This window comes from Tyto alba, unplaced genomic scaffold, assembly GCF_018691265.1.
Source record: "Tyto alba isolate M040663 unplaced genomic scaffold, T.alba_DEE_v4.0 Super-Scaffold_40, whole genome shotgun sequence".
Lineage (NCBI taxonomy): Eukaryota > Metazoa > Chordata > Aves > Strigiformes > Tytonidae > Tyto > Tyto alba.
The window spans coordinates 11406892-11551070 of record NW_024881316.1 but is presented as its reverse complement, the minus strand read 5'-3'; the positions used below and the strand labels follow the sequence as shown (position 1 = coordinate 11551070).

The 144179-nt window shown below is 40.4% G+C and overlaps 5 protein-coding genes across 7 annotated transcripts; 3 read left to right on the top strand and 2 right to left on the bottom strand.

The window, feature by feature from the left end:
- Positions 1-30649: 30649 nt before the first annotated feature.
- CGA (glycoprotein hormones, alpha polypeptide) lies at positions 30650-39384 on the bottom strand. The gene is made up of 4 exons (XM_009968901.2): positions 39286-39384; positions 33603-33709; positions 32495-32679; positions 30650-31058 (listed from the first exon to the last, which is right to left on the bottom strand). Exons 2-4 carry the CDS (start codon positions 33700-33702, stop codon positions 30981-30983), a joined length of 363 nt encoding a protein of 120 aa, XP_009967203.2. The 5' UTR covers positions 33703-33709; positions 39286-39384; the 3' UTR covers positions 30650-30980.
- Positions 39385-58064: 18680 nt separating this feature from the next.
- On the top strand, positions 58065-112036 carry ZNF292 (zinc finger protein 292). 2 transcript variants are annotated; one of them, XM_042802954.1, is made up of 8 exons: positions 58065-58231; positions 85688-85842; positions 86393-86471; positions 87830-87965; positions 97051-97253; positions 100050-100186; positions 101383-101524; positions 103261-112036. In XM_042802954.1, the coding sequence occupies exons 1-8, from the start codon at positions 58070-58072 to the stop codon at positions 110449-110451; spliced, it is 8205 nt and encodes a 2734-aa protein (XP_042658888.1). In that variant the 5' UTR covers positions 58065-58069; the 3' UTR covers positions 110452-112036. The 2 variants fall into 2 exon arrangements, with proteins under 2 accessions (XP_042658888.1, XP_042658889.1); XM_042802955.1 differs by lacking the exons at positions 58065-58231; positions 85688-85842; positions 86393-86471; positions 87830-87965 and adding an exon at positions 93476-93508.
- A 5087-nt stretch (positions 112037-117123) lies between these two features.
- GJB7 (gap junction protein beta 7) lies at positions 117124-131112 on the bottom strand. The gene is given in 7 exon segments (XM_033002731.2): positions 117124-117411; positions 117413-117477; positions 117480-117680; positions 117683-117733; positions 117736-117979; positions 117981-118074; positions 131047-131112. Coding segments are annotated over 6 exon segments (738 nt in total). The 5' UTR covers positions 118011-118074; positions 131047-131112; the 3' UTR covers positions 117124-117264.
- An 8-nt stretch (positions 131113-131120) lies between these two features.
- Positions 131121-135204, top strand: SMIM8 (small integral membrane protein 8). 2 transcript variants are annotated; one of them, XM_042802956.1, is made up of 3 exons: positions 131121-131227; positions 132324-132465; positions 133396-135204. In XM_042802956.1, the coding sequence occupies exons 2-3, from the start codon at positions 132346-132348 to the stop codon at positions 133552-133554; spliced, it is 279 nt and encodes a 92-aa protein (XP_042658890.1). In that variant the 5' UTR covers positions 131121-131227; positions 132324-132345; the 3' UTR covers positions 133555-135204. The 2 variants fall into 2 exon arrangements, with proteins under 2 accessions (XP_042658890.1, XP_032858732.1); XM_033002841.2 differs by lacking the exon at positions 131121-131227 and adding an exon at positions 131284-131724.
- A 78-nt stretch (positions 135205-135282) lies between these two features.
- CUNH6orf163 (chromosome unknown C6orf163 homolog) lies at positions 135283-143957 on the top strand. The gene is given in 5 exon segments (XM_009968523.3): positions 135283-136749; positions 138863-138957; positions 139520-139627; positions 141883-142085; positions 143456-143957. Coding segments are annotated over 5 exon segments (1056 nt in total). The 5' UTR covers positions 135283-136601.
- The last annotated feature ends 222 nt before the right edge of the window (positions 143958-144179 follow it).

Sequence of the window (144179 nt, the reverse complement as noted above, 5' to 3'; positions counted from 1 at the left end):
ATGTAACCTGAATCTCCCTTGCTGCAATTGGAGCATGTTGCTTTTCATCCTGTCTACCACAGACAAAGAGAAAAAAAAAAAAAAAGCACTATTCTTTGCAGCAGCATCTGAACAGCTATCATGTGACAAATCTTCCTTCTTGTTCTGCTTGTCTTGCTGATAAACAGACTGCAGCTATTTGGACACCATGGCCGGAAAAGTTTCCTCAAAATGTCGTGTGTTTTTAAGGCTTCCAATCTGAAGACAGTTGCTTTCCTGCAAATGTTTGACAGACCCCCTGAGACCTCTTCTGCTCAGTTCAGCCATGAAAGAAGGCACCAATACTTATACTCCAGCTTCTGCTGAGAGTATTTGCTGACAGCAAATTTCAGATTTGCTTAATATTAATATTTGCTGAGTAAACTTTGGCTGCACAAAAATATATTGGAAGCAAGCCAAAAAGTTTGGCTGTAGACAGGCATTCAGTATTCAGTGCAGGAAACCACACACTGCAAAAGAAGGTATTTAACACCAGCCTTCATGATCACCTCCTACCCGCACCCTTGCCCAAGGTCTGCCTCCTGGGCTGCTCAGTGGTCTGCATCTCCTGACCCATCAACCTCCACCTCCTTGCAGCACCATCAATCGCCTCTTCTTCCTCAGTGTCCTCCTCTCTGCCTCAGGCCTCAGCAGTGCCACTACAGAGCCCCAAATACCCAGCTGAGCACAGTTCAACAGGGTGGATGCTGCTCTATCATCATGATGTATAATGGTGGCAGCACTTAGAGGTTCATCTCACCAGTTAGCAACCGGTGCGGTAGGAAATACTCAGGCAGGATTCGCTCCACATAGTTCTGTCCACCCAGAAATGAGGCACCTGAGCTACTCATGTAGTCTTCTTCACCACACAAGGACACAAATGACCCCTGTTCAGGGACATGTTTCTCTTCATTGGTTATAGAGGTAGCCCTAGTACCTAGGTAATTTAACAAATTTAAATTTTCTCCTAGTGAAGAGAAATAGTTTCCATCATCAATGACAAGGCCATTGAATTTCACATGATTTCCAAAAAAACTTGAAACAGAAGCAGGGTTCAACAAACTGTGACTGGCTCACACCTAATAATAAAGAGTCAAGGTCAGTATCAAAGCTTCCCTGCACAGACAATTACCTTTTCTTAATACGCTTATTTTTCTGCAGATCTCAATGCACAAGGAGCCTGAGACCCACAAGTCATAAGTGAAAAAGAAGACTATCAACTTCCCCTCACATAAACAGGAATAGAAGACAAAAAGCCTACATTCAGTAAGTGGTTCAGAATGACATACTTTCTTTTTATTCCTCTTTGGTTGAGTGCCTATTACAAGAAGTACTTACAAGTATGAAATGCCCCATACAGCGTACATTTAACTATCAGAATACTCTTCAGCAACTCTTATCTCAGCAGAGAAGTATTCCAGGAAGCACACCACTTAAACAAGCATGTGTTTACCAGAAAAATAAATGACCTTCAGCAACAAGAGAAATATCTTATGCTTATCTCTGAGCTCCAGGCTTTATGGACAATTGCTTTTCATATGCCTCACATATATGCATGAAAAAGTTGCTTTTCAGTGAAGTACATAAGCCCTCTATATAAAACAATCATTTATCCCCAGGCAGGTTTCTCAGATATCCCTGGCACTGACTAGGGAAGGAGAGCACAAGTGACTCCCTGCTCAGCTAGCAGATGAGATGGCAATCCAAGCATCTAGCAGGTCTAGGACCAACTTGTACAATAGCTCCAGCTCTTCTCACTTGAATCTGTCTCCCGCCTCACTCCATACGCACTGGGTAACAGAGCCAGTCTGAGGAAGGGAAAGTGTATCTACACACCTAGGACTGGATGGGATGTCCGTGGCTGTAGGAGGGACCTCGTACGAAGGGCGAGACCAGAGTTAGACCTCACACCGATGCGATGAAAGTCATACTCCATTTATTTACCCGAATAGCCCCAAGATATACAGAGCCATATGGTCACGCGCTCTATGCTTTACAATCTATTGGCTAAAGGCACTTATCACGCCCCTGGAAGTGCTGTGATAGGTCTGAATCATTAGTACACGTGTATAAACTAAATCTACTTTGTGGTTAGTGTATCCAGGCATTCAAACAGGAAGGAAGCACTAGCTTGACTTCCTCATTCTTGTCCTTCCAGGTGACCTCAAGGGCAGGATTACCACATGGCAGTTTTCTGCTCAGAGACCCAGCCTGGATTGTCCAAACCCTGTAGGAACAATGCATGACCCTGATCCCCAAGAAATCCTACCACACATGTCTCTGCCCTGATGTTGTCCCCCAAATGCTGTGTCATCCCATCTTTTTTACAAACAGACCACATGCCATCTTGCCCACCTTGGAACAGGAGTTTCTTCCAAAATCCCACTGATGTGATAGCATGAGCTAGTGGGAGCTTGAAGCTCAGTGCTCTTCATCTCATGCACTGGGATGGTTCCACTCCTCAGCAGCCATCTGGTGGCATTATGGATCTGGGATTACCTTTAAGTTATGAATTTCTGATCTATCAAAATGTTGCTGAATGGGCAAACATGATGGTTTATTATTCATTTTCTAGTTCTTCCAGGGGCTCTGAGTACAGCAGTGCTTGCTTAAATACAGCCTGGGCTATCACTGCTGCCAAGGGAATATATCTACATAATGCCACTAGGAAAGCTGGGAGACTGAGCTGTCTGTGACACATCCTTCTTCTTCCAAGAAATTTGGAACAGTTCCCCTAAATCAGCTCCCACAAGTTGGTAGTCAAGCACATGAAGACACCCATTCTTCTAAAGTCTCATACCTTTACCATTACGCCAGGCACCCGCTTCTTCCTTCCAGCCCAGGTACAAACCCAGGCAACTGCAAGGACTGCTGCATGATACCAATGCGCCATGACTTCCACTGCATTGTGTTGACATACTCCATGGACCTCTCTCCTGTCTCTAAGGTATGGTAAGATTCTGTCATGTATGTATGTGACAACGGAAAAGACCTAGGTTTGTCTCTCCCCATCCCTGAGCCACAGAATTTACACAGGGAGAAAACTCAGGTCCGTTTACTAGCAATCCAGAAGAAAGTTCCAGTTTTGTCACTTTTTCTGAGCTTTTCTGCAGAGTTATAAATGAAATCATAATACAAAAAGCATCAGAGAGTCACAACCTTCAGGTTCCCTCTCTGCAGAAGAGCAAGAACTTATCCCCCCACATGCCCGACATAAGGTTTGTCTTGTAGTGATCAACACTTAAATTAGCACAGGCTTCAAAATATTCTGAGTCTACCTTGATTGACTATGATTTCTGTGTAAATAGCCATGTCCCACTTCTCCTTGCTTCTGCACACACCCCACTTCCCACTTCAGAGACCAGCAGTAAATTCACTCCTTATCCCCAGTGCATTGAGCTTTCTAAATGTAGACATTGACTGTGTTCAGGATCTCAGAACAATCTGAAAAAGTGATTTTTTTTTTTTTTATTTTGGCTATTAATCACATGAAGAGAAAATCTCTAGTTTTCTTTCCAGATTGTGTGCCAGGGAATGCCTTTTATTGTTCTTCAATACAGCACCCACTGCATTTGGTTATTACTGGTAGCAGGTTCAATCATAACAGCTAGCAATGGCACAGAATTAGTAAGGCATGCTAAGAATTCACAAGTTGTGCTAAAGATGCTGTTTAATGAAAACTCCTGTGCATTCCTCAGTGTGTATTTCAGCTGAACTCTAGGATAATACTTACAGTACTTCAGTTGAAATACATAAATATGGGCATGCCCATCCTTCTCATTTTAACTTACAATTTAGACATTGAATTTGAACTTCTCTCCATTTTTTAACTCTTTTATATCAGTAAGACAATCAAAATCTTAGCCTGGAGAAACCAGCCCCCTCATCCTCTGATTTTGTTTGATGAGTTCAGCTGGTAGAGCTGTAGCTCCCACATGTGTTCCCGAACTCTCTTCCCTAGGTTACCACTCCTCATGCGGAGATGGCTTAAAAGGACAAATATCTTCTCTTGAGCCATTTACAATTCAGTGATTTAATAATGTATGTAACACAGCATTAATGCAACTCTACACACTCTCCTTCCTACATGGCAGCACAGTGCAGTGGCAGCTGCAACCAGTGGAAATTTAAAGGGACATCAAAGACAGACTAGAATGACCATGTTTCCTAAAGTCTATTTTCAAATATTTAGTTCTTTCATTGGAGAAAAATAAGACAAATGAATCTATTTCAGGAGATTTTCAATACAAATCAGCAGTATGGCATCAACCACTCACTCTTTGGACATCTTGAAACATTAGTCTTCCCAATTAACCTGTGTTAAATCACTAACGTTTATTTGTCAGATCTTAACAATTCCTTGAAAAGAGTTTCCATGAAACTAGTGGTAGAAACACTGTGAAAATGTGTTTTCAAAACTGGCAGAGTCCCCAGAAAATCAAAGTCTAGGCTCCATTTTCAGCTGTAGAAGCAACAGAAAAGCAAATGACTTCATGAAGTGTCACCAAAAGTTTCCATTAATTTGTACTGCAGTAGAGCATTGCCAGGCAGCATTTGCTGAAGAAGCTCTGCAGATGATTTCTAGACAAGAATATTAATGCACTTTCCAGTAAGGCAGAAGGAAAAGTTTCCTAGTTAAAAACTTAATAGGCAGCCACAAAACAGTGACTTCTCATGCAAGTTCTCCCATCCATCACTGATGGACTGAACTCTGCCAAACTCATCTTCTACAGGGAAGATGTTTCAGCCTTAGATTTCTCTTAACAAAGAAACTAAGTGAAAAATGGTGTGGCCATCCTCTACAAGGGGAAAGACTCTTCCAGAGTGCAATCTGATTCGGTTTATTATCCTGTAGGGTTATTTAAGTTCTGATCCCCCCAATCCTTGGGGTCTCTGATAGTCTCTTTAGCCTACTGACATCTAAAGCTCCTGTTTCCCAAGAGCATTCCCAAACCACCAGGGCAGAGCCCCATCTCTGCGCTGACTGGAGTCAGACTTCTTTCTCCTGATGGATTGGAATTACTTTGCAGTCCCATGTTTTTATCTGCTACTCATCCACCCCAGCCATGTACTCAGATAATTTAACACAACAAGTCTTCAGGAGAACAGCTGAATTGCATTGCCATAGTGATGGAAAAGGACAGTCCACAGAAGAGCAACAAAACCTCTTCAACTGACTTCAGGTTGGGTTCACATGAATGGGACATAAATAAAACTCAAGTGCCACTGAAGGAAACTCAATTAATTCAGTAGTCACTTCTGAGAACACAGGTAGGATGGGGCTGTGCAGATCCCAAGTGAGAGAGAATCTCCTCTACGCTGCACAGCCGCTGCCCCAAGCACCCCTTGGTCACTGGCAGGGGTATGCTCAGTCTCTTTCCCTCAGTGATGACTGAAGCAGCCTGATCCAGCTGTCTTTGTACCCACAGAGTTTTCTCCCTGTTTTTTTACCTCAGTCTTCCTGGTTGTACATTTAGGTGTTTTCTTGTCCCATCCCACCGCCCTTCCTACTGATGTCTATATAAGAACTTTCTGTCTGCTAGGAGACTATTAATTTTCCTCCAGTCCTCTCTTTCCTGGGCTAAACAAGCCCCCATCCTTCAGCTTTCCTTCACATCTCATGTGTCCTGCACCCCTGATGAGACACGGTCTGCCCACAAATGCCTTCTTCACCAGAGCCAAACAGAGACAAGTCAATACCTTTTTCTCTTACAGACTCCTGTCCAGCTCATTCAGTACAAGGTGTTGTTTGGCTTTTTTTTTTTTTCTGAGTTAACAATTCCTGTTTTACTTTGTGCAGCTTGTGACGAGAGTCTTCTAATCTGTTGTTGCAATGTTTTTATATAGATCATTATTTTTAAATATGTGCTTTGCATTAGACTTCCTAAGTGTTGTTCTTTCACTTGCCTTTGTTTTTATTTAATTTCCTTGATTTTAGAACATTTGCCCTATTTATCAAAATCAGTGTGAATTATTTTCTTCCACATTACGTAAAACCACTGACCATTTAATGTCATCTGCAACCTTTGCAAATATCCCACCTAGTTTATCACCCAAGTCATCAATAAAAGTAATGATTAGAGTTGCCCTCAGGTCTTGTCCCACAGGACTGCACTTGCAAAGTCCTCCTTTGACAGTGAATCCCTGAAAATTATTTATGAGCACAGTTTTTCAGCTGGTTGGGCACTCATCTAGGAATTAAAATTTTCTCTGGACCCAGACATTATTTAAAAATAACATATTCAATAGCTGTACCAGAAGTTTGACTTACATGCAAGGTAGATTACATGTCACTTCCTCTCATAAAGTTGGTCATTATCCTGTCAAAGAATTAAACTAGTTTTCTTTGACATAATTTATTTTCATGCTGACTATTTCTTTTTACTTGAGATGTATATAGACTGATTGCTTAAAATCGTGTCCTACATTTTCTCAGGTGTCAGAGTTAGTCTGGCTGGGCCTGTAGAAGGTTTTTGTATTTTAGGAATTATATTATTCAAGCCCCATTTTCACTTTTCTAAATGCAGGCACATAAAGTCTCCCCACACTCCTTTAATTCTCTGTGGTAGTTGTTAATTACACAGAGATGGCTTTGACTAGTTCTTTCCATACTTGCTTAATCAGATGCGGTCAGCCTGAAGACATGAAACTTGCATGTTCTTTAACTTGTCTGTTGAATTATTTTTAGTCTATTCTTAATAACTCCTTCCCCTTGTTGTGGAGAAGAGAGGGGAAAGTAGAAAAGAAACAGGGCAGTCCTCCCCTCCTGAATCTGTAGCTTCTCCCATTTGATTAGTTTTGATGGCATCTGCTGGCAGGCACAGGATATGCCGCTGCAAAGTAGAGAGGAGCCATCAGACAGACACAGACTTTCAACAGGAATATTTGCATCCCCCCATGGCAGAAAAGAAAGTGAGACAGAACTGAAAGGATAAGTTCTGGTGAAAATGGGGATGTTTTGTGATGAAATTATCTATACCAGCATCCAAGCTTGTTCCTGTGCTGCTGGAAACAAGACTTTAACTACACTATGTGCAAACAGAGGGGAATACATCAAACAGTGAAACACTACCCAGATTCAGAAATACCAGGAGAGAGTCCAGGCAGAAGTCTTGGTGCAAGGCAGAAAACATGTTTGTGCAGCACTAGGATAGCATGAGTGTCAACGTGGCTGCACAATGGACCCTTCAGTTTCTTCAGACATGAGAAACACAGCCTCTGATTGTGCAGAACTGGCAGAAAAGCAGGCGTATGGCACAAACTGGGGCCAGCTTTGCCAGGACTGGAGATCTGTTCTGTCTGCTGGTATCGCCACCATCCTGAGCAGCAGCAGGACACGTGGCAATGACTTCAGGGTACCGTGCAGGCAGGCACAAACACCCATGTAAACAGTACCTGTGCCTCTCTGCTGTCAGGATTAACTCAGTGTAGAAGTCGCATTCCCTCTCTGCTTTTTGAATCAGCTCCCTCTATCCCTCTAGCAGGAATTAGTGGCCAACCCCAAAAATGGAGGGAGATACTGAATCCCCCAGGCAGCCTGAAGAGGACAGTGAGAAATGGGGAGCAGAGGCAGATGCTGGAACGACCAGACCCCTGGACCACAGGCAGGCCTGACTGTCTCTTTCCACTTGGATGATTTTCTCCAAGGTGTGGGGGTACAAGGAAGGCAGGGAAGCTTGAAAATATGATACCTCTAAAGGCTGTAAAAGCAGTAGGCAAATAAACTTACAAACTATTGCTGCTAATAATTTCATTGTTTTTATGCTAGGCTCTTAATTCTTGAGGCTTGATTTGTGGTTATTTTTCAGCACTAGGATAACTGCTACGAATCCTGATTTCTAGGAGCACTTTGCTCCTTGATAGATGCAGCAGATAAGAGAGAGATTTGATTTGCCTCATCAAGAGAAGTGTATACAGGATCTTAATGAAAAAGGCATTGGGAATAAGCCTGTCAAAACAAAAGGCAAAGAAAAGTAACACCAACAGAACTGAGTGATACCTCTTTCCTGGGATTAGTGTTCAGTGACGGGCAGACTTGGAGTGTTAATCCCAAAATGTGTGCCACCGTGGTTGCAATAGCTTCCCTGAAAATTATACCTTGGGAAGTCAGTGGCAATGCTGATCCCGTAGTCCCCATCCCAGAGCAGTCCTCCGAACATGCAAGTTGTTTAAACACTGTGTTGGGTTTGTGTGTGGTGGGGTTTTGGTAGCAGGGGAGGGGCTACAGAGGTGGCTCCTGTGAGAAGATTCTCAAAGCTCCCCTGTCTCCAAGTCGGTCCCTCCTCCAGCCAAGGCTGAGCGAATTAGTGACGGTGGCTGCGCCTCTGTAATAATATATTTAAGAAGGGGAACCTGCAGAGGAGCAAGAGGAGTGAGGGAAATATCTATGCAAACATGAAAGTCAGGGAAGAAGGAGGAGGAGAGGGAACTGTGCTGAGCAGAGATTCCCCTGCAGCCCATGGAGGACCCCACTCCAGAGCAGGTGTCTGTGCCTGAAGAAGGACAGGACTCTGAGGGAAACCCGCACTGGAGTAGTCTGCTGCTGGGAGGACTGCAGCCCACGGAAGGGACGCATGTTGGAGCAGTTCGTGAACTCACGAGGACTCACATAGGAGAAGCTAATGGAGGACTGTCTCCCATGGGAGGGACTCCATTCTGGAGCAGGGTAAGAATGTGAGGAGTACCCTCCCTGAGGAGGAAGGAGCGGCAGATACAATGGGTAATGAACTGACCACAAGCCCCATTTCCTGCCTCCCTTTTTAAGATGTGGTTGTATTTGTGTTGTTTTTAAGATGTGGTTGTATTTCCTACTGTACTATTCTGATTTGATTGGCAAATTAGTGGTGGTAGTGTTCAAATTAAATTGACGTTTTTTCTTGTTTTCCAAACTGATTCTGTCTTTTGCCCATGACCATAATTGGTGAGTCATCCCTCCCTGTCCTTGTCTAGATCCCCAAGCCTTTTTGTTATATTTTCTCCTCTCCATCCCACCAGGAGGGAGAAGTGAGTGAGCAGCCACCTGATGTTCAGTTGCCCTCTGGGCTTAATCCACAACAACACTCAGGATGAAATGAAAACAGGGGTAGGCACCGTTTTGTGTCTCATCACAACAGCTAAGGACTGAGTAGCCGTTAAGGCCAGTGCCAAACATAACTATAAACAGTCTCTGGGATTCAGGAGATATTTATGTACTATATTATAGATGCTCAGGACTTGTGCACAGAAGGTGTAGACACTCAGCCAACTAACAGTATGAGTCCTTGCTCCTGGCTCCTGAGGCCAGCTCAGGAGCTATTTGTCCTTCTCCAAACTTGTCCTCCAAAACTGGAGCCATACTGGAACAGTCCCCAATGCTCCCTCTTGAACCAGGTCCGGGATTTGTGCTAGATGGCAGGAACCAACACAGTGTCATGGTCTGTGCTAACAGGTCACCGATATGAATGACCAAGTAGCTGGGGATGTCCCCTGGCACTGTCTGATAGTAGCCAGGGAGAGGGGAACTGTCAGGTGGAAACAGCATGAATATTTATTCATCTCTGCGCTCCAGATCCTTGCAAGGCTTTTGATAAGGAAGGGTCCACACAGGAGCCTGAGGCTTCAGAACAAGTGCTGATTCTCATTGTCAATTCAGTGGTCTAGCACCAGGCAGCATCAGTGATCCCAGCTCATGGTGCAAGTGGAGAATCCTGCTGGAGGGCAAAAAATCATAGTTTGACATGAATCTCACTGACAAGCAGAGGTGACTGGGCAGAAAATATTTTAAATAGAAAAATTTTCCCTACATGACATGATTTTTGGAAGACTGAAAATCAAATTTTTGCAGAGATATGAAAAGAAGATGCTCTTCTTTGTAAGAAGAAATAAGAAAATAAGGACTTGTTCTTTTTTGTTGTTTTGGGGTGTTTTTTTAATTGTTTCTTTATGTTTTCTGGCTATTTACCTCTTTGCTCCTTCTATATTGCCATAATTAAGTGGCAGGGATGGGGAAAAGCAGAAGCTAGGTGAAGAGGGAAAACAGAGAAAACCTGACTTTTTAAATTGTGGTTTAAGAACTGAGCAATGATAACTATTTGAAAAACTGTCCTTATTCTGTACATTTGTTGATTGTTTTTTTTAAATCAAAACCAAACTTTTCAAAAAACAGGATATATTTTTAATTTCCAAATCAACCTGCTGTTTACTGGACAGGCCAAACTGACAGAATTTGTTGTTACCTGCAGCCTGTGTTTTTGTAATTGCATAGAATCAAATCCTTACTGAATCTACACCATGGGAAGGTCAGAAAGTACTTTTACATAAGTAACAATGTTCTCTCAACAAAGCATATTTTGCAATCTCTGCTTGTCAAGTTTCTGAAATACCCAGTTATTCCAAAGCCCTGAATGGAAATGGTTAACAAAGCAATCTCCCTTCACATGACCTCACATTTTAGCTCTCCTGATTTAGCAACCCCAAGAGAAAATTCTGCCTTAAAAAATCGTGATGAAGATGAAAAAATCAGCCCTTGCATTTGGTTAAAGCTTAAAGCTGTTTAAAGCTTGAGCTTTAAAGCTAGACAAAGTCAAATTATAAATAGGGTATATTTCTGTCTCACATTTCAAAGAACTGTGAAACACCAGATGGCTTTTCTGTTGCTGTGACCTGCCATTTAAAGTATATTTTTATGGTTTCTGATTTCACTACAACTAGGGCACAAGAATGATATGCTGTTAATATAAAAATAGTTTTACGTGTGAATTTAGCGTGGCTGGAGGCAGTTTGTCAGCAGGCTGAGAGATGCCCTGCGTTTCCACCACTGGATGGCATTCAAGAGCCATAAATACTCACACCGGGAACTGCAGCAAAAGGAAATGCCTCTTAGAAAATTTAAACACAAAGCGTCCAAAGCCTTTGGGTTCTTGGTAATGCTTCTGTAATATATTCATGTCTTTGAAGTTCCAAGGAAATACATCCAGAAAAATGAAAAAAAAAAAAAAAAAAAAACAAAAAAAAAAAAACACGTTTCTGAGGGGAAAGGAGCTTTCCTCTGAGATGCAACTGAATATGCATGTAGGGCGTGGGACAGGAGATTTGAAAGCAGTATTTCAATTAGGACAATCCAACAGTTACATCTAGGCATCTTAGTCTGCATCAACATTAATACAGGTTGGCAGGAGACAATTGGATGGGACTTTTGTTTTTCCGTTCAGATATGGAACCAACAGGGAGAGAAAAAGTGAGATGCATTAATCTGACCTTGGGTCTACACAGACACGATGCCCTGGTTGTGAAACACCTGCACACACAAAAGAAGCTCTTTAAGGCATTTCTGCTTTTGTTTTCCTTGTTTAAAGCTCAGATCCGTCCTACCATCAGGCAGCACCATTAAAAGCCACTCCATCTCACAGCTGAGCTGGTTGTGAGCAGGAGTTAGGGCCCAAGACCTCCTGGGGTCCCTTCCCACCTGAATTGCCCTGCAATTCCATGGCCTCATTAAGAATAAAGGCAAATTAACATTTTTCTATAGATAAGAAGAGCACCCCGCCGCGGTAACTGTATTTCTGGTGGTGTAGCCATAAGGGTCTGGGAGCATGAGTAAGGTCAGATCTGTAGACACAACTGCTTTTACGTGCCAGATGACATACCTGGGAAAGAGAGGTGAGCTCTGGATCAGATGAGCATCTCCTCAGGTCTGAAAGATCACAGCAAGCTTCAAGCTAGCAGCAGGCAGGCAATATTAGCTGAGTTTCATCAATTAAAGGACTTTAAGGAAAAGGATAGTTTTCACCTCTGTGGTACAAAGAAAGGTTCAGAAGAGGAGAGGGGATAGAGTCACAGCCTCTGCAGTGTAAAGACAGGGTACAAGAGGTGAAAGGCTCATCAGGAAAAGCTGTGGTATTCTGGGAAACCACTGTTCCTGCCAAGTCTGTAATTTTTGCTACAAAGCCTAGCTATGAATTTTAGTTCCCTCTTTAATTTTTTGTAAATCTGCCTTGGGAAACCACCATTCCTGCCACTTGCTGAGAGTGTGACTGGTGGTGGTGATCTCATCCCACTCACACAAAGGTGTTTGTTGAGCTACATTTCTCATGCTGTGCTGCCTGGTGTACTTACTTGTTGGAGTGTTTCTGGTTGATGTGCTCAGGACTCTGCTCTATTGTAGTTCAGTTCCATTTGAGGTGTGATGCCTGAGGATATGTTTGCTTCTGGTGAGGGTTTTGCCACGGCTCAGTGGATAGAAGCCTGAGAGTAAAAGGGGGGATCTGTGAACACCTAAGTTAAAATGTGATCTTCTCCAGTTATTATATAGGGCACTTTGCAACAAAGAGAAATGTACAGTTGATGGGGCCTCATCTTCCTATTGCAGTAAATGTGTATGTAGTGTTCAAGTAGATCATAAAATATATATGTATATATTTTAATGGCCCTGGAGATACGTCCTTTGTTCAGAGAAGATCCCCAGTGGCATATGGGGTGCTCTACTCACAACAGGCTGGTGGTATCTTAAAACCCATAGGCACAGATTTTAGGGGTGTTTGGTTGCTGGTTTTCTGGAGAAGCTCATGTTGGTCTCTGGGTCTTTGATATATGATAACTTGCAATTATGTCTCTGATACAGGTTATGAGGCCTAGAAAGAAGATGATGAATTTACAACAGTCCTACATGTACAACCTTGTTCTCCTAGCCTGTGCACTATTCTTTACATCAGGGCTTAAGGATGGAAAGAGGCTCTCAGGGAGCAATCTTCTGGTCTTCTTTTACACCATCTGCTCAGAGGACTCCTTGTCAGATACAGACCTTGTCCAAACCCTCCTCCCTGTAAGGGCCATTATATGTTACCTGAAGAAGTGGAAGTGGGTGCAGTGATTTTCAGTCTTAAGCTACCATCTAGCATTCACAAGATCTTCTGTCCAGCCCATTGAAATGAGGTTTTAAAATAACAAAAGCAAAAAAAACACTTTTTTTTTTTTTTTTTCTGGGAGAAAACAGTAACAATTTTACTTGACACCTAATACTACAGTGTAATCTAAAGCAAAAGAAATAGGAAATATCAAGGGCAGAGATTTAACTACAAATATCAAAACACTGACTGTAAATTGAGTTTTAGGAACTACAAAGCACAGTTCAAACATATCATCATTTCTCAACAGAGTTTATGTATACAAAAAAGGCATTATGTTCTAACACATTCCTCATTTAAGACTCCCGGCATTATCTTTGCCCCTTAGCAACTCTCTAATCAAAAAGCTCAAAAGGAGAAAAAACCTTCATCATTACCTGCACTATGCTCATGGTCACATAGACACCCAGAATCACATCAGCTAATGAGATATGTTGCTCCATGGTCATCAGCTTATGCCTGTAGAGCCCTAGCATCCAGTACAACAGCCAGGAACCCAACTCCTTCCTGAGCTGATCAACAAGACAACCACCGGGCTGATCCAGAGCGTAACCACCAGGCTGATTCGTAACATCACCACCCACTTCTCTTCCCAAGCGCTTCACAGGAAGCTGTTGCACCTATGGCACCAACAAAGAGCCAACGGGCTGAGGCCACCCAAGGATGGGGTAACTGCAGAGCACAGAAAAGCTAGTTGTTATAGTAAATACCTTCACACTGTATCCATGGGCTGCATTATTAATGTGAGCACTCTGCTGTTTTTCAGTCTCCCCTCTGTCTGACAACACATCCAGAGTAAGATGATGTTTTCTCTTCTGCTTGGGACAGAAAATATTCAGTAATACTAAGAAACTAGAAAAGATCCTTACCAGGGCCCCTGTCTCACTAGGAACCCCCTTATCATCTCCCCAGCAATGCTTAATGCTTCACACCCAAAGAAAGATAAAAAAATAAAAACAAAGAAAAACTATCTTGAACAAGTATCTGATACGACCAAAACACAATGAAGAAAAACATTATTCTAATACCTACAAGGCCAACTTACTTTTTGAAGCACTGGATTTGTTTATGCTTGCCATTATCTTTGCATTCATAGCTGCAAACCTTATTAATATGTTACTAATGGCCATGCAATTACCCATCTCTTAAATTAAAGTTGTTTCTTACCTCCAGCCCTGCCTTTCCCCCGGGCTCCCAGGCAACTGTGTGCCCTTATGTCTCTTCAAGAATACATGGCTCAATGTTTTGCACTTTAATTTATTTGGTGACTTTTCAGAATTGCTTTGTTGTTGTATCCTCCTCCGGGAGCATATTTGCATGAAAGGAACATTATGAACCACTTAGTACAAAGACATAAAACAAATGAAATGTCAAACACATGTGAAAACATAGCTATTCCAAATCAAGCTAACTCAAAAACTTGCAGGGGATAAAAAAATAATTCTCTTTTCATGCCCTCATCTTCTTTACCTTACTTGGCAAATTAATGAGTGTACACTCATGTTAAGGAATGAGAACAAGGAAGAACATCCTCTAGGATCAAGGAAGAAGATCCTGTCTGCTGAGGGTGAGAGCTGATGGGCCTCTGCACTCACTTGAGTATCACTATGGAGAAGATGGGCAGAGAATGATGAAGGGGAATAAAATGGAAGAGAAGAAAAAGAGAGAGAAAAAGAGCATGTTGGCTCTTCATCTTTAAACACTGGTTAGCTTCGTGTTGACTGTGTGGTAGAAGTTATTGTGTTGATACAGGCTAGTAGTGACTTACTATAACAATTTCTGTAAGGAGGAGAAACAGGGGTAGGACCTATGGTTTTACTGAAAAATGGGTGAAGAAAAGAAAAATTGTTTAGGATAGCATAAGAACTTAAGCAATCAATTGAACACCTGCAACATGTTGCCCGCTGCAGAGATCCTTGAGCTAGGCAAGCTTGATAAACATTTCCTGGGAAATGCATAAACGGAGAGGTTCCATGTGTAAATTGGGAGACTCCTAATCTGAAGCCCTTGTCCTTGAAGATTAAGGCCCTCTGAAAAATAATGAACTAGCTGAAGCTAGGCAGGAGATAAGAAAGTGCAGACATAAACCAAAGAAGGGCCAATTCAAAAGTGTAGACAAAGTTCAAGAAAGGCTTCTCTCCAAAGACCGCTAGAGACCACCAATGACCCCCATGGAAGCCTCTCAGACCTAAACCGCATGCATAATAATTATGTAAATATGAAAATGAGTTTTAGGAAATTTGATGAATATATATGTAACAGAGTGCTATAAACTTTGCCTATTGTAATGTGCAGTGGACATGTTAGGTAGAATTATTCCCTCACGTCCCCGACCAAATAAAGTAATGCCTGCTCGTTAATGCTAAACCGGGCATTAAGAAGTTTTCACTTCCAATTTTTTGGTGACAAATTTTGGTGACCCAGATGGGACACTGCCTCTGAAGCTCAACAAATTCACAGGATCATGAGGACACCGGATCCAACAAAGAGTTTTTTGGAGAGATCCTCCAATTCCCTGATCTGGTGAGTTCAGGGTAAGACCCCTGGTTTTTTTAAGGCATTACTGAAGGAAATCCAGACTGGACAAGCCTGTCCATATGATGGGACAAGAAAAATTCCCTCAGGACTAGGCCACTAAGGGAAACCTGGGAAGGAAGACTAGATTGCATGTTACTACAAGGATGCTCAGAGTGCCAGCCAGAGCTGGAAAAAGGCTTGAATGCGCATAAGGTGCCAGCCAGGGTATTGCAGGGTATTGACTCATGTACATTTGTAATTATTATGCTGTATGAGTGGTTTTGTTTGTTCTGTTAGACATTGTTGTGGTTTTTGTGTGCGTATTTGTTTATTGTGTTTAATATGGGGTCCAATCAGTCTAAGGGGTCTGAGGGTGGTATTTTAAAGAAGTCACCTCTGGGTTGTATATTAAATCATTGGAGGGATGTGGGAAGTGACCCCCTCACCAGGAAACAATTAATTGAATATTGTAATCAGTGGTGGCCACTGTACATTTTAGAAGTTCAGGAGAAGTGGCCAAAGAATGGGACTTTAAAGTATAATACTATGCTACAATTGACGTTGTTTTGTCAAAGGGAAGGGAAATGTGAGGAAGTACCTTATGCTGATTTGTTCTTTTAATTGCACAACCATCCAGAATGGCAAAGGGATTGTGGTATGTTTCCAAGTGATCCTATTGTTTTAGTTTTAGAGAAGGATCAGGGAAAGAAGCCAAAGAGGTGATGTTTGGCATGTAGCATTGGAAAGCATTGTGTTAAGTATGGGTACCCAGAAAAGGAGGATGTGGAATTACTGGTGTCTCCAGGATGCAGGGGTGGGAAGCCAGCAAGGCAAGAAAGGTTGGGGGAGAAAGAGAGGCTTATTTTTGTTCTGAAGAAGAAGGGTTTAGTCCTATAGCAGGGAGAACTAGGAGGAGGATGGAACTTTGTGAGGAAAAAAAGGAGAGGTACTGAAAGCCTATCTTTGTCAAGCAGTAGGGAATAACAGACCAGAAAAGTTCTGTTTTCAGTAAATGACCTGAGGTCGTGGAAGGAATTAGCAGGGACATACAGGGAGGATCCGGAGAAAGTATCAAGGGTATTTGAGACTTTAATCAAAACCCAAGATCCTGATTGGAATGACATCCAGGTAGTGTTAGATACTCTGTTATCTTCTGATGAAAGAGCTGTGGTAATAGCTAAGGAAAAGGAGGAAGCTGAGAGAATACATGCCCAGAATTCTCAACTGGGAAATGTAAATGATCACTTCCCACCAGTGGATCCCCAGTGGGATCCAAACAAGCCGGCTCAAAGAGAATTATTAACTAGATACCAGAGGTTAATAGTGTTCAGTATAAAGCATGCCATCCCAAAGGCTATTAATCTGTCCAAATTATATCAGGTAAAAGAAGGAAAAGATGAGTCTCCTGATTTTCACAAGTGATTAATGTCTGCAGCTGGGAGATATACAAATCTGTATCCTGAGAGGGAAGGGGATGCTTTGCAATTAGTTACTTTGTGGGGCAGTCAGCCCCTGATATCCAAAATAAACTTCAAAAGCTGGAGGGGGAGGATTCAAGGAACCTTAATAAGCTGTTGGAAGCATCCTGGAAAGTGTATAACAGGGAAGTGATTGAAAAGTATTGGGAGAAAAGACTGATTGCTGTACTAACTGAACAGGGGATACAGAGAGGGGGTTACAGAGGATGGGGCCAAGGTGGAATTGGAAGGGATGGGTGTAAGCACCAGCCCTTAAATAGGGATTAATGTGCTATTTGTAAGGGAAGAGCACACTGGAGATGGGAATGCCTGAGAAGGGAAAGAGCTGGTGGGTCTATCTCTGAACGTGCCGTGAGGCTGATGACTCTGGATGAGGCATGAAGAGGACAAGGGGTATCATCCCCAGCTGAACCCCTGGTTACACTGACACTGGGGAATGAGGAAGTAGATTTTCTGGTAGACAATGGAGCTGAATATTCTGCTTTAAATACTTGCAAAGAGCCTTTTAGACAAGACACTGTTAATGTAGTTGGTGCCACAGGAAAAGGGGAGAATAGACAACTCTTTCAACCTATGAAATTTAAGATAGGTAAAAATTGGTTGACACATCAATTTCTGTATATGCCAGAATGTCTGATGTCTGTGCTAGGCAGGAACATATTAAGTAAATTGGGTGCTCGAATAACTTCTGGTAATGGTCAAATACAGGTATATATTCCAGAAAATAAAGCACTGGAAGCCCAAGTTCTTATGTTACAGCAGCCTAAAGTGGAGGAAGAAATTCCAGAGGAGGTGGAAAATGCTGTCATGCTGTTAGTCTGGGCTACCAATATTCCAGGGAGACCAAGAGCAGCAGAACCAGCAAGAATACATCTGAAGCCTAACGCCAGACTGGTAAGGCAGAAGCAATATCCTTTAAAATTAGAAGTGAGGAGAGGATTAGAAGAATTGATTAATAAGTTTGTGCAATATAAATTGCTAGTAGAATGTCAATCAGTTTATAATACTCCCATTTTGCCAGTAAAGAAACCCCATTCAGAGGAGTACAAGATCTTAGAACTATTAATCAGATAGTGCAGGACATACACCCATTAGTAGCTAACCCATACACCCCATTAACCCCAATTAAAGAAAATTAATAATGGTTTACAGTATTGAACTTAAAGGATGCTTTCTTCTGCATGCCTCTGGGGCTGGGCAGTCAGGCACCTTTTGCCTTTGAATGGGAAAGTCCAAGTACGGTATGAAGAACCCAACTCAATTGGACTGTGTTGCCACAAGGGTTCAAAAATGGTCCCACCTCGTTTGGAAACCAACTGGCAAAGGAACTGGAGGGGTAGATCACCCATTATGGTCACGAGCAAAAGGCAGACTCGTTAGGGGAAGAAAAAAAGAGCATACATTTATTAAAGACACTAACAACATTTAACGGAGTAGAACAGTGAGAAGCTTTGCCACATCTTGAGAACACCTTCTCCCCACCCCTCCCTTCTTCCCGGGCTCAGCTCTGCTCCTGATATCTCTGCCTCCTCCCTCCAGCAGCACAGGGGCAGGGAATGGGGGGTGCAGTCAGTGCTGCCGTTTCTCCCATCTTCAGTGGGGGGAGCTTCTGGAACTTGTTCCCCCTGCTCCATTGTGGTCCCCGTCTCACAGGAGACAGTCCTCCACAAACTTTCTCCAATGTGAGTCCCTCCCATGGGCCACAGTGTTCCCCACACTGCTCTGGCATGGGTCACCAATTTTCTGCAACTGGATTCCCTCCCCCAGGCTGCAGCCCTTCCTGAACTGCTCTGGCGTGGGACACCCCTGCATGCTGCAATCCTCCCAGCGCTGAACTACAACAGTGGGGCTACCTTTTCCCACAAGACCCCAGCCTTCTTTGGGCACAGCACCTTGATCATACAGGCAAAAACTACAGGCTATAAATATCAGTGTCTGCTCCACCGTAGATCTTCATGGGTGGCAGGGGGGAGCCACCCTGCCATCTCACCACAGGATACAGGGGGGTCTCTGCTCCGGCACACCTCCCCCCTCCTTTCTTCCTCCATTCCTCCACTGACCTTGGTGTTCACGCAGCTGCAGCAACTCCTCCTCACAAGTCCCACTGCACTTCACCACATCCCTTCTTAAATACGTTATCACAGAGGCGCAGCCGATTGGATCAGTTTTTGAGCAGAGGTGAATCTGACTTGGTGCTGGGGGACCTTCAAGAAGTTTCTCACAGGGGGCCACCTCTATAGCCCCCTCCTCTGCTACCAAAAAAACCCACCACTCACTCAAACCTAGGACATATGGAAAAAGGAGAATGAGAATGTAACTCTACTTCAATATGTGGATGACATTCTGATAGCCACTTTCTCCTAGAATGAGTGTATTCTAATGAGTGTATGTAATAACTTAGTCTGTTAAACTCTCTAGGACAAGCTGGCTACAGAGTATCCAAGAAAAAGGTGCGGATAGAAAAGACTCAGGTCCTATATTTGGGGTTCACCATTTCACAGGGACAGTGGAGCCTGGGAACAGTGTAGAAGGAGGTGATTTGTCAAACACCAGAACCGTGATTGGTGTGGAAGCTATGTGCCTTTTTGTGAATGGCTGGGTGGTGCCGATCATGGATTCCTAAATACAGACTAATTGTGATACCATTGTATGAAACAATTAAGGAGTCATAGGGGATACTACATTGGACTCCTGAGTGCAGATCTGCCTTTCAAACCCTAAAAAAGGCTTTGATGACTGTCCCAGCCCTGGGCTTGCCTGATTTAGCCATTCAAACTATTTGTACACAAGTAACTCCATCAGGCTCTGTGAGTGTTAACTCAGAAACTGGGGACATGGAAAAGAGCTGTAGGATATTTTTCTAAGCAGCATGATAATGTCAGCAGAGGATGGATATTATAGATAGCTTGAGAAGCCAAGTTCTCAGCATGAGGATGGCAGGAGTCGTTTAAAGTGTGGTTAATAAGTGTAAGATCTGTTTACAGAACAACCCTCACTAATATAGGAGACCTATAGGAGACCCCCTTTCAGAAACACAAAAGAAGGTAATTGCCCTGGAGACTACTGGAAAATAGATTTTTCACAACTACCTCAACAAAAGGGACAAAAGGCTAGTGTTGGTTGATACCTTTTTCAGGATGGACTGAAGCCTTTCCCTGTCACACCAACAAAGATAAGGAATTAGCAAAAATTCTATTAAAAGAAATAGTACCCAGATTTGGAGTTCCATTAGGAATGTCATGAGATAGAGGACCTCATTTCATAGCAGAGGTTTTGCAGAATTTGTCCAAGGTAACGGGAATTAAATGGGACCTACACACTCCATGGAGACCACAATCTAGTGGGAAGGTGGAAAGGATGAATCAGACCCTAAAGAGGCAAACTAGTAAAATTTGTCAGGAAACGTCACTTAAATGGCCGATGGGGCCTTTAGCCCTATTAAGAACCAGGATTCAACTAAACTCTAAAGAAAAGGTGAGCCCTTATGAAATCCTGTATGGAAGGCCCTATCAAATAAGTGTTTTTCCAGGGGACAGTCATATAATGGAAAACTATAGCTTAAGGGAATATGTAACATCCCTAGGGAAAGTACTCTCATCTTTGCATAGGTTTGTTGGTTTAGCCTCTCCAGTGAATCTAGATGTTTCGGCGCATCCTTATCACCCAGGAGATTCAGTGTACATCAGGACCTGGAGTAAAGAACCTCTTAAAGAAAAGTGGAAAGGACCATTTCAAGTCCTCCTGACCACCCACACAGCAAAGTTAAAGGGATTGAACTGTGGACACATTTCACTCAAGTGAAACCAGCCCCACTGCCAGAGGAGCCTCAGTGGAGAGTGGGATTGGCAGAGGGTCTACGAATGAAATTAACAAGAAGATGAGGACATTTCTTGCAATATTATTCTAGGGTGGAGCGTATCAGAGATGAATAGTGTAATTGATGAAGAAGCCAGCACAGACTTAGAAGAAAATTTGATTCTAACTTCAATACAAGGATTTGGTAGAATGCGTAATCTTACCAGTATCACAGCATGTATTCCAATTCCTCATTTGGCCAGTCAACCTATTCCATGGGGAATCATACAGATAAATTCATCTTTCTTAGAGGAATATGATAACATCACAAAAGCCTTTAAATGGGCTAATGCTTCCTATTACTTAGGCAAAGAGAATAAATGTAGACAAAGAGGTAGAGATGCTTTACAAGATGCTACCCCTTGGAGATCAGGGAATAATAGAACAGTATTTGGGAGAGGTTCAGAAGAACAGTATCCTGAAGGGTCATAGCCCTTAAATGCTCAATTTCTGCAAATAGCATTAACAGCCTCAAGTGGACAGGATGCAGGATCATTGAAGCTAATAACATAGTACTTAATGTGACCACTGCTTCGGAATGTACCAACCTTAGAAGAAAGCTTAAAACTTGGACCTGACCTTTGGAAGGGTGTTGGAAGTATACGGGAAATATAGACTGGTGCTTTAATTGGGGCATGAAGTCTGGTTATAATATCAGCAAAGCCAACTGGAGATGCATCAGTGTTTTAAATCATAATAAATTATCAACCCTAAATTCTACTTCGATGATGATGGAATATTCCCAGAAACAAAATTTTTCAAGTGAAGATTGTAAACAAGAAATTCCGTCCCCAGGTTACACAGCATGTGTCAAGTTGGATGGATATTGGACTATCTGGCTATGACCTAGTATAGTAACCAGGCAAGTAACTTTAGGATTATTGACCTTACGTCCTACCTGGAAAAAGAGTCCAATCAAAGCCCAATACCGGGGACGAATTAAAAGAGATACTGAAGTAGAAAAAGATCCTGATATTTGGACAGGGCCTTCTGCATCAGTACAACTGGATTGGGGACTCCAGAGTTTCTTATTACCAGGACTAATGGATTTAGAAAGTTGAATATTCATAGAAAATTTAACTTGACAAGTAGAAACCTTGTTGAGAGCCAGTCAAAAAGGATTCCAAACTATAAACAAACAGGTTCAAGCCAATACTAAAATGATATTACAAAATAGACTAGCCTTAGACTTGCTGTTAGTTAGGGAACAAGGGGTTTGTGGATACTTTAAATGGGATAAAGAACATTGCTGAGTTCACATCCCAAACATCAGTGACAACCTGCAGGAACATTTACATAAAATGAGAAAAGTAGCAGAATACAGAAGAGAAATCAGGGATGCAGCAGAAAATAATTGGCTTGATAACATTCTCCAAGGAATAGGTGGATAGTCTGTAAAAGGATGGTTGGCCACATTGTTGGAAAGAATGATTTATATAATTATAATTGTAATTGTTATAGGAATCTGCATAGGTTGTACTAAAAGGACCATTAAGAATAATATATGGAAGTACTAAGAAAATCTAACTACTTCCAAAGGGGGGAATTGTTGGAAAATAGGTGAAGAAAAACAAATGCTTAGGGTACCATAAGAACTTAAGCAATCAGTCAAACACCTGCAACATTGCCCGCTGCACAGAGATCCTTGAGCTAGGCAAGCTTGATAAACATTTCCTGGGAAATGCATAAACGGAGAGGTTCCATGTGTAAATTGGGAGACTCCTAATCTGAAGCCCTTGTCCTTGAAGATTAAGGCCCTCTGAAAAATAATGAACTATCTGAAGCTAGGCAGGAGATAAGAAAGTGCAGACATAAACCAAAGAAGGGCCAATTCAAAAGTGCAAAGTTCAAGAAGGGCTCCTCTCCAAAGACCACCAGAGACCGCTAGAGACCACCAATGACCCCCATGGAAGCCCCTCAGAGACCTAAACCTGTAATAATTATGTAAATACGAAAATGAGTTTTAGGAAATTTGGTGAATATATATGTAACAGAGTGCTATAAACTTTGGCTATTGTAACGTGCTGTGGACATGTTAGGTGGAATGATTCCTTCACATCCCCTGCCGAATAAAGCAATACCTGCTCGTTAATGCTAAACCGAGCATTAAGGAGTTTTCATTCCTGATTTCAATGACAGTTGGAGTGATGGTTTTATTTCTGGACTGATTCTTCTCCAGGCTTTCTCCATGCAGAAGTGTAGGAAGTGGCAATGCATCCAGGAAGCTCAAGCCTTGGTATCTCCGAGCCTAATTATAGCTAGGCTTGCTCCAAAAGAAGATATCCTTATGAAATTTTCAAGAAAGGAAAACTGACTCAGCTGTAAGGAGACCTGACTCTAAATGCAGCATCAGGGTAAAGGCAATCTTAGCAGCCACCTGGCATCTCTATCGCTATCAAGCAACCACTTCAGGCAGCTTGAGCTGGATACAAAGATTTGAGATGTTTACAATTATAACACCACAGAAAATGGAGACATGCCAAAATAATGCTGCAAGAGTGTTTTTAAAGAAATTTAGGTTGACGTTTCTCTTACAAAGTAAAATCTGGTTAAAGGATAGGAAACAAAGGGTAAGGCTTAATGGAGCTTTTTACTTTCAAGGAAAAACACCAAAATCAGTTTTATTCAATATATTCATCAGAGATCTAGTGAAGGAAATCCACAGTGAAAGTTCCAAGTTCACATATTGTACCAAACTCTTTTTCAGGCAGCCAACTCTTATGCTGATGGTGAAGACCCCCAGAAAGACCACAGGTGTCAGGTAATCTTCGGAGTATAAAAATGTAAGTTAATGCATCTGGGGAAAATTAAGCCAAGCATATACCTACATGACGCTAAATACAAACTGACTGCAGCACGTCAGAAAAAAAGATCTCAAGAGTCATCTTTGACAAGTCTCTGGTCATCACTAAAAGCCAAAACAGTACCGTGAAAAAGGGTACCAAGAACAAGACAGAGGTCACAAATTTTGCTACTACATATAACTGGTGTAACTTGAGTACAGTTCATGGTCTGCCCTCTGCGTCTCAGGAAGGATGCAGTAGAGTTAAAGCAGGTATGGAGAAAACCAACCAAAACAATCAAGCAGCTGCCTGACAGGGGACAACCTAAAAATCCTGGGCTTTTTGTGATGGAGAGGAAAACACTAGGAAGAGGAACAGCTGAGTATTACAAAATATTGAAGGCAATATCTAGGAAATTAATTTAAAATAGATTAAAGTAAGTATTTTTTTATGCTACTTTAATTTGCTGTGACAGGAGATTATGGAGGCAGATAATATCGGCAGATTCAAAACAGACTAGATAAATTCATAGAAAAGAAGTGCATGGGTAGATACAAAAAGAACAAGGCAGTACCCTGTAATACCCTCCAGCAAACAATGTGGATACTGGGGGTGGCACAAGGGGAACTTACTCCAAGAAATGGCCAGACTCATGTGCTCCCATAAGAAGCATGTGATATTGCCAGAGTCAGAAACAGAGTACTTACGCTGAAAGAATAATAAAGGCATTTCTTATGCTTTTAAACCATCCAAATCATGAAGCGAGAGGGATGATTTTAAAAACCAATTATCAAATAAATAAAAACCAAATTCCCAAGAAATTACACTAAGCTGAAATCCTCTCCCAAAGCAAATTTGCTGGCTTTTTTGTTTCCCTCATTGAAAAGAATACTGGTTTCTCTCACACCTCAACACCCAGAATGGTTTGGCAGGACAGTAACTGTTAGATTTACTGCTTACACTTGTCTGTATAATGAGATGGCATCTTATTCTAACCTGACCACGGGCCAAGTGCTGGGCTAACATATGTCAGAGATGTGGGAAACTGCAGTGCAACAGGGAAACCCCCTAAATGAGGAAATCCTCCAGACACTAATGAAATGATTAACTGTTAGTTTTATTACATAACCAAATTTGTTTACAAGTTTCCGAACATCATCTTCAAATCTCTCTTTTTTCATGGCAATCTTCTTTGACACAACCAAACACCCTTCTCTCCACCACAAGAGGCTCCTGCTATATATTAATATATTTAAGTGATTTCCGAGTTAGCAAGGAGCTTCCACCCAGCTGTAAAGGGGAGACATATAGCCCATACTTATCCAACACAAGCCCTGGGATAACCTTCTCTTTCTCCCTCACCACTGTTTAAAATCATTGTTTAGGCAGGATGACAGGGAGAGAAAAGAAAAGCTACTGCTCACTTGGAATGTCTCAGGCTTGATAGGAGTAAGAAGTCTGGGCTGAAATTTCAGTTCATTAAAATCCCTACAGCTCGAGAGCTTTATCTTTCTGCCAAGAAGACACTCTTCCTGCACTCACCAGCTGTGGACTGGAAATTGTAATACCTATGAATCATCAGAAGGATTTTTAGCCTGGCGCCTCAAAACAGTGAGGCACTCATGCTATCTGTCTGTCCACACAGCTGTCTGACAGCCACTCCTCAGCAACTGTTTAACTCTTTGGTTGGTTTTGAGCATTTTCAGGTGGTGGCTAATGACCTCAGCCCTTGGAAGGTCCTAGCAGTTGTTGTGGTTTAAACCCAGCTGGCAGCCAAACACCACACAGCCGCTCACTCACCCTCCCCTGCCCTGGGGGCTGGGGGAGAGAACTGGAGGGGTAAAGGTAAGGAGACTAGTAGGTTGAGATAAAAACAATTTAATGATTGAAATAAAATGTAATAGTAATAGTAATCATAACCATAATCATAATAATAGAATATAAAAATGAGTAATGCACAATGTGATTGCTCGCCACCCACTGACCGATGCCCAGCCCATTCCCAGCTAGTGATCCTGGAAGAGAGAAAATCCTGAAACCCCAATACCAGAAGACTGCCCACCAACTTCATGATCAACCCTCATCTGTATACTGAGTATGATATTGTATGACATGGAATATTCCATTGGCCAGTTTGGGTCCATTGCTCTGGCTCTGCTTCCTCCCAGCTTCTTGTGCATCTGCACACTTGCAAGACATGGGAAGTCTTTGATTTCTTAGCAACAATTAAAACCATCAGTATATTCCAGCTTTATTTTCATACCAAATCCCATACTGAATCCAAAACACAGCACTGCTGTAGCTACTAAGAAGAAAATGTAACTCTATTCCAGCTGAAACCAGGATGCCAGCTTTGTCAAAATCAACACCTGCTAATGGCAAAATATAAAAATCGGGGGTCTGATTGGAAAGAAGTCAGAAGCAGCTCTAAGAAAACATGTTGGATGGACAAACAATGGCTCTGGCTGATGGCTCTGCAGCAGGTCAGGAGGGCACCCAATGGGTCTGCCCAGGAAGGAGGGAGAGGGGTTTGCTGAGGACATGGCAAAATGGATCTTCAGTAAGGCAGGGCACAGATTGTCAGAAAATCAAGCTTCACTAGTCCCTCTGCTCACAGAATGAATTTGTTATTAGGACTATGGTGATGTAGGTTTATATAGGTCACTGTGACAGTAAAAACATATCATTTTTATCTTCAGCCTGCTTGATCTTCAGCATTTTTAATCCACAGTATCAGCGTGACTGATTTATTACTACTTATAAACCACACTGACAAGGACTTCATTTTCTCTCCATGCACAAATACCCTGTTCCTAAAATATAGAAGATACACATTGGCTATCTGTGTAAACAAGAGTTTAGTCTCTCTACTGATTTTATGAGAGACATTGTCTCTCCATGCCCTCTCAAATATATGTGACTGGTCTAGCCTCAATCTCAGCCTTTTTCTAATGTAAGGAAACTATATTGTACTTTTTTTTCTGTTTTCCATTCATATGGGAAATCTGGTATTTAATCAGTACAGATATAAATCTAGATTGACTTCCAGCATGTATTCTCCTTCCTATCCCGTTTATTCTCTATTATGGTCAACTGTATTAGCTTCTAACAACATATAGCACTGTTTTTTCTAGCCCTGACTGTGTGTGGGCTCACCTACCTACCACCACCACTCTTCTGACTATGGCCTGGGTTTTTACGCTCACTTTCAAACATAGACAATTAAATTCTGACCCAATTCTAATAGCTCAAATGTCAAAAAAAAAAGAATGTCTTTGGATAATATATGCTGAGGATGTAAAGGTTAGCAACTGAATCCTGTGGACTCCAGGACCCAGGGATCCCTCCTTGACCGCTGCAGCCCAGCCAGGGGCACACAGGGACTCAGGAGATCTCTCCATCCCAGTCCGATGGACACAGCTCCTGTGTCTGCGTGTGGGTTTGGCCAGCAGTGAAGCTGAGCATCTGTCCTAGACAGGCACACGCACACACACGTACACGGACTTACAGACTACCTGACAGACCACTGTCTTTAGCTGCACTCCCATAAAAACCAACAACCTTCACTTAAATGTAAGGAAGCCCAGTCCTGTTCCTCCTCTCTGGCTCATCAGGGTTGAAGTCCTCTATGAAAACAGGTGCCCTCACTTTCTAGATTCACAAGCACAGTCACATTCACAGATCTTTGAATATCATCCCAGCTTGTAAAGCCCTCTAATAGCCATGCCTGGGATCCCTTATCCAGCAAGCAGGTCTGTTCCTACTCTCCAGCCAGTCGAGCTTGAGGTTTGCTAGCAAGCAGATGTGTACGCTACACACTTGTCTCACAAGCATCCCCACAATCGTGGATTCCTTGAATATTAGCCCAGCTTCTCAGCCCACCCGTGCCCAGATCCTGGGTCCCCTTGCTCAGCATGGGCTCAGACCACGAGTCCTTCCAGATGCAGGCTTCCTCCTTCTCACCAACCAGTCCAGCTTAAAATTTGCTGTACAATTACACATGTACATGCACACGGGATTAAATTAACCGGGGGAAAAATAAACACGCTTCGCTATTTACAGGTGCTGCTATGTAGACCTCTCCCACATAAACATACACCCTGGTCCCTCCAGTTGCTGACACTTAGACCGACAAGCCTTATGGCCCAGAGCCCCTGCAGCTGGGACCACCCAGCTGGCTCTTGCATATTGGTCTCTCTAGTTGTCGGTACCAAGACCTATGGGTCCCTTCTCCAGTTGCTAGAGCATTTAGGCCTTGTAGCACTCACAGATGAGATACAAAGTGAGATTATACAGGGGGAAAAAAAAAAAAAAAAAAAAAAGTATTTAATAAAGAAGATAGGTCAGACCGTAGTGAACAGGTAGAAGCTCAGTCGCACACAGGTATTAACTGGCAGCTTGCACACACGACCGGCCCCTTTAACACCCCTTTCCTGTTTTCCCACACTTGCTCCTCCCTCCCCAGTCCACCCTGAGCCCCCCCCCCCCCACCTTCCCCCCACCTTCGGCCCTTCCTCTAAACAGCCCGTAACAAGTTCTGCACAGTCCCGCCAGCCCCTCCCGATATCCCACAACGAGTTTTGGACGGCCCCCCCCCCCCCGCCCCGTGCCTCCCTCAAACAGCCCACCGCACCGAGGGCAGCCTTGCCCCCCGCCTCAGCTCCTCCCTCCCCCCCCCCCCACGGGGTCAGAGGGCCCCGGCTGCCCACGCCGTGCCCGAGGCCACCGCTAATGGCCCATCAATCAGTGGCTGAAGAGAGCCGGGCTTTCTTACTGCCTCCCCTTATCGCCCGCTGTTAGGTTTGTGTATCTGCGTGTTTATTTTATCGCTTTCCTTGTTAGTGGGTTATTTCTTCTGAACTGGAGAGTCGGAGCCAGATAACTTAATGAGGCGGATGCCCCGCATTCCTCCTACCCTCACAACACACACTTTGCGAGCTCTTGATGCCCGAGGTGGCCTTAGGGAGGAGAGGGACGCATGGGTTGAGAAGTTCATGAATAAATGGCTTTGTACAAGCAAGTGGGGAAAGCTGCTGAAAAACAGACCAGGCATCCTAGAATACCACAGGGTTACAGTATCCTTAAAGTCTGAGATACCTCACTTTCACTTTGTCTTCTTTAAAGCATGGGTTTCGCTCTGGTTACTGATTTTCAGTATTTCTATGGTTTTACAATGCAAAATACGGAAGTTGATTCAGAAGATGCGAACAGAAGTTTATCATGTCACCAACCTGCTATTGTGGGCAGCACAAGCATAGATAGACAAGCAAGTACTTGATACTGAGAGAGGAGCTCATTTGAATGAGAGGTCATCTAAGAAGCTTGGCAAGATGAAAAGGCACACCTTCCCTGCAAGTGAACTTCAGAGAACGTGTTTCCCTGCTCTCCCTTTCAGTCCTGTCAAAGTTATGAGAAAATGTGATACCATTCCCAAAGGTAATCATCTTGCAGCTTCAAATCACTCCTCTTGTTGCCCTGAAATCCCAGGCAGGACCTGGTTCTCCTGTAGAAGTACCCACATCAGTCATGGTTAATGAAACTGTACAACAACTTGGAATTGTGAGTCAGCTTGACATGTATTCCTGTCTTGAGTGATGATACGGAATGAGAAATTAGACTTCTCATTGTGAAAACCTGTGCTGCTGATGTTATTAAATTCATCCTAAAGACCACCCTACTGGACTACCTCCCCTTTGACCAAAAGTAATGTTGAAGCAAATGAGATGTAGATAAAACATTAAGGAAAAATCTTCTCAAAAGATTGAAATGTTCCAGTGTAGTAAGAATAGCGAAGCAACAAGATCAGTCTCCTTGGCATATTCTGGAATAACCACTGGAGGTTTTTTTCAAGAGCAAGTCAAGTAAAACATCTCCCAGGAACAGCACAGTGCAGCTGGTTCTGCACTAAGACATGGGACTGGACCAGATCAGTGATTCCCAGGAGGGAGAGACTGACTCAGGGGGTTAAGGCACGGAGATCAGGCTAATCAGCTTTACTGGACACACGCTGAATAATGCTTCTCTAAGAACCTCATCTCCCCTATCTATGAGAAGGCTTTTCTTCTTCACAAAGCCCCATGGTTGTATTCTTAGAAAACAGCACTGAATTTGCACTCCAATAGACAGAAGGGTGGATGAACAGTGGGTTTAAATCATCATTAGATCTTCTCAGGGGCCGCTCAAGTGCCCCATCACAGTTAGCCCTGGAGGCCTGTTTAAACTCCTTCAGTCACTTGGCACAGATATCAGCCATGGCCATGTCCCAGGACAGACCAGCCCCCGCCACAGCCTCATCCAAGGCAACTTTCCCTCTCCTCATTACAAGCTCTTACTGCTACCCTTACAGCATCTGCTGCAAGGAAATCCCCCACAAATGTATCTGAGGGGTTTTGAGTCAGCACTTTTAAACCCTTGCAGCCAGCTAACTTAGCAAGGCTGGTGTTCTCACCCCAAAAATTAGGGTGAAGAGCAGGGGAATTCATTCACTTCAGTTCCCACAGTTGGGCTCCACACCTGCAAGTAGTTCTGCTAGAGACCCCGATCTAACCCCCTACAGTTGAACTAGTACTATCTCTAAAATCCCAGTTTATGATATTAAGATCATGTATTCTGACTTCATATTCTGTAGTCCTCTTCTCACTTAACGTACTCCCTACCTTTCCCATTTGTATATCTGGGTCCAGCTCATTGCATTTGGGAATTACTAAAGTCCTACATCGTGTCACTCAGGCATACATTAAACAGCTAATACTGTTGTACCACTCCTCTATTCCACCACTGCTACATGAAACTGAACAATTCTTTATAACATCTGATTCTGCATCCATTTACCTATCTATATGGGAGGAGATTAAGTTCAAATTAAAATAAGAGATGGCACAGAAAGACAGAGAACCATGCATAGATAATATACTGTTACACTTTTTGCCCACAAGGTAAAGAAAAAATGGAAGAGAAACAGGAGAAACAAAATGTTGAGTCTTCAAAAAATCTAATCACTAAATGAATAAGGGGAAATTATTGCTTCTTTTTCTGTCCACTTTCCCATTCCTCCCTTCCTCCTTCCCTCCCTCTACCATAAAAAAAAAAAAAAAAAAAAAAAAAAGAAATCTAGAAATTAACTGCAGCAGAATCTTTTTTCTGTTTTAAGCTATTAAATCATCATTTTTCCTCAAGAAACATTGATGATTTAACTGCCAGTTTATTTTAAAAATAGATCAAGCATTCGGTTGTCATGCAAGTGCTGTATTTTATCCCTAATGGAAATAATTAAACTTACTTAAATGCATGAAGAAGCAAAAAGGAAATAAAACAGCCATCCATCTTATTCAAAGGTCTACATGGTGTCTTGACCAGAAAACATAAGATTTTACACAGCAGTGCTATAAATGCTGAAAAACAAATATTCCATTCACTGTTGTCCTTGATCGTTAACAAAGGGACAGGCTTTAGGATTTATGATAGTAGCAGGTACTGCAGTGACAATCTGTATGGTTCTCTATCTTCACATTGTCCTTAAGGGTAATCTTAAAAAAGAAAACACACACATATTACAAATAATTAGGATTAGCTACACAGTAAAAACAGCATTCTCAAGTATAAGATGCCTGAAGCCTTTTTCTTAACCACAAGGTACACAGGCTTTTGGGGGGTACATGTGCTAGAAGAGCCTCAGGATGCCAACCTGTGAAGCTGCATCACTAGCAGCTTTCGGAGCTGTAAAGAGGTTTTCAGTAGTGACATGCATAGTGACACAGTTTGGTGTCCTTAATTTGGCACTTCTTAAAGTGTCTAATTTTCAAGAAGTGTCAAGTAACCAATCCATGAAAAATAAGGAAATGTCCTTAAAATATTTCACATAGGGATTATAAAAACAGAGACCACAAACACAGTGAATCAGCTTTATTTTTAATTTCAACCAAATTCTAGTTGCTGTCTCAGGGCACATATGATTTTGCCAGTTTAGAAAAAGATCTATGCTCTACTCAGATGAAGAGCCAGGATGGGTTTAGCTGTAGGTGTCTATGGGCTCCCAGCACAGCCAGTGGAGACCCAGAGCTCTGTTCAGCTGCGCACACAGAGCTGCCAGTTACCATCTGAGAAGTCAGTGGGGATATCACCAAGCCTCCCGTTGCCATTCTAGAAGGACTTTTATGGGTCCTTTGTCTGTCAGCCACACACAGATGTCTTCAGTACCCCAGGGTATCTCGAATGGCACCAAATCTGTGAGTGGGTAACTGAACTGAGCCTCTAGTCAACACACTTAATAAGCCTGATTCAGATCACCATAAGATAGACACGCCAGCTTGTTTCAACTAGCTCACCATTTATTACATCAAATTTAAGGTTTATTCACCTGGAGCCGAGTCACTGCCAAAATAATGAGCTTTAGCAGAATCTCTCTTTAAAAGAACCTTCCAGATGAGAGTCTTTAATGCTCAAAGTAGTTGCACATGTTTACAGTTCCCTCTTGGTATTGAAAGTAAAACACAATCTCAATTAATCTAATAAGCACAGCTGGTTTTGATCCCTCATTCCTATATATGTAATTAATAGTATTGACCAGCCACCTTCGCAGAGAACTCCTGACTATGCAGGAAAGAAGCAAAGTAAATGACTTCTTAAAATCAAATACACACTGCATAGTGTTTAAGGGGAGGGTATACATCCAGGAGAGTTGAAAATGAGGGGATAAAAAGCCCACCACCAGAACTGCAGGTGTCACGAGTCAAAGCAGTTTCACTGAAATCAGTGGTATTGCACCAATTTCCACATCCTATCTGAATATCAGACTCGGTACTGGCTGACACTTTAATTTCCTCTTTGGATATAAATGCCAGGGATGCTTCCCTCAAATAGTTCTCCAATGTCCTCCAGCAAAAATATATTCTTTTCTATTCACTGCTTCAGCTAAACATTGCATCCTAAAAGAAGCTTAAATGGGTCTCATTCACACCCTCACCTTGGTAAAAGCCTTTGCTACGCAGCACGTTGCTTCTGATGTAATGTTTTTTGGAACGAGCATGGTCTTCTTGGACCTCATTGGAGTGGGATAGGCCCGGGAGAAGCAGCACCCAGTGCACTGGTAAATGGGCGCTCCTGGCTTGGAGAAGAATCTGTTCTCCCCTAGCTTGCACTCTGGACAACCTGCCATAAAAATATAAGAAAGATAATTGTACCTGATCTCCATCTGTATTTACATTTTCAAAAAGAAAGGGAAAGTGCAGGCGGTAAGAGGAAGCACAGGCCACATTCTGTTGCTTGACTTCTGCAGAACAGAAAAGTACAGACACCAAAGGTCCTCTCTTTAGCGTCCTTCAAGTCTCCAATATGCACCAGCTGTAAAACTAGAATGTGGCTAAGGAAGGCACAAGCATTACTGTATCTTTTCTGGATTTCTTTTCAATTTTGTTGACAGTTGTGGAGGGCTTTTTGTACGTCTACTGCACCAGGTGTCCCTAGAAAACTTCCTACTAGCTATAGTTATATAGCACCAGTAGGATTTGTAGTGCTTCTTAGACATTGACTGTTTTCAAGCAAGACTCTATCAAGAGTTTTAAAAATATCCAGCGATCCTGAGAATTTTGTAGCTCATGTTTTTCTATATTCAGTTTCCATAACCTCCAAAACACCCCTAAAATCTTCTCAATATGCCTTTCATAGAATGCTACACCACCAACATCCCATATTTTGGGATATACAGAGGAAAAATATTCTGCATATTATGAGGGGAAGCTATTGTTCTGCTGTCCCTGATGTTATGTTGTCATTTAGATCTCAGGAGTACAGAAACCAGCATGTTTCTATTTGAAAGTGTTTCAAGGATTAAGACCACCCACATCAAGATGAGGACATGGTCATCTGGGAGACTCTTGATGTGGAAAAGTCAAGTTTAGAGAAGAAATAGGAAGTACAGCAAAATTATCTTGATTTATTACACCTTCATATCTCAGTGTCAATAAATGCAAACAAATGATATGATTTATGACCACATTTATAAAACATGTGAAAGTTTAATTAATACTCTTTACAAATAATTGCCCTATTTCTGAATGCTGAAAGCAGCTTACCCTGCATGAGAAAGTCTCCATCTGGGAAGGCATGAAGAAGATGCAGAAACACAGACAAAATGGTCAAAGTGACAGCTGCATACTTCCCGTAGCAATCCATGATCTGTCTGGAAATACAAATATACACATTTTTAAAGGACTGTTTTGCACTGAGTACAGTACCGGTATCTAGGCTACACACTGATACAGCATTCAGTGCAAGTAACAGAGACAATTTAGAACCAGGATCGGAAGCTGAAAATGCAGTGTACTGATGTGCATTTTATATGCTCAGAAAATTGACTTCATCACAATAATAAAAATGTGCCTTTCTTTCTGGCCTTAACAATTTTTTTCCCTGAATATTAACATAAGCCACAGCACATAAACTTCAAATGTCATAACTGTCTAATATTTATGGTAGACTGGATAAAGCCAGCAAATGCTTATGGAGAAGATGAAAGAATCTGCAGAATCTGGGACATGGAAAGACCAGTTTCAGGGAAAATAATTTCACATCAGGACATAATTTCCTGAACCAAGAGTCAGATTATTCGTCCCTACACTGAAATAGCCTCAAATTGTGCCAGGGGAGGTTTAGGTTAGGTATTAGGAAAAATTTCTTCACCAAAAGGGTTGTCAAGCATTGGGACAGGCTGCCCAGGGAAGTGGTTGAGTCACCATCCTTGGAGGTATTTAAAAGAGATGTAGGTGTGGCACTCAGGGACAAGGCTTAGTGGTGAACTTGGCAGTGCTAGGTTAAACGTGGGACTCAATGATCTTAAAGTTCTTTTCCAACCTAAATGATTCTATGATTCTTTGATTCTATGACTTCTTTAGTGCCAACGTCCCCATAAACAGATTTTCACAGTCCTTTTGTGTGGTGGGAGAAAGCTCCTCCAATCTATGTAATTAGGGAGGCACCACATACTGTGCTCCAGAGCACCCAAGGAGGCATGGTGCAGAGAGAGATCTCAGGGAGGCTTGAAACAGCCCCAGGGCCACCTGCGTGGTCTGGGGAGTGTTAGGGAGTTCAGCATCACTGCAACATTCTGGACTGAGATCTCTTTTAGGCTTCATTTTACTGATTCAGCAACTTGGCTTTGGGGTTCCGAGTAACAGAAAGTTGGTTTGGTATAAAAACATCCTGGTTGGCTTGAAATTCTAAAAATCTTTCCAAAAGATTAATTCTGTGCAAGAAGACTACATGCAGCACTGCACATCTGTCCTTCTACAGCTAGCACATGAGATGAAGTGGCCAGAAATAGCATATCGCTTGTTCTCTGGGTAATTCAACAGTAATGGTGTTGTGTGGCTATATTTGATCCAGATCAAATCTATACCACAGGGTAATACATTTTTCAGAGAAGATTAACTGGGGGAACCATAATATTAAAGATGCAGAATATGTAAGTTGTAACTGTATGAATATCATATGAAATTCTCTGCTCGATTTTTAAAAATGTGTTTACTTTTTTTATTGCTATTCACAATAAGCTTGCATAGAGTAGAGAGGGAACGAAACCTCAGTTCTCTCTATATCCAAACATCAGATGTGCTAAATAAGGGCTACACGCAGATTGACAGGATGCTTTTTGGTAACTACCACAGGACCTTTAAAAGTATTCTGGAGCATTTTGTTCCAGCCTGGTCATAGACAAAAACTGGTTATAAACAGGTCATAAGAAACTGGTGTTTCTTTTGGGCCAGAGAACTGGTATGTGCCTGCGGCATGGTCTAGGAGGAGCTCCCTCACTGGAAAGCCAGGCAAGATCTGAGTCAGGTTAAAGATGCCACATGCATTTTCAGGTCTTCATGTTATGAACATGTCATCAACTAATGCTACTTTTAAAAATATTGGATTCATCTGAGCTATGCACACATAAAACAAAATACTGACCCTCACTTCTGCTGTTGTCAGTGTTAAAATATAGGATTTTAGACATGAAGTTTGTAATCTTCCTTTTCAAGCACTAAGCACTGTACTGACAATTTCGTTGTGCCCAATCACAGACCGTTTTGGCCCAGTCTCTCACTCAGAAAACAGAAATTCCCACTTAAAATTATTTCCTTCTAAAGCATAGGCCTGAGCCCTTCCTTTAGAAATGAACAGGAATGACTTATATCCCATAGTGAAGTAAATGGGTCCATGGAGAAAGGATGCATAAAGGATGCTGATGTATTAAAACCCCCATCCAGGGCAGCCTGTGCATGTGACGGAGACAGCAGCGCTCCTTAACCAGGCTGGCCAGGGACAGCCTTGTCTTGAAGGATTGAGTCTCAAGGTCTTTTCACACAGAGACACAGTGCACATTTCAAGAGGGGGACTTTCCCTTCCCTTGCAGATTATTCTGTGAGGGATTCTGGGCTGACCACTGCTACCTTCACCCTGAAGAGAGGGTGTTTGGCTCTGGCTGTGCAGCAGCACTTGGTTCTTTGGCCCCAATTGCTCCTGACTGGCTTCAGTCAAGCACCCCAGGCAACATCCCAAGCCCGCGGCTCCTAATCACCAAACTATTTACCTGCCTTCTCAGAAACATTATCTGGTCATGCAGATCTCTCCTCCTCTTCAGTCTGAGATGCCAGCAAGAAAGAAATTGATCTTGAAATTTGGTGGAGGTTATTTAAGCATGCTACACTGCTCAGACAAGGCACTGCCAACCCTAACCATGAAAGATGGTAGAAAATCAAGTATAATTAAACAAAGACAGCTTTCACATGATGGAAATATATTTCTTTGCAGATTTTGCACATACACAGCAGAATCCCTTCAAGGACTGCCACAATGATGCAAAAGTTGAAACAATGCCTACTCACACTTGGAGGGAGAGGCAAATCTGAGGTGGTCCAAGGAGTGAAGTCACTTGCTTGGTATCATTATCTGAAAGTGAACCTGAAGCACTGGGATGTGTGCAAAGAGAGTATCGATTAGCAGAGGGATGCTCCATCACTGTACAAATTCCCAGAGATACATGGGGACGTGAGGCTGCTACGCACAGGTCAGCAGGTCTTGGTTCATTGATTAAACAGACTCACAATGCAGTCATCAAAGGTAGAGGTTCAGATGGCAGCAGAGCACAGGCCCTGCAAGGTAGCTTTGAAACCCGGAAACAAAATCAAAGTGAGCTCCATCCTTGCAGCAATCAGAAGAAGATCATGCCCAGGCAGAGGAGGCTGAGACAAAAGGCAAGATGACAAGAACATGGCCCTTGCCTGATTGGGGTTAGTGAAGTGGAAAGAAACAAAGTCTATGAACAAGACCCATGTGCAATGCTCTCTCATGCAATGAATGAAAACACAGAAGTGGAAACAAGCCTCTTTCTAATTAAGACAGCAAAAGCTAGAGGTAAAAGACTGATCTGAAGCCCAGCTAAACTGAATGGCTATGAAGACAATGAAGTTGCAATTAACAGGTGGCAAGTGTTGGGTGCTGGGTACAAGTAACTTTGCCTCCTCCCTCCCACCTGCCCAGCAAGTCAGTTCCTGCTGGCAGAAAATAGCAGATAGGGGAGTGAAAAGCAGCGGATAATGAACAGGAAGAGAATCCACTGGCAGCAATTGCAGAAACACTAGAAAGAAGCATTTGGAAGAGGTATCAAAGAGCCAGTTCAGTGTATGTATATAAGTATGAATGCAGGCTGAATGCAACCTGTAGTTACTCATCTTTGCTTGGGCTGTTACCCCAAACCCATCCCGGTACAAGAAATAGTCTTCTGATGCTAGTCAACACGTGGCAAAGGAAACAGGGAATGCCGTTAACACGGTAGTCCCACAGAAGCATTGAACGTGGCGCTCGGGTTTCTGAGAAACAGCTGCCAGCTCTTTGCACCCTGTTTCCTCAACGAGAATAACCTGTGTCTGCAGCAGAAAGGTGGTCTTTCACACCATTTACATCCATAGCCTCCTATGATTCTGCCAAACGTTTTGGAAACTGAATGGAGCTCAGCCACATCTATGGAGTTGTGCTGAATAAATTTGCTGGATCCCTCCATCTAGCAAGCAAGGAGCTTTTTTAAGGTTATTCATTGTATATGCTCTCTCCAGCCCCATAGAATGGGTGTGACCGGTGACAGACTTACCATCACTGGGACACAATTTCACAGTTTAATGTCAAGCCCTGCTCCATCCAAGGGGACATTCCCCAGAGTGTGAGAAGCCTCTGGAGAGACTCATGCACCAGCAGGAGAAAAGTCAGCCTTTTCCAAACAACCTGTTTCCACATCATCCTGAGCCTTTTGGTAGCCTGGATGCTCCAATGGCTCAAATAAGAAGCCAGCCACAGGAATAACACCACAACCCTTGACTGATTATTCCATGACTTCATGCTCATTGCTGAAGATACAGTGGCATTCTCCATCCTAATTTTTCTAAGAACACACAATGTTATGATTTGGTACGTTGTAAGGGTTTGAGGCAATCCCAGAGGGAAGTTGTTTAAATTACATTAACCAAAAGGGGAATTGAAATTGCAGTTTTGCACTTCCTCTATTGAGTCAGACTGACTGTCAGGCTCATACCAAAACACCAAAGATACCTGTCAGTAAAACCCAGATGTGATCTTCTTTACTCTTCCAATGGGACAGCCATTTTGCCTGATGATCTTACTTTGTTTTTTGACTGTGCCCATGCTGCTAACCCAGTTAAGTGTCTAGACCACATATTTCATCTCACCATCAAATCACTAAATATTATCTTTCTTAAGCTATTGGAACATTATAAAATACATTAATTTCAGCAGCTTTCTTTGAAAGATGGTCATTTTAAGTCTTCCCCAGCAGTTAAAGTCTCACCTCATTATTTGCAATATCTCATCCTTTTCTGTAAATAAGTTATCATGTTATCAGTTACCACCACAACAACAGGCGATCACCTGTATTTGCAAACAGGCTTTCTGTTCAGGTACACATGGGACTCTGTGGTTGTCTTCACATTCACGTAAAGCTCCACTGGATCAGAATCCCTTGCCTAACTCTGTGGTCCGTGTCCTGGCATAGACGTGCCAGCAAGCTCTGTTCAACGGGCATCCTTTGTACTCATTGTACGAAACAACCTAATGTTTTCAGCATAAACTTAGGACGTACCTCTATACTTTTCCATAGAGTGACGGTGGTGCTGTCATACCCAACAGCAGCTAAACACTTTTGCACATTGTGTTCTTCTCTTTCTGGGATGCTTGGCCAGTAGGTACGGCTGTGCCACAGCAGCAGTGAACTACAGCTGCCAGTGCTTCTCTTGCAGACCAGTGTCATGTACACAGTAACCTGTTAGCAAACTGCTGAGGAATGAGAAATCTTCACTAACATTTTTTTTTTCCTTCCTTTAACATACTTAATTGTGACTGTCAATTTAAAGACTCTAAAAGACGTGTTAGTATCACAGATTGTGCAACGTTTGACATTTGACACCATCACCATTGATCAGGAGTAAAACACAAAGTTACTGATGAACAATTACCAGACCCAAGCAGAAATCACAAAGTATCAACATTTAGCTGCAATACAATTCTAGAATCTCATTTTCTCTTACAAAGCTAGTTTAACCCAAAGAACGGATGTTTTAGTCCAAAGCAACCTTTAAGTTAATTTTCAAAGTAAAAACTTTGACAGAACAGAAGAAGAAAACTTTCAGAGAGAAGGGAAAGAGAATGACAAAAAATATGCAATTGTTCCTCTTTAACAGCAACAAAAATCTAAAAATATATTACCTTCCTTGTTCAACAAGAATAAATCAGACTGATGAGAAACTGCAGGATGGTGCTTGAAGGGGAGCTGTCCTTGATGCTTGGATGTACGTTCCCAAAACTGATGTATGAAAAAGTTGCATCTTCCTTTTATACCCGTAAAGCTAAATCATATTCCTCGCCCACATCTAAGCCATAGGATCAACTGTACATTTTATCTAATGACTGAACATTACTTTATGTAATTACCAGCCCACCATGCTGATCTTATCGTCTACTTGACTTTCATAGAGATTATTTTTTTTCTTATATAATGAGAGAAAGGTCAACTTGCGAGCACAAACTCAGTGCTGTACGAATTTCCTGGGGAACTCAAATATCGAGCACCCAGTCATTTGCTGCAGTGTTCAGTGAACAGAATCTCATTTTTAAAAAGGAAGAGTTCCTAAGGTTTCTTAACGTTTCTTAATAAACTGGAGAATAATATTAAAAAAAAAAAAAAACAAAAAAAAAAAACAAACAAAAAAAAACATTAAACACTTCTACAGCAATGGCACTGTTTTAGCAAAGAATAACAAAATAAAGAGCATCAGAGATCTATACAAACATTTAAAAGAATATTGTCCATTTGAATTTAATGCCCAGAGAATGAATGCACAGATAAATATAGAAGGATTGCCTTTATAAAGGTAAGATTTCTGGCAAGGTCTCGTCCTGTTTTTAGAGTAAAGCTAATGCAATGGAGCCACTTCTGAAAACTGCACCAGGGTGCAGATTTGTAAGGCTTAGGGACTTGCAAATCCTCAATTTCTAGTGACAGAGTCTGTGCTGATGCTGGCTAAATAAGACAGGTCCCACTTTGCCTTCTGGCACTGAGGTGCAGCAGCACAGCAGGGCTTGAACCCACTGAACCCTTCCCTCCCCCTTCCCAAAAGAGATCACATCCAAACCCCTACTGGGAACAGCCCCTGGCAATGCAGACAGTCCTGGGTGGGTGCTCAAGGCCATTCCTGCAACCCTAGTGTGTTTTCACAGGGTGATTCACTTCAGATGTCAGAAGTTAACTGCCTAAACCTGAGTTACTCATTCTACACTGCTTTTATAGTCAGTGGAGAGAAATAGACCTAAACATCTGTTTTGATACAAGATTAAGTCACTTTTCCAGTGTCCCTATTTTTCACTATTGAGTCCAGGCTGACTAGCTTGGACTGCTCCTGTCCAATCCTTAAAGATTTACAAATATTTTATAGCTTTAAAAAACTCCTAAACATCCAAAGGCTTAAAATTACTTTTTAAGCACCTACTTACTTTTTGTCACTGTTGGAGAAGTGATATTGAAAGAGACCCTTATAGCTTCTTGTGTTCCTACAAAAGTGAGGCTTTGATTCATGATTCAATTAGTCTCTCCCAAAATGCTTATTGTCTAGTTCAATTTGGTGAATCATACCCATCCAGATTTCTGCCATTCAGTTTTCTTGGCCCTTGCCTCGACTGCCTTTTTAATAGCAGTACCCCTGGACTCTGTTAGCTATTTCAGACACATTTATCACAGCCTTATCACCTCTGCCTTCACTAACATCCTAATCTACTTCAAGGTGTCAGACACCTTTTTCTCTTCTATTTGTTCAACTGATCACTATAACAAAGTTAAACTCAAAACAATTGTCCCCAGCCTACAGTTGGCTTGAAATTGTTTTCTGTTTCAAAACTAAGGATGAAATTCTGCATCTGGAAGCTTGTCTGTTTTTTATCCAACAATATGATCTGGTCTAATAAAAGATAAATTAAAAAAAAAAAAAAAGTCTCTCTACCTACAATCTTGCTTCATTTAATAAAATAATAAGGTTGAAATTTGAAAGCTATTAGTAAACACAGTTTACTGAGAAATATTCCCCTGGAAGACAGAAGCTTAATATTTCTTGTCATTCAAAGCAAAGCTGATGAAAACTGCTGAAGTTTATAGAGTGCCTCTGACTTGGCTCTGTCCTGCTCGTTTCATATTCACCCCAGTTTGCAGACCTACAGGAAACCCAGGATGACTTGCAGTGCTTCACAAACCTGAGAAAGCTATCTTCATCACCAAGAAAATAAGTAATGACTGTATTGTATATTCATCTCTGGTACTTATTTACCTATGTATTGTCATCAACTAGTAAAAAGGAAATGCTATACAAAATAGTTCTTTCCTTAGAAGGACTCAAGCACAGTGGCAATGTTACCCCCACAGCGTAAAAGAAAATTTGAAGTGCCCACAGTCTGGTACTCTTTTCCTATCAGAATGTATTAGGAATAAATCTTGTGAAGTCAATGGAATTACACTGGTATAAAAGATAGTTTAAAAAAAGCTTCTATTTTTATTAAGAGGATTTCTTACTTTAGCCGCTCCAAATCTCCAACTAAAAATACTTGGTCAAATCTGTCTTAATGTGTGACTGAATGAGAAATGAGAGAATGTGGATCACTGTTTTAGCAGGCGGAAAAATCCTCTCTAGTTTATTAAACAGGGTATTCTTAAATCACTTTTTTGCTACACTTTGATATTATGATTTTGTGTTCTATAAAAGTATACGGATAAAAAGATGGGTAAATATATATGCCAAACTGATCCATCAAATGTGCTTTGCCAAGATCAGTATTTTGTTTACTATTTGTAGGAGCAGAAAAAGCCATTCTGAAGCGGAAAAAGGCAACAAACTGCTAAAATTTTCAAGTTTCTTTGCAGCCACTATGTTCCTAAATTGGACTGGGACTCTATTAAGGAACATCAGTGAAACTAAGTATAGCACTTGTTAAGACTGAAATCAGTGTGAGCTCAGCACCTAAATATTATGGAGTTTCAGAACTTCTGGCTCTTTTCGAGCTTTTTTTCTAGCTGTGTCCCCACAGCTCCTTCTCTGGCTTTCTCTGAAAAGGGGCGTTCATGTCTCTTCCCCTGCTCTGCCAGATGCTGTCTCAGGGTATCTGTCCTACTTCCCTACTTAGTGATATCTGCTTATCTACAGGCTGTTTCCTGATGCTCTCTCTTCCTCGCTAGAGGAAAGCTTTTCTGCTTTGCCACTCAGCACTGACAGTGTTGGGTATCCCCCCAGCACTGTCAGTAAAGGAACGGGAAAGGGCCCCCTTGCTTCAGAAAATGAACTCTTCTATTCAAAAATAACTCCACTCAATCAATAAACAGACACACCTCACCCTAAGTGTGGACACAGATTAGCACTACTAACAGAATCTACCTACTTTTAATAAGGGCAATACAAGGTTTGTTATACCTTACCCGAGCAGAAAGGAGTACAGACTACACTTACTTTTTTGTTATTAATCACTGCTGCATTCATCAGAATAATTCCTGCCTTCTTTCTAGGTTTTCCTATCCTTGGTAGATAAGCAAATGAGAAGAAACAACCTTTAAAATTAAGTTCTGATAGCATTTTTGGTTTGGATGGACAACAGGTTTCATTCTAGAGGGTTTTGCACTTTTTTTTTTTTTAATAATAATTAAATCACATTTTAGAGCTTCCTCCAAATGCAGCTAAAATCCACCCTTCATCATTCATGCAAACTCAGAAAACAGCAGCCCCCTGACTGAGAATGGAATGGCTCACCGAATGCCAGAAACTCCTCTGTCCTTCTCCCTTGCTATCTTTAAATACCTCCCTGGCTTCTTTGTCCAGCCTTGCCCTACAAGCTGACACAGCACCCACAAGTCCAAGCCTGCACCAGACGGTGTCCTGAAGCACTGGTACTATCTCCTGCATTTTGGGTGTCACTTCCTTCATTTCTCGTGTTATCTTCCAGGCGTCCCAGGAGGAGAGAGGCTCCCACATACCACAAGCCTCTCTGCGCTGACTCAGACAAGTTATCAGAGTTCCTGAAGAGAGATAACAACGAAAGGCCCCACCAGAATGACTGAGAGCATAACCTGGAGAGAAAAATTTGCTGGGGATTCAAGAAAAAGAGGTAACTTGAGTGTTAAACAAAAAGATATGCAGGCATTTCAATATTTCTCCCTACTCCTTCCCAGTTTGCTCGTAACTTTTCCAGTTGCCACCCATCTATTCCCAGAGAAAGTAACACCAGCTCAGTATATATACACTTAAACAAGGCTCCCCAAGGCAACATAAAATACAGAGATATGCCATTTTGAAGTCAAGAGCTCCTGTCTGCCAAAATACTTCATATCATGTTATGCAGAGAGTGAAAGTCAAGTTTTCTGTTCTTTTACAGATGTTTTCAACTGATTATCTAAAATTATCTCTGAAAGCAATACTTTTTGGCCTCATCCTACTGTGCTTAAAATCAATGGGAGTTCTGCCATTATTTCAAATGACACTGGATCAAGACTTTTAAGATTAGCTATTAGTGTTCTCAAGCTTCAGCCAAACATTGATTATTCTGAGATAATAAGGCTTTCAGTACTTACTGCACATAAATAATTGACTGTAAAGCCTCTCCTATTCTAAAACCATAGTGTAAAGAGGACTCAAATATTTTTTTTTGTTTTTTAAAGGAATTAATATTACGGACACTGGCACTTCAGAAATATGTACAATAAACATTATTTCACCAAAGCTAGGTAAAAATTGTGTATCTGAAGAAAAATAATAAGATTATAAGGAATACATATACTTTTTTCCCCTTTTTTACTCTAATTTGTCAAGGTCAAAATGATTAATCTTAGCATGTTATTAGGCAACTTATGGTACTAACAGCATGATGGCTTCTGTCTAGCTCTGTTTTCATGCTTCTTTTTAGAATAGGTTTACTTGAAATCCAATTCTTTTGAGCAAAACTAGAATAGATAATATTACAACTGTCACAGCACTGTGGAATAGCAAACAAAATGTCATTAATGTGTAGGTTTGACCACAAGGGCTTTAGAGATTGTATTTCAATATTATTTTACTCTACTTTAAATTAATAAAGGTAACTACACCTCATATAATGACTGAACCAGCCCACAAGGTCAGGAAGGACTATTCCTGTTATGTGTAACACTGCTCAGCTGAAGTAACCAGGTTTGTTAGACTCCTGAAACATTAAGTGTTTATTATCAGACAGAGGTAAAACACTGGACTAGATAAACTACTGTCAAACTGATCATGTTAATTAATATGTTCCTGCACCATAAGGGTAGCCCAGGAGAAACAGATAATGCAGCCTTACATTAAATGTATTTCAGTATTTAGTTTTTTTCATGAAAAAAAAAAAAAATCATATGAATTGCATGTCAGGTTTAGATCTGATAAATAGCCATGTAAAAGTGAAATGTATACTTCCAGTGCAGCTAAAACAAAGAAGCCTGATCAATAATGCAGGATGTCTCATTTATACAACTAGCAATTTCAGCAACTCTCATTATCTAATACAGAAATAATTGTGCAGACAATTAGCTATTATCTTTCTCTAGCCACAAACCTGAACACTTTCATACGCTTTCTGTATCACCACTTCTACTAGTAGAGATTTCTATTATGAATTGCTTTCACATTTCATAGAATTATATTTCTTGCTTTTAACAAATGAATGCAGAAAAAATGCTTAAGTTCATCAAATTCTGATCAAATTGTGGCAACCAAGAAGTAGCCTACAGTGATGAAAAAAAAAAAAACAAAACAAAACAAAAAAACGTACTGACATAGAAACGTAGCTGGAAAAGGGATTCTTAAGAAAACAGCTTATTTCTATCACATTACCAAGAGGCTCATTACCAGGTTGCTGTTACCCTCTCTACTGTCACTGCACAGAGGAACCTGGCTGCCAGGTCATTCAGCTGAATAAAAAATTCACTGTGCTTACCATCTGTATTGCAGCAGCACCTAAGAAACCCACACTGAGATCATCCCGTACCCTGGAGAACTCACCATCTCGTACTGGGTTTGGAGGAGTAAAGGTGTTCCCCCAAAATACTCCTGTTCCACCCACCTGGGCATTTTTCTGAAGACATCAGATCTTAAACTGATGTTCTGGGTTCACCAAAATTTCCAGATGAGGTTCTAGGTCTACGTAGTGCAGCAGGTCAGTTCCCACACTCACAGTGGTCTCTTCTGATCACACATCTAAGCAATCCCTTCGCACAGCCACCTGCCCCTCCAGAGGAACTGTGCGTAGCATATGTTTCACATTTTCCAGAGACTTTCAGAGCAATGAATGAAGGAAATTATACATGGTATTTGGTTATCAGTGTGACTCAGTGCATGGAAAATGGGCTAGTGCATTATAATTAATGCCATATTGGAAAATAAAGCAGGCCAATGTTGCCCACCTCCATACAGTTGTCTTTCAGAAATAAAAAGGTCTTACATTTACATAATAACACTTCAACATATATCTCACAGTGCTTTGAAAGCTGGATATTGAGAGTTGATTTCCCAAGTTGTTGAAATTTAGCCACTCTCGAGGGGCAGAACGGTAGCCATTTGCTGCCAGCAACATTACACGGCTGTCCTCAGAGAGCCAGAAATGAATCATAGTTACGTCTCAAATTCAAGCTAAATGTCTATCTAAGTAGGCTGTAAAGGTCTAAGCTGTAAATTTGGGGGAAGGAAGAGAGCGGGGAAGGTGGTCTGAAAACCAGTGAATATTTAAAAGGTGCTATTTTATAGTCTTTTGTGGTCCAGGCTATTTCTTAAACTAAGCTTAGATTATAAAATGAAAGGGCTGAGAAAGGACTAAATAAAATCTAGTTCAGACGTTCTAGATGGTGCATGTGTCCTCTTTCCAGACATGAGAAACACAGTGGGAAATGCTTCAGGGCATCACTCCCTGCTTCAACACTCAGAAATTATTTTGTTCATGCAATCTTCTGTGTGCACTTCAATAATAAGCTGTCAGAAAGTATAGGTTATTGATATTTTGCCCTTGCACAGGTGCACAGAAGGAGAAAAATATCACAGTGGGATTCAATTCCCTCCAACTTTAGACATGTGCGGTACACATGGCCAATGTCTAAGCTGGTTGCTCTGGCTACCCCTACAGTTAATGGGGAGACACAGGCATTTTCAGAGTGCAGTTCTAATCTATTTTAGCACTCTGCTCAGAATGAAAGGGGTGATGCCCTACAGTTGCTTGTTTCTCTCCACTGGTTACACATGGGTCAAGAAAACTAGCTTAGATAGTCATATCAATTTTTTAAGATATTTGCACTTGACCAGATGAATCCAGCCCAAAGCACCTTTTATTTTATGGCAAATATGCCAGGAATAGATACAATCATGGGGGTTTTTACACTTAGACAATCTGAGGCTTGTGCTGTTTCCTAAGTTCTCTGAAACTTCCTACAGCCCATCCAGGAGGTTAGGAAGGGGAGGAAGGTGAGAATTGATCTTATCTGTTAAATGACCCCTACATTCCTTCCCTTTGTCTGTGCTCATTTGTCTTCTCTTGTCTTGTTTTCTATTTAGCTTGACAATTCTGGAAGGCAGAGGCTACCTACCCTTTTGTTCAAACTACTTTTATCCATGAGGAGGGCTCCTAGGCAGTGTAACTATTACAGACCAACACTCTGCTTGCTTGATTCTAAGAGGGGAATGCACCATACCCTTCTAAATGGTGGTGCTGCAAAGGCAGCTGCTGTGATGACAGTAAGCAGACTTTCAGAAATATAATCACCTTCCCACAGCTATTCCCAGGTAGGGAGAACTTCACAGAGACTGATAGGCATAAAGCAGCCCACAGACTGACACAAAATGCATTTAACAGTGCTTGTTCTGATTTCACAGAAATAAGTATTGAGGTCCTTCAGCTTTTAGAGTCTTTGGTATAGGCGGATACTCACAGACTGGTGAAAAACTCTGCTGGTAAGTGCCACACAAGATCCTGCAAGCAAACCCTCAGCTCCAACTTCGGGACATTGATGGCTTTTTCCAGAGTGCACTACACACTACGCTAAGAAGGCAACCAGGGCTTTTGGCTAGCAAGCTAATAAAAAAAAATTTCAGTTCCACCATTTGTTAACTGACTGTATTTTTTAATGCAAATATCCTTTGGAGTTGTTTTGGTATTTTTTAAACATTTAAAATGATGTAACTAAATGTTACATGGGAAATTCAGAGATAGCACAACTTTGCTACTTCTATTGGCTAGTTCCAAATTCTACCAAGTGAAGTATGACTAGGTAACAAACGTCAATATTTGATATGCCTTATCAAGCTGAAACATGATTTTTTTTTTTTTTAATTTTAAACAGAATCTCACTGCAGCACTGAAGCAGGCAGAGAGCACTGGCCAGTGAAACCAGATTTGCTGCTGTTTGATATGCTGCAGAACATGGCAATACAACTGATTTATTACTGCAAATAAGGTCATGAGTTTGCCATTGATTTATTGGTTTAGGGGGTTGTATGTGTGAAATCAGCTCACTCTGACAGGGAAAAGTAAAGCTCAGCGGCAATGTCTTTATGTTTTAACAGTTTCCTGGCTGTTTCAGTTCCTCCACCAATGTTGCTTTAATGTGCAATGAAACAGAGGAAGTAATGTCCTTGGGAACTTTTTCAGCCCTGGTATCCATAATAGTGTGCTTTAAAAAGATATATTAAGCAAATCTTGAATTAGGACTCATAGACATATGATCAGTAGTCCTCAGAGCACAATTTGCAGAATTGCTCTGTGCACATGAGCAGAACAGGGAATATAGAGAGTGATGGGTTCAGATTCCTGGGGTGTACGAGAGAGTCCTCTGTGCCTACCATCAATTTACATCAGTTACTCATCCTGCTGTCTGAGAACTCCTGCTGGCTCACAAGATATCTGGGTGGTGGTCTAGAAAATGTTTGCAAGAAGAAGTTTAAATCCTATGCACATGCTTCCCCTCCCACTCAACCAAATCCTACATATAAAGTTGCAATCAGTACCATCTACAAATGAGGAATGAGCAAGCACTAACCACGGAGAAAGTGATTCATCAGTCTAGCAAATTAAAGTCTAACAAAATAAAATTGAATGCAGATGAAAGAGTGGGGAAGAGAAATGAGAAAAAAAGCAGACATGGATATGAACTGATACTTTCATTATTTACCATATTTGGTATGTATCTTTGAAAGAGTATGGCTACACATATTCAGCAAAATTTACTTGAGTAAGCCTGAGATTTGTCTGATCAAATGCAGGCAACTGCAATGCCATATAGACACCTGAGCTGACTGGCTAGATTCCCTCCGAATCAAAAGAGAAAAAAGGCATTTATAGACCTATTTTTGACAATTATCCTAGGACAAGATAAACTGATCACTCTTCTTGGTGATAAGAGGAACCTAGACAACTGGCTCAGATGTAGGGATCTACAGCTGCACTTCAAATTCTTATATTTGGACAGATAAAGCTCACAGCAAGCCACAGAAGGCCAAAACCTCACCTTCCAGCACCCTGCCTAAATTTACTCTATCTATTCCCTATTTCAACCACTACAGCTTTCTTCAGAGCACCACTACAGATACTGAGGTTCTGAAAGCAGGTTAAAAAAGGTATCAACGCAGGACCTAGAGGCATTCTGCAGGCACCAAATGGCACCAGGACACCCACCTGCATGGTATGACCCCTTACAAACACACCAGCTCCGTCCTAAGGGGAGTTAGAGACGCAGCAGCATGCTGCTACATCTGAATTACAAAGTTCAGCTGAGAAGCAAGGCTCGTCACCAGAGTCACAGAGCTATCCCGGTGCAACTGTATTGCTCCTGTACCAGGCATAGCTTCGGCACCTCTGCACGTGCTTCCCTGCTCAGCGTGCAGCTCACCTGATCAACCTCCCTGAGGCCAAAGACAAGACTGGGTACTTGGGGGTAGGCTGGTACACACCCTAGTTTAACACCTCGGCAGGCAACCCGCGCACACCCAGCAGTGACTACGCTCACTTCTGCTCTCCTTCCCCACCAACAGGCTCTCCTTCTATCCCAATATGCAGAGGGAGAGATCATTTCCAACAGCAAGTAGACGTTCAGATACAATTTAGGGCAGAGGATCACACCAGGTGTCCGACTGAGCAGTCTGCGGTTGTTTGCAGAGCAGCCACTGGCGTGAAGTCCCATTAACTTCAGTAACATAGCAAGTCCCAGTGATTTCAGAAGCATTTAATCATGTACTTACATGTTGGCTGAGCAGGGGTGTACAAAAGCACACATGCTTTGCTGATGACAACAATTTTTTTGACACTAAACACACACACTGTAGAATGGTATCGGGATTGTCAACTACAGGCTTAGAGAGCCTAGCCCTTGCTCCCATGATACTTAGGGGAAAAAAAAAATAATGTTAGAGGTGTTTAAGTTAGTGAGCTGTGACAAACTTCACCATGAAATTTCAGAGAACTAGCTGAAGTACTGTTTGAATCACTGATGATCAAGGAACAACAACAAGCAAGGAAGGTTCAAACCCTGGAAAAGTATAAATGCAATACTCTTTTTTGAAAGAAAGTATAGAGGACTTAGAGCATTTTATACCTGTCACCCTAACTTGTATCCCTTGAAACGGAACAAATTATTAAATGGAGAATTTGTAAATACCTAGAAGATTATGATAATTATTAAAAAAAAGACAGTCAAAATGGGTTTGTCATTAAATGAATCGTATCAATTGATTTAATCTCCTTCTCTGACAGGATAATTGCTTTAGCAAATAAGTGCAAATAGTAGATATGATGCATCTTGACAATGACAAGCTTTTGACACTGTCTCACACAGCATTTTCCTAAGTAAGCCATGATAGTGCGTTCCAGAGGTAATTAGCAACGCCGTAGCTGCACAACACTTGAAAAATTGTTCTCAAAGTGCAGTAATTGATGGTTTGCTGATGATCTGGGAAGGTTTCTCTGGAGGAAAGCCATAAGACTTTGTCCTGAGGCAAGTTTTATTCCCCACTTCCATTAACAGCCTGGGCAATGGCACATGGGTGTGCTGCCACAGTTTGGCAATGACATCAGGCTGGGAAAGTGACAAAGTGCTTTGAAGGATGGAAATAGCACTAAAAATGGGCCTCAAAAATTCAAGAAACAGCCTAAAATCAACCAGACAAAATGCAAACCAGATAATGCTCTGGAAAGAGAAATCCAGCAAAAGAAGAAAGTTAAATATAGAATAGGAAACAACTGTGTAGGCAGAAGACAATGTGGAAGATCACAAACTAGAGTCAACAATGTAATAGATGACACCAATAGTAATTATTTCACCTAGCTCTGGAAAAATCCCAATAAGTGTAATACTAGGTTCGGCACTGGTCACTGTACTCCAAGAAAGATAATGGCAATCCATTGCAGGGGAAGTATGACAGCAGGGAGAGTTTAGGAAATATCAACCGCAAAGGAAGCTGAAAGAACAGAGTTTACATGGCTTAGAAATAGAGCAGTAAATTGAGAAATTAAAGAGATCAAGGTGGAACGTTACAGCAGCACTCTAAAATGTAGAAAGCTAACATAAAAGATTTGGTGGCCATTGTTCCACCATGACAACTAGAGGAAGGACAAAGATCAGATGAATTTGCAGCAGAGATTTAAGTTGGGTATTATGGATACATTCAAACAGTTAGGATTGTGAAGCACTGAAACAGGCTATTTCAGAGGCTGTGAAATCTTCCCTCCAGAAGTCTTGATCCTACTTCTTTTGAAATAGAACATAGCAAATTTGTTTGTATGAATAATGAAAATACTAAAGGTGTATGGGGTCATCAGTGAGTTTGAAATGTCTGTTTCATCTCTGTAAGCCAAAAGTTACTCAATTCCTAATAACTCTACATCATTACAACGCCACATCACAACGATTCAATGTTTCGGTAAACATGAGATTGAATGACGACAGGATCAGACCTACATTCTTCCTTATGCAATGGTGCCCAAGTAATGCAACGTGCGTCTCAGATATTTTAATGTAGCATAATTTAATGCAGTTTTTATATTTGAATAGTTTACATAAATCACTGCAAAAAGAACAGCTATCTCACTGTAAGAAGAGAGCTACTAAACTGTGTGTCCTAGACAAAGGAAATATTTTTCAAGTGGTTTGCCTCAGGGGGGATTTAAGGGAGGAAGTTAATGCATTCCAGCAAGAATCTCCATCACTATAATACCAGTGGATTAATTGTAAGTAAAGCTAAAGCTGTGAGTGAGGAAAATTTGCAGCATAAGGAATGTTGATGAAAAGTGTGGGATGGCTGTTGAAGATAAATACATAATTTGAAATGAATTTTATTTAAAATGGTTATATTTTTTTCAGCATTTTGTTATTCCCATGACTACTCTCAGCTATGAGTTTTTCATTTTATTCCAAGAAATCATTTTTGAATCAAGAATTTGTTACATTTCCATCTTTTCATTTTCACTGCAGTGGTTTCTTTCTCTGTGCAATGATTTTATCATCTGATTGCAATCAATATTGCTGTAACAGGCAGTACATGTAGTTCATCATCAGTCAGAGAATGGTAAGGGATTACAGAGCATTTATACTACCCATGCTTAAAATCCATCCTTCTACCTCCTTCTTCTGCCCTTTGCAGGCTGTACATTTTTTTCCTTTTATTGACACCAGGATCTGTATCACGCCAAAGGTTTTCAGGATTAATTTACTGAAAAATTCAATGAATTTTTAAAAATAAATAGGTTGCTGTAAAAACATACTCTCGAGAAGCATTTTTATGCTTTATCACAGCGAAGAGCTGTGTGTCACTACTAGGTAATAAACTGATTATAAAACACCTAAACCACAAAGAGTCAGGAATGCAGATCAACATGAAAACCAAAATATTTTAATTGACCTCATACCTACAAGCAAATTCTTCCTTTACCCCTTAGCATGATATTCACCGTTGCTAGTTTGAATAAACTCTCTCCCCACCCTCCCCAAGTTGTACACAACTGCCATATCCTGATGCCCAATCCCTTTTTCCTGTGCTCATGAAAATATCCAGGTTTTAGACACAAAACTAAAACCAAAAATTGCTTCTGTGGAATCCTCCTAATTTAAATGCCTATCTTGTCAAATGGGGAAGAGAATGAAGAAAAGAGTGCAAAGATGGGAAAGCATATCCATCTTCACATCCACCTCAACAAGAATAAAATCATTGAGGATTAAGGCAGCATGCATTGGGAAGTGAACAGAGGAAAATTATAAACAGAAAAGACAATTGGAAAGGTAGAAAGGTACCATTAATTACAGGTAATAGTATTGTGGTTTGTATTATATTATGTAAAATGAGAACACCACCACTCCCCTGCTTTTAAGATAGCTCTGAAACTATTTTGTGAGATTCCCTTTTGAGAAAACAGCTCAAGTCATGACCCAGGATGTATTTTCAAATGCTCTGTCCTCCCTCATCATTAACTTGCTCCCTCTGGGATAGAAAGATTCATCTCAAAGTGGATGTTACAAAAACTTTCTCCTTTCCTCCTCCCAGCTCATGCAATAAGACAGCCTACAGACCACACTCTGCAGGGTGGGTTTTTCTTCTTGCTGAGTGAAATTTAGACCACTTTGATTATTGAGCAATATATTGACCTACATCAGTGATTTTGAATATGGGTGAAAACAACCCCAGCCTTGACAGAAACCAGCAGTACCATTAAGAAAGATGTGACTACATCAGATTTTTTTTCTTCCCCCTTTTAGAGTTCGTGTTTCACTTGCAATCAATTTTCATGATCAGATCCCCTTGCACAAATCTACCATTTCACTGTTTTCATAAAGTTTCTTCTGTAATGTTGTGGAGGAACACATAAATGCTTTAGAAATAGCACTATTTATTGTCTAACTTGATAGCTATGTCTGTTTTGACATAATCAGCAATCAGTTAACACCAATTTTTCTTCCCACAGTACCACCCTTTAGCTTGAAAAGCTTTTCTCCTGTTGCTTACTTTTAGAGTTTCTAGACTGAAATCACAATTCTTTTCACTTTTTGTTTCACTAAGCAAAATGAACCATTTTTATTCTTCTCTCATAGATTTTTCATTTTACTGATCATGCTTCAAGTCCTCCTCTGTACCTCCTGCAGTGCAATCTAATATTTTCTGAATAATAGTGAGCAGAATTGCACAAATTGTTTCAGATGAAACGAGATCAATGTTTTTATCTGCAGTATCTAATGGAAATAGCTGACCTGTCATGTCATGTGATTTTAGTAACTTTTTTGCAGCTGGATCATATCTGTGATTTGGTCATCATCAGCTAATAAAATGAGCACTTTCTACCTGCTGTCACTTCCAACTAATGAGCTTTCCCCCCAGCAGAAAGTACAGTTATCGGTCTCCTTGCACGTTGTGTTATTAAAATTAATCCATTCTATTATTTAGGTTCTCAAGGTCATCTAGTATTGATCCTACTCATATTGAAAGTGTCTCACTATTTTGTGTCATCAGCACATTTCATTATTACAGCTTATATTTTTGTACCTACATCATTAATAGAATTTCTGGCTGAATAAAGATCTTCTGATGTTTCAGATGGCCATGCGATAGGTTTTTTGCTTTCATCTCAAATGCGGAAACATTCATTTTCATATCTTCTTTCTCATTAGCCCCTGCTTTAATTTCCTTTGTAAGGAAGCTCAGCTGGGCTTCTGACAATTCTCACTTTATTCTTACCATTCTTAATATTTTTCAAGCAATCATTTTGTTCCATTGCTTTCAAGCTTTTGATTGTTCCCAATAACGCTTTTGAAGTGGCTATTTATCCAGCTGGGACTGACTGTTCCTCTTTTTTGAGATATGAATTCCAGACACATTTTTTCAGAGAGACTTGATGGACGCCAAGCCTTCTCCACATGCACGTCCTTGACATCCTTGACCACCTAGAGACAGTTGTCATCACTAACCACTAACTCATTCCCTTAATTTCTCAAAGTTTGACCTTTGAAATTAAGAACCATAGCTATCAACCTAGTTTTGCTGCTCCAAGTAGTATTTTTCCTAATAATCTTACAAAAATTCTCTCCAGACTCAAACCCAAACATCTCTAGCACATCTTCATGCTCTCTTACAGAAGCTCTTTGCCACATTTCCACAATACTGACTCAAACAAGTTCTACTTTATCTTTCCCATCCCTGTTTCTTTCTTTAATATCTACCACACTAATCCTCCATCAATCCCTTTTGCCTCCCAAACAGCATGAGTGTTTTAGTATTTGTGTGTTCCTGTCCTAATTTCTATTGTCATATCTTCTGTTACCCCTAAAAGATCTAGAGTTTTGTTGTCTGAGCTCTAAGTCTAAGCAACAGTCTAAGCAACACACTCATCACTATTCCAACCTCTTCTCCTTGCTGTCCATTGTCCTAACCTCTTGTACTCCTGTTGCTACTCACTTGATTTTCCTCTTCCGACATCTTAAAACCAAGAGTGAAACATCACATAACTTGTTTATTTTTTTAAAGCTGTTTCAAACTACTGATAGGCAAATAACTCACATACAAGGGAGCTTAGATCATGGAGAGTTCTTTTTCTCTTACCATCTCTAGCCAGGCCCAGCATCCCAAAACATACAACCAGAGTCTCTGAAGAGCCATAGGATATGCTTCCTAACGACAGGTTTATTTGAGACGTGAGAATTGAAGTGTGGAACTAGGAAAACACCACACTGTGGAAATACTGAGTCAGTCAAGGAAGTGGCAAGAGTAAGAGTGGGGAAGAGCGTATCTGAATCCCAAAGGACATTTTGATGATGAGGAACCTTTACTGCCACAAGCCCTTATCTTAAATCTTTATTTCTGACACACACTAGTAATACGCCTGTCAATTCCTCTTAACAAGAAATTCCATCTTTGTACTGGTGTAAAACTCCGGTTCTTCCCTTTCCAGTCCTCCATTCTTTTTCTGTTCTTTCTCACAGTCTCCATTCTCTTTTTATTCCTTGGACTGGTTTGGTTGTTTTTCTGTTTTTCTTTTTTTCCTCTCATGGGATTCATTGTCCTTCCACATACACTTATCATCCGCATCTGCTTCTTTCTTCCCTGTATTTTCCAGTACAGCAAAGGACTTCTTTGACTCTATTTCCCCTGCAATAGTGAGCCTCCTCTACCTTATATTCACATTCTTTCACTGTCACATAGTCTGCTCCACAAGTCCATGGAGAAAACAAGTATCTGAAAAGGCTGTCTCCTCTGTGCAATCTCTTTCTCTCCTGTCACTCTCAGGCACCAGCTCTTCTCTTCCGTAAGCTCTATCTATCACAGTGTAGTTTCTGTTGGGATTCAAGGACAGGATGAAAAACATAGCTTTGCATCTGGTCATGCCCAACATTTTTCTCCTTTTCCTCAGGCCACCACCACACTTGCCTCAGTAGCTGTCATCATATTCTCACTGCTGTCAAACAAGAAAAAAGAGAACTCCTCCCTTATTCACCGCTGTTTGTGGTCACTCCTTCTATTTACTAATTCCTTCCTTGGTGTCTTAGGTGTAAGCTTGGCAATTAACTGCCTGTGAACTGTGATTAAAGACAGGAATCCTCCCTTGCACAAGGCCCCTGGAGGCCTAAGTGCAAGTCCTCTTCAGGATAGCACAGCCGAAGGACAGGCTCCTTTCCACTTGATCCTGTTGAGAACAAAACAAGCAACCTTTACCCTACCATCTCCGAGTGCTAAACTTTTGCATGAGCAAGAAACTCATGCTCCACGTTCCTCCTTCCTTCCTGGCCTAGGCTCAATTCAGAAAACCCTCTGGGCAAGGAGGAAACAAGACAGCAAGTTAAAACAAGGACAGACTATGAATTTGGCTATTGTGGTTTACCCTTAAGTGAAAATAATTACAAATAGCGCAATATAGGGCTGAAAGAGTTATCCAGAGGAGAAGCTATTTTAGCTCCTGCAGATAAATTAAGCGATTGAGAAAGAATAAATAGGTCTTTGTGTAGTCGGTTCTAGTATTTGCATCAATCATTAGTACTGGTGTTATAGGCAGTTTGGTGGTGAGGAATACCAGCAAACCAGTCAGATTTTTCTGGTACTGCATTAAGCTTTAAATGGGAAAGCTGAAAGTTTTCTCTTCTGATTGGAACAGAATGGATTTCATGTACGATGAAAATCAGAAACTTAAAAGGTTTCATCTTACAATGGCAAATAAGATATTTACTTAGTTACTTGTATGGGAAACTAGAAACATAGCACTTTGGGTTTACTGTTATGACCCAAAATGTGGTCATCTTTGGAACAGACCCTCAGTCCTCTCTCCAAAATGTTGTATATTCAATACTATCACTGTGAATGGCCACATTTGCAGACTAATTTTTCTGCAAACTCAGAAGAACATCTTTTCTTTCCAGCTGATTTAGTGTTCATTCCATCATACATCTCAGCTTTCAACTGTTGCAGGTAGCACTACTTTTCCTTCACGACAAAAAATGAGAGAACATAGTCATCAAATGAGTCCAACAGTCATACCAGATAAGTTAGTGGGTGTAGAATATTGTATTGTACCCGGGTCCGAGCAAGACTGACATACTGAGGAATCTGCAGCTACAGTCTCTTCCAGCCAAAAAAGTGTTATACCTGATTTAAGCTAGTGCAAAATACAAGAGTGTTCCTTGTTTTCCAGATGATGTGAAATGCCCAGCTTAATACTGTATACCTTCTCTCACTGCTGGCTGACTAAAAGAAATGATCCAGTCCTGACAGACAGTGCTCTCACTGCAGTAACACATTTCCTTCTCACTTCCTTGATGAGCACTGGCAACCCAAAGAGTGTGAAGCCATCAACCTGTGTCAACCTATACAGCCTAGAAGACTGTAAAATATGTACCCATGCCAATTCGGTGCCCATCAAGTCCATTTTTTCCCCATCAGATTTAATGGCTCAGGCCAATCTCCAGTATTTCCAATACTTGTGACAGGTGAAAGAGTCTCCTCAGCTTCTCGAGGCAGATGCAGGGGAGGCCAATGCCCATCACTGGAGCTTTCCACTGTTCTGAGGACATCACCAGTGTGTGAGACAGCTCAATCCAGTACAAGGGCCCCATGGGCAACAAAGCCCCCTTGAACCTCCAGATCTCAATTGCTTTATTTGAAATGTCATACTTCTCGCTTCCAATTATAATAAAAGCAAGATGATCCAGGTATGAAGACAACAACTCAGTGGCAGCGTTGGGGCTAACACACCCCATCACTTCCTGCAGAAGAAGAAAGAAGGGGGAACAACATGTGGCAAAACTCCAGCAGCATTGGCCACGGCTGTCCCACAGCAGGGGCTGGGGAGGAAACAACCCATTCAGGCCCCTGAGCACGGGAGAGCTGTAGCCTTGCTCCATGTAACGACGGCCATCAAGGGGGGGGAACACAGCTCTGGCATGACCAGGCCACGCAGAAGCCACCACCGCCTCCAGCACTCAAGGGACAGTGGCACGGGCCGCCCCAGCGAGGCCTTTCTAAGGTAGCCCGGGGAATGGGGGGTGGGGCGGGGTGGGGTACGACGGACACCCAGGGCCGAGCCGACCGCCGCCATTTGCTGCCGTTTTGCCGCCAAAACCCGTCGGCTGGAGGAGGGTGGGGAGGGACGTCACGTGGCCGCCTGGCGCGTGGCGTCGCATCACGTGACGGCGCGGGGGCGCGCGCGCGCCCCCCCCCCCCCCCCCGCTCCCGTTTCCCGCTCTGGCCCCTCCCCCGGCTCGGCCCGGCGCCGCGGGGGGGACGGAGAGCGCGCGCGCGCGCGTTCCCCGCACACACCCCCCCACACACCCCCCAACCCCCTCCGCGTCGTCTCCGGCACGTGACCCCTCCCCGGAACGTGGCATTGTGTAATCACGTGACCTGGAAACGGAGCGGGGAGGGGGGGGAGCGGGAGGCCGAGGCAGGCGGGGATTGGGGGGGGGGGGGCGGGGGGGGCTGCGTACGCGACGGAGCGGGGTGCGAAGATGGCGGACGAGGAGGCCGAGCAGGAGAGCGGTAGCCTAGGTGGCGACCTCCTGGAGCTGCGGCGCCTGCGGGAGCGGCTGGTGGAGCTAGAGACGGGGCTGCGGGAGAGCCCCGAGCCGGCGGTGCAGGCGGCTACCGAGTACTGCAAGCAGCTCTGCCAGGTCAGGCCGCCTCTTCCCTTCCTCCCCTGCCCTCCCCTCCCCCGCGGGGTGTGTGTGTGTGTGTGTGTGTGTGTGTGTGTGCGCGCCCGGGTGCGAGGGAGCGCGGGGGGCGGGCGGCGGCAGCGCCGCCCCCACCGGGGCGCCGAGGGGAGCCGGAGCCAACGGCCCGGTGCGACGGTTGGCCCGGGGCTGGGGGGGGGGGGGGGGGGGGGGGAGTTGGTGCTCCGGGCCGGGCAGTTGACGCCGCCGTTGCCACCGCTCATTGTGGGCTGAGATGAGGCGGCCTCCCCCCCCCCCCCCACCTTTTCCCCGTGCCGGGAGCCGCTTTGGCCGGGCCTGTAATCCCCTTCCCCCGCCTCTCCTCCCCCCGTCCCCGGCGGCCGCCCCGGTTCTCGCGGTCTCTAGGCCCCTTTGTTGTGCTCTGCGGCTCGGCTTATCGAAGGGCCCTTTGTTCCTGGCGGTGGCGGACCGAGGGCCCCCCCCCCACCCCCCTTTCCCTCCGACACCCCTCCTCCCCAGGAGGCGAAGTGCGGGGCGAAGGGAGGGAGGCGGCTGCCCGGGAGATGGGGGCTCCCGTTTCTCCGCCGAGGGGTCGGGGAGGAGCCGAAAGTCCGTCCCGGGTCCCTTCTGTGCAGGGCTCCTGCTCTATGCCCGAGTGCCTCTCTCCTCCCCCCGCCCCTTCCCCTCTCCCTTCCCTATCTCGTACCCTGGAGGGATAGCGGAGTTTTTCCCAACCTGGGAAGAGAAGGCGGTGGAGTGGCGCCGGACTAAATAAACTTAAGTTCCCTGGGGGGGTGGTGGCAGGTCTGTAGGTCTGCAGTGCTAATCACCGTTTTCTCGCCCTGTCAAGGGAGTGCAATCCCACCTCAGGAGAGGGCTCCTGAGCTGGCAGGGTTGGAAGCACCATTGTGTGTAATTATTCTGGCTGTGACTGCCGTCGGGAAAAGGCCTGCTTCCCGAGGGCTTGGGCTGCTCCTGAAGCAGGGCTGTTCGCAGGTGTTTCTTCTGAACTGGTGACCCTGCTGAGTATCCCTTTCTAAACAAACTTTGTGGTGCTAGCTCTACAGTTAAAACAAACTGCTCCATTTTAGTCTCCTATGTGTGTGTATACCTTGCCCTGATTTCTCTTAGAAGTCCTTTGTCAGCTAGCATTAGGTATGACACAATGAATGTGTAAGGCAAGTTCTTAAACATTTTAGGCCACAGAAATTCACAGAAACAGCTACCTCTGTAGGTTTACTATGGGTTTAATTGTCTATCTGATGAAAGTGATAATGCTTGTACATTACTGTCATCCATTCATGGAACATAGGCAAATTGTTAAAAGGTGGAACAGATAAGAGTGAATTCACATGGTTGGTTTCAATTGTGTTTTATTTGTGATTTTGTATCTGGTTTCATAAACAGTTGATTCTTCGTGGTAGCCATGGTAGCATGATAATTTACATGTCTGTCACTTCTGGATTAAACTGGGCTCTACTTTTTGCTAACCAGAGGGATTCTCTACTAAATATTTCAAGCATATTCCTTTCTTGTCTTTTATTTCATATATACAGGAGTCATATTTCAGGTTTTCTCCGGTCAAAATTTATCATGCTGTATTTGTGTAGAATGTCCATGTAGAAGCACAGAAACAAGATTGGTTTATGTTGGTTCAGATCAATGTGTTCTCAGTCTATTGAATCTTTGTGCATATTTTCTTAGATTTATACACTGGGAAGTGAAAATCTGGCTTTCCCAATTCTGGCTTGACTTCTAACTTGTGAATGAGCTGTTCATTGAACTGAAATAGTTGGGTAGGTGGGAATGAATACACTGTCCTTGACAAATACAGAGTAGATTACTGGTGTCTAAAGCAGATTTATCACAGATTTATCACGGAAATTATGGTTGCATGTACTTAGTGAGTGGCTTCAGTAGTGGATTGATTGATTGGAAATTTAACAAAAATTAATATTATTCTCATTATTTTAATGCCTGTTAGAAAAGTCCATTGTAAGACCCAAATTTACTAATTTTTTTAAACCCACACCTTTCAAAACCAAGTTTCACTGAACAAAACAGTTGTGTAGAAACTGACTTAGATGGAAATCCATGCTGTTTTGAAATGAGTTACTGTCCCTTCTATACCAAGATTTATAGGAAGGCTGTGTCCGTTTTTGCAGACTGAAGACTGACGTGTAACACTGAGAGTTGAGACATGCTATTCAATATTGAAAGATCCTGCTTTTCAAATTTTAAACAAGATCTAAACAGATGCTTAATATATTAAATAGTGTTGTTGTTGGGTGGATATTTTTTAATACTGGTTCAACAGAGGTTTTTAAAATCTGTTCACCTGTGTTGGTGGTGCCAAAATACTTGTTCGGCCTCTTCTACAGTTTTAATCCTTTATTGGTGCTAACACAAAATAGTATTCATGATTCAGATAGTAGGCTTAGCTGCTTAGCTTGCATTGCATGACAGAGGTTATAGAGAATTCCTGTAACAGTAAAAGCCATCTTGGAAATCTCTTTTAAAATTACAGTTTAAAGACATCTGCTATGATTTCTAGAGTAAAATCTTTGAATATATATGCATTAAATAATAATTTGACCAGTCATATATACAAAATTTAGAGTTTATATCTTAAGTCTGGAAGTGCAGTGCTGAAGAAATAATTCAGCATTTCTCAGTATGACTTCACCTGCTTTTTTTTTTTTTTTTCATATTTAGTTTCTAGGCATGAAATAAGTATACAGAACTTGGAAAGTTTTGTGTCCGTATTTTATTTTGCCAGATAGTAACTCTGGAGCCCACCAACCACATAGCTTGTTGCCATAAAGCAACTCTTTTTTTTTTTTTTTTTTTTTTTTTTAATTAAGTGAGTAGCATAATGTTTGAGAAATAAGTGTATTTTCATACTGAAGGAAGCTAAAGAATGTGCAGTACAGCCTTGAAAAATCCTTAGGTTTAAAGGCGAATAAGAGATTTAAGTACTCTCATTAAATGAAGTGGGAGTTGTACAGCCAAATCCCTTATCTGGTTTTGAAAAATCTCAGTTTGAACTATTTCAGTGTTTGTAACCCAACAGTGTAGAACAACTGTTACAAACAGAAAAAGAAGATCCCTTGTACCTTGGCAGAAAATAATGTTATAGAACTGCATTATTCCCTTGTAAGAATAAAGTTTACTTTGATGTATTTTATATGCAGCATTTCATTAGCTATAAATATTTTTTTGTTTTGCTGCTGATTGCACTGTGAAATTATGCAATTATTCTTAAATTTTAAGGGGTTTATAGACTGGACTTTAATCCTGTACCATATCTGTGTGAATGTAGTTGTGTTCTCCATTGTCAGCATGCAACAGAGAGCATTATTTTTAATTGTTATCAAGTGAAATTCACATCCGTACGGATATATGTAAAATGACTTTTTAATTGTGATTCATGCTCTTCTGTTGCAAGTTGGTAATTAGCAAATCTGTGACAAACGGTTATGTTGTCACAAACAATATGTGTGCAGGCTGGGGCAGACAAAACAAGTATCTTCAGCTGTAGTGACTAAAAATTAAAAGTGTGAATTTTGCAAGAATTCAGAATGGTCCAAAGAAGGATTACTGTTCTTGTCACCATGTGGTGGCTGATAAGATTCTTTTCAAACTTTGCTCTTAAAGGTGATCTGTTGATTGTATTCAGTTAGAGAAGACCAAAATGTTTGGGTTGGTTTATTTGTTTGTTTGTTTTCCCCTGAGAGCTAGGTGAATTTGATGCTGATGGGTATATCAGAGCTCTTTACTGTGGCTTGTGTTCCCTTCCAGGTGGTCATTACCCAGAGTAATCTTTATTTGCACTTGCAGGCTGGTAGCAAATTTTCTTCTGCCACTAGTTAGTTGTGAAATCTTTGTGGTACCTCTGCTTATCCTTCCTGACTATTTTTTGTAGTTGACATGTTTCATCTTTGAGCTTATTAGTTTTTCCTCCATTTATTTTTGATTTTTCATCTCTCTTCTGAGTCTGCTTCTGAAGTGCTTTTTTTTTTTTTTTTTTTTTTAAACTTTTTTCCCTTCCTGCTGTACTTTGGTACAAATTCTCCAAAACTGTAAGGTGGTCAGGTTTGTTGTTGACAACTTTTACATTAGTACACATAGTGACCTGTATCAAAAACATAACAAAACATTTGGACTGCTGTGCAGTCCTTCCTCAACAACTTTGCCTGTACTTTTTGTCTCATCTGTTGGTTGTTTTCTCATGTCTGCCTGTTATGAGAAAAATCCTGTGTTAAAATATGTTGAGAAGTGTGCTTAGCCGTTAGTAGACACATTAATATCCTTCTAGTTTAGGCAGTTTACTCAATAGTAACCTAGGATCCTCTTAACATTGGTAGCACAAGTATAATGCCAGTAGAAGAATGGGGGGGGACACAATGGGTTTTACCTACTTCAAAAGAAAACCAAAAAGTTCTTTTTAAAAAAGCTTGGTTTTAACTGATGTGACTGCATAGAGTTTGTTCCGAGTGTTTTAAACTGATTTTTATTGTGTTGAGGTTCTTGTGAAGTATTAGGACCTTAAGGTCCTACCCTATTTTTTTGCCTCTGTGCTGACACACTGGAGTCGATCTTGGTAATGCTGGGAAATACATACTGTACTAATATGAATATAAGAAGTCTCTCCTAAAAGCAAACATGCCTAGCTCTACATAAAAAGCTTTTTTTTTATTACATACCTGTAATCAATATTCAATAAAGTTATAAATTCTTCACTAATTGTTTCTGTTGTTTCTATTGGAAGTTAGTCTTATTTTCTTATATTATACATTACTACAATTGATTTTCAGTTTTTAGACCTCACGGACTTAACTTTCTGGTGCTGTCACTCTCTTCGCTGTCGTTACCTTCTACTCTTTTAGTCTCTGTATTTTGAGCTTCCTCTTCAGACTCAAGATGACAGAAACAATCTTCAGTTCTGTCCATAGAATTTGAAATGAAGCCTTTCTTAAACCTTTTAGCTACAAATTCTGTATTTATCTAAACTCAGTCTGTCTTAATCCAATGACAAAGAACTGTTTCAGTAGGCTTCTTTATTTTTTCCTGTAGGAGTAAGAGTATCATCCATTGCCAGGATTCATTCTGTATATAAAGACCTCAACAGTCTTTGAAGGGCTTATTTGCTATTTCATCAAGCACTTGCAGTTGTGATGTCCTTCCTCCTGATGTGACCATAAGATTGGTATTCACTGACACTCAAAAATACCATCAGCAAAATGTCAGGTGCCCTTTCAATACAAGCAGAAGACATTTCCTCTCTTTCTTAATATCACACCTGGTCTCTTACTCCAGACAACATTCATCGAACTCTTAATTGAATGTGTACGTTGATGTCCACCCTTGGTTTTGTTTGGCTCAACAGCTAATAGTGATCTTTACATAATACAGTCGCAAGCTTCTGGAATGTAAATGTTGGTAGGGTTGCTATTTTTTGAGCTTTCAGTTTAATGATTTCCTGTGTAGCAAGGTCTCTGTCTCTTCTTTTGAGTACGCAAAAATTCCACAACTTCTTTATGTAACAAGTGTTTTCTTTTGAGTCCAGTGAGTGATTTCTACATGAGCTATCCCTTAAAAGCTTCTGTTTTGACGTTTCTGCCTTTGCTCATTTGCTTCTACCACACTGTGTTTCTTCCAGATCTCACAGCTGCTAGTTTTTTCTACATATGTTACCATGACTGTAAGATTTCCATCATAACTTCAAATACTTTTCCATTTTGCTTTCATACCTGTGACCTCCAGATGATCTGTTATTCAGGGAGAGATGTACAGCTGCCAGAAATCACAAGGAATACACTAAACTGTAGTACACCACACAGATTCCCAAGTGTGTGAAGAAAAACAACCGTCATCATTGTGTCATCTCATGCAAACTTTGAGCTGCCTCAGGCATTTTTGTGCTCCTTCATCACTGTAAGACCTGCCATGTCAAACAGACATACTGTCTTACTGATGTGGGCAGGAGGGGGTGTGGAAACAACACCCCCTGATTTTTTAAGTTAAACTGTGGGAAGCCAGGGAAATCGTCTTGCTCTCAAATAAAATGGTGTGTGTGCATATCTGTATATAATGTGTATATGTTTAGAAAAAAAATAACCTGTTTAGGGTACATCTAACCAATGAGCATAATTGTTTTAGTCCTTGTCCTCAGTAATGGCATCAAGCCTCAACATCATTCCAGACTGGAGCTAATCTTCATTAGAATTTCTCAGCTCTGTACTGTACGTTTTCATTAATACAAGTTTTCCTGTATCAAAGTCAACCAGCTAGACCATGATTCCAAAGCAGGATTAATTATTGGTGAGCTATAGCTACAAATGATTGTTGAACCTATTCTCAAAAATTTCTAGTTAGAAAGATTCTGAAAAACTCCCTGAGTAATACATTTTAGTTCAGTTATCTTTGCCTTCAGACATTTTTCCCCCCTTGCACTAACTTGATCTGTAATCTCTTGTTGCAATTTAAGACCACTGTGATTTATCATATCCCATATAGTCATAGGAAGTATTATATTTCTTTTCTGTTGGAAGGACCTCTTAGATTTTTTTTTTTTTTTTAAGGCTATTTTCAGTCTTTCTCCAGTCTTCACTTTTGTGAACAGAGTTTTTGTAGTCCTTGATCTTAATTTTTTCCTTCTCTTTTTTTTTCCCCCTTTTCCTTTTTGCTTTGTTACTATATCCTTGGAATCTATGTCTTCTTGAAGTACTTACCTGCAGGGAAGGTAACAATCTGGTAAGAAGGTGACAAACCATATAAGACTTAGGATTTAAATACTTTTCCTGTAAAACATATTATTTATCCTTCCAAGTACAAATAGTCCAGAGAAGAGTGATAGTTCTCCCAAGCATTACTGATTAAGGTAGTTAAGAAGATGACAAAATGTAGATGGAGGGGTTAAAATTAATACAATTCCAGAATCTTGACAAAAGATCACCTTTCTATGTGAGCTGCTGTATATGATACTAAAATCAAGCATCCCACTAAACTGTGGGAAAGAAAAAAGCTTTCCATTTGGCAAATAGATACTTAGTTTCATAGTTGCCCTGATGCACAATTTTTGCTGGGTTAAAGTTACTTGATGCTTTTACTGAAGGTTTTAAGAAAACCCCTCTTATCAGCAAGCTACCAACTATTTCTCTAAGAAATACTTTTAGCCAAAAGTTAATACTTAATAGGGCATGAAGTGTGATTACAGTTAGTTTTCCTCCATAATATCCTTGATTCTTATTGCCCGTTCAAAGACTGAGAGGTGTTCTGCTTTACACAGTCCTTTGGCCATTAAAAAAAAAAAAGGTCTGAATACCTTACTGAATATAGTAGTTGGCTATACACAACAGCTGCACATCTATGCTAGCGTAACTAAATGTATTAGGTACTTTCTGTACCGGCACATATACTCCTATCTTCACCTTTTCCAACAAATTCAAACTTTATTCCCCACTTCTGAATAATGTATATCAATAGTGTCTAGGTTGCTCTCTAGAACTGTGATTGTTGAGGAGTCCCTGTTTAAAAACAGTGAAATATTGACTGTGGAAAATATCTTCCTTATTGTGCTGGACTGTACAAGGAATATATATATATTTGCTAATGTTCAGTAAGGCATCTCATTTTATCAAAATATCCACATTGTGTGTCTGAATTTCTTGATAAGGAAGTTATGTATCTATTTGAATGTTCAGTCCATTTTCTATCTCTCAATTACTTTTTAAAAAAAATATTTTGTTGGAGAATTAATATCTCATAAGCCATGGATCTTGAGGAAAGGCAGCAAAAAGAAAAAAAGCTTTCTGGGGAATCTTTGCTTCCATTGTGACTAAGAATCAGGGAATTTCATCTGGCCTTTTTCATTTACTCTGCCATGTAAATGTCATAATATTTTTTTTTTACTCTAGGCTTTATGCAGACCTGCTATACATTGTAGGTGGTTTCTACATAAGACTTCCCTAAATTAGGGATCAAACTGGAACAGTTAAGACACATCAACATATTGTTTCTTCAGTGTGATGTGTTACCTAAACTGACATACAAGCCAAAGAAACTGTTTCAAATTCATATATGCATGCAGCATAGCTTCAAGAAATAGTACGCCAGGCATTGATTTATATCTTTGAAAATTTTTTTTATTAGCATTGTTTTTAAAGGCCTCCATATAAATCGTTAAGCATTTACAGTACAGTGTGTATTATTCTTTAGTTTTCATGAGGAAAACTAGCACAACATTCTTATGCCATCAGTTTATCTAAAATGATGATGTACAACAGCTTGCAAATTTAAGTAACAGGTAAACAGTATGACTTGAGACTATCATTTGAAATAGTATTTTCTATTTTATTAGGTCTCTGCTTTTCCATATGTTAGGAGCTTAATGTCTCACATTTTAAGAGGTGTGCAGGTATGTCAATCTAATAATCTAAAATTAATTACATGTAGTACTTGACAGAACAAAGACATTCAGAAAAAAGGTATATATCTGTAACATCAGAAAGGCAATGAAGCTTCATAAAGTTATTTTCTGAAAATAGGCCTGATCCAGTAGGAAGCTAGACTAAACTTGCAAAAAAGTTTGCCTGTACTTTTTGGTGAGAATAGTTTGATCAGCTTTCTTCTCCATCCTCTCTTCTGTAACTGTTGTACAGTCTTCTGGTATGTAGCATTTCTGGCTTTATGATTCCCTCCCTGTGTGAAGCTAAAGTAAATTAATCTTTCATCACAGAATCAGGATAATCCTGTGCTAAATAATGTAGTTATAACTTGATTATTTTGTTAATTATTCTCAGCTAGTCTCACAATTCTTTGTCCTTGTAGGGACTCATGTAACTTGAACAACTTCTGCCAAAGCTCCATCTGGCTTTAGATACTGACTCCTAGTGTTCATTCTCCCCTAACTGCTGGACAGATGCATCTGTTGATTTGCGAAACTCAACTCCCTGTAGTAAAATTCTTCAGGATTTCTTCAAGATAAAGACCAGTCCCTATTTTGTAACTCTCTGTTGTCTTTTGGGCTGCATATAGCAGTTACTTCAAGAGTTTTTATTTGAGCTGATAGTGGATATGGTGTTGCTTTCTCAGTCTCTGGTATCTCATAAAGAACAGAATTCAGCAGGACTGCTTTGTATTCTGTTATTCAAAATGATGGAAAGAATTTATTCTGGTGAATAGGTAAATCCTGTTTGATATTTATGTATCTAATAAACCGAACACTGTTTTGATGAATCAGGAAAGTCTATTCAGTGATCAGGCATTAAATCAAATTACGAGTAATGAGTTCCTCAGTTTTGTGATTCCTGCTTGTGTCAGAAGCTTGCAATAAAACACTGTTTCACAGCAGAATGAACACAAGGGTGAGGACAAGAAGAGATTAAATGTTCAGTATCACAAAAGACATAATCTGAACTTCATTTTTACTTTAGTCATTGGACAGTAGCTCTTATGAAGACAATAGCTGGGATAAAAAGTAATGTCCGATTACGAATCCGTAATAGTGAAGAAGATAAAACTTGAATATTCCAATTCTACACAGTTGGAACTTGCATAATGTTCTAGTTGAAACTGGCATGGCAATTGAATCCTGCTTTTGGATACACAGCCAGACTTCATGAATCACATCAGTGTGATGGCAGAAGCTCCCAGTTCTGCTCAGTGTAGCTAACATTCAGGAGAAGGTATAACCTTGGCTCCTCTCTTTCCTCACACGTGGACACAGTGGCAGTACTTTGACACTGGTGTAAAGACACAGTTGGTTATTAGACTCTTTGAATCAGTAGACATTGCCTTGTTCTTTCCCAGGAAATGTAGATCAGATGGAAGCATCCTTTGGGATGCCAATTTGACCGTGCTGAATAGACAAGCTTAAAATGGCAATTAAGTAACCCTTCTACTGAGGAAGAAGCTTATCAATTAAGTTCTCATCAGAATTAAAAAGGTTTGAAGTAGCAGTGGGAGAAGTTGCATGCAGCTGATAAAGACAACTAATACAAAAATGTAATGCAGATGAGCTACAGAAATATTTGTAATATCTCATTTCACCTGACTGAGAGAGCAGGTTGAAGTCACCTATATTGCAGGAAATGCACATATTTTCAGATTAGACACAGTTATTTCTGGCTATCTTCCTATTTTGAATCTGCCCATATGCCAGTCTGATAATTAAAAGAATAGGTAAATTAGATTTCCTGGCAGTGGATAAAAGTTTGCTGTGATGCACATCCCACCACATTCCTGAAATGCCTGTTTAATAGCCAACTGCTGAACACTGTTTTTAACAAAACAGACTAAAATATGAAGGTTGGGATGACAACATTAAATTGAGACCTGAATGAAAACCTGAAGAGAGAGAAATGTCTCCTAGGACTACGAAAAGTTCAGTCCTTATGTAAGGATGCAAGAGAGAAATCAGATACTACTGACAAGATCGGAAAGAGCATATTGAATGCAAAATGTTGAAAGAATAAAGGCAAGCCTAAACAACAATAATTTCTACTACTTCATATAACAAAACATGAGATTTGGTGAAGTTATTTCCTGGTATTTTAAATAATTTACTTGTTTTAAAACAGTTTATAGATGTAATCAGAGACTGTCCATTCATTTTCTAGGTTTTTCTATTTCTGTGTCTAAAACTGGCTGGATTTTGAATTTTAAGCAAAATAGTGACTAAATAGTAATGGGAGGAATAGCACCAAGGTAATTTCTATTTTGTTTTGCCTCTTTCAATCGAATAATTAGCAATCTGAGCTCATGCAGTATATTCAGCATGCCCAGTTGAAAAGCATAAACATTGCTTGTGCTTTTTGACTTACGTTTGGGGAGAGAAACATATCTCATCAGTTAACAGAAGGTTCTGTGTTTGGTAATTAACTTTTCAGAGTCTCTCTTCCTTGCTGTTTTTTGTGATATTTTCTTGGTGATGGTAGGTGACACAATTATTACTCAGAGTTGTAGCAGAGCCCCACAAGGTTTTCTTCTATTTATGCTTCCGTATCTGCTAAGTTGTGCTTTTTTAGCATAGACTCTGCTTTAGAAATGTAAATGTATTTTTTTGACAGCACACTTACATCTGCCTTGGTTTTGTATCTCTAAATTGGGGGCAGTGGTATTACCCTCCTATTCAAAACTACATGCGTTAGAAGACAAACATGGATTTTGTTGTTGTTATTTTGTCTGCCTAGTGAAGTAGAAATAGTCGGAGAAGAGGCATGGTTAACTTTTTACACTTGTGTGCTGAAGTATCAGGGTGCTAATGACCTTACTAATTCAATTGTAATAATAGTTAAAAAATCTTCAAAAATTTAATCTTAAGAGTGAGTTTTCTTTATGTTGTTGATCATCATTACATGGATCCTTCCTGCAATTAGTCTTAATTCTCTTTACCAGAGATGTACAACCATGAGAGTATGAGTTGCCAAGTAGTTGTAAAGAACCATAAAGGTCGTTGACAACTGCAGTGGTGTAAATAAATGTAGGGAAAGGAGAGAGTTCAAATAATCACTGCGCTCTTGCATTTTCAGAAGTGTTGAGATCTGTTTAGTTATTACATGTTCATGATAACTAGAGCTGCAGTGAGATTTATTTAATTTAAAAAAAAAAAAAAAATCTGTGAAGGAGACCTAAGTAGACGTGGTTTTTTTGGGAGAATCTTTTTAGGCAAGGGTAAAAAAGTAGCTAATGATAATTCTTACTAACTTTCTATCTTTCCACAAGTTTTGTGTCTTGTAATTTTCATGGAATGATATTAAAGAAACTCATTTTGCATAAGAAACTACTATCTATAGTGTGTGTATATATGTACATATACACTATATAAACTACTATACAGATGTATGAGTGTGTAGGGAATGAACAGACTGGGAAAATGTATCATTCGTTGCAGGGTAGTTGATCATCTGTACTGGATTTAAAATGTATTCTAATTCTTTCTCTTAAAATTAATTAGAAGTTTGTATTAGTTCTTTAACAATTACCTTTTCTCTGTGTGTATATTTCTTTGAACTTATTTACTGATGTCTCTGAAAATCTCCAGGAGGATAGCTTTCCTTCAGTCCGGATGTACGTATGAGTTATTGCAAGATAAATGTATAAGACTTGATTTCTTGCTGATTCTGTGCATCTCCTTTTCCCTTTCTAGTGAGGCTTGAGCATAAACTTAGATCTGTATCTTTATATTTTTGCAGTTTTGCCACAAGAAAACCGTGCAGTTATAATTCAGTTTCTTCTTTGTGTTCTGGTTTGTTAGACAACATTTCAGATTTAAATGCTTGTTCTGAAAACTCAGATGGAATAAAAAAAAATGAAGAGGATGGTAAAAAGAGAATGTTTATTTTTTAAAAAATGAGGCTTGTAGAGTACTTGAAAGTATGTGAGTTAGTGGTTTTTTTTGGTTTAGATAACACCTATATACATTAGTTCTTAATAAACTGTGGTTATCTATACCAGAGAGTGCATACCTATGTATCTGAGTACTGAAGATACGAATAATAAAAATCAGTGCCATTGTGTAGGTGGTACTTCACTCTGAGTACAGAACAGAGTGTGGTTTGGTTTGGTTTTTGTTTGTTTGTTTGTTTTTTTTTTCTGGTGAAAGGAGAAACACTATAATAGACAAGAATATAAAAACATACATACTCATATACTATAGCAAAACTACTTTTATTGTTCTGAATATCTCTTCTTCACAGATGAATGAAAAAGTGAGTGGATGAAAGAACAGTTTTCAGATAATGTAACACATCCATAGAATATACATGTGAACCAAAATACTGAGTGCCTGTATATTAACACTCTGGGTCAGACTAGAAGTTCACTTTGAAAGTGATCTTCAGATCATCTCTGCTTACCATACTTTGTTTTACATTGTGAAGCACTTTTGCAGTGTGGAAATTGAATGTGTTTTGGGTGAAACTAATCCACAAGCTGTGCTTCAGGAGCAATTGCAGGCAGTCTGCTTCAGCCACTAATAGTTATCCAGTTAACAGAACCACCTGAAGTAAGATCTCCTGTGGTGGATACACTGGGGACTTGGGTTCTCAGCAGTAGTGTTTCTGCCATATGGATCTGCTCCTTATGTAGTGCGTTGCACTGAAGTGCTATAGTCATGGTGAACTTCTTGTGGAGCAGCACTTAGTTACAAACTTAAATTTTGGTTTTGCACTTGATCTCTGAATGAGTCTGTCTTGACTTTGTGAGTATTTATTTTATTTACTAATTCAGTACTCACTAATCTTGACTTGACTTCCCTTTACTTTCAACTGCAGGATAGCGAAGCCGTTGGTGTTAGGATGGGGGTGTAAAGTGTAAAAGCAGCTGGAGTTTTCAGTTTGAAGGAAAAGGAAAAATCAGTGAAGAAGATTGGAACTGCAGCCTACCAGTGGAGAAGAGGACTAGTAATGGGAAAAAAAAATTGGATAGCTCTGCACCATGCCGGCAGAAATTGAGAATAAAAACAATTGCTTAAATACAATCTCGTAGTAAAAGATGGAATTAAGAGTCTGGCTTCAGTCCTCTCTTCTGGACACAAGTCAATATCTCCATTAGAATTAAAGCAACATCAGCAGACTCTTCAGCCAAAGGCATCTTGGCTTTCTAAAGCTGTACTTTGCTTAACAACTTTATTGTGAAACAATTCAGAAAGCAAATTCAAAGTAAAAATAGCACATCAACAACTTAAAATCTTGAAAGGTTTTAAAAACTAAAATTGAGTACAAATTAGGATTGATGTTCTTTGATCGTAACCATAATTTAAATAGTACTTGTACACTAGAAAATATAGTAATTTGATTATGTCATCTTTAATTTTGTGAATGCAATCTTGTGTTCTGTAGCTGCTGAAGTTTTGCTGTTCAATTCTAGATTGTGTTTATTATAGTAACAAACATGTAAGAGCTAATACTGTTACAGCACTTGTCTAGCTACAAAATCAAGGTAACAGTGCGAAGCCTTGGTAAACAAATGCTGAATCAGTTAACTAGTACCAGTGTTAATTTTCCTAATTAAACTGCTTTGGAAATGAGTTGGCAGTACAATGCTGTGTTGACTTATAAAATGACTTCTCTGTGCACAGATAAGTAAAATAAATATGCACTAAAATAAATAGAAACTGATTTTGGTGGCTTATATTGATATGACCTGGTTCTTTATTTTGGCATATATGCAAGGGCAGCAGTATTTCAGATGGTGCTGTTCTGTCTGATGCTTACAGTGGACAGATTTGAAATATCCATGCTTTTCTATATAAGTTTTGTTCTAGTCTAAAAATCAGTTTGCCTGTAGAGCATCCCAACTGAAAAAAACAAACTGGAAACAGGTCATTTATGTTTGAAGTTCTTTGGAGGCAGAGGTGAAAGGGAAATACGGATCATGATTATGGTGATAGGGAGAAATGCCTTGATCAGAGAGTTGTCATGCCACAGAGAAAGAAATAGATACTCATCTTTTTTGTTTCCCTCCACCCTCCATGCTTTTTAAAATGGGCAGGAGATATGATGAGGTTCATACTGTATTTAAACATTTTGCTTACTCTTTTAAATGCTTTAAAAATATCTGTCACAGTATTTGTTTCTAATACCTCAAATAGCGAAGTCTCATGAGAAATATGCAATAGATATTGTTTAAATTAGACATTGTATTAGTAAGGGTTTTTTAACATGCAGAACTAGTTCAAGAACTATTCAAGTTTTTACTGGAATATTCTATTTGATTGACATCTTAGTTGGGTAGTTTGTCCTTGTACAGTTTGAACATAAATGCTGGTTGCATCCCAGCTACTGCTTAGCTGGCTCTAGCCTCCTCTAATTAAAGTGCCTTTCATGGGAACCTTAACAACTTTAAGAAGAAGTTGCAACAGTTACCAAAAGACTCCTGCTTTTTGTGTGATGAAAGGCTTGTTCTCCATCTTCTGGTAAAATTCTGAACAACAAGGAGTAGAGAAAGTAGATCATGAAAAAAGGTGGTCTTTGGCTCTAGGACCTGTAGATCATCAAGGCTGGGAATAATGGCATTTCATCACCTGTAAGGATTGTTTCAGTGTCCCTTAAGGCTGTAAATTTGCTGTGGGACTTAGAGATAGTCTGATTCTGATGCACTGATACCAAAATTTCTTGACTCCAAAGGTGTCTGAACTGGGATATCTAATATATTTTTAGTATCCCAACTACTTCATTAAAAAGAAAACATGTTATAAGGCTATCCTCAACCAGTCAGTCCTTTTTCCTCATGGTACAGGAAAGAAGCATCACAGGCAATGTTGCTGTATTCACTTAATCAAGTTCTGATGGTCTGAAAATGCTTCTTGAACCAAATGCTTTCTAGATGCTGTGGGGCTTTGAGGACATGACTGCTCAGTGCATCTTTTGCTCATCAGTCATGCCTGCTATCATCCTAGTCATCTTGTAATTCACAGTGAGTTCTTGGGATGGGGATGATTTCAACATTGCAAACCGGGGCTAATGCTCCACTTTGAGAGATCTGTTCACTTACAGGCTTGTTTCTTTTTTGCTAGTTCCATTCCATGGCTGACTACATTTGATTTTGTAATGATACTGGCACAGGGCTGGAGATACATGGGAGAGTTGAGGCCAGAAGTCCAGCTTAGTTTGTAAACCATCATAAATTGCCCCTTAAAAGCAGACTGTAACCAGCTTTCCTGGAATTTGAAAAATACTGTTTTCATCACATGCTCAGTTCTTTAATGATTGTAGCAGCCAGTGAGATTATGCTTCAGGCTTGCAGAGTTCTACTCTGAAAAACACAGCCCTCAAAGATCAGTTTTGTGTGAATTAGATGAATGTCTAGCTCCAGCTCAAGAATCAGCATATTAGCTATGTTTCCCAGAAAAAACCCCTTTTCATTCCCCTGTTGTTAAGTCAGAAGACATCATCAACATCGTAACTATACCTAGCTTCTTCATTGAGAATACAGATCAAGTCATTGTGTTCCTTGTCTTTCATCTCTTAGGATTCAGGGGCTTTCCCATGAACTAAGCTGTTTGGGCATTTGTGGCACTTTATTACTCTCCAGAACCCATGCTCTGTTGAAGTCTAGGGGCTTGTCACCTCTGCATGCAAGTTGAGAAATTCCTTCTTGCCCATCCTAAAACAGTATCTTTATTCCTGGAAAGCAGTGTCTTACACGGTGGACATTCAATGTTTTTTGACTTCTTTGATGAAGGTGTTTTATTTCTCACCACATTGTTCTGTCGCTGATCTGAGGAATTGGTTTATGTATAATAGCTTTATTTTCACATCACAGTTTGAAATAGTGTAACCCACTGATCTGTGAAATACTTCTTGTTTTTATGTATCTCCTGTAGATATTTCACCAGTGAATCTATCAGTATTAAAAAGCAACAATGTATTAATTTTTTAAAGAAATGTGTTTGTCTCAAATATCTCAAGGCATCTGTATAAACCTGTACATTCATGAGTTTGTTTTTGAACCTTCTATATCTGATGGCCTAGCTGCCAAAATTATACCGAGATCTCAAAATATTTTGATGCCCCAAGCATCAGGATGCTTGCTCACCTTTAGTGTGAACGCGTCTAGAACTATGCTTGTGCAAAGTTGCCTTGCATGCTTCTGTCTTGGAGTGCTGCACATCTGAGATGCCTTGCTATTTCTCCTTTAAGCTACTGGCCCAGAATGCAAGAGCTTTCAATGAGCATATTTACTGTGTAAGTGTAACTGGTGGAAACTTTATAAGTTTGAGCATTGAGTTGTGTCTATGTGCATGTTCCAGTACTCATGAAGAATACCTCTTGAAAAACCATGAATGCTGAAAGAACTTTACTGGTTTAACAAATATTTCACGGTGCTCGTAATGATAGCAGTTTCAGTTGTTGTACTATTTTCTTCTGAGTGATAGTTAAACGTAATAAGTTGCAACTCATGACTACCATATGTAAAAGGTCAACAGTGTGAGGCATGTGCGTGAAAAACACTTTTTCAGGGAGAAGCAGAGAGGTTTTAGTTGTGGAAGTGAAAACTGATTTAAGATTACAGACCCCTGGAGTTAATATTAGGGGGAGGAGGGGTATGTCTTTCATCTTGCTAATTGAGCTATTTCTGTAACTGAAGAGTAGAGAGCTTTGTTGGAGAAAGAATACAGTGGAGAGAAACGATCTAGGTTTACTAGTCAGACTTTTAATCCTTATGTTCAGTTAGTGATTATCTGCAAGGTATGGCGATGAACGAAAAAGGCAACAAAATTACAGATTCATGTGGGGGAAAAAATATTTTTTAGAAGAGATACAGTGAATCTCACTTCAGTAAAATTGCTTTTGAAGTGTCAAAAGCAGAAATATGGCAGTTGAGGAATGAGGAAGTGCATAGGGTACTGGATATTGGGATACAGTGCCCAACATTTCCATTTTAATTTCAGTTGAAGTTTTGGTAAGAGTCTTATAGCTTACTTTCAGGACTACATTTCAATTTTATAATATAAAAGAGAGGATTGTGCTGGTAATACAAAATCGGAGGCATCATCTATTTTATTTTCTTCACAGGTCAGTATGGCTGCATTGTCACTGTCCTGCACAATCAGCAGCAGTCAGTTAGCATAGGAAGATTCTCAATAGGCAGGATAAGCATTTTCATACCCTTACGGCTGCAGTGTCTGGCTTTGCCTAATTCACCTGGCTCATCATTGCATGCTTTAGTAACTTGGACATCAACAAGCAGAAGGTATCTTAGCTTATTAGTGTGCATTACATTTTTATAATACAGTTGTGTATATTTGAAAAGTAGTTCTTCCTCATCTGAAGTATTACACAAGAAATTTGGGGGAGCTGAAATAATTGCAAGCATATAATAACATGGAACTTTTAAAGATCAGGATATTAAAGTTACCACTCTTTTTGCGCTGTTCATTAGCTGACCACAGGCAATATACTTCATGATCTGAAGAAAATAAATACATATAGCCTTGTATTTCCCCAGTTTGCATGGAAAAAGAAAACCACACAGATGATGAGTAGCACTTGAGCAGTGCTTACATGGAGGAAACAGTACACGGTAGTACAGATTCTAGTCCCTTTCACTTCTGTTGTATATTTTTAAAAAGCAGTATCTGGCAATGGATCCGAGTTTATAGCAAGATCTAATGTAGAAGACAGCTGTCTCCAAAGGACGTCTATTTAAATCATACCAATTTGCATATCTGACTCTCTTTGTCTTATAGTCAGATAACAGTATCACCACACCACAATAAGGTGATTTACTCCTTCAGATAAAAAAAAAAAAAAAAAAAAAAAAAAAAAAAAACAAAAAAACCCCATGTCTTTCAGGATATTGAATGACCATTTACTTATTTCTGTGTGATGTTTGTATTTCTGACATTCCAAGCTAAATTAAGAGAATTGTCTGCTTTTCTTAGCATCTGAAAAGTTGCATAGGATTTTGACAAGAAACATCTTTTCATGTACTTTTTAGAAAAGGAAAAATAAAGATTTTGACAGTTAATGTTTTTGAACTAACTCTTTGGGAAGGATAATTATTTGAGTTTTTTTTCCATAGCAGTATAGTAAACTCAAAGTATTAAACAGACAAACTTTAATTATTCAAATACAGAATGAAATCATGGATATATCTCTTTCTGTGCTTTTTAATTTCTCTTCCCTAGGTTATGATCTTCTAGGCAGGAAAAAATACCATAGATCTGTTTAATGTATTGTCTCACCAAATTGAGAATAATGAAAATTTATCAGAACTGTTTGAATGTAACAGTATTCATACAAGATTTATTTTTCAATTTTCAAGTCAAGCAGGTACAGACTGTACAAAACCAGAGAAAGGGCCTGTCAAGTTCCAGGAGAGTAACTCTAGGGCTCATATCTAGTCTTGTTGGTTTGCAAATGATGTTCGAGTTGCTCCGGATAAGGTGCAGTTTCTGCAAGACAGCAAGCAACTGACGCTTGTCTTCAGCTGAGCTGGTTGGTAACGTACTAAGGTTGCAGAAGAATAGTGAATTATAAAATTAACTCAGAAGACTCTTAAGAAAGCAGAGAGAAGAATTTTAGCTGTATGACTGCTGAAATTCTTGGCAGTTTTAGTTACTAGCCATATTCGGTTCATAAATCATGAATTGAATGTATATGAAACATCTGTGGCCAGTTTGTGAGTTTCGTAGTGTTTTAGAGGAAATTCTGATTGCTCATGTCAAAATGGGTTAAACAAAGTGGATTGGAGTTGCATATTTTACAAGTATTGGCATATGAGAGATAAAATTAGGGAACACAGAAGCAGTGCATGTCCTGCAAGAGAGGTATCACAGAATTCACTGCTTGTATTAGTGTTGTTCAAAGAAGAAATTGGATAAATTTGCTCAGGTTGTCTTCCTGAATTCATGCAGTAGTTTAAGAGTCTTAAGACTGCATTTTCCTGAAAAAAATTTTCAACTTTCTTTGCTTGATGCTGACACAAGCATTTGACTCTATACACTGAACATACTTGGGGAGCTGATAGGAATTCAAACATGTTTCTTGCTGATGAAGGATTAGTTCTGGTCATGTTTTTTTTCAAGGTCCTAATAGCCCTTACTCCACAAATGTTAGTTAAAACGTTATAAAGAACAAACATTAGGAGAAGGGCTGTGCAGAGTACAAGTGAAACTACTAGTAAGCACAAAATCACAGCTTTTTAAAACTGTCAGTAATGCTGAAAAAAGGAAAGAAAACTATGGGAGTTTGATTTAGACTTTTTTTTTATTGATGAGGGTGTAATTCAGTAGTTTGGGCTAGTACAACTCACAGAAGTGGTATAAGCCATTTTCCTTATTGGAAGCACTGGATAAAATCCTTTTAACTTTACTTTCAGTCCTTGTTCTTTAAAGCTTATTAAAACTTGCATTGCAGTAGAAACTGAAAAAGATGTTTCTTCTCAGTTTGTGTAAATCTGTGCAAAGCTGTTCTTCCCACCTGGAGTTGAATGTGGAACAATAAAATAATTAAGATGTTGCCATATGCTTAAATTGGAGGAGACAGAAAGACAGGGCAGTGAGTTGGAGCCATGACTTAACCCTGTGTATCTTGGTCTGTTGTGGGAGCTGGCAGTGGTTTTGTTTTGTTTTGTTTTTGCAGAGTGTTGGAAACTGTAAGCAGTAAAAACTGTGATGTTTGCCTATGCAAGAAACTAGAATTACTGGTTTAAATGATCTATATACTGTGCTCCTTCCAGCTACTTCTTAGGTTTTCTGTTTTGAAATCACGATGACACCTCATAACAAGAGAGGGGCGATGAAGTCATTGAATTCACAGTACAGTCTCAAGGATCTTGATCAGAACTAGTGTTTTGTGGGGAAAGGCAAGTTCTATGCCATTTAAAGAGTTGAATATGAAACTGACAATCTTTGTTGCCATTCAGTTCTTGGCATTTTCCACTAACAAGCCTCATGTAAATTGGCTTTCTACCCAGGGGTGGAATCTTAACGGACCTTGACTGCACAGTCACGGTTGCAGCATGCTGCCTGGCGTCATTGTGCATAAGCCTTCAGTTTGCAGATAGTCTCCCATTCAAAATATTTCTTGTTCTGAATGATCCCTTACGATCTCCGTACAGACCAATTATGGCTACGCATTATTCCTGACATAGCTTATTAAACCACATTACTATGGTAGAGCTAATCTACCATGCTGCAGTCCATACTCTGGGGTTGTTGACATTCTAAGGCATTTACCAGAGTTCAATAAGCAACATCAGCTTCTCTTCTCATGATCTTGTCTTTAGGATGTCTTTGTTCTGGATCAAGTAATGATATATACCTTCTTCAGTCCCTTTAATCCTAAGCATCCAACTCTAAACCAGTCCAGAATAGTCAGTGGAACCTGATTTGACTGAAGTGTAGTGTCAGGCTCATTAGGGCATACAGCATATCTCTGCATCTTCCTTTATATGATGATACCAAACTCAGGATTGCCACTTCATTTTCGTTTGCTCATGATCCATCTAATGATGAAAGCTGTGAATGGCTCTGGTGATTAGAGCATACCTGCCTTCTTCACAGGGGAGAATCTTAAGCCAAGATAAGTTCTTAAATCATGTGCATAGTTGATACAGACTTGCTTCACTCATTTTCTCGTGTTACCCTTTTTCTTGACTGTAGCCTTCACTTTCTTTTGAAATTGCTGTTGATGCTAGCAGAATTGTAGCCATTCTTTACCAGCTGTGAATAAAGCTTGCCCTGTTTTCTTGAATCCAGCTCTTTGACATGGTTCCTGTGAAAGCGGCTGCTCTTTTGGATCAGTCAGATATTGGCAGGTACTGGAGGAGTGAGTAGTGGGGTTGTGCCAACCGAAGGGGAACCCTGCCTTTGTGGGAACAAGCTCCATGTGAACATGAAGTAGCAGAGTGATCTCACGGAGAAGTGCTGTCGCTCCTGAAGCTGGCTGCTCACACGGAGCTTGGTCATCACTTAGCTACCTCTGCCGGCATGGAAGTTGACTTCGTGGAGGGAGTTCTTGCAGCCACTCTCTGTGTTCAGCTCCCAAAGGCTCATCTCCAGGTAACTTGATTGTATCAAGCTTGCTGCTTGGACTCTTCTTCTCTGTGGATGCGCTTGAGGGAAGTCACTGAAATTAGAGGTTTTGCTAGTTACTGGAGTGGTTTGAGAGGTGCAGCTTACCTGTGTGACTACTGTCTGTCACTTGCCCTGTCTCTTAGTCCCTTGTGCTTGGCAGGGGATGGAAATAGCAGTCTCAGGCATGTTTGAACATATTTAAGTAAGCTTGACCTTATCCAGAGAGCTACAGGGATAAGAATCTGATCTTAAGAGCTGAAGAAACGTGTAGATGTGGACTGTACATGCAAAACTCCGGTTAATAGTAAATAATGCCACCTTTTACTATGAAACATATTTTAACACAGCTCTGGCATTGTAGGTCTAGTTTTCGCAAAGAAGGTTGATCAGTATAACTTTTGAAAGTAGAAAAGCATCCTGTGGTGGGTGCATTGCTACAGCAATGCAGGGGTTCTGATAAAGATTGAAAAGGATAAAATGTATTGACTGAATACTACCCATAGCTAAATATTTTCCACATTTTAAATCACAGATGTAATACTTACTGATTTTTATTGTACAAATCAAGATTATTCCATTTTTTTGGAGCATTCTTGACTGTGTAAGCTGCTCCTGAAATAAAAAGCCTGTTTCAGTCTCATAGAGGAACACAACTTTGCTGCTGTGCTCTGAATACAGTACTTGGCTTGATTAACAAGCGTGTCCTGACTAGGGAGATAAATAACTTAATGAGGCCCAGGGCTGGGGGTAAAATTCTTTCTTTTTATGGTTGTAAGCAGAGCACAACAATGATTCATTAAGCAAAGCAGAATGAAGTTGATTTTCTTTGCACAGTGGCAGTGCTATATAGTCTAGGGACATCCAGACAAGGAAATCTGTCATGCTGACAAATACTTTTGAAGGGCGTGGTAGGCATAAGTGCTTAATATAGTTCATATAATGACTTGGAAGTGGCTGATCTATATATACAACATAAAAATAGCACTATTTAATGTTGAAATAAATTAGTGCCACTATGTTATAGTGCAAACTTCTCAGCTTGCTTTATACAGTGTGTTTGCAGTGTGTTTGCCACTTTTAAAGGACAGTATTGGTCATAACAGCTCACCAACATACAGAATATTTTTTGATAGGTGGTGGATTCTGAGAATTTGCCAAAGTGTTGATTATATCTACTTTTGCTTTGGTTAGCTACTCCTAAACCTCATATTTTCAAGATAAAATTTTATTTGCTTCAATTTATCCTTATTAATGTGGATGTGGATTGGAGTAGTGTTGGTTGTGCTTTCATAGGTTCTGCAAGTGCTTTTATAGTTCTTCCCAATCCAGTGTTTTGGTATTAATGACTGCATGGTATTTCTGTAAAGTTCCTATTTATGAAGGAGAATTGTAGCTGGGTTCCATCATAATGGGCCTCTGGTCTTCAGTATCTTCCTTTGTGCAGTTCAGATGGTGATACTGCCTAGCTGGAGGTTTTTTAGCATGCTGACTACCTGTAAGGTCTCTCTTCCCTGCCCCATGAAACTTGAGGTCTTCTGATCTCGTTGTTACATGTCTCCGTGGTCACTTGTCATAGCTTGCTTTACGAATCAGTGTCTCTCTGCTGAGGCTGCTGGCTTCTTCTTTAGATTCTAGATGTTGCTGTCTGCAACAACAGATGAGAATCCTCTTGATAATTCTTCAGTCACACTTCTCAGATGACCAGTTGCTCAGTTACATCTCTCTACTTCAGCCTCCTTCCTCACCCCTTTCTTCTTCCATCTTCTGCTCACTTTGAGCTCAAACTTAACACTTTGAGGCTTTCAGGATATGTTGTCTTGGCTTGGTAGCTACCTTCAAAATATCCTTCACTTGCCAAAGCTTGCATTAATCTTGTTGCTTGCTGCGGTCTGCTGAAGAGGACACTAGTAAAGGTAGGTGGGCTACATTAAAAATCTTATTTACATCAGGTCCTTGGCCTAGTGTTTCTAGTATTAAGCAGGATTCATGACTTCATATATCAACTTCCAAAATATAAACTTATCTTACTGGCAGAAGCTATTTGGCAGATTTTTGATGGCCAGGCCTGTCTAGCAAGTTTGGACAATCAGCTGGATAAAACTGACTGGTAGTTTATGTAACCTGTTACTGCCTTGGTCTGATAAGTTAGCTACCACTTGCTTTGTTTTTTGTTGTTTTGTTTTGTTTTGTTTTGTTTTTTTTTTGTGGTTATTTTTTTAAAATATTTAGTCTAAAAGGAGAAATACGTTGTTTCAGTTTAATCAAAAAAGGAAAGTAATTCATGATGATGACGTCAGCTTTAACTATTAATCTCTGATTGTGAAGCTGACTCCCTGTATGAGCTAGGTAGCACTCCAAGCTAATGCAAAGAATTTTCCCAGCATATTTAAGAATCCATATGAACCATAAGCTATGCTGAATGTTTTATTACCATGTTTGTCCCTCTTTTATTCAATGTCATCAGCAAGTTGTTTTCACATTTCTCCTTTATAGGGAGAATTATTTCTTTTAAGCAAGCGTAAATTAGTTAAGCTGTAATAATCATTTAACAAAAAGCAGTTGTGTGTTGTTTTCTCCAGTGCAAAAATAGGTCATATCTGAGCACTTAAAAGGAAAAGTTTATTCCATAAGGAAAAAGGATTATACAAGTATGGTTTCTATTTTAAATTTTCTATAGTACTATACTCTGAAAGGTGCTGCATTGATTGCTCTGTTGTATTCATAACAAGAAACAGCATCAAGTTAAGGCCAAAGGATTTCTTCTGCAGGTCTTGTGGCATTCATGTAAACCAGAAGTTTGTCCTGTTCACTCTTTTAATGTGAATACTTCTGTCAGCTGGATGAGGGGAAGTCATTGCCTGTTCTGTCCAAAACATTGCTTCAGGACTCGGAGAGTGAAGGATGTAAAGTATACTTTCATAGGCTGCTTTTTCTTTAGCTTTGCTGTTTTACCACTAGCATCCTAAACATGTCATGTATGACAAATCAGTAACTGAAATCACAGTAAATCTGGTTATGTGTGTATTTGTACAGAGGGAGACATTTTACTGGAGTTACTTTCAAGATTCTTTGAAGCTGACTTCTTTGTTCTGATCTGATTATTCCAGTGCAATGATCAAAATTGCCAAATTGATACCAAAATAGATGTTTGCTAGCATTGTTAACTTGTTTATCTAGTCCTCCTTTGTTGCTTCTTTCATGCTTCTGCGCTGTTTTACTCTTCCTTGATTTCTCTGCCGTGATCTGTGGTGCTTTTTTTGCTGCTGTTAGGAGAGCATCATACTGGGTGTTATAGTAAAATGGACAATATTCCAGTCAGGTTCAAAGTTCCAATAGGGAGCACTAGATGCTGCAGAAGCATCTTCTGCTGCAGCAGTGTCTGCTGCTGCAGCAGAAAAGTAGAATATGTAACTTCTTTTGAGGTGATTGTGTATTAATACTTAATTTAAGCCTGAAATATGTTTTAATGCAACAGTTTGTCAAAACCTGCATATTTTTTACCTGTTATGTTCCTGACTGGGATATCTTTGGTCTGTGTTTTGTCTGTGCTGTAACCTGGTGGTAGTATGGTGAACAGTTTTCTGATTTAGTTCAATTGACATTTTTTACTGGGAGTGTTTATTTTAGACACTGCCAAATACGAGAATTTAAAATATGTTCTTAATAGTACCACTAGGTAACTCAGGAGAGATATCTTACATAGATATCTGTAACGCTGAATTTAACTTATGCTAAACTTAGTAGAGTTGAAGACAGGAATAAAGCTATGGGGATTTTTTTGTTTTCTCTTTTAATGTGACTGACTTGCCTTTCCTGAAGAATTAATGTTTGGTTTTCTTACTTTCCAATACATAAAGCCAGAGACAACTTGCTTAAAGTCAGATTTTATTGTTTGAGTTGCATTATATCCAAGATATAGCAAGTTCATTAAGATTGTTACATTTGCATATAAAAAATTAAACAAAATTTTAGTATTTGCATGTTAAAATGAGTTGAGAACCACTTTGTTCTGGTTTTTGTTCAGTTATGTGGGGGATTCTGTAGCAGAAGAGCTTTATTGTCCTGAGGACTCTGATTTTCCTTACCAGAACAAACCTTGTCAGAATTGAACCGATATTGTCAAAGTTGTTTTAATTACAGCTGACCTTAATAAAAAGAGGAACCGTGACTTTTTCTAAATGGCCTTGACAGTATGAGCTATGTAAAATGCTTTCACACTGACACACCTGATTTCCTTCTGTGATGAAACTGCTGGTTCTGCGGATGTTTTTCTGCCTGACATCATCAAGGCCTTGGACTTGGTCTCCTGTAGTATCCTTATAAACAAGTTCACTTATCCTGGCAATGTGGTAAGGTGGCTGAGCTGTGGGCTCAAAGACTTGTGCTTAGTAGTACACACTCCAGATGGCACCTGGCTACTTGTGGCATCCTATCAAGGCTTGACACTGGAGCAAATACCCTCTGCTTTATTAGTTGGCTGAGGGGACAGAGTGTATCCTCAGCACGTTTGCAGATGGTACCAAATTGTTGGGAGCAATCCCTACACGGGAGGTCAGGGAGACTTTGGAGAGGACCCTCAACGCCCCGTGGGAGCAGGCAGCCCCGCAGATCAGCTGAGGCGGGCGCCGAGCCCTGCGTGTGGGAGGGAGTCACCCCATGCCCCGCAGAGGCCGGTGGCCGGCGAGCAGCTCTGCGAACGCCAAGCCAGCCGTCCTCCTGAGCGGCCACAGCGTGCCCGTGCGGCACAGCGCCAGCTACACCCTCGGCCGTGCTCGCAAGAGCGCGGCCAGCAGGTTGAGGGAGATTAATCCCTTTATTGAGAGCATGCGGGACTGCATCTAGGTACTGGTGAGGGAAAATCCCAATAAGTGGTAGTCAGACTCGGAATCAGGTTGCCCACAGAGGCTGTAGGGTCTTTGTCCTTCAGGATGGTCACAGCTCCACTGGACATTGCTACAAACATCTTATTCTAATGGCCCTGCTTTGAACAAGGTGTTAACCAAAATTGCTATCTGTTACTCTAAGCTTTCTGCCTGTTATACCCCCCAAGAAGTAAACAGCAAAACTGATCTTCTTAATATGACAGACTGCAATCTGCCATAGCGCAGAAATTAGTTTGCAATCCATTAAGATGCCCCAGGCTGGAGGACAGAGATCCACAAGGGACATGGTTTAGATGCTGACAGAAGAACCTTGCTAGCTACTCTACCTTAATGTGTATCTGAGTCCAAGCTCCCTGTCCCTGACTGAAATGAACAGAAGCCTATTGTACTTCGGGTGGTGGTGGTTATTCCATCACTCTCATGAGTTTTATTTCTAAACCATTGTTTGTAGGTATTCCATGTGGCAAAGTAGGGAAACAGCTTTTTGACTAATGAGTTTCAGGTATATATATGCTGTCTTTAAAATGAGTAGTTCTTATTTCTTACAGGACCATGTAAAAAGTGATACCCGAACATATCTGTATCAACAAGGTGGCAAAAGGGGAAAAGTAAAACTGTTCCTGAAAGTAGACAAGTTAAAATAAAGGCTAACACTTTCAAAGTTATTTGATTTAGATGCTAAACTATAGAGTTGAATGTCTACAAACTGAGTTTTCAGTCCCTCAATTATGAATTTCTGAAAAAAAGGTTACGTATGTGTGTTCCCAGATGTGCTCTTCAGGCTTTTGTATTTGGAAAAAATGTAAATGAATTTTATGGTGATACCGTAGGGGGGAAGTGTCAGTCATAATGTTTTCATGTGATAAGGGAATGATTTTTGCGTGGAGTTCAAGTTCCAGCTGTTAATGAAACAAATTTTAAGGAAAAAAAGTCATGTTTTGAGAACATGTGATTCATAGTAAGAAGGGTAGTGTACTAGTGAGGAGTATAAAACTAAAAACTTACATTTGTTCCTTAATTTGGAGGTTGTTTTTTCTTAAACAGACTTTGCTGGAATATGCAGAAAAGTGGAAAACATCGGAAGACCCTCTGCCCCTGTTAGAGGTGTATACAGTGGCTATCCGAAGTTATGTTAAAGCACGACCTTATCTTACCTCTGAGTGTGAAAATGTAGCCTTTGTGCTTGAACGTTTAGCACTGTGAGTATGTTTTTCAGTTACTAAAAACAACCAGTATGGCATTAACTTTTCACTGCCTAGATGCTTTCCCAATCCAGACAGTCTATAGAAATTCTAAATAGGTTGGGAAGCACCTTCCTTTCTCACAGTGAATGCTGTATGTGAGAGAGAATATCTTTGGTTGTTGAAAATGGAGCAATCTTGAGAAATACTCCTGATTTAGGACAAGCCAACATCCCTGGCTTGAAACATTTTGCTACTATTAATGTGCATGCTATCCGAAAGTGCCACAGTTTACACAGGCTGTTACAGGATTGGACTTCAGTGACAAATTCTTCTTTTTACTTTTGTTTTTTTAAATGTTATTATTAGTGGGTTTTAGAGCGTTTGATTTTACAGCTTCTGCAAGAGTGTCCGTGACCACCTTTTCTTTATATGTTCAAACAAATCAGACTTTTATGGCTTTGGCATTTCAAACAAATAACTGTTTGAATACTAGAATTAAGAATTGTTGATTATACATTTTAAAAGCCAGAAGTTCCATCAAATAATATTCCTATTTGCCTTCCAGAAGCTGTATTGAACTTCTACTGTGTCTGCCTCTCGATTTACCTGAAAATAAATGGGAAGAATTTCAGGCTTTTGTACAGGTGAGTTTGATTCATGAAATGAAGACCTAATAGCTTTTAAGAATGGCTTAGAAACTTGGGGATACTGAGTATGTATCATGTCTGTGGACTGGTTTCATGGTGGCTGATAAAGATCAAGCCCTCCAGCTGGAAATTCTGTGTACTCCACAGCAATTTCTGTCAGCCATACCACTCATCTGTCATAGTTCATATAGCAGCTTTGGATAAAAAAATGTTTAGATACTTGAAAGCAAGCTCATGTTTTGAAAGATATTTGTCTATTAACACTGTTAGAAATGAAATAATATCATATAAGTCATTCTTTACTATTTATGGTTGTAGTTGTACTTAGAAGATTTATTATGAGTGAAAGATCTATTGATACTGCAGGATTGTTAGATCCTCCCACAGGGCACTAGCAGGTTAAGAATTGGAGCTCTGCTTTAAAGGAGGGTGTTGAAACAAGTTCTGCTCCTCAGTATTTATCAGAAATATGTAGTTGGGTGTTCCTGCCTACAGTTTTGTCAGCAAAAAAAAAGGTGGAAGTTGGGGAGGAAGAAGGAATACAGTTACTTAAAGATTTTTAGCCTAAATAATGTAGGAAGATGCAGGGCTGGTTTTTAGAGTCAATTTTAACTAGCAACTGCCTGATGTAAATAAGTTCTGAAGAGGTGTGTTTTGCGATGGGAGGTCACACAGCCTTCAGAGCCAGTGGGAAAGTGAGGAGATAGAGATGAGCCCTTCTTTTTCTTTGTAGGACCAGTGTAAGTTGCATATTGCTATGCAAGCCACAGAATTTTTAAGGTATTTAATTTGCCCCAAGCATCCCTCTGTTTCCAGAATCTATCCTTGTATCTAAATGTGGTAGGAACTATTGTAATTGATTTTAAGACTCCACCCTGACTTCATCATTTGCATAGAACCACGCAGTAAGGTCTTACAGCTTAAGTCTTTTGCCTTTACAAAGTAGCTTTTTTTCAGTGTCTCCAGTGCATAAAAATTGAGCTGCTGAAGAGCCTGAAATAAATAAGAGTTTAGGCAGCTGGTTCCAGACCAATATGTGGACCAGAGAATTTGCTCATCTATTTTTGAAAGGGAGGCCTATTTCAAAATCTACTTTCAGAAATTTAAGAAGTAGCCCTGTTAATAAATCTCAAGGCAAGTTTGGGGCAGTCAATCTTTCTGGTTTCTCTGCCTAAATCTTAGACAACAGAGGCAGAAGTGAAACCTATATAGGCTGAATGTTAAGATTGTTTTGTTATATATTTAACTCTTTTTCTGGTAAAGGTTTTTTTTGACAGAAGATATAAAAGAGTAGAAAAGACACATATTCTTAGTTTTTCTTAACAATACTTTGTTTTGTAAAATATATCCTTCAGGTGGCCCATAAAAACTTGATGGAAAATGGCAGCCGGGAGCTGCATATTTTAACTACACTTACTCAAGAGAAAGGGGTGTGGAAGAACCCAGTGTTGTGTGGTATTCTTTCCCAGGAACAGTTGGATCCAGATAAAGGTACAATTTAAAATGCTGATTGGGATAAAATATGCCTCGTTTTTATATTATGTTGAAATATTATTATGATATATGGAAGTATTTTGTTGAATATAGTTTATGTGATAATTTATAAACTATACAAATAAATATACTTGTAAAGTTGTCTGAATTATTAAGACAGTATGTACAGATATACAAATAATTTAATGTTGGGATTTTGTGTAAAATGTAATCCTAGATGGAGGTCTTGCTATTTTCTTTGTAAGCCATGTGAAGGGAGGTAAGTTCGGTGCTGGTAAACAAAAATCGATGTAAAACAAAAAATATATTTTTTTAATGAATATGGCATTTACTCAGTTATGAAATGCAAAGAGAGCCATTACATAAGATTAATTTAGACCAGAGTTCTGAGAATGGCTAACAGTGGTTGCGTAAGGAAGAGTATATGATCAGCAAAGGCACACGATGATATTTTCCTGATGTATTATTTCCATTGTTAAGGATTTGCAGTTCAGAAGTAGTATCCTTGTGTTAGTAAGTCTTAGCTGATTTTTTTTTTTATTCTTTGCCAAATTGGTTTTAGAATCTGCATGAACCATCACTACTAGGTGTCTGCGGTAGTTACACAGTTCTCCCGTCAAGTAAAGTAGTTCCTCTTACTCTGCCTCCTTTTAGCCTGATGCCTGCTTATTTTGTGTGATACTCTCTATTTATTAAAAAGCAAACTATTCTCACATCTTTAAATGAATGCATCTTTTCAGTAAGACATTATTTGTTGGACTGGTGTCATGTTGCATCTTTTTTGTAGTGTCTTTATTCCAAACTGTCTTCTAGCTTTACTGTCCCATTCCTCATATGGGGGAGCAAAGGTTTATTCAGCAGTCAGCATGTAGCCTCGCTGATTTTCCACTTCATTCTGCATTCCTTTTGTAATATTTCCTAATGTTAGATGTGCTCCTTGACTGAGCATTGAACAGATGTTTTCTTAAAAATGCCTGGTTTAGTCCTGATTTCTTTCATAAGGAGTAGTACCTATTACAATGTTAGATTTTTCCCCTAACACACAGACTGTTTTTCTGTATGTGTGGTTAGGATTGCATTTTTGCCCCTTGATAATCACTTCGGGATTTTTATCAACATTTTAATTTTGTCTGTTATGCCACATTTGTGGAGGGCTGTCCTCTTCAGTCTTTTACAGTTGGCATGTTTTTACTACCCTGCTTTTATCAGCATGTTTTGTCACCTTGTTCTCTATCCCCCTTTTCCAAATATTTATAAAAATGCAGGACAGCAGTGATCCTACTACAGATCCTCAGGGAACCCACTGAGAGTTTGTTTTCTTTTTCCTTTTAACTGATGATTTATCCATATGAGGATCTTCTTTTTACTAACAAGTTAGGTTGGTATCTTTAAGGGTTTTGAGGGACTTCTTTTAATGCCTTTAGAAAATTAATTTGATCTCCCATATTCATGTTATCATAACTCTGTTAGATAAGTCCAGCAAACGTATAATTTTTTTTTTTTTTTGTCAAAAGGCGTGCTTACTCTTCCACAAGATTTGCATTTTGCTACTTCTTTTAATAATTTATTATTCTTCTATACAGATTTTGGATTGGTATGCAGTTCTCAGAGTCCCCCAGAGTACCCTTTTACTAGCTTCATATCAACCACCTTCTAGTCCTCTTAACTGTAAGGTACTTCTGAAAGAAAGGTTTAATTAATATTTTACTTGCCTTGTATTTGAGGTATATTAAGAACTCCCTCATGATTCTGGTTTTGATGTCTATTCATCTTATCGGTGTTTTCCTGCAAAGTTTTTTAGAGACATTTCAGGATTCCTTTTGCTCCTGAATGTTATTTGCTCAAGGATGCTTCTGCCTTGGACTTGACTGACTGACTCCTGTTTATAGTTATTACTTATGTCAGTAGCAAGATTGTCATACTATGTATCCATATTTTTGTTACTCAGTTGACAAGCTGTTCTCTAGTTACTGTCATCCTCTGTAATACTGCATTGTTTTATGTCATTTTCTTGTTAATTTGAAGGATATTTTAGCAATTTGAAGGATAGTTCAGTAATACCGAAAGTCCGTTGCCGAGAGAGCTGCCTTTGTTGTCTGTAATCCAGCACTCCCACTAGGTACTACTTGCTCACTTTCAGTGGACAACTGTCTTCAACTTTAATTCCAGTATAACAATATCTGTAATATTCGTAAACTTCGCTTACAGGATTTTGGTTTTGATCTTAATGTTGCCTTTAGCATTTGCTATTTCAGAAGTTCCTGAATATTTACGTAGTCAGCTTGTTACACTGGAATATTATCATTTGGCAGATTTGATCAGCTTGGTCTTTGAATAATGGTTAGTGTAAACGCATCTGTTGGAGATGAAACTAGTTGAGACTGGAGATATTTTTCCTAATATCCTCTTAAGCTTTTGTTGCCTCTGTTTCAGTTGTTTCTTCATGTCTGTTTTATTTCAGTCTTGGTAGTCTCAATTATGACCTATTCAGAATAATTATAACCTATTCAGAATCTTTAGCATAGCTGAATATCTGCCGAATTCTAGGTCAATGATTATCTCTTCTTGAAAGCCTCTGTCTTTGACTCCTGAAGGTCTGTTTGCCTCTTTGCATCTCCTGTAGGAAGCATAACTAAGTGTCTGTTTCATCTCAGAGGCAGATTCTTTTGAATTCCTCTGTTTTCAAATTGGACAAACTCAGGACATACTATGAGAGACAAGTTAATTTTCTCTGACCACACAGCACAGCTGGTTTGTTCTGATTACAGCCAAGCAAATGCAGACTTGTCTGAACTGGACTATTCTCTTGTTGTCCTAGTTTTGGGAATGGATTGTTGCATGGGTTCCACCTAAATATGATCAGGAAGCACTCATTTCCTAAGATGTTAGGGAGACAGTTCTCCGAGTGCCATGTCATTAAATAATTGCCTTACTCCTGACTGCCTTGGGCACAACTCAGTTTTCTGATGAATGTGTGTCTGTAAGGATTCATTGCGCTAAGGAGCTCAAAAAAAGTACAGGATGAACACCCAGCTGTTTGAAACACTGATGAGAACGGCATGCTTGTTACTAATTTCTTTGCTGAGGAATATAACTACAAGATGTTCATACAGTACTACAATACAAAATAGTAAGATCTGTCTTGAACTGTATTGTAGAAACTACATGCATACAGTAGACACAGATTTGTGTTTGTGTGCACATATAAAATCTTTTCACACTGGAAATATTCTCCAGCCACTTGATTTGTCACGTGCTTGGGTGACAAACATTGACATTGTCCTGGAATTTTAGCCCATCTCCGACCACAAATGTTGGAAAGCCTGTCTTAAATTGCCAGATTCTGTGCAGTAGATGTCACCAAATAAAAGAATTTCCTCTTGGGAGCTATTGTAACGCTGATACCCGACTTGAGTTGTTTCTGAAGAAAATTTATCTCTCTGCCCTCTGCAAGTGGAACATCAGCATTGTCATTTGGGTCTGTGCTTGTTTCCACAATGCTAATCTCTTTTGTATGGAGGACTGTCCTGGAAAGAGGAATTTGGATTCCTGATGAACTGAGGAATATATTATTTCTTATTCTTGACTGGTGACTCCAAAGAGAATTTATTTGCAGAAACTGAATTGTCAGCAGGGTTTTTGGATGTAATTTGTGGACAGCTGGAGTTGATAATGCTGCTCGTGGCTGCTATCTGAGAGAAACTCCTTTTGAGTTTCCTGAATCTGTTTGGTATTGTGTCATGAATCAATCTACATTCATTTGAAGAATACCCAGGAAATCTTCCACTCGCTTGGAGCAGTTCAGAGCCATAAAGAGACATCCTTCTCCCAGTTCCTCGTATCTTGTTGTTTCTTGCTTCCGTCCCTTGCCCATGTCATTACTCAACAGGACCCACAACAATTATGTGACTAGGCCTGCAACTTCCTGAATCAGGTTGTGGTTCCTCTACAGTATTATCTCTCAAAAGTGCGCTCAGGATCTGTACACTACTTGTTTGTTCATGTGAATTTTCTTCTTTTTTCACCTCAACCTATCTCCTGTGCTTTTAAAGAATGTCTGTCAAATTTTGTCTATGTAGCATAGTGGACATCTTAGACTTGAGAGATCACCCAAAGTTACATGATCCCATTGGATCACAAGGATAGCAAAGTACCAATCTTCTCAAATAATCTTTCAGAGATCCCTTATGAACACATTGGTAACATTCTTTGCTGTGGAGCACCACTCAACCAGTTTCTATTGACCTCAGACAGTGGAAACAGCTAGTATCAGTACAAAAGCAGAAGCAAATCTGGAAAGATATCCTAGACATGTGAAAATAAAATATCTTATCCACATCATTAAATTCAAGATGGCAGTATTAGCTGTGATCACTGACTAGTCTAAAAGTAAATGGTTCACCTGCTTTAGTGCTCATCAGCTGTTTTCATATTGCTATCAGACATTGCACTGCATTTGCACGTTGACTGGACCTGCTACAACTTCAGGTTTCAGCTGCATGACTGCCTTTTTTCTTGAGATCACACATGATGAACTAGAAGCGCTTATATTTGCAAAGAAGAATTTTCAGAATTTCCATGTTCCTCTGCTTCATTAATTGGTTAGGGAAGGAAACCTTAGTAAAACACTCTTAATTTTTCACATGATTGTGGGTCTTTTGTCTTAGTAGCCTCCTCCTGAACTACCAGCTATCTTAATTTGAGATCAGGACTGATTTTTATCATGCATTGAAGCTGATCTGAATTTATGACAACCAGAATTTATATTTCTTGAAGTTGTGTTGCTGATCTGTTTGGCCTTTGTGTACCAAAGACTTAAAGTTGAAGTATGTCTAAGTGTTTTGGGTTATGTGATAGCCTATACAATGTTAAAACACTACTACTGCACTTCTGTCTTCAATTTCTGTCAGTGTGGCTTGTGCTCTTCAGCATGAACCTGCTTTTCCATCCTCAAGGTTCTCATTTTCTTGCAGTGATGGTGAAATCCTTCAAAGCTGTCATTGGTATCTCCTCAGCTGGTACTGAGGATGAGTGGAGGAACTGTCTAGAGGAAAAGGATCTGAGATAATGCTACAAAAAGACAGGCTGCTGCTGCTTTTTTGTATCCAATTCTGATTATCTTTAGAGATTTAAACCTGGATGTCAAGAATCAAGTTCCTGAATTTTTCATAAGTTTAAATGTAGTAGGCAGACTTCTGAAGTATGTCCCACTGAAAAGACGTTCGAGGATACAATCATCACTATTCAGAGATTATCAAGGTGGATAACAGGCAGGTTAGTATTTAAACAGTCAGCATGGAACTATTTTCAGTAACCAGAACATCCGTCGTCAGAAGTCGAATGGTACTATCAGCCTCACTTTAAAAAAAAAAAAAAAAATAGTGTTTGCACTCTGGGTATATTCAAAGCAGCCACCTGGAACTTCTTTTACCCTTTCACCAGACAATATGCCATCGTAGAAGCATCCAGGATTGGTGCTGCATTCAGCAGAATTGTGCTGAGATGTTGTTTGCATGAAGGATTCTGAGACCCAGCTCCAGGTAAATATGAAAGCATTGAGTACAGTTCAGAGTCACCCACAGTGTGAACGCACATGTGGACTAACACTTGAAGATGACTAAAGAGGTTACTGGCTAGTAACTGAAGTTCTTTGAGATGGATAGTCCACATGTACATTCACCTCCTGCCTCCATCCTCCTTGGCCAGAGCGAGGTTGAGAAGACAAAAAGGCCTGTGGTAGATTAATCTATACCTGCCCAAGAATTGGCAGAGGGTAGAGTTAGTAGGATTGTGAGTGCTTTCAGTAAGGCAAAAATTCTTTGCTTTGTACTCTTCAAGTCCTCCAGTCAGCCAAAACGTGACATACATGTGGACTGTCCACCGTAGAGAACTTATTACTACAGAACTGTGCTCGCGGCTTATTCATGCTCTTGTGTGCTACTAATCTATGGATTATATTTTCTCTTTAATTCATGTATGGTATAAGTATTACCTTTAATAAAAGTTCATAGTAGTTCTTGTGGACTTGACATGGAATCACTTGGTAGTATGACCTGAGACTCCACCTATGGAATTCAAGGGAATAATGGGGAAACTGTGTCAGAAAGGTTAGATCCCAGTATCTCCAAGTTTATTTGCCAGAGTTAATAGATTGTAGTACCATCTGTCAGGTGTCATCTGCTTGTCCTTTCTTCTCTCATGTTAGTTCTGTAATTTTATATGAATTCTGCACATGCCTTGCACAAAGATAAATTTGTGAATTTTAATGAGTGGTGGAGCATAGCACAAAACCAACATTTAATAATTCTTCCAAGAATCATGCTATTGATAAACTATATCATTCTCATTAAGGTTTTGTGCTTATAGAGGTTAACTATCTTGTGCTGAAAAAGCACTTGTGCCTCGAAGCATTTTTATGAAGTTATATTTGTTATGGTAAACTAACAATTTGTTTACAATAACTTCTGAAATAGACATTGCACAATAAAATATGTTTATAAAATGTTAAAAAAAACCCCAAATCTTATCCTTAAGACTCTTACCCGCCATAAACTTTCTCCTGCAACCTCAGCACTGTTTCTTGTCTCAAAATGTTGTACATTTGAGAGTTATGAAATAAATATGATTAAAACTTGTTTTCAGTGAGCTTTCAAATGTTAACTGTAATGATTATGATCACTTGGATTAGAATAAAGACTTAAGAGCTAATATGTAGCTTTAACCCTGAGGTCTTCCTGTGTCTTGTTGAGAAGGTAACAGAAAATGTTCTGATGCTTATGCAAGGTATGCTGGCTGAAGCAGTAAACACTAAAGGAAGGGGATTACTGAGGACTAGTAGATGGAACAAAGTCTCTAAAATATTAAATGCAGTAATTATAATAATAAATCACAGTGAAATGTCTTGGGTTACCAGTATAGCTTAAAGTCTAAGGTCTTCCTGTATCTTGTTACAGAAATAAGGTAAAATGTTCCAGTGTTATTCCAGACAGACTAGCTGGGAGTAAGCACTGTGGGTGGAAGGATTACTGGTACCTGGTAGGAGGAAGAGCAAGGCTAAAACTATTGAATGTAATTAATCACTGGGTCATTTGTGGGTTGACAAGAGTATGAACGTTTTATATAAGGCATTGGTAATAACATTCAAGGAACATTTATTCTGCTGCTTAAAAGGCAAATGTCCTATAATAAACACAAAAATGGTTACCAATTGTCTGTTAGTGCACTCTAGTTTTCCTTTGTTCCTACATGAATAAAATCTGGTCATCTCATCATCAACATGGAGAGAGGAAGAAAGAGCTTGCATTTGACTGCATATTCTTACACATCAGTGAGCGATTGCTGATTATTTGTAATAATAATTGAATCATATTTTTATGATTATGATTATTTGTAATCATAATTGAAATTAGTTAATAAAATCTGAAAATGCGTGAAAGATAATGATGGGGTCTAACGGGCCTGATTTCTGCAAAAGGCAGTATTTTCTGCCCTAAATTTCTGTGCACTAAAATGACAAAAAACAGTTGACCTAATTTCAATTGCAAGATGGGCTTTTAGTAATATCCTGTGTAAGTAGCTAGAAGGGGAAATCATGAGAAAAAGTGAAAGACAGTCATGAATCAAAAACTAACTAGGATGGGAGGAAGCAAAGAATAAAATGAGATGTTCTTTTTTCTTTCAGTAAACCCCCTGTTCAGTATACTAACAATCCACATATTAGAGAGGTAATTAATTTTGCAGATCCTGAAATTAATAATTTCATTAAGACTGAACAGGACTTTCAAAATCAAGAAAATATAAATGAGGTAAATGGGCAACATGATTCAAGTGAAATTCAAGGCAAGTGAATTAAGAGGAATATAACAAATGTCTCTACCAATATGTGTCAGAAAGTGAACACTTCAGATGCCCAGAAGGATTCAGGAAGGGATGATGAAACTACTAAAATCTGGAAAAGACCAAGGTTTTACCCTAACTTCGAAATAATATGACGGATCTGCTGTTTTTCAGGAAAGAATGGAAACAAAAAACAGTAGAAAATTCTGGCATTTTAAAAGATGAGGGAATGCGTCATGAAATTAAGATGTGGGTAGTTGAAAACCAAAAAGATTTTTCATTCAGTATATAACCAGCTTGTGGAAACAGTTGTCTTCGGGGGGGGTGGTGGTGTTGATGTCAAAAGGATTAAACAAAATCAATCGTCTCTGTGTCTACCTCATTTTAATAACTAACTTTAAATAATTTGGTAGTACTATTAAACCCTTGTGCTTCAAAGCTGAAGTAATTTTGAAGATCTGGATGAGACCTCAGATGTATACGTGAGAGTAGGAACATTACCATGTGCTGCCCTTTTTTGAAGGATTCTTACACCTTCCACTGAAACACCTAGAGTTGGATTTTTAGTGTAGACACTGGAGTTTTAACTCTGATAACAGCACATCTACCAAGAATAGTTCACTAAAATACAGCCATTCCTGTGTCTTTGAGTTTTAAATTATGCACAGTCAAGTGTGTACAAGACTAGCCTCCTTTTTGTAGGAAACTTATTTGGCTGAAAAACTTTTAAAGGAGTTTGACTGCATTGTATGGATGTGTAATACAAAATATTCAACACCGATACAAAGAGCTTCAGATGCTTCTACACTTATCACATTTATACCTCTGTAGCAAGGTCTTTAAAAGGCAACTGTTGGCAAAGGCATAGCACAGACACATAAAGAAGGATGTGAGGGAAGTGATTTTGTGTTATTTGTCTTACTGTAGAACTATAATTAAATGGTATCTAAATATTTGAATATTTATATGCTTTCTAAATCTGTTTTGTGTGCAGCTATTTTGCCAAGAAATTAGAATGTATTAAAACTTGCAAACAGATACAAGTTCTCCAGTGGCAGGGAATCCTTATAATAAACAAGCAGAGTTCTCAGAAATGCTTTTTCCTGTCTGTGCTTCATACCTTTTGTGTCTTTTTTGATTTGTATAAATTTTAGGGATTAACCATGAATGAGTAAATGCCATCTGTTAACTCTGTAACCTGCTGTGAAACGTGTATGTAATGTTTTGACTTGTTTTTTCTTTGAAGTGAATGAATTTTTAGTGTTTGAAGGCCCTGTCCTGCTGGATATGCGTATTAAGCACCTAATGAAAACGAAGCAATTAACACAAGCTACTGCCCTGGCAAAACTGTGCTCTGACCATCCAGAAATCAGTGCAAAAGGCAATTTCAAGCAAACCTACCTGGTCTGTCTTTGTTCAGGATCACCAAATGAAAAGCTAATGGAAGAAGTAAGTAAAAAACGAAGAGCTTTTTTTAGACTTATTTCTTTAATGATAACAAAGTCGCTAATCATAGGCTGTTTTTCTGTAGAAGAGATTTTTCTTTTAAAATATGATTAAAATATTTTTGGTATTTTGTTTTTTTCTTTTAAGTCACTTTTAAACTGACTAGGAATGACTCTATTAAAACACTTGTGGGAATGTAGTATTAGATCACTAGTAGGCATTTTCTGGCTCTGCCACAACATTATGTTTGATTTTGCTTGAAGTATTTAAAAACTGCCTCAGATCCTGTTAGTAAGGTAAAAATAATGGTTTTCCCCCTCTTACTATTTTAACTATAGCTTTTTGTGTAGAACCTAGTACATAGAATAAGGCCCTTTAAATGCTACTTTCAGTTCAGAGAATAAATAGACCATTTTTTTAAACACAAATGCCCCAGTGAAATTGAAGGGGAAATCAGATATTTGATCTGGTTTGAAATATAAAATCCTTCTTTTTTTAAATGCAAAAGTCAAAGAAGAGATGACAGCTTTGGTCTTCTACATTCTTTCAGGTGACAACTTCATTTCTTACTCCGCCTCAAAGTTTTATGAGCTTTTTTCCTTCTTAAAGGAAAGCAATCTGCAGCTGTCAGTTTTCTTGACTGTTTTCATCTCTCTGCTGTCTTTTTGTCTGTCATCCTTTTGTGTTCATAATAAGTATTAAGCATGTTGAAATTGATCTTAAAGGGATGAAAACCATGCAGTGATTAGAGTTGGAGAAGTTTCCTAACGTCGATACAGATGAAATTCTAAGATGACAGCTTCTCACTGGGCATCTTCTTCTGATGCTCAGTAGGATTGGATCGATCTTACCCTCCGAGCTCTGGCTGCTGTAGGCCCTGCCAGAACGGGCTCAGGAGGAGCTGTGACAGGGCTCTGCAATCTCACGTGGGTTTGATGAAGACTCAATGGAACTTGGAATTTGCGACCCTGCAAACGTGTTTCCCTCCTTACTCCGCCCCACCACACTCCCCAATCAGAATGGGCTCAGCCAGTGAATGAACCCTGAATCCCGTGGACAAAAGGAGCGGGGTAGCCTTCTTTCTTAGGGTGCCATAACAGAGGGAGAAGTTCAAACCAGATTATCACAGAGAACCTAATTCAGATACTGCCAAACCTTGGATTGCTTGAGTTGCTTAGCTTTGCAGCTTCAGCTGCAGCCCTGTTGGCAGTATTACTAACCATTCTGGAAAGCTCATATGTTACCAAGAGAAGGCAGATATACTAATGACATGTCAAGATGGACTTCTGAACTGAGAAGGATATCCATTTCATAGTGTGAGAACAGTAAGAAAATGGGGAAAAAAAGGTAAGCTGTAAAGAATGACAGCTCACTTGAGCAGTATGGAAATTTTGATATCCATTCAGAATACACAGAAAAGTAGAATTTGAGCTCATTTTCAGCTTGGATTAGTTTAATAGTTTGCTTCAGTAATGTGAAGAATTCAAATCTGCAGTATGTGAAATGCTAGACTTACAGACTTGGTGGCTGGACCTGTACAGACCTTTGCTGGAAGCTGGGTCCCATGGGGACTCTGAGAGCCTGGAAAAACATTTCAGAAAAAAATTCCCTTTATTGTAAGTTCAGTTTCCTATGTTCTTCCATAAGCTTTTAGCTGATGGTCCTTGTCTGAGATGGGGCACTGAGCAAAGCAGACCTTCAGTCTAAATTGGTATTACAGTTATGTTAATCGATCCTCTCTGAGAAGATGACTTTGAGGTTACTAAACCTCTAATGATGTTCAGTGAAGGGTTATTAGTATATTTACAGTGTCAATTTAGAGGAAAAAATGTGTTGCTGTACTCTTCAAAATTGCGGGTTGATTGCTGGATACCATGGTGCCCAACCAAGCTGTGCTGCCACCTTACCCAAAGTACCAGACTAGCTGGGTGTTGCAGTGGGCGCTTCTTGTTTCTTGCTTTGGGTGGTCTTGCGACTTCGAGAGACAGACTCCCAACAGTGCTATTGCAATGGTCAAGTTATTCTTCAACTGCCAATGTCACATAATAAATACCGGCATGTCCTGGCAGATGCACTAATTGATATAATCAAACTAGTGTGCTGAGAATCAAACTAAACCGTAGTTGTTACAAGTGTACTGATAAAACTGTCTAGTACTACTGGGCAACGCTGTTTTTTTCCTTTGTGTTGCTACAAAACTAAGTGCTTCCATCGTTGCTTGAACAACTAAGTTACGTTGCAGAAACTGTAATTTTATTCTAGAAAAGCATCCAGTTGACCTGCTTCTTACTGTACAGTTTCCCTTTTTATCTTTGAGTTTATAAAATACTGGAACATTCATGTTAAACTTTGAATTCATTAATTGCCCAGCTGTTGTATTAAAGCAGTAATAAAGTCAGTGACTAGTAAATTGGGTTAGAATTTTAGCTAATAATATTTTTGTATTAGGCTGCAATTTAAAGTTATAAATCTGCATATTACAGTTGTCATGTGTATGTAATAGATACGAATAATTAATGTTGTACTTTAAAATTTTTAGGTGACTGGGACCATAGATGCAAATAAGTCTTCTGTCTGAGAAACAAGTCTATGTTCATTTAATGAGAGTTTTTCTGGTGGTATAATCAGTTTTGACACTCTATCTAGAAACGCACTGATGTGCTTTCAAGCTTATCTCTATCTGGTAGAGTTAAATAGTCACTAAAATCTAAATGATTGTCTTTTTGCAAAGGATCAGATGACTATATGTCTGAAAATGAAACCACTTTCTTAGTCTTGGTCTTGTTTTCTCCCTTCTAGATTGCCGAAGTAGATTGCAAAGATGCTCTAGAAATGATCTGTAACCTAGAATCTGATGGAGATGAAAAAAGCGCTCTCATTTTATGTGCAGCATTTTTATCTCGCCAGCTGCAGCAAGGAGAAATGTACTGTGCCTGGTGAGTTTAAATATTGTTTTCTGTCTAGTGGAACAAAGATTAGTTTTGGGAACATAGAGCTGATAGATAAGTCATAAATTAACTATCTTTAGCTGATAAAATCTGTGAGCTAAACAGGAAGGAGATAAGGCTCTTGGAAAACTAAAAAGGAAAAGGAAAAAAGTAGTATTTGACAAGATTAGCTTCCGTTATGGGAATTTAAAGGCTGCATGTATGATGAGACATTTACAAATACCAGTAGCTGGTTAGTAATTTTTCTTTACAATAGTGTTACACTGTAGAAATAAGGAATTTAGTATCTGGAGACAGCTAGTCAGCATTATGTCAATGTTTAATATGTGAGTACTGTTCCCATCTGTCCTTATTTCATAACACAGTATTTCTTTCTCTAACAAACTTCTAGAAAAGAAGGAGATCTTTACTACTATAACTAAAATAATAAGTATCTTCATCTAGCTTATTGTTTAGGGCTTGCCTTCATTAATGTGGGAACAAATAACTGGTCCTTGTTGGCAGATATTTGTGCTGCTAGGATCTGAATTTCTAACTAACAGTTTGGTTGTACTTTCAAACCTGTATGATTCCTGAAGGATTTGCTTTGATCGTGCACCTCCTTTTTAAGTGAAGCAGCAGGAGAACATCTGCTAATGCAGGATTTTGTTTTAACAGATTCTGATAAATTTTGGGGGGTTACACCATTCCACAACATACTAAATACTTTGCACCTAAGGAGGAATGAACTAGTGAGTTAATGTAGATACAGTAATACTGTTTGGCTTTGGGGGCTTAAGAAAAATGTATCTGCCACAGAGAAAAGCCATCCTCCTATAGCTGCTAGTAATTACTAAGAATTCAGAAGTGTAATATTCCAGTCTGTGGAGTGAAGAGTAAACTACTTAGCAAGATGTTTTTCAAGACCACATCACGAGTCTGTAAATTAGGTAGCATAAATTGTGGTAATACTGGTTTTATTCTCATCTGTCCTTCTGGAATTGAGTCATTGTAATAATTTAGAAAATTAGATACTAATAATGTGGGTGCATTAATAAAAGCTTTTCTCTGTAAGATAAGGTGTGAATAAAATCACATTTTTTAATTTCCCAAGGACAAAATAGAAACTGTTCTCAACCTTGCATTTCTTGTGATCAGATTAGTGGTTGCATTGCTGGCCCTGAAATATTGTTCTCTTGTTCTAGGGAACTGACTCTTTTCTGGAGTAAACTGCAGCAGAGGGTAGAGCCTTCTATTCAAGTGTATCTAGAGAGATGTCGACAACTTTCTGTGTTAACTAAGACTGTTTATCACATTTTCTTCCTGATTAAAGTAATTAATTCAGAGGTAAGGATACACCTGAAAGAATATTTTTGGCACTTTTAATGTAACTGTAATCAGGAAAATTTATGAAAGCTGCTTAGACATCCTGTCACTTTGTGTAGCATCAGCTTTGGGGTATCCTAATTGGTTTTAGGAAAGGCCGTAGCAACTTCCTTCTGCAGGTAAACTATAAGTTGATTCATTTTCAATCATTAAAAATTCTTTGTTCCTTTGGGAAAAAAAAAAATAATTGGGACATAAGCAGAAAAGCTGGATGCCACAATTAAGATGATTGTAAAACTAAAGGTGAGGTTATAGTCTTCTACTATTGTACATGTCCTCTAAATGAGGTATTTTCTGTTAGCAGGTCCTAACTTTCCTCTTTGTTATTTTCCATATTTCGGATATTACAGAAAATGGAGAGGAAATGTAGGCTGTGTATTAATATATGAAAAAATTACAGAAAGTTAAAAAACCAACCAACCAACCAAACAAAAAACACACACACCAAAAAACAACCCAAACCCCAAAACAAAACACAAAAAGACCCAGATTAACAACCTTTTGAACTGCCACTAAGAATGTTGTTTGTTTTGATAAATTAAATTCTTGCCTTTTGTGGATTTAAATCCAGTGTTGTGTTAAAAACTCTGTTCCTCTATCTCAGCTAACCTTGTCATCCAATTTTCCTAGCTTCTTCTCATTAATGGTTGCATTATTTAATGTTTATAGCTAAATTGAGCTCTCCTGAAAGCTTTTAGTTGGGGGATTTCTGTAATTCCTTATACTAAATGTAAGGATAAAAATTGCTTTTTTCCTTTCTCTGTGTTCTGGTAGGGCTAATCATGGGCTTCTAATCTTAAAGATTATTTTTTCCAAAAATCTGAACTAAATTACAGTTACGGAGGGGGGAGGAAAATAACTTTCACAGAGGCTTGTGGTATTAAGAGCTCTGTCTGCTCCATGTCCTACTGATTCTTCGCTAGTGAGCTGTGGATCATTTCACTGATGGCAGAAATTGGAGACCATATGGGTAGCAGACTTGTGCGTTTGTAAACTCACTGGACTTCATTCTCATGTATTAGACAGCCTTTCTGTGCATCCTTCGCAGCATAAAGGGACTGTAAAGTGGACATAAATATAATTTATGTTGACTGAGGGTATAAATGAGAAAAGACCACATGACCTATGGAACACTTAACTATAGTTACTACTTTCCGTTGGAATGAAGCCATGTGTTTAGTTGATTTTGAAGTGGCATAATCTTTAAAAATAAACCTTTATACCTTAAGTGATACCCAAATTATAGACCTTTTTGAAGATCATGTGCTTCTCTTGCATTATCTGTAGCACTTTTTACCATTTGAATTCTACCCAGTGTTAACTTAATGCTCCATAGAAGCACATCTCAAATAACTGTGACACAACTGGCAGGCTTTATTTCATGGAAAAGGCTCAATAATGCTCTTATATAAACTGAACACCTCTAACATACAGCCCTAAAGTCCTCAAACCAGTCAGAACATACAATTAATTTGTGTTTTAGTTGTATGTAAACTTTCATTTTACCTAGTAGCGTGAAAACAAATTATGGAACTTAAGGAATAGCATCTAAAGACAAACCACTGTGTTTCTTTAAGTGTTATTATCAACTGCAGTGCATTTTTTCTGACACTTAGGGTTGAATAATGATATCTTTTATTTACAAATATACAAGAGTTACGATAAGCTGACTTACTAAAATTAGTCTTGCTTTACAGATCGATGGTGCTGGACTTGCAACGTGCATTGAACTGTGTGTGAAAGCGTTGCGCTTGGAATCTAGTGAAAATACAGATGTCAAGATATCTATTTGCAAGACTATCTCCTGCTTGCTTCCAGATGATTTGGAGGTTAAACGTGCTTGTCAGCTGAGTGAATTTCTTCTCGAACCCACTGTGGATGCATATTATGCTGTTGAAATGCTATATAATCAGCCTGACCAGAAGTATGATGAAGAGAATCTTCCAATACCAAATTCTTTGCGCTGTGAGCTCTTACTTGTACTGAAAACTCAGTGGCCTTTTGATCCAGAATTCTGGGACTGGAAAACTCTCAAGCGTCAGTGTCTGGCACTGATGGGAGAGGAGGCATCCATCGTGTCATCAATAGACGAACTAAACGATAGTGAAGTTTATGAGAAGGTTGAGGATTGCCAAGAAGAGACTAAAGAAACTTCTGTGAATGGGCTTGCTGGCACTTTTGATGAAGCTACAAGCCTTCTTAAGGGTATCAGAGATGAAAAGCAGAAAAAGAGAGAAATTAAAAAACTCAGAGAAAGGGGGTTCATATCAGCTAGATTTAGGAACTGGCAAGCTTATATGCAGTATTGTGTGTTATGCGATAAAGAATTCCTAGGTCATAGAATAGTTAGGCATGCACAAAAACATTATAAAGATGGAATTTACAGTTGCCCTATTTGTGCCCAGAATTTTAATTCTAAAGAAAACTTTGTTCCCCATGTAACTTTGCATGTTAAAAAATCCAGCAAAGAGAGATTGGCTGCTATGAAACCACTGAGAAGACTGGGAAGACCTCCTAAAATAGCAACTGCCAATGAGAATCAGAAAAGTGATTCTGTATCCAAACAGGAGCAGCGACCCATTAAGAAGAACAGTCTCTATTCAACTGATTTCATTGTGTTTAATGATAATGATGGCTCGGATGATGAGAACGATGACAAAGATAAACCTTACATACCAGAGATCGTGCCAGTTCAGAAGCCACTACCTGTTAATGAATTTACCTGCCCCGTAACATTTTGTAAAAAAGGCTTTAAATATTTTAAAAATCTAATTGCACACGCAAAGGGGCATAAAGATAATGAAGAAGCTAAACGTTTTCTTGAAATGCAAAGCAAAAAAGTGATTTGCCAGTACTGTAGACGACATTTTGTAAGTGTTACTCACCTGAATGATCATTTACAAATGCACTGTGGCAGCAAGCCTTATATCTGCATACAGATGAAATGTAAGGCTGGTTTTAACAGTTACGCTGAGCTGCTGACACACAGGAAAGAGCATCAAGTCTTCAGAGCAAAGTGTATGTTTCCCAAATGTGGCAGAGTGTTTTCTGAAGCCTATTTACTCTATGATCACGAAGCACAACACTATAATACCTATACCTGCAAAGTCACAGGCTGTGGAAAGGTATACCGTTCTCAGAACGAGCTAGAAAAGCACGTTGAGGATCACAGCAAGCAGCCTGAAAAAGTGCAACAGCCTGAGAGCCAGACTAATCAGCCTGACTGCAGTCAACCTTCGAAAGCTAGTGAAAATAGTGATGGAGTTGCTGTTAAAGAGGAATTGGCATCTCCTCTGGCTGACAACCGAAGTGGTTTTACCGAAGGAGAAAACATTGTCTGGAGTCAAATCAAAGCAGAACCAGTAGGGAATGAAAGTGTAAACGCATCAGCGAGTGTATTGCAGCAAAGTGATTCCCTGCCTGATGCTGGTTCGGAGCAGTCCCCTGTGGGTTCAGTGAAGACAGAAGTGGTAATTCCAGCGAGCGGCATTAAGGTGCCTGCTGTTAACCAGAAGATCCGAGATAACTTTGTGAAAAGAGGTAAATTGGCTGCTACTACCAGTAAAGTAGATACCACTAAACCTGGAGCCCTGCAGTTGTGCTCCTCGGTTGACTCTTGTCTTCCAGTTTTTCAAGAGAGAAAGGAAGAAGACTGTCTCAGTCAGACTCAGAATATTCAAAATATTTCTGTGACCTCAGACACACTAAAACCAGAAGCCCTTGAGTCGAAAAGCTTAGAAAGACAAGTGAACATTGTAAATCCATTCAGCGTGCAGAATCAGGCAGGATATCGAAACAGCGTACCCATTTCCAAACTTGAAATTGAAGACAGTATTAAGGCTGCAGCTAATCTATACAACCTGCCTTTAAAAACTTTAGAAAGTATTACGTTTATTCCTTCGCAGCCCAATATAAATAGCTCTTTAGTTCCAGCTGTGTCACCAGCAGCCCCAATCCAGAAATTCAATTGTCAGGTTGAGGGGTGTACTCGAACGTACAACTCATCACAGAGCATTGGCAAACATATGAAGGCAGCACACCCTGACCAATACGCTGCTTTTAAAATGCAGCGTAAAAATAAGAAGCCACGAAAATCCAGCAATCTGCAAAGTGTGCCGAGTGATGGGAAGATCGCATACCTTATGCCGTCACAAGTGGTCAGTGCCAGTGGTGCTGCGTTTACTGCACAGAACAAACCTAATTTGAATCCCACCTGTTCCAGTCAAGTGCAACATGTCTCCAGTACGCTTTTCCCAACCCACCTAGAAAATTTGGCCAATCCCGTGTTGCCTATAGTGGAAAGCGTCATAAATCCAAGTTTGTCTACTCGTATTAAAAGTGAGCCTGAAAGTGTTTTATGTTCACAAATGGAAAATCTGTCTGGTGCAACTTTACCTTCCCAGTTGGACGATCTGGCAAAAACAGTTATGCCTCTGAATATTGATGGCAGTTCAGATCCTTTTCTTCCTTTACCTGCAGAAAATGGTCCAATGTCTCTCTTTCCTTCGTCAGCAGAGAATCCTCCAAATTCAGTCTTCTCACAACTGGAAAATAACACAAATAATTTTTCATCGCAACTAGAAGGAAACGCTGGTTCTGCTTTCCCGAAGGAGGAAAGTGTTGATCAAATATTTCCCCCACGATTAAGTAATGAAAATAACTTCAGTGATACTAGTTCTCAACATCCAGCTTCAGAAAAGGTGAAAAAAGATCGTGGCCGAGGCCCAAATGGGAAAGAAAGGAAGCCAAAACATAACAAGCGGGCAAAGTGGCCAGCAATAATTAGGGATGGCAAATTTATCTGTAGCAGGTGTTTCAGAGTTTTCACTAATCCTAGATCACTTGGTGGCCACTTATCTAAGAGATCTTACTGTAAGCCCCTTGAAGGATCGGAAATTTCTCCAGAAGCTCTGCAGGCTAATGGGCAGTCTTTGCTTGCCAGTATGATTCTTTCCTCAAATTCATTAAACTTGCAGCAACCCCAGGAGTCTGCCTTCAACCCAGAGACGTGTTTTAAAGATCCATCATTCCTCCAGTTACTTGCAGCTGAAAATCGTTCCACAGCCTTACTGCAGACTATGTTTCCCCGGGCCAATGTGACTAACTTTAATAGCAATGGGAATGAGGAAGGAAATCAAATTATAAAACAAGCCTTGGAAACTGCAGGCATCCCGAGTACCTTTGATAACGCTGAAGGACTTCCACATGTAGTTACCACAAGTTGTGTCACTGGTACGACTCAGATAAATGCAGCCGTTCTCCCCAACTCAACTGTGTCGCCTCTGCTGCAGACAGTCTGTAACCCCAGTACCCTGCTAACAGACCAAAACAGGACCCTTAATGCCAAAATTCCTCCAATAAATGAATGCAAGAGTTTGCCTGTTTTTGCAACAGAAGACTTAATGCTAAAGACTATTGAAAACGGCTTATGTCCTAGCTCGTTTTCTAATACTGTTGCAGCAGCGCAAAACTTTGCAGGGAACAGTTCACGAGTTTCTGTTATAAATAGTCCCAAGAATTCAGGGTCGATCAACTTGAATAAGAAGGGAACCAGTGCTTCTAAGAGGAAGAGAAAAGCAGCTGCGCCCTTGCTTGCACCCAATACATCGCAGAAAGTAGCAGTAAATAATACAACAACGATGGGACTTCTAACAAAAAGCACTGAAGGGAACGTGCAAATACAGGGAGAAAGTTTTCAGTCCAACTTGCTGGCAAATTGTGGCTCTCAAGCGGTGGTGGAAAATCTCACGCAGAAACTCAATAATGTTGACAATCAGTTATTCATGGCCAGTATCAAAGAGAACTTCAAAACAAACCTCGAGGCTCATACAACACTACCCCCTTTAACAGTAAAAACTGAAAATGGGGATTCCCAAATGATGGCTGTAAATTCGTGTGTGCAGGCAAATTCGGAGGAACAGATTTCAGAAGACAATGTTATGCAGAACTTTGAAAAAACGCTGGAAATAATTAAAACTGCTATGAATTCACAGATACTTGAGGTGAAAACTGAAATTCAGGATACTGTCACTGCTTCAGGACAGACCCCGCAAGTAAATAATGCACAGGCTTCTTCGGGAAATTCTGCACATAGTGTAAAACTACCCACTCCCACACAGTTTGTTGTGCATGTGGGGAACGTCACCACTGCAAAGAGTAGCTCTGCTCAGTCTGAGACATCTCAAAAGGATGATACGCAAATATTGGAAATTTTGGAGGGCTTGCAAAATCTTAAACTAGAAAATGATTCACCCGTTCAGATTTCTGAGACTGTTTCCCAGTGTCCTCCGGCAGATACGCTAGCACCAGCAGTTCCTGTTGTAGCAACCGAAACCAAACCCCTCGTCCAGATATCCTCAGAGGCAAGTAACATTCAGTTTAGTGATAAAGTTAATAAGCCTTTTGTATGTCAGGATCCAGGCTGCAATTATAGTGCTATGACAAAAGATGCATTATTTAAACACTATGGCAAGGTTCATCAGTACACTGCAGAAATGATACTAGAAATTAAGAAACATCAACTGAAGTATGCCCCCTTCAAATGTGTTGTAGCTACTTGTCCAAAAACATTCACAAGAAACTCTAATCTCCGAGCACACTGTCAGCTTGTACATCATTTTACGACAGAGGAGATGGTGAAATTAAAAATCAAAAGGCCTTATGGCAGAAGATCTCAAAATGAAACGGTAAACACAGCCCCACGACCTGTTGAAATAAAAACTTTGCAGACACTAATAATAGAAAACAAAACTGCAGCTCCGTTGGTGAAAGAAGCTCAGATAAAGGAAGTTGTAGAGCCTGTAAAAGTCTTGGAAAAACTTAAACCAGAAAGCAATGTTCCTGAAAGACTGGAAAAACCTCCCCAGGTGGTTTCTGTTCCACCGGAGCAACATAATGCAGCCTCTCTTGGTAGTACACAGGCACAACCCAAAGCGCGCAAGGTTAGGAGGTACAGGAAGGAAAAAGAGGAGAGAAAACGTAGGAAGCCCGTAGCAAAATCTCTGGAGTTTCCCACTAGATACAGCCCTTATAGACCATACCGGTGCGTCCATCAGGGCTGCTTCGCAGCGTTCACGATACAGCAAAACCTAATCCTTCATTACCAAGCTGTGCACAAATCAGACCTCCCCGCCTTCTCTGCTGAAGTGGAGGAGGAGAACGAGCCAGGCAGAGAGGAACGCGACGAGGTGGAAAGCAAAGCTGCCGTCAGAGAGTTCAGGTGTGAGGTGAATGACTGCTCTCGCATCTTCCAGGAAGTTACCAGCCTGATACAACATTATATGAAGCTTCATGACATGACCCCAGAGCAAATTGGAAACATGAAATCGGCTCCAGAGGCGGGAAGGTTTTCTTGTGATCAGTCTCAGTGTAAGTCTTCGTTTACAGCGTATCTTAACTACATTGTACATCTCGAGGCAGATCACGGTATTAAGATAAGGCCAAACAAGGTAGAAGATGACGGCGTATTCAAGTGTGACTGTGAAGGCTGCGACCGAATTTATGCTACTAGGTCCAACCTCTTGAGGCATATTTTTAACAAACATAATGACAAGCATAAAGATCATCTAATAAGACCCAGGAGACTGACACCGGGTCAGGAAAACATTTCAAGCAAAGCAAACCAGGAGAAACCGTTGAAGTCCAAACAAAGAGGACTCAAAAACAGATCAGGAAAAGAAGGTAGCAGGCTGTCAGTGAAAACAAAACGAAAGAAAAACGTGAACTTGGAAAACAAAAACTCAAAAGCAATGCAAGTTCAGGAAAATAAGGCTTACTCACTGAAACGTGGCAAGCACGTGTATTCAATAAAGGCTAGGAACGATGCCTTATCGGAATGTACGAGCAGGTTCATAACTCAGTATCCATGTATGATAAAGGGATGTTCCTCTGTAGTTACAAGCGAAAGTAACATAATAAGGCATTATAAATGTCACAAGCTGTCCAAAGCATTTACTTCCCAACACAGAAATCTTCTTATTGTGTCTAAAAAGCACTCTGTCTCACAAGTAAAGGAAGCTTCTTGTGAGCAAGAGGAAACTGATAAAAAAAGTGATGTGAAAGAGCCTGAACCGAGTTTGATAGCAAGCAATAATGATTCAAGCACATCTCCGTTACCACAAAAGGAAACTGAAAAAGGTGAGAAGGATGAAGTGGATGAGCTGACAGAACTATTCATTACTAAACTGATTAATGAGGATTGCTCAAGTGCTGAAAATCAAGCAAAAATCTCTTCCAGTGTAAATAGTGACTTGCAGGAGACCAGCTCCTGCCCCTCAGAAAAGCAAAAATCAAACAACTTAAAAAGAGCAAACAAAGAAAAAAATGTCTCTCAGAATAAGAGGAGGAGGGCCGAAAAAGCTGAGGAAGTACTGCCTGTTGACGCGAGTAGCATGCACAGGGAGGAAGAGACTGCTGTCGCCATTCAAACAGCCGAGGAGCAGCCTGCAGCTTTCGACTGGAGCTCATTTAAGCCGATGGGTTTTGAAGTGTCGTTCCTCAAGTTTCTCGAAGAGTCTGCTGTGAAGCAAAAGAAAAACACTGAAAGAGACTACCATAGCGGCGGAACCAAAAAAGGATCCCATTCGAACTCCTCGCGAAAGCCCAACGAGAAGACCTCCGTAGCAAGTAACAATGTCACTTGGTCGTGTTCTGAAACTGAAACCCTCGTACCGTTTGCCAACCCGTCACAGCTCCCGTGTGGTGATAACGTAAAGATAGTTTTAGACAAGACTTTTAAGGACTGCACTGAGCGTGTGTTGAAGCAACTTCAGGAAATGAAACCGATCGTCAGTTTGAGAAAGCTCGAAGGACGCTGGGAGGATAATCCAGAGGTTACAGCTGCAAAAGTAATTGTTGTGGGTACCGAGGAAGGGGAGTCAAAATACTGAAAACCTAGTGTGTTTAACCGTGACCTGTAATAAAATTTATTTTGAATAGGAAGCCATCAAGCATGCTAGTAACTGTGGAGCTCTTTTATTTTGAAGTGATTTAATCTAGCAAAAAACATGACATGAGTCATGTAAATGTCTTATTTGTTTTTATCCCTATGGGACTTGAAGAACAGAGTAATTGCTTCAGTTTTGTAAATACTTGATCAAAACCTCAACTTTCTATCAGATTGTCCTTTCCATGAACTAAATCTTTGTGAGTTGTCTGTGATTGGTATCTTTCACCAGGTCACTGCTCATGTATAACAGTACTCTCTTTATTTGTAGATACATTTTTTTTTTTTTGTATATATTTATTATTGTAAATCATTTGCTGCCACCAGCAGTCTGTAAGTCTAAACTATTAAATGACACATTTATATTCGGAATTTTAATTTGTAACTAAGTGAGCAAGTTTTTAAAACTGTCCTTTAATCGTTTTAAATTAAGAACTTTTGAACTAAACTAGCTAAGTCTGCCATATCCAGTTTATTTTGCATAAAGCATTTATTTACAGGAGAGGAGCTGGATAAGATCACATTTCATAGGTTAAACGTACTGACACGCTCTCATTTTTGTAAATTTTAACATCCAGTATCTATGGATGATAGTCATATGTAGTTAACTCATAAATATAATAGTTTTCTTATAGCTACATTTTTCATTGCTTTTAATTGGATACAAAGCATTTATGATTCCATAATAAAAATGGAAATGTGAATAAAAATAGTTTGCTACATTGGAGATTTAAAACAATATTTGGTATTAAAGAATCCGTTGTGAATGTGATAGAAAATTAGTAGTGTGGAGCAGTGTATATATTTGAGGTGGTGATTTGTGAAGTAGCCCAGTATTGCCTTAAATAAAATCACATTTCATTTCTTGTTTTATACATGTGATCTTATAAAGGTTATTTTTGTTTCTGTAACTTAGATTGGTGTATAGTTTAATTTTTGTTAAAAAAACAAAACAAAAAAACTTCAGAAACCGTTTTTGTAAATAGTGGGTTTATAAAACAGATGGTTTATTTTGATAATACCAATTTGGTATCTATCTATAAAATACGTGAGTCCTTATGCCATACCATTAAAAACTGAATAAACAAGGCACTTTCTGAAAGGGAAGTGAGATTATGATCTTGCAGAGAAACTCAGTGGTTGTGCTCTATTGATGGCATAGGCTCCCTCCGCGCTCTTCTGCCTCTCGCTGACTGTTCCTGGCCGCACTCTCGCCACCTCTCTCTTTTCCACACTGGAACGAGCCTCAGAAGCGGTGCTGCTTGTAGTGCCCGGGATAGGAGCAATTTCTCTGTATGCTGCTAACCGAAACAGCAGGTATCCAGTTTGTCGAGTAACCAAAAGCGTGAATGCGTTGGTGGGAGCTGTCAGCACCCAGGAATCTTCAGTGTTGGTTTTCGTGCGTGGTTTTGCTTAACTCGGATGGGACGAGCCAGCTGGATTGTGTGGTACCAAAAATTCTGCTTGGATTATTCTCATTACTGGATGTGACCTACCTTCAGTAATATAAAATAGTCTTTATCTTGGGAGAGATTGGCTTGGTTTTTTGTTTTTTGTTTTTTGTTTTTTTTTTTTTTTTTACTATAAACTTGTCTTGACATGTAAAGCTTTGCATTAAATGCTACACTTGATTGCTCTTAAGCTATTCACCTGGAATCTTTGACAGTTTACTTGAATATCAATGCAGAGGGCACATTCCTACAACCAGATGAAGTGACTTGTTGTGAGAGTGAGGATTATGTATGAAAAAGCAGAAAGGCAACAGTGTTTCAATTTGGGCATAGCCCTCGGTTTGGTACCTGGTGCTAAATTGCATACCTTCTCGGAAAGCCCCTGCTCCCATTTGAACGGAGCCCGTTCACTCCTTGCTTTCAGTCCCTCCCAAGCGACTAAACCGATCATTCTGCCAAGTCAAAGGTGTGGTCTGAGAATGAGCAAACCAGAACAAATCCTTGCGTTTCCACTCCAGGGGAGATCGTTGCAATGGCTGTGAGCGCATGATGCCACGTTCTACCTCCCAGAGGCCACGGGGGCTCCCTGGCTGGAGTCGCTGTTGGATGCCAGCCATGGTGACTGTAGAGGGGATCTTCTGCAGGGAAAAAGAGAGCAGAGAACCTCCTCTGGGGAGTGTCCACAAAGCTCACCTGAAATATCTTCTCTTTAGATGTACCCAACCACTGCAGTCACTGTTGACAGACCTCACAACTGTTAATTTTGAGAAGAATTTTGTTGTGTATGTTGAATAGTTCCAAATCGACCTTCCGGGTGATAGATACTTTATCATATGCAGTTTTTAGACGGAGAATAGCATACAACTATTTAGCTACATAGTGCTATACTAGATTGCTAGTTGAAAAAAAAAAAAAAGGAAAAAAAAATCCAATATCATAAATATCCAGGAAATAATTTCTGGTTTGGATATGAATGTAGGGTCTGAATTTCTGAGAATTAAATTTTTCATATTGTCTCATTCTTACCACAATCCAATCAAAGTGAGTGCTGTACCATTATAATTATGGCACAGCCCCTTTTAGGTGGATACTGACAGTCTGTCCAACAGGTATGCTAGCATGTTGGGTTTTTTTTTCCTTTTAAAAAAGTATTTTAAAGTGAGGGACTGAAGGCAGGGTCCAATTTAAGATGTCATGGACTGCATAGGGCACTGCGATTTGGTGAAGCCACCTACAGAAGTTCCCCGAGGAAATAGATTTGGTATTTGCATGTAGGTATTTTACCCTGAGTGATGCACAAAACCTCCCGCTGTAGCTGCGGTAGCATGCCTGAACTGACGGCTCCTCTGGAGCCAGGAGCTGTACCCTGCCCTCGGGGCCCCGGGGTGGCCGAGCCCAGCCCTGCCAGCACCCCCGCAGCCTGTGGGTGCCCTGACACCCGTGGGTGCTGCCGGCCCCCACCCCGCTGCCCGGTCCCTCTCCGTCTCCTCCCCTCTCTCTTTCTCCTCCCTCCCCTGTTCCTCTGTCTTCCAGACGTGTTGCCCGTGAGCTGTGGTGCGTTTGAGGAACGACGCTTTCTTTTAAACCCCTTGTCACCCTCAGGAAAGCGCTGACTCAAGCAGCAGTTGTTGCTGATGGGGAAGCAACCAAATCAAGGGGTCTGAATGCAGAGTACAGAGAGTTTTGTGATTGAAAGCCACCTTTAAGCTGGCAGTCAGCCTCTCTTGTGGTTAACTATAAAGGAATCTTGTATTTTCTGAGCCCTAATTCAGTGTAAGAAGAGTAGTGGGTTTGTCCTCGCGTGTTTTGGGGTGGTGGTGTTCAGTGGGATGGGGGCACCGTTGGTCCTGGAGTGTTGTGGCGTGTCCTGTCTACAGCTGTCGGATAGGGAGGGAGCGATGCTTTTGAAATTAACGCTGAAGAAGGTCCTTGGCTCAGGTGAGGAAAAGTGGTTGGCTGTATTCTTGCAATTAGTTTCTGTGCCAAAGAATTAGTGTGGCTGGGGCTCCCACCTGCATGGGCACGCTAGCCTGAGGTTGAGGCCACCAGGGCTAGAGGAGTTCCCTGGAGCGGGAGTTGGGGCAGCAGCTCCTGCTCCTGCCCTGTTTTTTAATGTGACTTCTTTTTCAAACCTTGTCTGTCACTAGACAAGGACATTACTCGGGTTTTAAAGAAAATGAGGATCTATGTAAGACTTGGAGCTTTTAATGTTTGCAGAGGTGTTTTGAAATATGAACGAGGTAGGCATTTTTTTATGAATGTGCATGGAGTGATCGTGTTATTTCTCCACTGCAGTATGAGCTCAGATCAGCTTCCTAGCAATTGCTGTGTGCTTGAGGAGACTGTACTTTTATACTTCAAAATGAAGAAAACACAGCCCTTGAAATTTTAAAAATTTTGTCTGAGTGACTTGGAAGTTGGATGCACAAAAACCCATTAAACCTTTAGTTTAGGGACCGAGCCTGCAAACTCATCTGAACCCAAATTGTAAGAGCAGATGACTTTGGGGATGGCTGGATGAGTGAAACTTAAACTGGAGTATAAAGGTGGGGAAAGGGCTGTGGAGGGGAAGGAGCCAGTGAAAGACCAAATGCTGGCCAAGAGCAAGGGTTCAGAAAGTAGACAAGATTGTTTCTGTTCTCAGGTTAAGTAAAATCTGGCAGAGCTGCCTTGTGTGATGCTCATTTCCTTCTCGTCAGTGGCTCTGACAAACAGTTTTGCAGGACGTGATGTAAAAGCCACTTGGTGGTTTGCTGTGAGTGAGTCAGGAGTTACACAGAGTAGGTCCATAATAATTTTTCAGAATATTTCTTATGTGAGGTACTGGATGTGTCAAAACTGAAGTATTCTCCAAGACCTGAAGCCTGTTGATTTTGGAATTTATTTATCATTTCATGGCTGTCAAAGATAGAATTAGAAATAAAACCTTGAATATACATTCCAAAGAATTACAGTTCTTGTTTCACAGGAAAATTTTTGGTCTAAGCGGGAAGCTCTGACCAGCCACAGAGCTTTAGGGGATGCTCTAAAGCTTTTCAAGCCCTGACTTAATATACTTTTTTTTATTAGAGAGCAGCTAATGCACAAATTTAATCAGAAACTTGTGTTGGATATACTGTTTGCTTCTCTTCATTTTCTCTCAAATAAACCTTGCTTTAAAAAAAAAAAAAAATGAATAAATACTTTTTCATTAATGTACTGTCTTAAAATCTGTCCTCGATAATTAAAAACCAGTCATTTTGGAAGCATTTTTTATTTTGCTGGTGTTGCCCTTGTCTTAAAAAATGATGCATTAGGGTACAAAAGGGCCAAGATCATTTTGGTTTTTTGTTCTCGGTTACTCAAAATGTGGCAGTCACAGTTGCACAGGGCCATGGGCAATGGTTTTGCTTCAATGCACTCTTGGGTGAATTTTGTCCAGTAGCTGCAAAAGTGTTTCTAACTGCATTTCTGTCACGAGCCGCATCCTGTGTATGGAGTTTTAACAGAAAATGTTCTGAATTGTATGAAGCTCGTTGTCTCGATATACACACTGATTCAGTCTTGCTGGAGATGTAAGGCTTTAACTGGCCACAAGCTGGCAAGCTAGTATCTGAGGGACTGCTGTCGCTGCTAAGCTCAGCAGCACCAAATGTATTTTCACCTTTTATGAAAGCAGGTTTATTTTAGCAAAAAAAACCCCACAAACAAACAAACAAGCAAACAACAACAAAAAAAAAAAAACAAAAACAAAAACAACAACAACAAAAAAACTTTAAAATTACAGTCAAAAGCACGTAGTTTTTTCATTAGTTCTTACAGTTAATTCTGTAACCACTACCCCAGTACTCCTAAAAGTAATGCTTTGTAACCAAAGCCAGGGGGTTTTGGAGTGAAAAAAAAATCAGTTAGCATGCTTTTTGTTACTGTTTCTTCCTCTTTATCCTGGCATGAACAATAAAATCAGTTCACCATTCAGGCAGCTCCACTTATTGCAGGTGGTGTTTTTCTCTTAAAGGGTGTATTTTGATCAGGCTCAGTACTGATGTATATCCAAAGGTTTTTTTATCCAGCAACAGAAAGAGAACACTACCCTGAAATAAGTCTTTTCAGGCACTAATTTCTATTGTCTCAGAAGTCTAGGTTCAACAGACGACACATCTTAGTTAATTTCTGTACCTTTCCTCTTAGCCCAAGCAACACACCTAACAAAGAACAGAGGTGTGTGGTGTTTTTAAGAGAGATTCTCAAATTTGGGGGGAGGGAGTAGGTGAGTCTTTTTTACTTTGTTTCTGCTGGAGGCTTTTCATATTTTTAATTTCACATGTTCTTCTACAGCAGAGAAATGTACTGAAGAAGTAGCAGTATTTTCAGCCTTACTGCAGGGACCAGATTCCAGGCTACTGACTACTTACTACTGCCATACTGTGTGGTCTGCATTTCTCTACTCGGATCCTAGGGAGTTGGGAATGATATTTTCCCTTAAATGCCACAGCCACAGGGCAGAAGAAGAGTCTAGTGACTCAGGAGCTGCTTGGTGCCAGTGACCAGGAGTTAACTCTGGTATATGCTGCCTGCCCAAGTTTGAGCAAGTACCTTTGGTAACAGGATGCATTCTGATGATAAATACCCTTAAAAACTGTAAAGGGCACAAATACCTCCAGGAGGTGCTCCACAAACAGCTAAGTAACCAGGTCTGTCTTTATCACCTGGGCTAAACTAGATGTGCCTACCTCTTATTTTTTCCTTTTTTTTCTGGAGATGTTTTACAGTAGCCCAGTGGTCCGGGCTTGTGACCATCCAGCTCAAGGCACCAGCAGCTACCATATGCCAGCGCTTTCCGATCACTATTTCCACAGCTATCGGATCCACCCACCTGACAAGTAGTGTACATCCCCTTATTGTTCAGCTCCTTAATCAATCCCAGGTTCTTCCAACTCTGCATATAAAAAGCCTCTTTTTGCTTGTACCAAAGCAATTCTGTGTAATATCCAAAACACAACTGTGAGCGTTTGTTTCAACATGATTTATCATAAGCATTTGTGTTCATATTAAAACCTCATGGAATTTTTATACTTCTACACCTCTTGTTTCAACATGAAAAGATCTAGATGATTCTATGTATGACATACATAATGTGACTGAATTTATCCACTCAAGTAAGGGGATCTAATAGAGAAAAAGTATTTCCTACATAACTATCCTTTCAGTTCTGTGATACACTGATTGGAAGAGCAATTGGACAAACACAGCTTGTGGAACAGGGAGGTGGTGTCTAGCCTTCTTTCAAGTCAACAGGGAACTCTTTTCACATTTGTCTTGTACATTCAGAGGCAAGGACTGGAGCTGTTGTGGAACCATCCTGCAGTTGCCGGCCTGTCACGACTGATTATTTCTGACTTGTGGCAATCACTCTCTGAGCCTTGACGTTTCTTGATGTACCTCTTCAGATAACATTTTATGGAGTATTTAAAAAATTAGATGACTCAATTCACTTAGATTTAATACAATGCACAAGCTTGAAGTTGCCACCAGAAGAGTAAAATCATCTCTGTGGATTTGGAAATACAGCAGTCTGCAGTACTGGGACATGGACTTCTGCCACATTTCACAAGATGTGGTACTTTGAATCCATTGTACAATTTATAAAACAGAACAAGAAAACTTATTTCAAATCCTGTTTTTAAAATAAGGCTGACAAAGTAAGTGCATAGCAATCCACCATCTAGCTCTCCTGGACTTTATAAAGTTTCTGGTTGTGGTGTTTCTCTCTGTTCTCTTGGTAAGCAGCATGAAAACCAACAAGAGTGAAGGGGTGGAGGCCATGATTAATTTCAAAACCCAAAGTCTGATCTGGGAGACAGGGCAAAAATGGTCAAAGCAGACATTTTCACAATGAGGCTGCTTGATACTGCATTCAAATTCATCATATTCGTATTTCCAGATGTTTTCTGCAGCCTCAGCATAAACCAATAAGTGGAATATGAACACAACTGCTACCCAAATTCTTCCAATTCCTGTTGAACATTTATTCATGCCACTCCAGCAGATCACGTAGGAATCCCCAGCTCATTTTTCTCCTCAAGGAAAGAAGGAAATGCCGTATTGAAGAAACAAAGATCAGAGGGATGCTTCCTCTGGGGTGAAGAAAAATGAGAGGCTCATGCAAGGTGAAATATAACCAGTAGCTGAAGTAATTTAAAATTATTAAGCATTTTAAAAAGGAAAACAACAACAAACTTAGTTCTGATAATTTGTACCTTCTGAGGCTATTACACAAAATTTATTTGCTGTTAAAATAGGTTTTGTCAATTAGGCTGAAGCCTAATCATTCTGTTAAACTGTCCTCTGCAAGTAAACTTGCCTGTTTTTCCCAAGGGTCTCCTGAGCATCAGGTAGAGCTTTCTCTGGCAAGTTCAGGCTAGCACTCCACCACTGAGGCACACTCAATTTGCATAACTGCCAGCTATGCAAATACTAAGCACAGTCAAATCAGATTTTGCTTTCAAATTGATGTATAGGAGCCATGTGTTCCATAATAAGTTGGCTACCAAAATGCAGATTGTTTTCTTTTTGTCTGCTCTCTAACTTCTCAGTAAACTCATGCAATATTTTAAATCCTGTCCTGCTTCACTGGATTTTATTTGTTGTATTTCTTATCATTTAAGAAGTGCACTAAACTCTGCTGCAAAAAATGTTTTTATTTTCTAGTTTATTTTCCACACAAGTCTTCCCCTGTCCTGACTCTGGAACACTTCTTTTGGAAGAGCTGCCTGAGGAGCCATTGGCAGCCAGCCTCTCCTCAAAGTCAAAAGAAGACTTGAGAGAACCACCAAGAGCACACACCTTCCCACCAGGCCCTACCTCCAAGGTCTGCATGAATCTTCAAGGATATCATGCTCCTTTGTTTTGTAAGAGCAAAAAAGTAGGCGTATTCCCAGGACACAGAATGGCTGGGAGACACGAGGAGGGAAATCTGAGAAGTTTCCAGATCTGTGTCTCCTATCTTTTAATGTCCTCATCCCATCTACTGCTCCTGCCAGCTCTGCCTAGCAGGAGGGAAAATGTACCCCTCTGTGGCTGCGGCGGCACAAGCAAATCCCGCTGCCGTGGCCGCAATTAGTACTGACGTATGAGCAAGGTCAACAACTGGCAAGTTTGAACACAAGCAGTCATCAGGCCACAGCAACAAAAAGCTCAACACAGACAGAAAGGTCCGTAGTTCTTTTGCTGCCCCTTGATTCTGCAGCCTGTGATTCTCTAGACCTCTGCCTGTGGCCAGACTTCTGCTGAAAAATAAGGTTATTTGCCTATTTGGGTATTCCTACATTGCTACCATTAAAGCTTTTGAGTTGGTGACTGACTTGAAGAGCTGAGAGACAGCTACAGAAATTAATATAATGCTGATTTATACTGGGAAGGATATTGAAAAAAGATGTGCTCACAAAGAAGGGTTACCAAGCTACTTCTTTATGTCGCAGATAAAAAAGAATAACAGGGGAATATCAGTTGGCTTATATCCTACCAGACATATGCTTATATGCTTTTAAATATGTTTGGCAGGTGGTGACTTGGTCATTAAAGAGCTATTTCTGTCCTCCATGCCTGCCGAGTTCAAGCAGAAGCTTAAATCAAGCTCTTCAAGACATGAGTACTAGGGCTTTAATGCTTTCTAGATAAGTAATACACACTCAATACATCAGTCTCAAAGGAGCTGAATAGCAGAGCATGAAGATACTGCTAGGTAATAAAGCACTGGCAAGGAAACAAAACATTCACATGAGCGAGTGGGAATACTAACATGTACGAGCACATCTTGTGGATGAGCTGTCCTCTGGAGGAGATTTGAAGGAAAACCTCAGAAGGCTTTTCCTAGGATTTTAGGATGTGCACAAGCACTACAGAGGGAAGACTGAATGTTGTTATTTCATGAAAATGAGGACAGCTGCGAGTGGACTTTCTCTAACAGCCATAAGAACTGCACCATCCCTTTCTAATGTAAAAAGCCTAACGTCACCTATCAATCCATGACTGGAGTTACACCAGTTCTGAGCCTCCAGCTGAACAAGACAGGACAGAAATTAAAGATATGCTGGGTCACCAGCAAGGCACAAAAATCAGTGGGAGCCAACACTGGTGGAAATCAGGCTATGAAGACACCTAAATACAGATTCAAAAATTTACCTTGCGGTTGCTTTGCCCAAAGCTCAGCTGCTACTTCCTTACCTGAGCAGCAAGAGGGATTCAAAAAGAACTTTATACCTTCTTTTGCCAGTCCCACGTTAAGGAGAATCATGTGAAGTGGAAAAGGAAGTCTTGCTCAAAGAAAATGGGGATCAGGGATTTGACTAAAATCTCCAGCAGATCCTGAGGAATGGGCAAATTCTAGCCTACCAGAAGATCGGATCGATGAAATTCCTGCAAAGCTATTTTGAAAGACAGCAACGCATTCTGGTACCTAGATGTCTGGCACTGAGGCAGCAGGGATTTCCCAGAACTGAAGATGGTTCCTGGTCTACGTGCTCTGTCAATGGGAAACTGAAATTTATTAAAGGACTGTAGGGCAGGTCTTGTGGCCAGTGGTGCTTCTGCAGCCAGAACTCTGCAGAGCTTTGGTTATATTTTTCCACGTGCAGCTTTCGCGTGATGTTGAGAAATGGCTGCATAGGACAACCTTCAGCCGCAAGCCTGAAGGGCCACAGAACCTGTTTCATGGTATTATTTGGGTTGTAACCAGCACAGCTCCTCCTTTGAAAGGAGCTGCAAATGTGCCTTTAAAAGGTTATGTTTGCTTTATGCACCACTGTTGCTACAGAAGACTGTGGATGTTAACTAATGCTTTTGCACCCTTTGAAAATACCATTAATTCACTGAAGCATTTCAAAGAGCATATGGAATGGAAAAAATAAAATTGACTTCAAATGTAAGGAGTTACTGAACAGGTCAACAAGAGAAAATTGACTTCATGGGACAGTACAGGCATAGACTGATGAGAGGCTAAGTTAGCTGAGGCTAAAGAAGACAAAGACGTTATATGGGCTGTATGAAATGCAGAGCAAGGTGAGAATTCAAGCGACAAAAAAAAAAAAAAAAGACAAATCTTCAAGTAAGCACACAATTGAGCTGTAGGAAAAAGATGAAGTGTTATGAGGTTTTGTAACACATCTAACAGTGGCAGTACAAGCAGAAGCAGATGCCAAAAGAAGTATCAGGGCATGACGCTTTAGCAAAATTATATTCTGACTATTGTAAGGACAAGACAGGAAAAAATGTGATCCAAATCCTTGTAGCCAAAGAGAGATTTCAACCTTAGCATTTGGAGTAATTTCATTTTGTGCGGAATGAATCAAAAGGAGTCGAGAAGGGAAGCTAGCTAAAGAAATTGAGTAGATTGGAGAAAATGTAGATGACATCAATTTGCATCAAGGTAATGTCCAACGTTGAGGCTAACAATGAAATGACTCATAGGTTTAAAAAAGCAACAAAAGGGTCAAAGGGGGATCTATCTGGCACTGTAGATATAAAGACCACAAAAAAGACTTAGCCTCTATTGGAAATTACAAAAGAGGCACTAGAGAGTCTTAAACGGTAAAATAAAGATGATTTGCTCAAGAAAAAGTTGAATGGAGCAAGAAGTGAAGAGCAGAGATTTGAAGTTAGATTTACTTCAACCCCTCCTGCTCCATACACATGCACATGTGCACACCCCAACTTGGACAGAAGCTGAAGCTTAGAGATACGTTGATTTGCTGTACCCACTTCTAGCTGAAGTACTAGAGATAAGCATGAAAACAAGTGCTTGGGCTGCTTCTACTACCTGCCAGGAAACGGAGCAGGTAATCTCTCTTCCTTCTCACATACATCAATTATTCCCTAGATGTGACTTAAATACACCCCACCACCACCACCCACACATTTTGTCCTGCTCACAAGAGACAAAAATGACCAGAAGAACCTCCACATCCCCTGTTTCCCTCAGACGTATCAGTGACCTGGTTTCCCCCCTTAAGGCTGCACACGTACGTACTCTGCTAGGCAAACAGAGCAACCTGAATGCACCATTAACTTCTGAGTGTGCTGAATGTAATTTATTGAGTAAAGTGTTTGAATAATGCTATTATTGTTGGATATATTAATCAAATAATAATGTCTGTCGTTTAATGAGGTCTACGGAAGTTTAGCTAATGTGCATTCAGAAATGCATCCGTTGAAAAGCATAGTGCTCAGAGAATTCGTTCACCTAGATTTCTATCAGCTCTGCTAATTTAATTACTTTAAAAGCAGAAAAGGTATCTTTCTGCAGAGGAAAATGGGGGAAAAAAAAAGTAAGAAAATGCAAGAACAAACTGACTAAGTAAAGAGAAAGTAGGGAAAGCATCCAAAGTGTTAGGGGCACGAAGAGGGCAGGCAGGTCTAAGCTCAGACAGCAGACAAATTACAGGAAGAAGGTGCAGTATTATGGGAAATGGAGATGGAACGATGAGAAATAACAGAAAGAACATGAGCCTGGGAACAGTGGATCTATGAATTCTGTACAAGCAAGCTGAATCATCCTCACAGGCTAGAGACGGAAAAACACTTTATGTTTTTGATATAAACTTTGCTAATGGGAGTACTTTGCTGCACCTACAACTTACCCTTTTTCTTTTCCTTTTTTTTTTTTTTTTTTTTTTTTACAGGAAGAAAGAGAACCATAAATAGTGGTAAAACCAATAAAGCAAAGAGCAGAAATGGAAAATCACAGAGGAGGATACAGAATCATAAAAAAAGCAGAGGAGGCAACAAACTTGAGAGCTCCTCCTCTCCTTTTTTTTTTTTACAATTTAATCAAAACATCATCACAGTGCTTTTTTTCTTTACACACCAAGAATCATCGTAGTGTTATGAGGAAAAGGAAAAAAAAAAAAAAGCACTGGCACAACGGTTTCCATAAACGACCAAACAAATAATGAAGCTTAACATCAGATGTTCATTTAGTAACAGTGTTTTCTCCTTATTTTCTTTGTTTGTTGATATAAGGAAGTGTGTATCCATTTGATGGTTGCTGAATCTTTGTGCTTGTTTGATGGACTACCCAATGCTTCCTTACCAACTACCAGATGTGTAAGGTCCACAGACTCAGAAACAGTGATTTGCTTCATTCTCAGGCCCTGAGAAGACTTTGTACGGTTCCTGACAGTTCCACCTGCTCTTAAATTGATGGAAGCTCAACTAGCCCCACCACCCCACCCCAGTGTCATGCATCTATTCCAGTGCTCCACTACAGAAGAGGAGGGAGTGGGAAACCTTCTGGGAACACCAAGGGACAATATAGCTCCATGCAAAGTCACTCTTCCAGGCTGTGCATGCACCAGCTATTCAAACTGTTGCATATCTGCAATAGGAGCTGAAAAACTATTGCTACAAGTCACTAAGTTTGCAACACCTTTGTTTCTTGTTCAATGGTAAAAGTGCCAATGTAAAGCGATTTCCAGGTCCTTATGAAAGAGCCAACAAGAGAAAACAGAGAAGTCATAAGAATTAACCTTGCCTTGTTCAGGCAATTCATCTCTTATCACAAAGTAAGTAAAGCTGTATCACAGTATTGATACTCACTGCTTTTTAAGGCTCTTCAGAAATAATCCAGGTCAGGCTTGACAACCCATGAGCAAACACAGCCCTCCTGATCTGTATGCTGGCCAAGTTGTTCACTTCTGCCATGACCGCTGCTGGTGGTAGTGCAGCAGAGTCCATGGTTCTCAGGTTGATGCCAGCCAAAGGTTTCCCACCTATTTCAGATGCTTCCAGTGGAAGTGGAGGTCCCTGAATGGCAGATGTAAACATACTGGCAATACCTTGCTCTTCTCTCACAGATCAGTGAAAAATAATCTATAAACACTTCAGATTGAACTTCATTGGTATAAACCCTTCTAGACAGAGAAAACGTGCGCTGTGGAGGAGGAGATGTCCACCAGAGAGGTGATATGGTTTATCCAGCATCACTGAGCACATCAGAGGCAGAGCTAAGAAAAGAGCCATGGTCTCTTATAGCCTCGTCCCTTCCTTTCATCTTCCTTACATTACTGATTCTAACCTTTCACTGTTTCATGCCTATTATTAACTTTTAACTCCTCAGAATAAGAAATTTGCCCTTTGATACATTTGGAGAGACAAACTTCTGGGTACTGTGATATTAAAAGTATAATTCCACAAACAAATAGTACTTAAAATATAAATGTGGTGTGTAAAAACATCAGCCTAGGTATTTACCTGCCAACCAACTACAGGAAGGAAAAGACTAGATGAAAGAGGGCTCAGCTGGTCATTTAGCACTAGACAAGAGCTGGTTGGTTTGGCTTTTATACCTGTCTTTCCTGTAGGCTTCTGCAGTGGCTTGGGACAAGTCCTCCTTTCTGGGCTTCAGGATCTTAGCTGCCAAACATTCACTTCTCTGAAAATATCACTTCTAAAGTACATCTTCAGTAGGCTTTGTAACTTTAAGCACACTTGGCATTCTTTTTTATAGCCAGTGGTGGCAAAATCCTGTCTCATTTTGTATTTAGGGAAACCACAAACACAACTTAATACTCCAGCAGCTGCTGAGTGTGATGCTTTGCCAGCTGCTAATTGCTGTGATCCCTCCTCCGCAGCAATGAATGGGTTTTGAAAGAGGGCAGACACAGTTCACTGTTTTCTTTGTTACTTTGGCAAACTGTGTAATTAGAAAAAAAAATAAACACGGAAGTAGACAAACTGACTTTTCTTTTTTTTTTTTTTTTTTTTTTTTTTTTGAAGTAGTGATGTCTATATTTCACCCACACAACTACTACTGGATTTCTCAACACCTTCATGCCAAACAAATAACCCATCTCTCTCTCCTATGCTCTCCTGATGTAAACAAAAACTCCCTCTGCAGCAAATGATCTTCAAAGTTAATAAGTATTACTGCCCCATTCAGGCCACTGTTGTAAAGCTTTAGGCAACTCGTAAAAAAAAAATGAATTAACGAAGTCAGAAGATTTCCACTTGAACAAGTGGCTGTCAGTGGCCACATTACAGTTTGTAACTCCTTAGTAGTTATAAAGTACTGCAATAATGCAATGAAAAGAGGATTATACCCATGGTTTATGCTGGCTGATGGGACACTTTCATGAGGCTATTATCAAGCCTGTTTGACATTAGAAAAACAACTTCTCGGTTAGAGAATTTCTCTTATTATTTCTCATTCAGTAAAACTGTATTTTATAACAGGAACCTCTAACCTACCTGTGTCTCAGTGACTGATTACAGCTGGACCTCAGCCTTTCAGTGGTATTAACAACCAATGATTCATTTCCGAGAAAGGGAGTTACTGCTCTACGCCTTGAAAATAGAAACTGCTCGTCTCCTAGGTAATATAAACTAAAAGAGTGAAACCTGAGCATCTCTCTTGGCACACTGTTCAAACCAGAACCATAACATGTCTTTTATCATCAGAAAGATATGAGGAAACTATGGCGTTTGTTTAAAGTTTCAGGCTTCATCTGCATCCTTTGAGTGCTCATCAACATCATCTCTAACACTGCACGCTTGGTGCTTTCACATTAGAAACGGCACGACCTAGAAGACGCGCATGCTGGGGCGTCCAAAGCCCCAGGCCATGACAAGTCACCCTCTATGAGACACGTGTAGCCTGTGTGCGTGCAAGCCGAGAAGTCACTTGGCCACATCGACCTTGCGTGAGTATGCACAGAAGACTCCACACAAAGATCCTGCTCTTCATATGCCATGGAGCTTCTGGCTAGCTCCCTGTTGCACGTGCTGCTTCATTACTAACTTTCATCTTATCATGCTCTCTCTTCGATATTAGCTTTACTGCAACATCAAAATAGTAAGAAAGGCCTTCATGACTCTTAGCACCCCTTCAATAGTATGGCTTCTACATTTTTTCCAGAAGACTTTTGTCCATTTGAAAAACTTGAAAATGCTGTATGGAATTACAGTAACCTTCTGAAATCATATAACTGACTTAAGAGCCTTAACTCCCACCCTGCTTGATCTTTGACATTTTACATCCGATTTGTATTTCACGTTCTCTTGGGCAAGGAAATTGTCCACTAAAGACAAAATACTATTTAAGCACACATTACTCCTAACAATACATTACACAAATGTTTAGACAGGTCTTTGTATTAAAATTTTAAATTATAGTGGTTTTTCCAAGTAACTGAAGCCTGGTTTTTATTATTAAAATGTATTTTGGTTACTGTATATGCTAATCAATTCCCACATTGAGCGAGGCAGCTGAGCCACTACCCGCCAGAAAGCCCATAACTTTATTTTTAATAACTAAAAACAAAGTAATTGGTTATGTCCTGCCTTATGCATCTTATCAAGCATCAATGCTTTGGCAGTCATTTTTACCTGGGATGTTGCTATACTGCTGCGTAACGTTACAAAAAAAGCAGAAAGACTGAACTTGCCTCCTAAATGAATTCTTCACTGTATAATTTATTAACAGTATAATTTATTTAGCTTAAGCTTACAGTGGCTTTTATCTGGGAATTACATGTGAATGTTCAGTAGTTTTATGAAGAGGAGGGTATCATGTAGCCTAACACACGTGCCTGAATCAGGCACTGTCCCCTGAGAAGCTGATGCTTCCAGAGGGTGGCTGAAGGTGCCAGAGCTTGGTGCAGGCAAGGCAGAGCCTCCCAGCTGCCTGCCAGGCGAGCGCCTTCCTGCCGGTACTGCTGCCAAATGCCTGACAAAAGCCATGGCCAGCTGAATAAGGTTCAGTTCACATCAGTAAATCAAAAGCAAAAAATCACCGTAGGAATATTGTGAATACCTGTAGTACTGAGAAAGCTGAAGTATAACTTTAAACCTAAACTTTATTATGGCATTAAAGGTAACTGTCCTATAGCAACAGAAAAGAAAAAAGCCCCAACAGCCCACTTTTTATTAATTGGAACTGCATGTTTATAATCCCATCACTTAAATGTCAAAGCTGTTTAAGCATCTTTATGACACCCACAGTTATATCTTCACTGTATCTAGTATATAGACACTGCCACTCTACTGTAACTTGTTATGTAGCAGTATTTAAATACAACTATAAGGTGCAGAAAATCTGAAGAGCTCCAGATTACAGAGTGTCAGAGTCCCCTACTACAGTGTTCACTCTCTTAAACCTGTGAAATTTCTACCCATCGGAGTGTTCCTAGGAGCTGTGTTACCTGCCTGAGATCTAAAGGGTGCCTAGATCAGAGAAGGCACTAGCTGAAGGATTTTAACTTATCTCAGTTTCAGTTGATTGGGAACTCCGGTGTTACAGGCAGAGGTTAGTCCTGGTCTGTGCCCCCACTTCCAACTGCCTTCTCAGCTGCATTGCCCTGCTTACATCAGACCGTCTTACCCATCCAACTGAAAAACAAAATTTGTTCTCCTTTTTTCTTCTCTGGCAATGTCAGTTTTCAGCTGGACCAGGGAGTAAAATCAGTATACTCCAAGGCTGAGCAATTCTGAGTCTTCACACAAGGAAGGCCACAGCAACCACAAGTGAAAACAGGTTTCCCCTTGTCCCCTCCTTTTTGGAAGTGCGGTTTTAGATTAGCTCAAGTTTGTCTTCAAACCCCACCCTAATGTACCTGGCTGTATAATCTTGTAGTGATCAAATTCAGCGCTGCACATGTTTCTCTGCTCTCTTCTTCCTCTTTAGTAGAAGCCAGCTTTTTCTTTCCAGAGGGGATGCTTTGAGTTTTGATATTATTTTGTTCCCAGTTGGAAACAATTTGCCAACTCATTAATGAAAGTAGAACCAAACAAAGTGCCTTTTCCCTTCCGTATTGAATTCAGTTAAAAAGATTTATAAGCTTGATTAGTATTCGAAGAATAACAATTGCTTTAATCTTTGCTGGAAAGCACGGCTGGGCGATTTGTTTGTCTCCATCTCTCAGAGACACAGCTGGCTAACAAGTGTTATGGAAGACATACACATAATGTTATGAAACACACAAGATTCACTCTAGCAGATTTGGGGTTTTAAAATGCATATTGCCTTAAAACTGTGTTGGATTGCCAGTGGTAGGGTCGCAACCACTGCATGCTGCTCTCTGAAAACTCTGCTTCCTTGATATGATAGAAATGAGTGATAGCAACTGAAAAGCAGCATAAGGACTCTTGAGATTCAGGTTAGCTGAGCAATGACCACACAGAAAGCTCTGTGTCACCTCTGTCTAGCTGGAGATCTGTTTGTTTTTTCTTCTGCATTTATGCCCCCAATATGGCAATACTGATTCACATGCCTCAGTGCAATAACAGTTCCCCTCACCATTAGGTGCAAGGTGGAAAAAGTACTTGTAATTCCTAATTTCTTCTTTCCTTTCTCCCCCAGACTTGTTCATGACAAAAAAAGTCCCAATTGTCAACTCTAAATAAAATATCATGAAACGGTGTATAAAACATTGTAAAAATCAGACAAAGCAGGAATGAAAATACACACTACACATTCACGTATGAAAATGCTCACACACATGGGATGGAAGTTGCCCCTCTCACTACAAGTCATACCAGTGCCGAAGCCGCAATGTTGATGCAAGAAGATTTTTTTCTGTCCACAACAGCTCTGTAACTCTGTCTCTAAAGTAGGGATACGCTTATCAGTAGCCTGAGAAATCCTATCTTTATTTTGGAGACAACATGAATCTCTGTTCCTGTGTGGCACTTGAAATAAGCAGGAGCAATGAAGTGAATCAGCAAAGACGCAGAGGCACGCTGCTGCTCCCTGGGCTGCGTTGGGCTGGCTCCCGCATGCCTGTGACATCTGTGGGACACAGCATCAGATTTGCTCTGTTCCCAACGGGGACTCTTCTACAGCTCAAGTGATAAGGGATGCAAGTCTCGAGAAAAGCAGAAACTGCTGTCGAGTTCTGAATGGCCACGGCACACAGCACAATACTGAATGAGGAATCCCAAAGGAAAATAAATCTCAGTAACGGCCCCGGGTTTGGAAAAATGAAGGTTTTCTTGCATGGTTACTTTTCAGGAGAGATACTCAGATATTAAGAGGATGGGTGACTCAGAAATACCACAGACGTTTACAATTCTACCCTTTATAGAGTCTCTTCTATAAAAAGATGCCAGACTTTATAAGCTTTGATGGATTGACCATTTCAACATCCTGTTGGGTCAGATGACAGCAACATAATATTCATATCAAAGATAAAATAAGACACTTTCCCACAGTCATAAAGCAAAACTAGAAACAGTAAGTAGTCCAAGCTTTTCTTCACTGCAGAGTTAATCTGGTTAGTGGGCACCTGCTCAACATATGCCAACTCCCAGCATTTACATCAAAACCCAATGCCATTTTCACGTCCCTCACTGCTTCTCTTTCTACACATAAAGTCTTATCCCTCAACCCTTCATATGGTGAATATTTTCTCTCCAGCTGATGGTGTTCTTTGTACTGTGTATGATTTCTTCCTCCATCAATGATGTCTGGGACTTACCTGTCCTTCAGAAGAAGGATGGGAAGTGCTAGAGAACTAGCAGCAGTCTAACAATCCTTGCCACCATTACCAGGCAAATGTATTTTGACATAAACCCTTCCTACAATGACCTGGAAAATATCATAACCCTGGCTGACTTTGGGCCAGAAGTTTTATCTGCATGGATGGGGTCAGTTAATGACAGTAACTGCTGGGAAGAGGTGCACATGCTGATAAGTGAGTGCACTTCTCAGTGTGGTGATGTAACTGTTTTGCATTCCCATATACAATGTGTCAATTATTTGGGAGCTGTATGCAGAACATCTCCTAAAACACTGTAAAAACTCTTCCATCTCTCAAGAAAACCAAGCTACTTTCCCAAAAACAAAGGCCCAGGCAAAAATCTTGTACCAGCTTCAAGAGCAACAACCTTCGTTCAGAAGTGACTTTCTACTGAATGGTTTCCAAACAAAATCAGCTATGTGGCATATGCTGCCAAAACAATACCTACCAGATGGTATGCTGTGAATTAAATGTTGACATAAAACCCAGACATACCACTCAATTCTCTCTTGACACCAAAACTTATTTCCCTACTATTTTTCTCACCTCATGATATTTACACACAGAAAAAAAAAAAAAATTTTTTTTTAGATACTCCATCTGGATTTCGAAGGGACAAATTAACCTGCAATATCCTATTACTCTGCCATCTTAAAAAAAAAAAAACAAAATTAAAAAAAGGCAATTTGATTACTGCAAAACAAAACAGGGAGCAAGTGGTTCTGAGAGTCTGCAGACCTCTATGTTTGTGCCCCTCTGCCTCCACATCTGCAATAACCAGATGCTCCACCAAAGTCCCCTCACAGACCCTCCAGATATGAAGAAGTGAGAGCTGGTGTTGGTGAGTCCAGAGCTACAGATGTACTAATCCACTAGCTGGCTGCAGCTAAATCTCTGCGATATTATCCATCACACATCTCAGTTCTGCCTTCCTGTTACCTACAGGAGTACTAATCTGGGTCTCTCCTTACTCTCCACGTATTGGTTTTTCCAAAATTTTAAATTTCTATCCTTCTTTCTAACAGAGGTGAAAATGCCCAATGGCAGTCAGTAGAGACAGAGCAGGCAGATGAAATTGCATGGGCTTCATTTCCTCTCCAGTCCTGGTAGTTTTATGAATTTTACTGTTTACAAATAAGAGAAAACCAAACAATGTAAAGCAGCATTTACATAACCAGGAGTTTCCAGACACCTGAAATTTTGAGTTCAGAGAAACTGAATGCTTAAATCGCAGCGTGTTCTGCTCAAACAACTGCACTTCCAGAGATGCACCTCCACATGAAACACCCCTTCCTGATCCCGGCACCTGGGATCAACAGGCAGGAGAATCTCCCCGCTCCACTTTCTCCATTTCCCACGTTTAAAATAATTACTGCTACCCTGAGAATCAAGATTTACACCGGCTGGACGAGTTGTGTGCATCTCCCGGGGAGTTCACAGGTTACCGGGGACTGCTGTTACCAAGGTCCAACAGCCTTCGACCAACGCCTGCTCCAGAGCCGTGAGGCAGGCCAGGCGCTCGGGAGCTGCGAAGCGTTCCTCTTCCGACCGAGCCAATTTCCTTCCCCCCCCCCCACACACACACCTCCTGCTCACAATTTGGAGCTGCGCTCAGGGAGGAAAACCACGACCTCATGGAGGAAGAACTCCCCCCGCCTTCCCCTCCCACGCCGCCAGCCGCCCTGAGGGGAAGGGCGGGGCCGGGCCTCCGCGCAGGAGGGGGGCGCAAGCGCGCATGCGCAGCGCCGCCCCGTTCCTGCCCCGGTGGCGGCCAGGAGTGAGTAGTGGGGCGGGGGGGAGGGAAGGGGGGGATGTGGCGCGCGGTCGCCGCGAGGCGCTAACGGTCACCCTCAGCTTCCCTGAGGCGTTGCTGGAGCGATGGCGGCGGCGGCCGCCTGGCTTCGTTCCGCGTGCGTCCCCGCCGGGTTTTTCATCCGGGAAACCGTGCTGCTTCGTCCCCAGCTTAATGCCGGTAGCGGCGCCAGGGCTGCCCCCGCGCCGCCCGCGGGAGGGAGGTTTTTTACCCTCGCTGTTGGTGCCGGTCCGGGGGAGACCGGTTGAGGTGCTGTGGGGGGTTGCGCCTCCCCGTGTGGACTGGCGGTGGGCCACCCTGTGCCTGGCAGTGACTTGTGCCGCTGGGGTCACCTTTACCCGGCCTCCATGCTGCCCTGACGTCCCCGCTGTGCCTCGGGGCCGTGCGGGAGGAGCTCCGCGGCGAGTCTTGGGTTGAGTTTGGGAGTCCTGCCCCCGGGTCCCCGGCTGTGCTCCACTCGGGTAAAGTACGGCGCGGGGGGGTGGGGTTTAGCACCGTGTCTCCTCTGCCCCTCAGTAAGCGGGGATAACCAAGAGTGTGTTTTGCTCGCCGTTGCTCAGGTGGCATCGTGCGGGTGACCTGCCCCTTGGGTGTAAAAGACCCGAGTCCCGGGGCTGCGGGGGTGGGTGGATAGACTGCTACAGTGGGGCGTGAGCTGTCCTCTCACGTGTAAGGTTTAAAAAAAGAAATTTTTTTAAAATGTTCCCTGTCGTTGTCTTTTTAGCCAGTGGTCTCGAGACTGCTACTCTGTGCGCTGGTAGCTTAAGCATTAGCCAAAGGCAAGTAAAAAAAACCCAAGCCCATTATCAGGAAACTTACATTTGCTGTGTAAAGACGTGCATCTCCAAAAGTTGATTTTAGGATGCACAAAATTGACAGGATAGAAAATCAGTGTGCTTAAGTAGGGAGTGTTAGGTAACACCAAAGGCAATTGTTAATATATACACAAAAATTCATGCTGGAAGAAGTGTAAGAAATGCTGAGCGTGAACTCATATTCAGTGGATGTAGTTCTTTCAGTTTTTTTTGAAAATTACATCTATTTTTCTTTCTGTTTTTAGGAAGTATTTAACATTAATTAAAATGTCTTCCATCAAACCTCCAAATGAAAGTGAAATACCCAAAGAGAGAAAACCAGGACTGAGGAGCGTTCAGACAACTATGCTCTTCCGAGCTGTGAACCCAGAGCTTTTCATTAAACCTGTAAGAGGCTCATTCTGAGAGAAACTATGCTTGTAGAGACACAGTTGCTTTAAAATAATCATTGCAATTCTGTTTGCATTATATAACCATCTCCTTGTATGCAAACTGCCTAGTAATGTAACTGTAGATATTTTTGCTTTTTTTTCCACTGATTGTTAAGAGCCCAGAACATTACACTGTCTATTACAGCTTTTATTTCACTGTTATATTGTCTGATTCTTTTGTACCTAGCCAAGTTGCTTTCAGAAAGACTTTACAGGAATATTACCCATGTAATATGACAGGTTAAGTAATAGGAGTCCTCTTTAATATTTAAAAGGGAACAAATCATAAAATGCAAGCTTTTTTATGTGAAAGAAGGGGACTTTTGGTAGTTTTTCAATGTTTTTTTTTTTCTTGCTTTTATAGTTAAGTTGATGATACTCAGGTATCTTGCAGAACTTGCAGAACCCAGCAAGACTGGATGGAATTTTGTGCATATAATAAAAGTAGATTTTGTGATATGTTTTCATGGTATATTTTAGAGGAATATAATTAAGGGTGCTTGGCAGGAGCAGAGTGCATTGTCCCAGTAGTACACCCAGATGAATTCTGTTAGAAGGTTGTAGTAGTTACCTTTAGTAGTTGGTTTTGGCTAGTTCATTCATGCTCAAGCAGCATTTGCGACCAGCAAAGGACAGAGCACTGGACAATGTGATGTTCTGTCTCCAGAAAGAATCATCTTCTTCAAAGGGAATTCCTTTTGCTATCAGAAAGTGGAGTCTCCCTTCTTGCTGCTTATCAAAATCATTTGGATCAGTCTGCAAGAAGGCAGTGATGATTTTTTGCAGTTGTCACAATAGTTTACTGTTAACTTTCTAAGCTAAGATAGAAGAATGTAATGTTTGTGTTAAATGGAGTGTTTTGACTAATTTTTTTTTTTCTTGTCAGAACAAACCTGTGATGGCATTTGGACTCATAGCAATTACCCTCTGTGTGGCCTACCTTGGTTATTTGCATGCAACAGTAGAGAATAAAAAGGAACTCTATGAAGTGATCGACAGTGAGGGGTCCAGGTATATGAGGAGGAAAACTTCCAAGTGGGACTGAGAATGTAAGGAAGGAAATCATCAAATCAGTCACAGGACTTTTCAAGGCAATGACTGTTTTTTTTCTCTGTCCTTTGAAATAAGAGATAAATGTTTCTCTTGTTATTTAATCCAATTTAAATTGCTTTATAAAATGCTGTGCCTGTACAAATAAATTGTAGTTAATATACATAAGAACTTAAAAGTGATTTTAAGAATTGTCTACAATTTCCCCAGTATGTCAGAAGATGGGCAGTTAACTCAGACATGCAATCGAGGCTGGTAGTTGCCTTTAGAAATTTACATGGTAGTTTAGCTCACTTTACTCTTTGCTTTGATTAGGTGAAAACACAGGTTTGTCTTTTGGTTTTTAAGCCAAAGGCATAATGTATTGTGTGTGAAAAGAAAAAGTTGATCTTCTAATCTGTTAAAAGTTGGTAATTAACAGTGGTGCAAGTAAAATAATTTTAAGGCAAGAAAGATCTGATAAAGCAGTCATTGAAGGTTATATTTAATACAGGAATTTGTAAAACACTGGCCAAAATAATCTTTGGATGCTAATACACTCTTCCTTACAAATGAAAAGTAAAATTCCATAGCTAGATAGAGGAGAAAAAGTGAAGTGAGTGCTTTTGCCAAGAGAAAGGTGGGAAGACCTCACCCATCACTTTTCCTGTTTAGCATCATATAGCAGGTCCGTGAACATACCAGTATCAGTTTGCCAGTTGATATGTTTAGATCCAGACTAGCCAGAATTTGTGTAGTATTCTTGACTAGCCAGTAGGACTAGTTTATTTAAGCAGCATTCAAAAATTGAATATCTCTATATTGCAAAGTACATTATATAACATTAATTTATTATAGGTTAGTGAACTCAGAATAAGGAATGGAAAATCTTAAAATCAACAGGTTCTTACAGACACAGACAAAAGAACGTATCTACCCACACAAGCCCCTTGTGTGGGTTGGAGGTGGCCCCTCCGCAGTGTGCTGGCTGGTGCCTCTGTGTGTCTGGCGTTTTCTCATATTTAGAGGCCCATCAAGGGCTCTCAAGAAGCTGAGAGACCTCTTTGTTAACCCTCTTCTGGCCAAGGTGGCTTCTGTCAGACCAAAGAAGAAACAACATGCTGGGACACCTCCTTTGTCGCTCTGGGAGTTGCTTTGGGTTTTGTTATTGAAGGATTGTTACTGAAGATAAAAAAAGGTGACCCACTGCCTTGAGGGACAGCAGTTGCTCCATGGGATTTCTCTGTATTTCCCTCTAAATCCTTCACTTTGAACCTGCAATCTTGTATAGTTACCTATATCTTAAATTCACCTGGGCCTTGGTTTGTCTACCTGAGAAGGGAAGTGAGCTCTATTTTGATAAAGCTATAAAAAAAATAGCATTTTTACAGCCTTTAAAAGCATATTCCCCGCTGAGCATAGCTGCCTCACAACAGCAAGGTCCTGGGCAAATCTGAAAGCTTGCAGGTGAGGAAGCTACTTGCCTTTTGATTGGTGAAGGAATTTCCAGGTGAATTGATCAAATACTCAGAAATATCACATGTTGTGTGTATCCAGTAGAATATGTTTTGTTTGATGGGATGTGATGGATCTTCAAAATTAGTCTGTTCTTTTAAAAAGAGTCATACAGGATTTTAGCTGTTCATTAAAATGCCTATGTCTCTCATCTTTGTATGAATTTAACTAAATTATTCCAAAATCTGTGCTATATTAAGCATTTTAACCTCTTTTCCTTCAGGCTTTAAAACTATACACTTTGATCCTTTCACCTGTGGGTGATTCAAAGTGAGAAAGCCCAGTCTCTCATTTTCACATATTTGGGAATAATGCAAGTTCTCAAAAGTTTGAATTACGTTTTGTGAAGTGACTATGGATCTGGAAGTTACTGGTGGGAAAGTAAGCGAGGTGTGGGAAGGGTTAAAGGTAAAGGTGTGGGACTGACCTGGGCAGCATGCCAGTGGCACTCTGTGGAAAAGCTGTCTGAGAGGGGGCCTCTTACCTGTTGGTGGAGTTGAGTCCTGTTAACCAGGTTAATTTAGAACTGCCCAGGAAGAGTGAGTATTTAGACTTGTCCTTATTATTAAGGAGCTTCTCCATATTTACTTGTGGCAGCTGCTGTACAGGTAACTCTCTTAATGCTACAAAAATGATACATAAAAAGGAGATAAAGCAGTGCAAATACAGAGAAGAATATAGGATGTTAATGGGTGTTATAGTATCAATACTGGCATTTGCTGCTTTAAGTAATTTATATCATAAAAACTATGTGTGTAAGTATTAAAGGGGAAAAAAAAAAACACCCAAACAAAACTACATTGGTAACAAAATTTGTTCTCTCAGCTCTGAAAGAACAGCTTCCCTTATGCATCTGGGGGATAAGCAAATGGCACCAAACCATTTATTTTGTTCTGCTTTTCTCAATTTCATCTTCAACGTAGCAATAATTATCTACATTGGAAGACAGCTGGCTTGACAGGAACTGCGAGTCAAAATGATTTCCTGGGCAGAGGATCTTTCAGGTTTCTGCTAATTCCTTGTTGTCAGTGCTGGCTTTCACATCTTTACCAAGAACAGCAACAAAATGCTACAATTTAAATAAACAGTAGTTATTGTACTGCTCTTAAAATCTCCCTAGACTACATGGTTGGAATAGGAATTGCTGACGTTCAACAACAAATAATGCATTAAAAAGCCAAAGCCTGCTGTGACACTGCTTAACAATTACCAGGGAAAGTTAGTTCTTTGTGAGCAAAGCCAGCCCTGCCCAGTAACAGTTGCTACGGAGGGAGCTGGATTAAGGCTGAAAGGGGTCACTTCGTACAGCCCTCCCTGTCATCTGCCTGCAGCATGTTACCAAGTTGTCAGCATGTGTGAATCCTAATCTGAAGGCAAATGTTTCGGCTAACTTGGTAAAAAGTAATGGTCAATGGTTTTTCTCTCTTCCCTGGCTTACATGTTTTCTGTAGCAACAATAAGCGCTTTGCCTGCAAGCAAGAGATCGATCGGGGATAGAGTTCTGATGTTTTGGTAACTGCGTTACAGAAAAAATACTAGCATACCACAATGATTAGAAGTCCCGATCTGGACTCCTTTGTTCGTTGTGCTGTATGTTCAAAAATAATACCACCACCACCTTCCAATGCTACTTTTGATCGGATCCGGGAGTATAAGCCCTTCAGAACACGATATTACACTCATCGTGATATACTGGGTAAGTCTGTTTGTGAAATCCGTCCCTCGCCATCTGAGATTTAGGAGAAGTCCAAGAGCTGTTGTGTTGATCTGTTCTTGACAGCCACGAAGGCACTCACATCTTGGCAAGAACGAACTGCACTTACCTTCTGAATATTAATAAACCCAGAATATTCAGAGGGTGGACATGATCAGCCATCCTGGGGTGCACGAAGGCATTCGGGTTTGGGCATAATGGAGTGCAAAAGAGAATTAGCTGTAAGACCGTTAGCAGATTTTCTAAGGCTCCAGTAGTTTGGGAAGAACTATGCTTGATTTAACATTTGCAAAGATCATCCTCTCATCCTTCAGCAGGACACAGCTGCAATGCTTTATCCTGAATCCTGCCTCCTTAGACCCGATTCTGGCTGCTGACCTTAGACTTGAGGCTCTGTAGAGCCTCCTGAGCTTTGATTTATTTCTGACATACCACAATCATAACCTAAATGGTGAAGCAAAGCATACGGTAGCATTCATATGTTTGAGTGAGCAATATATGCTACACCTAATTGTCACAGAGGTTTCTGATCAGGAGTGTAAACTTTTGTAGAAATCAAGTGCATTTTAATTAACGTGCACTGTGAAGAGAAGCGTGCTTGGTTTCTATTTTAAACAATATTGAGAGATAGCGTTACTCTTGATACTCGGTGTACGGAGGGCCCTGGCAGGAGTGTGAGTGCTGTGTGTGTCTCAGAACAGGAGGTTTCAGCCCTGTGTCGACACACGGAGTGTAAAACACACCCGGTAGGCCAGAGACAGTCTCTTTAAATTATTTTCTCTTTACTGCTTAATATAATGAACCGGGGGAAAGCTATGCAGTCAAAGCACAGCATGCTAGTTGCTAAGATTTATGCACTGTTGGACTTCTATTTTGCTGACTTAAATCAGTTGACCCCTTTGTCCCATCCTGCTGCCGTTTTCCACATACTTCGTGTTAGCTCCATGAGAGGACTCTGCCCACCCATGTGGAGTGGGGAAGAAGACTGGACTGAAAGAGGGAGACTTAATCCTCCAGTGGCTGTGTGGAAGCTAGATCTCCTGTGGCTCTATTCCTTTTCATTTTATAATGACCCAGGAAAATGTGACTCTTAGGCCCTGTCAAGCACGGAGAATGGGATCCAAAGCAATGCCCAGGCTTGGCACTGAGCAGGAAAGGCAGAGGGGGAGGATCTCAAATCCCACTGTCAGGGCAGGGGGAGTTTTGGGTTGCAGAAAGTCATCTTTGTCCACCTCCCTCTGCAGTGGCTTCTCTTCTGGGCAATCCTTGGTGCTGAACACCAGCCCTTAAATGAGCAGGGCTACTTGTTTGCTTTCACAGCATGTCCACAAGAGGAGATGGTGATGCCAACATCTTACTTAGACCCCATCCATGTTGCTAAAGGGAACATCCCTGGCCTAGGCCCTGTGATGCAGTGTGGCTCACCTCCATGCTGCTTCGCTCCCCCTTTCCAGAAGGGATTAGCTGTGCTTCTGCAGCACTGGGGCTGCTCGGGCAGACACAGCAGTCCTACAGACAGAGGGATTGCTCGGTTCTGAGCACCTGATATATTCTGCTATATCCCCCTGAGAATATTGTGTTCCCCAAGAGTGGCATGAAGGAATCTGAGGGCATCTCAGGCCCAGAGACCTTGCTGAAAGCTTTGGAAGACTGTGAGGTTGCAGGGAGCCAAAGAGGTCACTATCTCACCCATAGCACCTAAAAGGAGCAAAGCTGTCCCCAGAGCTGCCGCGAGTTTTGTTCGCAGAGAGAAACAGGTGAATCATTCCCAAGACAGCTGAGGAGTGACCTATTGCTTGTGCCGTGTGGATGGCCGTCAGGACAAGGAGTCAGGAGGGACACACATGATGCTCTCCTCTTGTGCAGCCTTGCCTAGAAAGTGAGAGTTGGGTTTAGCACCTTTCTATTACATTTATGGAACTGCATCAGCAATAATAATAATTGTGTTTTCCTAGATGTGAAATGAGGGTGTGTGTTTTTTAGCCTTTTGATTTTTAGTTCAGCTGCAGAGCCAAGCAAAGGGGTCGGAAGAGAGACATGGGTTTCTGCGCTCTGGTTGTTTGCTGTGCATGATCTGCTTGTGTTGGTCGTGCAGAGATTGGAGCAGACATTCAACAAGAACAACATGAAAAGGAAGAGGCAGAGATACAAGAGCACATTGAAAAAATGAAAGCTGAACTTTGGTCTCAGGTAAATTAAATTATGCTCCTGTCATTCAAAGGATGATTATTCTTTGGACTAATTGCTACAGTGTAAAGACAGTTAATAAACAACTTTGAGGTCACTGCTGTAGAGCTGTCATTAATTTCAGCTCCTCCTTTGTTCACAGATTTCTATGTGCACGTACTTTTCCAGTTTCTGATCACAACAAAGCATACTTTCAATTAATAACAAATTTTACATCTGGTCTGAAAGCGGCCTCTAAAGCATGCTGAAATTATCAGTTGTTAAAGTTGTTCCTCATAGTGCTATATAAGATTATGAAACTGCCCTTTATATATGTCTATATATATGTATAGTGGTTACAAATGTGGTGGCTCAATGCTATTGTGTGGCCACATTTTAACAGGAATTACTGCAATAAAATTGCCAAATGGGCCAAAATGTATGTTGCCATCTGGTTTTAAATGTAACTTGCTCTGATCTCTTAAATAGAAAATAGAGAACTATTGATTATGTAACTTCTGCTTCATCTTAATAGGTTGGTAATAGAATATAAGCAGCTATATTTAAATAATAACTTGTTTTAAAGGCTGAAATGCAGAAGCAAGATGCAGTGGATAAAGCTCTCAAAGAGGCAGCCGCTAACCACAGTGCATTTGTGCAAGACCTTAAACAAAAACTTGGAAAGGAATTAAGGGTATGAACCAGTTTACTTTCATTACCATGGAAATAGCCAGTGTGACAGAACCATGCGTTTGACAACCAAGAATGTCATTGTATGTAAAAAAACTTAAAAAACCCCCAGACTTACCATAACCAGGACCCTTGTTCATCTGAGGTTTGAACTCTAGTGCCAGGAGAAGTACTTGGCCTGAAAGATGACTGGCTTTGTCTTTGGGCTAGATGAGATGTGAACTTGAGCTAGCTGGATTTTTAATTTACTTTCAGCACATTTCACTTTTTTCTTATTGAATGAATTTTGTGGACTTTGTTGAAAATTCCTTGTCAGGCCTTGATTCAGCCAGCCGCTGAACCTGATTTGGTGCATTTCTTAAGGGCAGTTAAATACAGACTTAACTTTAAATCTCTCCTGAAGTTTTGTGTCCATCAAAGCTAGAAAGGTATTTAACTGATTTTCTGAACCTGGACCCTAAGTGGGGTGGAGGAGAAGGAAAACTGCTAGCATACATATATTCCTAAATGAAGCATACCAGCTGTAGCTTTGAATTTCTAGAGATGCTTAGCACATGCTTTATAAGGCTGTTTGGATATATAAGAAAAGAAACAGAGATATTCAAAGAGAAAGGAAGGCAACTGCTTTCTGGATCTGAACCTTCCTGCTTTCCACACAACTTCACAGGGCTTTTTACCATTTTTTACCATTACTTTTACCAAGTACTCCTCAGTCAGGCATTGCGCAGTCTGTCTAACACCTGTCATCCTTAGTCTTGCAGCCTCCCACCAGCGGATGAACAGCACACAGAGAATTGCTGGAGTGTTTTGCTTTGGAATTTTGTTTTATACAAGTCTCTAAATAGCTATCTGTTTATACTGCAGGCAGTCAAAGCAATGTGCTTGGCATCTCAAGAGGAAAAGCAGGGAGGTTTACAGTGGTCTTAAGTTTCCGGCAGAGTTCATTCCATTTTATGGAGCTGTTTTCCAAGGGAGTTCTGTCTTTTGCTGTCATAGCATCTGCCAACAATAGTTGGCAGAAGCTCTGTTCCTCATATTTAACCATTCAATTACTTGCCATAAGCCTATTCTATATCTTCATAGAACTGAGCACTCAGGATTTGAATGTGATACATGAACATCCTGATACCATTGGCTCCAGTGACTAAGGACTAGGAAGCAGATACAGAATCCTACACCTGAAACAAAAGAAGAGGCAGCTATAACTAAAGTAATTGCAAGATGTTTTAGATTTGGTGGTTTGTGTTTCTTGCAGTTCATTTTAAGAGGTGTGTTAACAGTGAGCTAACTGCTCACTAGCAGCTAGCTTGAAGAGGTGGTGGCAAAAAATTTACTCAGCATCTGTCTAAGCAAACAGATACTGGCAGCCAACAAAATGTATCACTGAGTGAGTGATTGAAGTGGGATTTTATGTGTAGGATAGGTCAAAGACAACTGCTTTCAGCTGATAGCCTCAGGAATGGCTTTTTGCAGCAGTGCTGATGTGGCTGTTCCACCACCACTAATGGTCAAATGATTTTAGTTAGACTTCTTGCAGGCCCTGCTATATGTCACTGTACTTCCCATCAGTAGACAAACCACCAGTATCCACAAAAATACACAGAATACAGAGCCTGTACATGGGTGTGCAAGAGTTTTATGGCAGACCTTATGTAACTCCATTCATCCTGTATTAGAAACCCCACCAAGGTCCAAGCAGCCAGAGCTTTGCCAACCAGTGTCTTGCCACTTCCACAGAGGATGCACTTGTCAGGGGTCTTGGAAAGAACTGTGAATGGCAGCAAAGCAGCATAGATCACTGGGCACCGGGTTAAGTGGGTTGGATTTCTTTACTGGATGGTCAGGTTTGGCATGGACTGTAATGACAGCAGAGGTATATTGGTATATACTGAGTTGTCTGAGATTCCAAATGTATGTAAGTCCACCCAGGCGACCTACGATTAGTGTTGTCATACCTTTAGGTATCAGCCCAAGCAATATCTTGCTGACAAGCATACCAAGGACTGGGCTGATTCTCCATCTCACTCTAAAACCATGCTACCAGCCACGTGATCTTGTGAAGCAAATACATCAGGGAACTTTTTGTGCCTTATGTAGAAAACACGAGTGATGTGGAATGATGATACAGTAAATCACTGTAATTGATTGCCCCATAATATTTTCTCGAAGTCCGTTCTGCTGAGCTTTGGGTGTTGCTTAAAGATGACTGAGCAGTAAGCTGTTGTCACTACTTAACATCTACTTTTAACTTTGCTCAAGGAAGAGGTGAGGAAGGCAAAGGCAGAGGTGCAACAGTACATGGAGGATCAGCAGAAGAGAGAGGCTGAAGCTGCGGAGCAGCGCATGGCTCACAGACTTCGGTGTGCCCTCATGGAGTGTGCCCGGGAGAAAATGCAAGCAGTGGCTGAAGCCAGGAAACAGGAGAGGGAGGCGGCCCTGAAGGAAGCAGCCAGGCAGCACAGGTGCTCTTAGTGTTTCCCCCGGCCTTGGCTGGCAAACATTCTGTGCTAAAGAAAATAACTAGCATTGCATCAGCATTGCTCAGATGCACAGGACCTCTAGGAAAAGGTCAATAGGCCCTTCAGAAAAAAATGTATTTGGCAATGTCAAGTGACCAGCAAGAGTTGCAGGCTCGCTCTCTCTTGCTGATGCCCCATACATATTTTATTCCTAAAAGCAAGTATCATAAAACCAACCAAGGATCCAAAATTTTTGCTTTTTATGGCTAATTTAGAGTCATCAGAAATAAAGATCTCAGGGGCCTATTGTGCCTTTCATGACATCTACGTAAAACTGGAAAAGATGTGTTCATATGGAGATCTGCAGGGTGCAGGATATTTGACCTGTATAGATTAAGCATTGTGAATCAAACAGCTTTGATGTCAAAATAATAACACACCCCTATCCCTTAAGAGTAGAATACATTTCATTTTTTGATAGCACAAACAACAAAATAACACTATCGCAATGAAAATATCAGCTCAGGTGTGTTCCTGTGTAGGATTTTTTTTTTTTTATCTGAACAGACTCACACTTAAGTTTTGATCTACTGTTTAATACCTTCATTTTCATTATTAAAACATGCCATTTCTAACAAAGATTAATGACATTCCACATGAACTTAACTGGTCTCTCTAACTTCTCATGTTAGCAGAGTTCTGTGAAAACATCTCCAGCAAAGTGGAGGGAGCAATAACAGAGGGCAGAATTTTCTTTCTCTACACTGAAGTATTTGGCTCAGTAACCTTAATGGATCCCTGATGCACCATTCTTTATGTGTCCCTGAACCAACTCTGATGAATAGCACCCATAATGTTTTGACTACATAATATAAATTATATGTTTTATTACTAGCATGCTAGCACAAAGATGTTCTCAGTACCACTTAGACAAAATTACAGATGAATCTGTAGTCTAGAAATCAGTTCTTAGATTTCACATCAAGACAGCATTTTTACTTGGGGGCAGAATTGTTCAAAGTCTATTTGAAAATCAGTGTGTACTTAAGTGCTAGCTCAAAGAGAGACCTGAATGAAGAGTGAAATAGTAATCCTTTATATTTTTCATTTGGAAGCAAGCATCATTAAATTATCGCTGGATGTGACACATGCAGAAATAGAATCTTCTGCAGCTGCCTTTTTCTGCGTCATCAGTGGTCTTCTTTTACCCTATTTTGTTTCAGAGGTCTTACATCAAGTTCTGATTTCATGTATACTTATAGTTGAATAAGAGAGGTCTTACAGCAACATGAATAGACTTAAATTGGTTTAAAAATAATCTTTAATAATGGGTGTTCCCTACAAATCTTTTCTTAATTTTCTTTTTTCAATAGAAAGCACTTAGAGCAACTCAAAGAAGAACATATGTTAGCTGAGGACCTGTATCAGAAGAGTATAGAACAATTAAACAAAGAAAAATGTCATGAGATTAATACTGCTCTGAGTATCACACAAAAAGAGAATCAGATTGAGACTGAAAAACAGCTCAAAGAAGCAGAGACCCTGCATCTTGATGAGCTGGAAAAAGTGATGGTTACATTGAAAGCAGCAGAAGAACAGGTAAAGACTCTCATGCAAAAACTGGAGAAGATGACAGATTGGAAGGACAGCCTGGAAGCTGAAATACAAGCAACAAGACAAGCTTTTCAAAAGTATATTGATGCCACATTTCCTAACCTGTCCCCTGGACAAGCAAATTTTATTCTGCCCTTCAGAGAAGCATTTCAGCAGAAGGACACCCCAGAAGAAGAAGAGAACAGTGACGAGTAATATAAGAGAACCAGTATTAGAAGCATGAGATTCACAGCCATGGGTAAACAGAACTACAGTAGGTGATGCTGAAAAATAAATTCACCTCTGTTCGCTGAATTATATGTGTGGTTAGAATGATGCACAGAAAAATAACGGTCACTATATTAAATAATGAGGTGATGAGCCATGCCTAGAAATTATGCATTAATTTTTGTTTTGTAAATGCTAGGGCAGAGGTTGGAACATGTAGCACTTGAGGAGCTTCTTGAGTCCTCCTTGAGAAGGAAAAAATCTGAAGATCTGATC

Bases quoted from the DNA above. Each gene is read 5' to 3' on its own strand.
- CGA (XM_009968901.2), bottom strand. From the start codon at position 33,702: ATGGATTGCTACGGGAAGTATGCAGCTGTCACTTTGACCATTTTGTCT. The intron at 32,680-33,602 runs GTAAGCTGCTTT...TTTTTATGGCAG, and splicing joins TGGAGACTTTCTCATGCAGG to GTTGTCCAGAGTGCAAGCTA. The intron at 31,059-32,494 runs GTGAGGGTGTGA...TTCTTTTTTAAG, and splicing joins TAGCAAAGGCTTTTACCAAG to ATTACCCTTAAGGACAATGT.
- ZNF292 (XM_042802954.1), top strand. From the start codon at position 58,070: ATGGCGGACGAGGAGGCCGAGCAGGAGAGCGGTAGCCTAGGTGGCGAC. The intron at 97,254-100,049 runs GTAAGTAAAAAA...TCTCCCTTCTAG, and splicing joins ATGAAAAGCTAATGGAAGAA to ATTGCCGAAGTAGATTGCAA. The intron at 100,187-101,382 runs GTGAGTTTAAAT...CTCTTGTTCTAG, and splicing joins GGAGAAATGTACTGTGCCTG to GGAACTGACTCTTTTCTGGA.
- SMIM8 (XM_042802956.1), top strand. From the start codon at position 132,346: ATGTCTTCCATCAAACCTCCAAATGAAAGTGAAATACCCAAAGAGAGA. The intron at 132,466-133,395 runs GTAAGAGGCTCA...TTTTCTTGTCAG, and splicing joins CAGAGCTTTTCATTAAACCT to AACAAACCTGTGATGGCATT.